A 141,153-nucleotide genomic window follows, 5' to 3' on the forward strand; every position below is an offset into this window, starting at 1 on the left:
GATTTGTTGTATTCTTCCTGAGACAGACTCATTTACTCTGCTTTTACTCTGTAGTTAGACATGATTTGTTTCGTCTTTTGAGGAAGAGCCTAAAAAATAAGTTCAAGGCAAGATTTGGGACTTACCAATAGGAAGGACAAAAAATAGCTCAAGGCAAGGTTTGAGATAAGGTAACTCAGATTCATCTTGTAGTTTCCTTTTAATAATTTATCAGAGGAAACTAACCAATGTTACATATGTTCTACATTCCTCGGCAGCCTGTAGTGAAGCTGCTTAGTCCTGTTCTATCACTACCAACGCCTAAATGCAGCCCCTGTTTCCTCTTTTTTTTCTTTGATCGGATGCTTAATAAACTTACAGGAGGAAGTAGTGAGTTGGCATTGAATTTTGATACATGCAGGAAGTTCTTATGTTGGAAATATCCCTCCTCCCCTAGGTTATAGTGAGTTGGCAGATTGGGTGGCTAATTTCGGTTGAAGCGTAGTGAATAGCATAAATTTTGTGCTGAATGGTTTTGTCACAAATAGCGAGTAATTGACTTGCAGCCTTGGACTTCCGAAATTTGGTAGTGAGGAGTGGATGATTTACAAGGAGCTTTGCTAATTTTCGAGTAGAACCGTACAAATAAGAAGTTAACAGATGGAAAACATATATTTCAGCTTGTGCTACGTACATACAATCTTCAATCACAGGACACAAGTATGTAAGCTCCGATTTGTTGATATGTTAGTAACGGCACATACGACTTAAGTCTTCAGTTCAAAACTCATTTGTTTTATCAATATTTTGAGTTTTGTTGGTTGCTTTGTGAGCTGTAAAATTGTACAACGAGTTCTACAGGAGATCAATATATTTGTAATGGCTAGATGAAATTCTCCTGATACCTGAGAAGTTAGATAATTTTCCCACAATATATAAGCGTGCACCTTGTAAAATGCAGTTGACACACTGCAACATTCTAGAATTTGGAGTGCCAATAGCTCAATGGCGATTCTCTCTTTTGTAGTTATCTGATGAATATGATCACTAGGATAGTCTATTTTCAGCTAATTGGGCTACTTAGATTTTTTCAATGTCTGATATATAAATCACCAAATAAGTAACATGTTGTATGTCTAGACAGAAGAAAAAGCAGAGCTCACAGATTTTCCTCACTTTCCATTGAAGTTTGCTGTCTTGTAGAGTTAAGTATGCTAGACTCACAAATTTGAGTCAACTTGATAAAGACTACAGAGTCAAAAGTTTTGTGACATTTTTATGGTGCTTTATTTTTCCTTATTCATATCTTTTTCTTATCACAAGAATATTCAGTGGTATCATATCCACTTAATTCTAGAATAATGTCATTGCGTTGTATTGAAGTTCATTTCAAAAATTAGACATATCCACATATTTGAGTCTAACACTGTATTTTTCTTCAGTTTGTACAACCAATGTATGTCCAAAGAGAAAATTTGGGTTGGATGCATAGTCAGTCAATAGAGGAGAAACACAGCAGCCGGTTAAGTTACCCTGCAGGAATATTATAATTTTCTATTTAGTCAATGCTCAAATCAATGTAAAGCGAAATTTGTACTAATTAACAGCACACAAATATTGTACATGAGCTCTCCGCCGTTGGACAGCACGCTGGTGATGCTGCTGCTGCCCTCCTTCCTCTCCGAAGAAAGCTCCAGCAAGCTGATGTGGATGCTGTGTTGCTGCCCTCCTCTGCCCCCTTTTCTTTATGAAGATAGCTGATAGCTGCAGGACTAAATAGAGTAAATTTTCAGTTCAATTTTGGATTCATTTTACTGACCAAAGGTAGTAGGAATAATGAGGAAAAGCTCAGATCTACAGGAGCTCAACTGCAGAGGCAATGATGACATTCTGATTCGTATGTATATAGTGGAAATAGTTTGTACTAATGATGATCTGATCTCCTAATAGGTCCAAAACCTGTCAAATGCTGTGTATATAATGTATAAAGGATGCGAAATAAAACATGATTTGTGGTCCTTTGGGAATTTTTTTTTGTGTTGGTTATATAATTCCTTGTTTGATCAGCTTGTAAATGCTGAAAATCAAATAGTGGATTGCATAATCTATGGTAATTTGATCATATTGTTGCATGCTGAAAAAAATTCATGATATTTTCATAAGTAATTCACTAACCAATATATGGTTGTAAGGAGTGAGCGTGCCAAGGGCACGCCAATTTTCTAGTCATTTTCTGATTTGGAAGACATTCCAACTTGAGGTACTATTACATATTGACCATTCATGTTATCCACCTATAATATAATAAGAAAATTTTGAACGAATTACATATACCGATAATATATTAGATTGTTGTGAACAAGAAAGTTTGTTCGGAGCTATTTACCTCTGTTGGAGCTATTGTGGTTGCTGAACCTATCGAAGCATCTTCCACCGGCTCCGCTGAACCCATCGAAGCATCTTCCATTGTCTCGATGGTAGGAATTGAGGATGAAGGTGTTAAGTTGTGATCTAAATTTATTTGTACTTGAGTTGTACGGGTCGTAATACCTTTTAGGTTCCACCTCATATATATACCTCTTGTAAGCCGTCGTGCGGCGTTGTAACCTCACCCCGATCTGGCGTCCGTGGTTTTTTTTCTCTTGCTTTGGGAGGGTTTTCCAAGTATCTTCTGTGATTGATATATTGTTCTTTATTGTTTGTTTGCCTATCGTTTCCTAATAGAAGGAAGGGCAATTGCATCAGCTGACCACGGCTCCAACATTGAGATTTCAACGATGCCATCTGACTCTGGTGTTAGGGTTGATCGCAGCACGGGATGCGACGAGGTCCCACCGCCTATGGCCGGCTGCACGGCAGGGTTCGTCCATACTCTGAGCGGAGTCGTCAAACAGAGATGGCGGACATGTCTCGATCGTCGGGGCAGCAGGCAAGGAAACACACACTAGATCGATTAATTGTTCCAAACAAGAAAGAAGGAAGATCATAGGTCGCTCTGATGAAACAAGCGGTGGGCGCACGAAGCGACAGATGAGAGCGATGATTCGACTTCAAGGTGCGGGCCTGCGGCTTGGATTCCTCGCGATAGGCGTCGGCTCGGCTCCAACGAAAATCGTGATAGACGCGGCCCGTGCGGACGGCAGCTGGACACGCGTCGCCAGTTTGCACGGCGCTCCCGCATAGAATTTTTTTCCAAGGCTTATGGACTATGCCTTGGAGTAGAAGGCAATGCAACTTCCAAAGCCTAATCTATTATATAATATACGGATCTAGCCCACCTCCAACATTTATTCGGATAAGTTGTCCCTGTGGGTATATGGTATCCGTAATCTCTACAGTAGCCCCTGAGACTTTCACAGTTAAAAATATAATCTTCTCTCAATCTTTGTCATAGTCTCCCGAGTGCTTTCTTCTCAAACATGAGGCTATGGATGGCTCAAAAAATAATTAAGAATAAATTCTTAGGTGCATCGACGAGATGTACCTAATTAGGTTTAGCCCCAACTATGTGATTAGTTAAACATAATTAAACATATAAACATATATAAACATATAGTTAAAGAGTAAATAAATTAACCGGCCGAGTGGTTTTTAAAAATGTTGGCATTTGTGGGGTCAAATATGAGGTAATAATACTCAAAATGAATTTACCAACCGCCAGTTAATGAAAAAAAAAGGGGAATAATCAAAGTGGTCCTCCAAGTTTTATGCAAGGATCAGTTTAGTCCTTAATGTTTCAATCTGTCCATGTTAGTCCTTCAAGTTTTTATTTTAATTCAAACTTATCTTTGAACCCACGTAACCAACAACTCTCTTGATAAATGATACTTATACCCCCCTCATTCACATATATAAGAGAAAAATTGCATGCAATGAATTCTTTTTATAGATAATGCATAGCAGTTTATGTAAAACAAAAATAAATTATGTACTTGCAAGTATATACGATAGCCATTAGGCTCAAGTTTCACGTGCACATGTTGAAATAATGGGAAGTACATATGCAATGTTGTTTATTCATTTGGGTTTTTCTTTTTTCTAGTGTATAGTTGTATACAAATTAAGGGCAAAGGGGACTTTTTCTAATAGAATTGTTGACTAGAAATAGCCATATGGCATATTAAGTGGGCCCAAGGATGATTTTAAGCCAAAACAAATACTTAGAGGACCTATGTGGACAAAGTAAAACCTGAAGGACTAAATTGAGACTTCAGTGAAACTTGAGGGACTAAATTAGCTATTTAACAAAAAAAACATAAGTAGCATGAAGCCAAAGATATTGGTTTTAAGAAAATGCTCAGATATGTGACTTTATTAAAAAAATGACTTAGCATTTAGCTGACTGCGTTGTAAAATATACGTTAAACAATGCTTAACATTTATATAGGAAAGTTAATATGTAAGCTATAAAAGCACACTGCCAGCCATATCTTTTAGATCGCATTATACCAGCTCGTAAAATAAAAGGAAAAAGTACGAATTACCCCTTTGAACTATCGCGGTCGACCGAATTACACCCTTAAACTATAAAACCAGACATTTTTCACCCTCAACTATGCAAGCCAGACAAATAACCCGTCCCCCCGACTCAATCCGCGGTGGTTTTTGATCCTACGTGGCAGTCCAGTCAGCATTTTTTTTTAAAAAAATTCGCTAGGCCCCACCTGTCAGTCTTACCTCACTATCTCTCTCTACTCTCTCTCTTCCCCCCAATCCCCTCACCTACATCACTCGCCGGCGGTGGCGAGCCAAAGACGGCGGCGAGCGGGGCGGAGCCAGCTGGTGGCGATCACACCTGCTCTGCCGCTAGTCGCTGCCGGCAGCTCGGGCGAACTCCGCCTCAGCCGCCGGACGCCTGCGCGTGCTCTGTCGGCCTCCGCCTATAGATGGCCAAAAGGCCCGCCCGGTACGGCCTGGCCCAGGCACGGCTAGGCACGGCCCACCAGCCATCGGGCCGGCACAGGCCGATCGGCACGAAGTCCGGGCCGTGCCGGCCCATGGGCTGCACCTCCCGCCCAGGCATGGCCCACCAGCTGTCGGGCCATGTCGTGCCGGCCCGAAGGCACGGGTGGCCCATTGGGCCTTTTTTTAATAAAAGTCTATTTTTCCTCCCTCCTCTTTGGGCTGACATAGGTATAGATAAAATAAGTCTATTTTCTATCCCTCCTCTTTGGGATGACATATGTATAGATAAAATAAGTCTATTTCACTTCCCTATTCTTTCGTCCATAGCATATAATATGTCTATTTTTACTCCCCTATTTTTTTGTGTATTGGGCCTGGCTGCCGGCACGGTCGTGTCGGGCCGGCCCAACGTGCCGGTGGAGAGGCCCAGGCACGGTCAGTGGTTGGCTGGGCCGGCACGGGCCCGATCTCCGTCGGGCCTTGCAGTGCTTGGGCCGGGCCAAAATGCCGTGCCATGGGCCGGGCCGTCGGGCCTCGGGCCTTTTGGCCATCTATACCTCCGCCCACCTTGCTCGAGGAGGCGTTGCCGTCGTAGGTGTTGCTCCTCTCCGGGTCGCCTTGCTCCCACTTCGAAGCAAATCCGGCCGCCGCCCTAGTCTCCCGAGTGCTTTCTTCTCAAACATGAGGCTGTGGATGGCTGAAAAAATAATTAAGAATAAATTCCTAGGTGCATCAACTAGATGAACCTAATTAGGTTTTGCCCCTAACTATGTGATTAGTAAAACATAACTAAACATATAGTTAAAGAGTAAATAAATTAATCAGCCGAGTGGTTTTTAAAAATGTTGGCATTTGTGGGGTCAAATCTGAGGTAATAATACTCAAAATGAATTTACCAACCGCCAGTTAATGAAAAAAAAACATAAGTAGCATGAAGCCAAAGATATTGGTTTTAAGAAAATGCTCAGATATGCGACTTTATAAAAAAAATGGCTTAGCATTTAGCTGACTGCGTTGTAAAATATACGTTAAACAATGCTTAACATTTATATAGGAAAGTTAATATGTAAGCTTTAAAAGCACACTGCCCGCCATATCTTTTAGATCGCATTATACCAGCTCTTAAAATAAAAGGAAAAAGTACGAATTACCCCCCTTGAACTATCGCGGTCGACCGAATTACACCCTTAAACTATAAAACCAGACATTTTTCACCCTCAACTATGCAAACCAGACAAATAACCCCCCGACTCAATCCGCGGTGGTTTTGATCCTACGTGGCAGTCCAGTTAGCATTTTTTTTAAAAAAAATCGGTGGGCCCCACCTATCAGTCTCACCCTCGCTATCTCTCTCTATTCTCTCTCTTCCCCCCAATCCCCTCACCTACATCACTCGCCGGCGGCGAGCAGGGCGGAGCCAGCTGGTGGCGGTGGAGGGTTTCGCACCTGCTCTGCCACCGGTCGCCGCCGCCAGCCCGGGCGAACTCCGCCTCAGCCGCCGGACGCCTGCGCGAGCTTCGCCGGCCTCCGCCTATAGATGGCCAAAAGGCCCGCCCGGCCTAGGCACGGCCCGATCGGCACTTCGTGCTGGGCCGTGCTGGCCCATGGGCTGCGCCTCCCGCCCAGGCACGGCCCACCAGCTGTCGGGCCGTGCTGTGCCGGCCCGAATGCACGGGTGGCCCATTGGATGTTACAATTGGGCCTTTTTTTAAATAAGTCTATTTTCCCTCCCTCCTCTTTGGCTGTTACATATGTATAGCTAAAATAAGTCTATTTTCCGTCCCTCCTCTTTGGACCGACATATGTATAGATAAAATAAGTCTATTTTCCGTCTCTCCTCTTTGGGCTGACATATGTATAGATAGAATAAGTCTATTTCATGTCCCTATCTTTCGTCGATAGCATATAATATGTCTATTTTTACTCCCCTATTTTTTTTTGTTTATCGGGCCTAGCTGCCGGCCAATCGTGCCATGCCGGCCTGGCCCAACGTGCCGGTGGAGGGGCCCTGGAACGGCCCGGTGGTTGGGCCGGGCCGGCACAGGTCCGACCTCCGTCGGGCCATGCCGTGCTTGGGCCGGGCCAAAATGCCGTGCCATGGGCCAGGCCGTTGGGCCTCGGGCATTTTGGCCATCTATACCTCCGCCCACCTCGCTAGAGGAGGCGTTGCTGTCGTAGGTGTTGCTCCTCTCCGGGTCGCCTTGCTCCCACTTCGAAGCAAATCCGGCCACCGCCCTCATCCCAACCTCGCGTCCGGCCGCCTCCCTCATCCCAACCTCGCGTCCGTCCGGCCACCAATGCCACCGTCGATCTGGAGGTACTCGACTGCACTGTCTGCTGTCAACCCCTCAAGTCTCCTGTCTTAACTTGCAGGTACTGAATCATCCATGGATGGATAAGCAACATTCACCATTTGTTGATCTTGATTAACCTGCTTTTTGGGTAGTGTGGAGTAGGGCATTTCATTTGTTCGTCCTGCCATGGCAAGCTCCCGGACAAGAACAGGTGCCACCTCTGCGCCATGGACACTGCGTACAACCGCTGCTTCGCCGTGGAGTAAATCCTGAGGTCCATCCTGGTGCCTTGCCGCAACGCCAGCTACGGCCGCGACGCCAAGACAGCCTACCACGACAGCGACAGGCACGAGGACGAGGACGGGTGACCGCGCCGTGCTTCTGCCCGGAGCCCAGATGCGGCTTCGCCGGCGCGACCTCATCGCTGCTCACGCACTTCACCGGCGGCCACGGCTGGCCGCCCGCCACCGAGTTCAGGCGCGCCAGGACGTTCGACCTGCAGGTCCAGGAGGGCAAGCGGGTCCTCCGCTATCACATCCTGATTTTTGTTTCAGGATTTATAAATTATTTAATAAATTATTATTAGAAGTTATATTAAATGTTTATTAATTTACAAGTGAAGTTAAATGTGGGAAATAAAATTTTCTAAATATAAAGCATGGATGGATTTAATTTTTATTAAATTCTCCATGGTTAATTATACTCTCTGGATTATTCTCGGATATTTCGGAGCTCAATTCCTAATTTTTAATCTTACAAAGAGCATTTCAGTAATTACCCACATAATAAATTAATCATTAAATGATCTGGATATTATTATATTAAATACTTTGAGTGTCCAAGTATGTTCAAGATTTTTCTTGGAATTATTTGAGCATTGGAAGTATTTTTAACAATTGAAAGATCATCTCATTGGTTAATTTATTTGGAAAAGTAAATAAAAATCCTCCTCCTCAGCTTGGGCCATTTTCGGCCCATTCCATCCTTTCCTTCCTCTCTCTTCCGCCGGCCCAATCTGAGCCGCCTCCTCTCCTCTCAGCCCAGCCGGAAAAGTCTATTTTCCCTCCCTGAGCTACTGTTCATCTTCAAGCTTGGACAGAAGCCCGAGCTGCCGTCCTGTACCTGTGCAGCCGCCGCTTCCTCCACCAAATCCGGCCTTTTCTCTTGTGTTTTTCTAAAATTAGTTGAGGGGAAATATTCCTCTTATCCTCCTCTATCTTTACCCCCAAAAATTGGAGCTAATAGTTGAGTATCTTATCCGAATCGAACTCGTTTTCGAGTTTATCTCCAAAACCGAGTTTTTGATTTCCCGGATCGATTTCTTGCGGGAGGAGTCCGATCTCTTCAATCCAAGGCTATAAATAGGACCCCCTAGTCCTCCTCTTTCGTTTGCCCCCTCTTCCGTGGTCTCCCGTGCCTCGTAGCGCCGCCGCCACGTGCTCCACCCCGCCGTCGTCGCCGGCCGAGCTCCATCCGCGCCGCGCCGTCGCCTCCGTCGTCGCCGCCGGTCGCCGTCACCACCGTTGGGTTCGCAGGAGCAAGGTGAAGCTCGGCCGCTCTCTCCCCGCTGTCGCCGGTCACCGGAGCCCCGTCGCCGCCGTCGACCGAAGCCGCGCCGCCGCTAGACCCCGTCGCCGGCCGTCGTCGTTCGTCGTTTGGTTCGAGGGTGAGTACCGTTGGGTTCGTCTCGTCGTCCTCTACGTGTTCATGTCCTCCAAAGTCGCAGCCGACCATCCCATCTCCGGCGAGGTCGCCATCTTGGTCCGGCCATTGATGAGGTCATCATGACGTCATCATCGTTTTTCTTTTTCCTGTTTTTCTAATAGATTAAATCTTTGGAAATTCATAACTAAATCATCGTAACTCGGTTTTGAGTGGTTCAAGTTGCTAAAGTCATCTAAAATCATGATCTACATGTTGGTTTACTTTTTATGTATTGTTTATTTGGTTTTTATTAGTCTTTTTCTTCGTTTTGCATGTTAGCTTGTCGTTTCCATCGTTGCGAAGGTTCGTGAGTGCGCCGGAAGTATTCAAGAAGATTAATTGAAGACCGATTATTGCAAGGCAAGTCACACAGATCCCAAACAACCCTTTGAGCATGTTGATCCTATTTAAAGCTATTGTTTCTATTCAACTATTGCATCTATTTTCGAATGTCATTGGGTGGAATTAACCTATTCTTTGTTATGGCCCTTTTGTTCTTGATTACTTTATTCCTTGATACCTTGGGTGATTATAATTGGACTAGTTGAGCTTTATATATATTGGTTCAACTAGATATTAGATATAATTGCTTAGCCATGCTTAGAAACATTGGCACACTATTGGGATAACTTATGACTTACTATTATTTAATGATGGCTTAATGATAGTTCACGATGGTCAATCGTGATTGGTTAATTAATTACTTGCCAACTAAAACTTGATAATGGTGGGTTGTGAGCACATGGTTTTGAGAGTCGTGCTCATGACAATTAAGGACCGGTTCGCGAGCTACTATTGTGAAACATTAATCGTGCCAACCACAAGCCAGCGTGGGCAACGGCTTTACCTTTTGTATAGCATGGTTCATTGCGGAGCACCAGACTGAGAAGTGGCGGAGATAAGCCCACGGGGGTCGCTGGGGAGTCCATGCCTCTGGTTTTTGAGGGGGTGATTATGATCCAGGAATGGTGCACTGTGGGGAGTTGTGTTGTGCAGAGGGTATTGTCACAGCCTCTATTCGGGTACTTTCCAGTATCGCGACGCATGGTAGACATGATGTTGAGGCTGTGTCTTGTGGGTACAGTGGTATACCTCTGGCCAGAGTAAAACTATTCGAATAGCCGTGCCCGCGGTTATGGGCGGGTTGAGCAATGTTTTTCGTGATTAGTCTCACACCTCTCACAATAATTATTGATGCTATAACTGGTAATAATTTGTTTAGCTCCTGGTTTGGAGTTAGATCTGTACAGCCGGGTATGGTTGTTCAGGATGGTTGGGCCTGTGCAGCATGGGTCTGCTGTTCAGTGTTGATTAAAATTTCTGATTAATTACTCCACTATTTTACTTCTCTTAAATGTTTTGCTAAATGCTGCTTTTGCAAATGAGCCTATATTATGCCATCCTTTGGTATCCTTGTGCACTTGCATATTTGCTGTGTGGCTTGTTGAGTATGTCATATGCTCATTCTTGCAATAATCAATCAACCTCAGTTGAAGAAAAAGGATCCAGAAGGAGAAGACGTTTGGCTTATACCCCAGTTGAGCTGCCTGTGGGAGTGGAGCTGAAGCCATCGCTAGACCGTTATTTCGCTGCTGTTTTCTTTTCTTTTGTAAGTGTGTAACGTTATTATTATGATGGATTTGTATATTAAATTGTCAGTTTGTGTACCTCGGCTGATTCCTGGACGAGGATTTTATGCATAAATAAGTTCGGAAATTACTAGTGAATTTCCGGGCGTGACATCCGCGACGTGGACGGCGGCGACCTGTTCTTGGTCGACGTCGCGCCGGACGGACCCGCCGGCCTCGCCAGCGCCGTGCTCCTCCTGTTTTTTTTTTATTTTAGAACTAGGGCGATAGCGCCCCCATTTCTCTTACTAGAAATGATAGTCATTACAACAAGTCTTGAGAAAGTAAAAAAACAGAGAACTAAAGATAAACCTGACCACTGAGTGGGACAGGAACAAAAGACCATCAGCATAACCATTACAGGCCTAACCAAGATGACGATCCTAGATACAGAGTACTAGGGATTAAACAGACATTCCAAGGAGTATCAAACAAGATCAAACTGCCAGGGAGAGACTAAGCCGGTCCAATTCTTCTGATGCCTCCTCGCCAGCCATGACTTGAATTGAATACTTCACTTGCCACCTGCCTTAGCACCCTGGTTCCCAGCTGCAAACTTCTTCGACTTGCTTCCTGTTTCTGTAGACAAGTCCAGGAATCCACCAGATTACAAGCCATATACACTAAACCAGTAGGATCTTGAGGAAATTTATTCTCAAAACAAACTTTGTTTCTGGACTTCCAAATAGTCCAGATAACAGCAGCTATCCTAGTAATAACAAGGTTTTTTGTGAATTTCTCTATATTATTGAGCCAAGAACCAAAATGATTCATTCTGTTTAGACAAGGTTTGAGATTCAAAGCTACAGCAATGACATTCCATAACATTCTGGCCAAAGGACACTCAAAAAAACAGGTGCTGGATTGTCTCTTCCTAATCACAAAAAACACATTTGTTATCACCTTTTCTCCAACCTCTTTTAAAAATATTATCTTTGGTAAGAATCTTGTTTCTGGTAAAAAGCCAAATGAAAATTTTAATTTTCAGAGGAATTTTGAATTTCCAAATCTTTTTATGTGGACAATTGACCTGTTGCATTTTGAGAGCTCTATAGAAAGATTTCACAGTGAATTTCCCATTTTTGGACAGAGTCCACCACACTTTGTCTGAACAGTTATCATCTAAAGTCAGCTGCTCCCAGCTAAGAAGAATCCTTTCCCAATTTCTAAATTTATCCCCTTGGAAATCCCTTCTGAATTTAATGGTCCCAATTCCTTTCCTATTTAGATCAGCAATAGAGATCCTTTTTGTTATAGCAATGTTGTATAACTCAGGGAATTGTAAAGCCAAGGGTCTGCCACCCATCCAGCTATCTTCCCAGAAAAGAGTTCGTTTTCCATTACCTACAATTCTGGTACACAGATTGAAAAAAGCATCTTTCACTTCCATGATACCTTGCCAGAAATGGGAACTGCCAGCTCTAAGGTGGTGTTTGGTTCGGATGTGGTAACGTAAACGCTAATGGTATTGCCTCCGGCCGTAATGGTTACCATTTTATCCGATTACACGATTAGTTTGGTTGCAGGCGGTAACGTCATTTGTTTACATTACTGCGTTTGGTTGCGGATTGCAGCCAAGGAACGGGAGGCTGATCCAGGACACAATTCGAAATTTGAAACAAAAGCCTTTGGGAAGATCATTTGCTTGGATCGCTGTTACTAATCAAAGAACTGCTTGCTTCCCGACAACCATTGATCAAATAACTGATTAAATGGCAAGAGAAAGGAGCAAAAAGGAGACCTCCGCGTCGCCCTCTCGCGCGGGCGGCACGGAGGGCGAACCCTAGCCCCCGCCGCCTCCTCCCTTCCTCTCCCACCCCTCGCTGCCGTCGGAGCGCGCCGCCGGAGTTCCGCGCGGCCAGCCGTGAGGGCGGCGGCGAGGCCTTCCCCCGGCGACGCGACGACTCAGCGCGAGGACGACGACGCGGCGCGCAATGGGTGGGCGACGGCGACGGCGACGGCGCGGCGCGAGGCTTCGGATCCGGCGGTGCCACCACCGGATCTGGCACCCCCGTGGCCGGATCCGGCGCCCTGCCGCTAGACCTGGTCGGCGGCCGACGGGGTGGAGGCCGGAGTGGGTGCGGCGGTGCTGGCCCGACGGAGCTGGCCCTCCCGCGGACTGACTGGAAGGGAGGCGGTGGGGAGCGCTGGACCCGGTGCCCGGTGGCGGCTGGCGGCGCAGGCTGCAGCGGCGGCGGGCCGGCACGACCTCGTCGGCGCCACCCCCCCCCTCTCCCCACTCGCCGGTGATGGCTGGGCATGGCGCATCGATCCGGGACCCTAGCGGCCGGATCTAGGGTTGTCGCCTCGTCGCGCGGCGCGGTGGACGGCGGTGGCATGAGCGGCGCTGCGTCGAAGCGGCCTCGGCCGGCATGTGCCTCGGGCGACGTGCGCCCGCGACGACGGCAATGGTGGTCGGTGCCCCAGCCCTCGGTCGATGCTCAGGGGCCTGCATGCCTCCAGAGATGCCGCAGCTGGTGATGGCACGACTTGGCGGTGCGTCCTACGGGTGCCGTCGCCACTGCCCCCTCGTCGTCCCTTGCAACACCAACCTCTTCCCCTTCCCCTCCCCCTAGTATTCTCGTTTGTGTGCTCTCTACCCCCTAGTTCCAAACATCCTGGTGATCTTGCCCTTCAACTTCTTCTCAATCTGGCGTGCTTGTTTGGAAATTGTGCTCCTCTAGCAGCTCGGATTGCTGCGGTTCTATGCCCTCCTCCAAAAGTTGCCGTTGATGTTCTTCCTCTGTGAGAATCCCCTTAGCCATTTCCCCTTCTGTCTAGATCCCTGCTCGTCTTCACCCTCTTCCTCCAGATGTCCAGGACCACAAGGATTAGTGTTTCTCCCTCCTTTGAGGCTTCCTTCCCTTGAAGGGCGTCGGAGAAAGTTGATCTAACAAGCAATTTGATAAAGCCTGATTGAAGAAGACTTAATGCGGGTGGCCTCGAGCCGCAACCTTCAGTGGCCCTCCCTCCTTTGGGGCTTCCTTCCCCCAAAGGGCGTTGGCGAGCTCTGATCCAAACAGCAACAAGATCAAGTCAGCTTCTTGATGGCTTCATGCGGGTGGCCTTGGACTTCAACAGCTTTCCCTTGCCTCTCTTCTTTTCCAACAAGCTTGTGGCTGTGTGAGGAATTGGATGTTGATTAGTTGGGGTTTAGCAGTAAGTTTTGGAATTTGGCAAGATATTTTTGCAGGTGTCGTTCATCAATTGTAATCTTTTAGGAGGTTTTCTTTCTCTGTTCTCTCCTCGTTGTATTTCTCTGTGTATTCTGTTCTCCTATCCTCCAGGGCCCCTGCGCTTGCGTAGGTAAAGCTTGCCCTGTGTAAGATCATTTGGCTCAATATATTCAGGTGGGGATTCTCTCCCCCGGTGATTTAGTCAAAAAAAAACTGATTAAATGAAGCTGGTATACAAGTATGCTTATAAATAAAAGTTCAACCTAAAAATAATTTCCTATACATGCAACGAGCAAAGTTTTGACAGATAGTGCATAGTATTCCAAACACTGTCACCTCATGTTTGGATACAAATTTTGACAGTGAGAACTCAAGACAAAAAGACATTTTGCAGAATTTAATCAGTGATATACTTCCAAAATTTAATAACGAAGGAGTGGATGAAAAGTTGACCCATGCTGGGAGTGATAACTTCAGAAGCTCAATGAACCAAACAACAAGAGGATACATCATGATCTGTCTAAATAAAGTACTGAGGAAATATATGGATGAAACTACCAGATTAGTAAACAATAAGCTAGGGGCAATTCTTCTGTCTGAAAAACAGGACAGTACTTTGATAACAGAATATGTAGATTGTCATGGTTCAAGCAAATAAAGCTGAAGTACTGAAACTAAACATCCTTAGGACGTAGGTAGTCTCCAATCCTTAAGGCCTATGCTTATATGGAATTCTAATAATTCAAAAACAGATAATGAACATCTTGTAGATCATGTTTGACAGCCAGCACATCAGTACATCAATTTTTCTTCGCCTCATCTGATAACAAAAAAAAAATCAGAAATTAGTGAAAGAAACATTAGGTGAAAGAAAATATATAGTGCTCAGCATCATACCAAATTAAGAATATTCTTGCACAGACAAGCCATATATGATATTCAGAAAAAGGTAGGATTTTTTAACTTTAGGAGTACAAAAACTCCCAGTTAGGTGTAAGCAAGTAAGCAAGAGACCAAGCACATACTCCAGTTAGAAGTGAATATGATATTACTATGGGATTGAGATGGACAGCTGGGTCCATTGATGCATTATACTAGTGCAAGGCAAATAATATGAATGCATATATGAAATGCTAAGTGGTAAAGAGCAATATGCTTACAATTAATGATCACAAAATAAAGTGATATGTTGCCTGTTGCAGTTGCAACACTACAAGATTGATCAAGTGAATTACCAGCAAGTATTTTCAGTACGTACTCCCTCCTGAGAGACTCTGGAAGAGCGATAAGCATACTCATTTGAGCCGGCACTTTTACAAAAGCAGCTGCAGCATTGACAACTTCAGTACCAGTCAATCCAAGCTTTTGACACTCAAGAATAGCTTCGTTCTGAATTTTTTGTAGTGGGTCCTCCTCAGCCATTGCCTTCTCTTGGATCTCAGCTTCACGTTGCATAGATGCTACCATTGCTCCCACATGCTTTGTAACATCCGTCGGATCACCTTGAACATTGGCAAAGACATCCATAAAAGGGTCACTTGACAAGGTATTTTTCAGTTTGTTGCTGTTTTTCTTCCTCTTCTTAGAGCTTGAAGCAGTTGAATCGATGCTTCGTCGAGGTGCGGCTGAATCGATGCTCCGTCGAGGTGCGGCTGAATCGATGCTCCGTCGAGGTGCAGCTAAATCGATGCTCCGCCGAGGCGTTTCTCTAGACACTCTCTCTTCATCCTCCTTATCTTCTTCATCTTGAATATCTTGAACAATTTCTTTCTCCATATTAGCAACAGCCTCACCAAGACCCTCTGCACCTTCTCTAGTAGCAATGTCTTTACCATAAATTGCAGCTAGTGTATCATAGTGAGGGAATGCTACACCATATAGACCCTTTGCCTCATTGTTTTTCTGTAAAATACAAAGAATGACACAAAATTAAGGTCATGGTTCAGCAAGCAAAAGAGAGACCTATGCAGCTACAATTGCATGAAAAACACAAGAGAACATATGTATGAGAGAGCATACTACTAGAAAACCATAATGTTGTCTTTGCAAACGTTTCAGAGGAATTTTACATAGCCGCTTATTTGGAACAAAATTTCAGAAAATATCTTACAGTAGTTTCACATATTTCAATTCAATGCACTCATGAATCAATAAATAAATTTTCTACTCCATAGTTAGTTTGATGACTTACCCTGCAATGATCATCGTATTGTTGTTTCTCACATTGTATCATCTTTCTATTGTCATCCCAAGAAAAGCCACTTTTGGTTAGCATCACTTCAATTGTGCCAAACTTGGTCGGAACAGCAGTAAGGCCAGAACTTGGCAACTTCTTAGCAAGCACGTTCTCTAGAACTTGGCAGTATCCATTTTTGAAACCCCCTTCTGATTTCCAGCTTGGATCTAAAGCAATCTCGAACAATGCCTTGATCAGCTCCTCATCCTCAAAGTACGTCCAAATCCTCTTGTTCTTGCCTCTCCCACGCACAATGCATGAGCTTCCAAGATGCTCCATAACTGCAATATTAGAAATTCAACAGAAAACTAACATCAGTAAGCATCCATAATTGTACCAACATTTTTTTAGTTCTGATTTGCAAACAATTAGAAATTCCATTTAAAACACAAACCTCAATGAGCCCTATAGCTATTATACATCCCCTGAGCAAGAGTGTTGCGAAAATTTGTCCAATCATCAGATGTCGAAATAGCTGAGATAAACTCAGGTTCGGCGAGTTCTCCCTCAAGTATATCCAATGGTATCTCGTCCTCATCCTTATCCTCGTCCTCATCCTCAAACGGATCACTAGACATCTTTTGCAAAATTAAGTTGTGCAATAAAGCACATGCCATTATAATTCGACACTGAGTTTTGATAGGAAAATATGATGGGGATCTCAAAATCGCCCAACGACCCTTTAGTCTTCCAAAAGACCTCTGTACAATATTTCTAGCACTTGCATGCCTCATGTTAAAGTACTCCTCTGCACTACATGGTGGGTTACATGCTGTGAAACGGCCTAAATGATATCTTTGGCCTCGGTAAGGGGCTAAAAAACCATCTGTCACTTTCATGACACCCCACAAGGTATCCAAAGTGCTCAATCAAACCTAATCTTCAAGCCATCTCCAAAACACTCCTACACTCTCATCTAATCTCTCAATCTCACAAGATAGTCTCAAGATTTGAGTGGAGGAAGCAAAGAAAGATTGGGAGTGGCTAGAAAACCCTAGAACATGAAAGAACTGAAGCGGAATGGCCAAAGGGTGACCTGGGGACGAAATCCATATATATAACGGCTAGGTGACGTCATCTAGCCGTTACTCACAAGTTTGAACTGGAAACCTGCCAGGAGGTTCCGGGCAGCACTTAGGAAATTTTTTGCAATGAAACAGCGCCCGGAAGTTCCGGCCAGAACCTCCGGGTAGCCCTCTCTGTCTCGGGGAGAAAATCATTTTTCAAAAATGATTCCAAAAATCTTTTGACTCAAGGATATGACTAAGAGCACTTTGTATACCCTAGAACCACACTTGAAACCCCTCTTAATAGTACGGTTTTTCCTAAACTTAATTTCGAAAGTGAAAAACCTAGTCTAATAACCTTCGGCGATCTCCTTGCATTCTTAGCCATCACAACTTGCTTTGGGACTAAACTCCTGTGAATAAACTTGATAAATACATTAGTCCCCTTTAACCACCTTGTCATTAATCACTAAAACCCACTAGGGGGTTTAAGTGCATCTTCAATCTCCCCCTTTTTGGTGATTGATGACAACATAGTTAAAGCACACAAAAAGATAATAGAATTTAAATTTAGAATGATGAGAGAAGTGTGAAGCTCCCCCTAAAGATATGCATATAATGAACTTGATATGAATACATTATGCATAAGATGAAGGAAAGCTCAAAAGAAACTTCACACTACCCTCATCAAATAAGAGATGCAGATGAAAGTGCTTGAATGATGAGTGATGCAAAAAGAAAGACTAAATGACATGGCAATCACTCAAAAAGATGAAAAGAACACAACATCACATCAAAATGCAACATCCATATGGTCTAACTTACTAACATAAAAGAAAATAAAGCATCTAACAGTCATTACATCCAACCATAATAGAATACATTACATGTCCATATAGAGAGAGATAATAGAGTGGAAATCTGTCTGGCCAGAACCTCCGGATCATAGGACCCGGAACTTCCGGCCAAATGACCAGACAACAATCAAGGCAGCAAAAGGTTTTAAATGGATTTAAATGATGACCACCTTCAATTCACAATTTCTCCCCCTTTGGCATCAAGGCACCAAAAAGCGAGAAACCTTGAAGAGAAGAATAGGATCACTCATCTCCATCTCCATCAGAGGGAACAATCTCGGTATCACCGGAGAGATGAGACTTGTCGGACTGAGCAGCGGTGTCACCCTCATCAACATCAGTGGGAGCATCCTCAGCGGCTGCCTCGGTGTCACCCTCATCACCACCATCATCATCATCAGAATGGGAAGATTCTTCATTGAAGTAGGTGGATGGACCTTCACCGGCAACGTTGCGGGCTGCCTCATAAGCCTCAAATGGATCAACATAGACCTCATCCTTAGAATCATCTGACACTTCTTTCCCAGCCTCTCTTCTATCTTCCTTCTGACGCCTTTCGATCTTCTTCACTTTCTTGGCAGTCTTAGCACACATACAGAAAATTGCCTGAAGTGCCTTCTTGATGGGAGAAGAACTCGAGGAACTCGGTGGGGCACTAGAAGAAGGACCAGCTAAGGTAGAAGGAATGGATCTAGGTACCACTGGAGAAAAGGAAGGTGGAGCATGAGGGCGAAAAGGATTGTGGCGCCCATCTTTGATGTAGAACACCCCGGTGACTGTCTCAATCATCTTCATAATGAAAGGGGCATAGATGCAACCTCGCTTAGGCTCAAGAATGGTGTTGGCGATCTCATACCAAATCAACTTCATCACACTTAAGGGAGGCTAATTGTAGCGCATGCGACTGAGAAGATGAGCATGCTTGGATGGCAAGGCAGTAGCATTTCCAACCTTTGGAAGCAAAGACCAACGAAAGATGGAGTATAGCACTTTGTAATTGGGATGCAAACCATGAGTAAATCCCATCCAAGTCCTAGGAGCATTCTTTGCATACATGAACTTGGTCTTGATCATGGGGAGGGGTGCTTCACTATGAATGTTGGGCCTATTGAGATCCTCATCATCTAACCCCAACATCTCAGCAAACTGCACCATGGAAATCTTGTGCCTAACACCCTCAGTCAACCACTTCACATATGGGGTTCCCTTCCTTGTAGTACCAAAGAATGTTGTTGCATAGAACTGTGCAATGACCTCCTCATTCCAATCATACTCCAAGGCAAGAATATCTCCAAGATTCTTGTTGTGGCACACTTGCATCACTTGGTTGAACACTTCATTGTTCTTCTTCCTCATGTAAGCCCAATCAATCCACTTCATCTCAACCATTGGATTTTCTCTAGCCATAATCACTGAGTTATACAAATCCAATTAAGTGAAAGTCCTGAAGTGAGGATCCTGTGACTCCTTGTCACACCCTGAAGTTCTTTCCCAAGCCTAAATTGGAGTTTTAAATGGTCTCGAGAAAATACCAGTGTAAAGCAAGAGTAAACCTTAATAAATTAATGCAAATAATAATCGGATTTGGCATGTGGAATTTTTCTTGAGTTCTACATGTCGAAATACGCTAACAAGATTTTTAGTGGAATTTTCAGAGCTCTAGAAATAATTTTAACCAATTAAAAATGAGCACAAGCAATATTTAATTCCCTGGAAATTCTTTTCCTCCTTTTTCTTTCTTTTTCCCTTCCTTTTTCTTTTCGGGATGGGCCACCGGCCCATTCTCTCCTTCCCCCCTTTTTCCCGCTGGGCCGGCCAACAGGCCGAGGCCCAGCTGAACCGGCCGCCCGACTCCCTCTCTCTCCCGGGGTTGCCGACAGGTGGGGCCCACCTGTCGGGTCCTCCCCCAACCTCCAGCAGCCGCCACCGCGCTCCGCAACCGCCGCCGCGCCCACGCTCCCGCCTCCTCCGGGCCACGTCGGCAACGCCCGCGCGTGCGCCCGGGTCTCCCGCGCACATTCCCTTTCTCTCCCGCCGGCGCTCGCGCTCGAGACGGCCGGGATTCGATTTTCGAATCCCGCATCTCTCTCCTCTCCCACTTCCCCCACGTCGGCCGGCGATTCCCGCCTCTCCCGGCCACGTCCTAGCTCCCTCTCCCCTATTTAAGCATCCCCACTCTCCCCTCTCTCTTTTTCCCCATTTCGCCAAGCTTCCCCGTGCCCTCTATCGCCCAAGCGCCGTCGCCCTCCAATCCGCCGCTGCCGCCGCCGCTCCGGTCGCCGCTAGCCGCCGTGCCGTCGACGCCGTCGCGTTCGCCGTCGTGCGGGCCGTCCCGTCCACCCCTCCTCCGTTGGAATCCGCCGCCGTGCGCCGGTGAGCACCGCCATGGCCGCCGTCCTCGCCCTCTCCCATTTTCCTCTCTCCCTCTAATCCCTCTCATCTTGTTCGCTAGGTGGTTCCGGAGCTCGTCCCGCCGTCGCCGTCGCCCTCCATCGCTCGCCGTCGCCGATCGTCGCCGGTGAGGCCCCTGCTCCCCTTTCTCCCTCTCTCCCGCGCCGCTTAGCCGCCGCGCCGCCGCCTAGCCACTTAGCCGCCGCTATCGCCGTCGTCTTCCGCCGCCGGCCGGTCGCCGCCTCGCGTCGCCGCTGTGTGCGCGCCGCGCCGCCGCGCGCCATGGCCGCCGGACCGGCTTGAGCCATGCCCGCGGGCGCCGGCCGCGAGCCGCATCCGCCGCCCGATCTACCGGGCGGTAGATCGGGGCCGTCCGTTCGGCCGCCCGCGTGGCCGCCGCGTCGGCGCCACGTCAGCGCCACGTGGTGCGCCGCCCCATCCCCGGTCCGTGGACTCGGTCCACCGTGAACCACCCTCCCCGAGTCACTGCCATGTGGGGCCCGCATGTCGGCGCCGCCCCTCTCTCTCTCCCGGGATTTATTTATTGCGCAATAATTCAATTAAGGATTTTTCTGTTTATAGTAAAAACACAGTGAATCTTCTAAAATTCATATCTAATTCATCCGAGCTCCGTTTAAGCCCGTTCAAGTCTCAGTAAATCAAGAAAAATGTGTAGAATCCATTAAAAATGGTTTTGTTCTCTGTTTCAGTAGTCTTATAGCCTGTTTGTATTGTTTGCTTTGTATGTCGCTTAGATTCCGGCTCTCCCGACGCTCCGGTGTACTTCGAAATAGTCGCCGAGGTTCCTCCAGCTGCAGAGCAAGGCAAGTCATGCTTGTCACTTGAACATGTTGATCCTATATTGCAAATGCTCTATTGTTTTTCTTCAAATACTGCATTGTTTTATAATATTACTATGGGATGTTTACCTACTGTCATAGCCATGCTATTTTGTACCATGTTCCTTTGTTAGCTTGGGATATAACATGACTAGAGATTGGACTAGAGAGTGCTTAGCCATGCTTAGTTCAACTAGCACACAATGGGGGAAATCATATTAATGTATAGACTGTAGGTCCTAATGTTAATGTTGGATTAGTACCACCGTCCTGGTGTTGCTTAATTAAAATAAATCCTATGGTGGGCTATTGGTGCATGGTTTGCTAGTCGCGCCCATGGCACTTAAGGACCGGTTCGCGGGAAACCCTGGAAGAATTCCTCGTACTTACCACAAGCTAGCGTGGGCAACGGCTGGGCTTGTAGTGTAGCTTTCCTCTAGCCGACGCATCCAGGCAAGGGTGGGCGTGATGGAGTTTGGATGGGCCCCGCGACGGCCTATGCGGCTTCCGGATTCACCTAGGCACGAGAGGAGACTGCCCACTGCCTTGCAAGGAGTGGGGGTGAAACCTGAGGTGTGGTGTGCTTGGTTAGAGGGGGTTATGCGAAGGGTCCTGTCACGGCCTCTTTCCGGTATGTCGTGGTGGCATGTCGGCGCATGGAAACGTGTCGTGGGGCTGTGTCTTGTGGGTACAGTTGTACACCTCTGATCAGAGTAAAACTATTCGAATAGCCGTGCCCGTGGTCACGGGCGGTCAACCAGATTCACCGTGATTAGTCTCACCCTAGTGTAGTCTGTTGGAACTGATTAGTTCAGGTGGATGGTTGGGCCTGTTGCAACGTGGTGTAGCGTTGAACAGTGGATGGTTAATATTGATTAATTATTACAACTGTTTTACTTCTTTCAACTTCTATTTATAAATGTCCGCTTTATGCAAATGAACCATTATAGCTATCCCTTGATAATTCCCTGCATCATACCCCTATTCCGGTATGACTTGCTGAGTACAGAGGGTAGTACTCAGTCTTGCTCTATTTTCCCCAAAACCCCAGAGTTTGAGTATGCGTCAGATGGTGCCTTCTCCGAGGAGTAGGCTTCGTCCGTGCCGTCGAGGATGCCTGTGGAGTGGTGTTCCCGCCGCGGTGCAAGTCAAGGCTTAGCTCCAGTTATCTTTTTATTTTCCGCTGCATTTATATAAAACTTTTATAATGTTTGTAAGACGTGGATTTGTATGTCAACTTTGTCGTTTGTGTACCCCGGCCGGTCCTAGACGGGGATTTTAATGCACACTCTGCTTGGAATTCTATTTGGGAATTTCTGGGCGTGACACTCCTCAGGCTATGTCTCTGGATCAATCAAACGATCTCTTCTACACTTGGCAAGTTGATGAAGGTAGTTGGACTTGGTTCTTCCAATGTGGTGCATAGGAGTGGTGTCAAATCCAAGAGTCTTGTAGAGCCGAACGGGATTCTCACAGGGAAATCATGAGATGCCCTTCCAGCCCCAGAACTGCGACCACCACCTCTCCCGCGACCTCTTGTATTAGGGGCATCACTTGACCACTGTCAACATCCCTAATCTGAACAGGACGGTTACTGGATTGCCTTGTAAATCTAGGAGAAGTACGAGTGCCACTGCCACTGCCGCCCTCAACCACTTTCTCTTTACCCAAACGACCACGAGTATACCGAATAGGAGGACTCTCATCACCGGACACATCCTGAGAGGCTTTCTGTCTTTTCTCACGAGTCATAGTACATACTGCAACAGGAATCAATAAATTGGAGTGCAGTAGTTAGGCAAAATTTGAGAGAAACAAGAATGGCAGGCTAGCTGGACAGCGCCCGGAGGTTCCGGGTGCAAGAACACCGGAACTTCCGCCCGGCAAAAATGAAGAACATAGGTCTCAAAAATAGCCAGTGCATGTGAACAAATCCTATAGATCGGTGATCTACAAGGTAGCAGAAACAAGACTATCCAAGTGGTTTTCTCCCTAGGTTCACAGATTTAGAGATCGGGATAAAAACACAATGAACCGAGAGAGGGAATCAAAAAGTGCTACCTTGAGAGAAGAAACTGCGAATCGATCACAGAAAGAACCTCCCAGCCACCAATGTGGATGAATCCACGGAGAAGAAACGAATTTGATTGGATGAAAGTGAAAATCGCCACTAGGAGCACTTTGGCGGCGACTAGGGCTGGCGGTGGGGAGAGAGAAGAAATGAGGAGAGAGAATACGGTTTCTAACTCCCCCTGAGTATATGTACTCCCCGACACCAGGAGGTTCCGGACAGGGAGGCCCGGAACTTCCGGCCTGACAGATAAAGGGCAGTCAGGCCCAAAAACAAGGAAGAGATGAGAATTCAACGAGGAGAAATAGGGAACTATGGACATGCATAGACTTATGACGTATATGACCAGCCAACAATCAACATTACATAACCATGGTCAATATACATCACAAGAAGGGAATAAAAGCCAAATTTTCGCAATAAAAGGCACTCAAAGGATTTTGCAAAAATTTTCATAAAAGGGTTTTTGGATATAGGGGGAATGTTTGAGCTTTATTCCTGGTATCAAGACCATCTTCTACCAAGAAGTGATCTCAAGGCAAAAAAGCTCTTTTTTTTTAATGGCAAAATTTGCTACAGAACATCCAAAAAACGTGTAATTAGCTCGTGGACACCACAAGAACGAGAATTTGTTGTCGGGCATCACAAAAAACGTGTAATTAGCTCCTGGACACTCGGGGCTTTATTTTATTATTTTCTATGAATTTGGAGAGAAAAACACCAAATAAAGACAAGTTTACCCTTGGGTCTCGACCTGGACAATGACGACGCATTGGGTTGGCCGGCGGCGGCGACGGAGCCGAACAGGATGCAGCGCTTGTGTTCTGTCCCTATGATGGGTCTGAGCAGCGGCGGCCATCGCCAGGATGCTCCGCACTGTGGCCGGCGTGCGTGGGCTCATCCCCTTGGTATGGAGCTAACCGACGTGTTGATCGACGACACCGACGCAATGTCCGGCGACCGGAGAACACGGCGCCTGGTACGTGGGCGATGGTGGAGAGTTGTGACGTCGCGGAGCTGCTCCTCGCCAGCCTCGACACCGGTGTCCCATTCTCCCACCGTGTCAATGGCAGCTGCTTCGCAATTGCAAGGGAGAGAAATGGGGATCAAACAACAATTCATCAGCATGTATTATGAAAGTAAACACTGCAAAAATATCAAATGTTCAGTTCAATTAGTACCTGAACAATCTCACTATCCGGGAATTTCCTCACATCCTTGCCGAGCGGCGCGGCGCCGGAGCCGATTAACTTGAGAGAGCTGAGATCATACTTACCTGCCCTCCCGTGCTTGGTGAGCGCGATAATGACCGGCGGCACGCAGAACAGGTGCGTGACGCGGTGCCTCTGCACAGCCTCCATCAGGGAGTTGATGTCGAACCGCGACATGGAGATGATGGCGTTCCCGCGCTGCAGCTGCGCGTATGTGATGACGGAGAGGCTGAAGATGTGGAACATGGGGAGGAAGTAGAGGAACACGTTGGGGCCCTCCCAGCGCTCTAGGGGCTTGTTTGAGCCCGTTGAGCGCCTTGTGGAGCTTGTACATATGGTTTGGCAACTTTGGATCCTCGAACCCCGGTGGTTGCTCCACATAGACTAACTCCAAGAGGGGTCCATTGAGAAAGGCGCTCTTAACATCCATTTGATATAACCTGAAATCATGGTGAGCGACATAGGCTAAAAGCATTCGGATTGACTCAAGGCGAGCAACGGGTGCGAAGGTTTCACCAAAATCGAGACCCTCGACTTGGGTGAACCCTTGCGCAACTAACCGGGCTTTGTTCCTTACAACCACTCCATGTTCATCTTGCTTGTTGCGGAAGATCTACTTGGTGCCAATGACATTTTGGTCGGGTCTCTCCACCAATGTCCATACTTGGTTGCGAGTGAAGTTATTAAACTCCTCTTGCATAGCCATCACCTAATCCAGATCACCAAGTGCATCTTCAACCCTGGTTGGTTCCAAAGAAGAGACAAACGAATAGTGTTGACAAAAGTTAGCGACACGAGAACGAGTAGTTACCCCCTTTCTTATATCACCAAGTATGTTGTCGACGGGATGATCTCTTTGGACAATGTGATGTATTCTTGGATGGTGCACCGAGGGGACATGAGCCCGATCAGGATGCTCTACAGTGCCCTCGGCATCAATCCCATCCACTTGTGCCGTAGGCACGCCTTGACTATCCTTTGCCTGGAACTTCCTAGCAGATGGACCCAGAACTTCCGGGCCTGGGGAGGTCCGGAGGTTCCAATCATCTGGTCCCGGAACTTCCGGGTCAACTGACTCTTGACTTGTTGTAGGGCTATTGGATGTCGATGACGAAGGTTGATCCCTATCTTCTTCGTCATCCTGCGTCTTGACTGGTCGTATGTCTCCAATAGCCTTAGAATCAATTGCTTGTCTAGGATCCGCATCATCTACAACATGTACAACAACTTGCTCTCCTTGGGAGCCATTAGATTCGTCAAATGTCACATCCCTTGTAACTTCAACAATACTGGAGGTTTTGTTGAAGACATGGTAGGCATGTGCATTTGACTCATAGCCAAGTAAGAATCCCTCGTCCACCTTACGTGAGAACTTAGATGAACGAGGCCTCTTACTCAAAATGAAGCATTTACTCCCAAAGACACGAAAATATGAAACATTTGGCTTCTTACCACTCAAGAGCTCATATGAAGTTTTCTTTAGGATTTTGTGGAGGTAGAGGCGATTGATGGCATGGCATGCGGTGCTCACGGTCTCCGCCCAAAAGATATCCGAAGTCTTGTACTCATCAAGCATTGCTCTTGCGGCTTCAATAAGAGTTTGGTTCTTCCTCTCAACAATGCCATTTTGAGGAGGATCATAGGGGGGTGGAGAACTCGTGCTTGATTCCCTCTTCATCAAGGAATTACTCCACGTGCGTGTTCTTGAATTCTCCTCCACTGTCACTTCGTACCCTCTTGATGGTGAGATTATAGAGGTTTTGGCCTTGCTTGGCGAAGCGCTTGAAGACATCTTGAGCCTCACTCTTGTCATGGAGAAAATACACCCAAGTAAAGCGGGAAAAATTATCAACAATGACAAAACCATACTTGTTACCTCCAATACTTATGTAGGCCACGGGCCCGAATAAATCCATATGTAGAAGCTCAAGAGGGCGTGTTGTAGTCATGATGTTCTTGATAGGATGTGGATTCCCAACTTGTTTCCAGGCTTGGCAAGCACTACACACATAATCTTTCTCAAATGTGACATTAGTGAGCCCGAGGATGTGTTCCCCCTTTAGAAGAGTTGCCAAATTCCGCATTCCAACATGGGCTAGTCTATGATGCCATAGCCAACCCATGGAAGATTTAGCAATCAAACAAGCTTCCGGATTCACTCTATCCACATCGAAATCGACCAGATAGAGATCACCCTTCAACTTGCCTTTGAATGCAACGGAGGAGTCATCCCTTCTAAAGACGGTCACATCCTCATCGGTAAACAAGCAATTATAACCCAACTTACACAATTGAGAAACAGGTAATAAATTGTAGCTTAATGAATTGACAAGAAAAACATTAGAGAGAGATTGATCATTGGAGATGGCAATTTTACCTAGACCAATTACCTTTCCTTTACCATCATCTCCAAACACAATATTCTCACGAGTTCCGCTCTCCTCATCAAGACTTGTAAACATACTTCTCTCTCCAGTCATATGATTAGTGCAACCACTGTCCACAACCCAACTTGAACCACCGGAGGAGTATGCCTACACAAGAAAATCAAGCTTGGGATTTAGGAACCCAAACTTGTCTAAGTTTGGGTCCCTTGATGTTAGTTACCAAAGCCTTTGGCACCCACACACAAGTGCGGTACTCATCATTGTAATTTCCATTAAAATAGGCAACCACTTTGCCCTCTGAATTTTTGGAAATTACATATGAATCATAGTAAAGACCCTCTGGCCGGAACCTCCTGGCTTTGTGCCCGGAACTTCCGGTCATGTCTTGTGCATGGCCATTGGCCCGGAACTTCCTGGCAAAACGGCCGGAACTTCCTAGTGGGAATTTTTGAGAGACAGAGATTCCCACCCGGAGGTTTCTCCCGGTCTGTCCGGATGTTCCGGGTCCCTGGCAGTTCACAAGACTAGTCACCTCACTTTCTTGTGGTGCTTTACCTTCTCTCACAAACATCAAGCATTCTTTCCCATTTACCATCACGCGCTTAGACACAGGACTTCCACCCGAAAACCCGAGCCCGTGTCCATCCTTGTTAGGATGAGCGGTGATGGTCTTGTAAAGGGCATCTTTTGAATGGTATGTCTTCATGCATCCATATTTCACCAATGTGCCCAACCTTTCATTCTCTTTCTTAAGAGCTTGCATAGCATCAATATTAGTACCACAAGAGTTCAAATCAATATTGTAACACCTAGCATAACCATTGCTAGTAGAAGGGTTAGAAGAATTAGAAACCACATTTGGTTGAGAGGTGCTATTCCAAAGAGTGTCAAATTGAACTTCAAGATCTTTATGACTTTTGTCTAAATTAACAAATTTTTCTTGAAGAGTTTCATTGACATCCCTAAGGCTAGCTAAAGAACCATTAGCCAAATTAAGCTCATTAGCAAGTTGTTCATTTTTAGCACATTCTTTAGCTAAGCTCTCCTCTAAGGCAAGGTTTCTTTTCTTCTAAAGAATAAGCAATTTTTCTTGCCTTTCGAGTGATTGTTCTTTACTATCCAAAGCTCTCATTAACTTAGCCAAATGTTGCATAGCGGGTTTGCTAAAGCTCTTAAGCACATCATCTAATTCATTATCACTTTCCTCATCACTAGAATCAACACCAAGAGAAGTTTGAGAGGGCTTTTAAGTCATCATCTTGCGGCCTTGGGCCATGAAGTAAGAGTAGTGGTAGCAGTCGTCGTCGTCATCACTCAAGTTGTTGAAGAGACGCTCATTGCTTGAAGAGGATGACTTGAAGGCGACGGTAGCAACACCACCTTCTCCTTCAACCTTGTCTTTTGACTTGGGCTTGGGCTTGACCTCAGGATCTTCTTCATCTCCGGAGTACCACACTTCTGCCATGTGTGCCTCCGCCACATGAGTACGCTCCGGCTTCTTCTTGCCTCCCTTAGCCTTAGCTTCATTTGACTTGGGACAATCGGCAATGAAGTGGCCATATTCGCCACAATTGAAGCAAGCTCTCTTTGATTGCATATTTCCCTTGTCATCATCCTTCCTCCCTTTGCCATAGCCACTCTTGCAAAGAAAGTGCTTGAATCTTTTGACAATAAAAGCCATCTCTTCATCTTCACTTTCTTTACAACTTGAATCTTCTTCTTTTTTTACCTTCAAAGCAACTTCTTGATTTTTTATCATGGTGGCATTCTTCACCATTTGTCTCACTTCACGAGCTTCCTCTTCTTGCATCTCATGAGACACAATTCTTCCAAGAATATCACTTGGGGTGAGTCTCTTGAAGTCTTTCATTTCCTGTATCATTGATACAAGAGTGGGATTTCTTGGACCAAATGCACAGAGAAGTCTCTTGACCACAAAGTGATTTGTCATGTCCACACTCCCAAGTCCTTTAATCTTGTTGACAAGGATCATCATCCTATCATACATCTGTTGTGATGTCTCCTTATCATCCATCACAAATCTTCCAAGCCTTCCTTCCAATAATTCAATCTTGGCCTCACGAACGGCGGGAGATCCCTCATGAGCCAATTGCAAATTATCCCACATCTCCTTGGCCTTCTCAAGTCCATCAACCTTGTTGAACTCATCCGAACTCAAGGCGGAGAGAATTGCATTGGAAGCTTGGGCATTGCGGTGGATGAGTTGCTCTTGCTCCGAAGTGAGCTCCATGTCATCATGGGGTATATCAATACCTGTACAAACAACTTTCCAAATACTTGGATGCAAAGAGATTAAATGCAACTTCATCTTGTGCTTCCAAGCGGCATAGTATGTCCCATCAAATTGAGGAGCACGCCCGGAAGGCACGGAGACAAAGTTGTGAGAGGGAATGGTAAGTTTGCTGTAATCAAAAGGTATAGTAGCTCCCTTGTGTGGTGGAGTTCCCTTGCTGCTTGCTTCATCTTCATTTCTATTTTCCCCGTTCTTTCCCCCTAAGTCTTCATCTTCAAAGCGGTGAAGCTTGAATCAAGAGCACTAGGCTCTGATACCAATTGAACGTGCAGAGATGTAGCCTAGAGGGGGGGGTGAATAGGCTTTCCTGAAATTTTCTCAACAATCGCAGCGGTTAAATTGACAGGGCCCGGAACCTCCTGGTGATGAACACCGGAACTTCCGGGCAGGATGAGTAGCCTAGAACTTCCGGAGTTCTTGAGCCAGTAACTTCCGGACAGCAGGGATAAATTGAAATCTGAGAAGAAAAACGGGTCCTAGGTAGAAAGATCAGGCGCACAGATGCACAAGATGAAGATCACAGAATATCAGCAGATTCAAACAAAGAACATGCACAAGAGAGACAAAGAAGATTTTTTCCCGAAGTTCGGATCACACAGATCCTACTCTCCGTTGAGGTGCTCCAAAGAGCCGGGTCTCGATTAACCCCTTGCCTTACTTATGCAAAGATCTCAGAAGAGGTCCACAGCCTTCAACTCAACACTTCTAGGTCATTTTCTAGAATTGAGTGACCACCAAGATGAAACTCAAAATCCCTTCTAGAAAAGGCCACAGGTGCAAGTTGCTCTACCTAGGACAACCTCTGAAAACTAAGCACAAGAAACTTTACTCACTTACCTCATTTCCTTGCGGAGGTGAGGAAAACCTTCACAAACTTTCCCGGGACATCCACAAGATCTTTGGAAGCTCGCGGGCGGCACCTAACTGTCTAGGAGAAGATCTCCAAGAGTAATAAGCCCAAGTAACAGCCCACAAGGTATCCAAAGTGCTCAATCAAACCTAATCTTCAAGCCATCTCCAAAACACTCCTACACTCTCATCTAATCTCTCAATCTCATAAGATAGTCTCTAGATTTGAGTGGAGGAAGCAAAGGAAGCTTCGGAGTGGCTAGAAAACCCTAGAACATGAAAGAACTGAAGTGGAATGGCCAAAGGGTGACCTGGGGACAAAATCCATATATATAACGGCTAGGTGACGTCATCTAGCCGTTACTCACAAGTTTAAACTAGAAACCTGCCAGGAGGTTCCGGGCAAAAATGCCAGGAACTTCCAGGCAGCACTTAGGAAATTTTTTGCAATGAAACGGCGCCCGGAAGTTCCGGCCAGAACCTCCGGGTAGCCCTCTCTGTCCCGGGGAGAAAATCATTTTTCAAAAATGATTCCAAAAATCTTTTGACTCAAGGATATGACTAAGAGCACTTTGTATACTCTAGAACCACACTTGAAACCCCTCTTAATAGTACGGTTTTTCCTAAACTCAATTTCGAAAGTGAAAAACCTAGTCTAATAACCTTCAGTGATTTTCGCACTTAGGAACACTCGAATTGGGGGGTCTCCTTGCATTCTTAGCCATCACAACTTGCTTTGGGACTAAACTCCTGTGAATAAACTTGATAAACACGTTAGTCCCCTTTAACCACCTTGTCATTAATCACTAAAACCCACTAGGGGTTTAAGTGCATCTTCACCCCTCTCCTAGAATAAGCAAGGTGGTACTAAACTCCACATGCATGCCATCCCAAGAGGTGGGCTTTTATGATTTTCTAAAGAATTAATCTTCGAATGGGCCTTAGCCCATCTATTAATTCCAACAATCCCCCACCAAATCTCAAAATCCCACTGAGATTTGCCTTTTCCAATGTATTGTTTATATACCAGCGGTTCGATGGAGACCGATTAAGGTTGAACATCCACCTAAAACTCCAAGCTACACTTACTCACAACTTGAACAATGGACTACGCCTTGAATTGCAAGTCTTGTGCAAGTCTTATCTGGTACTATACCGTCTGTAGACTACCCCTCGGGTGGAGCATATAAGTCATACTCCTAGGTCTTTAGTAAGCTTCCTAGAAGATTCACCCAAAATCTCCATAGACTGCGACCAACAGTCAAGCCTACAATGGTGAGTTCTTTCAAGAATGCTCTGCAGGACAGCATCTTCGTTAATTAAAGCCAACAGAACTCATTAAGGCATAGCCAACCTGCCTTGCAGCTCACGACAGTACATGCATCTTCACTTAGAGAGGGTATAAATTGGTACTCTCCTCTAGTTTACTAATGGTTTGTTCTTCCCAGATTCTAATTCACGGGATCTCCGATCACATAGATTGGGTTACCACCATAGTAAAACTCACATGGGTCTCAAACCCATCTCCTTCGATGCATTGTCTATCACATTTCGTGATAGTCCCTTCGTGAAGGGATCCGCCAGGTTTCTAGCTGTTTGGATGTAATCCAACGTTATAACTCCGGAGTTTCTCAATTTCCTGACAGACTTCAATCGTCTTTTCACATGTCTAGACGATTTCATATTATCCTTAGAACTATTCACTTTGACAATTACCGTTTGATTGTCACAGTTCATAAGGATAGCCGGCACCGGTTTTTCAACAATAGGCAGATCCATTAATAGATCACGCAGCCATTCTGCCTCAACAGTAGCAGTATCCAGTGCTGTCAACTCTGCTTCCATGGTTGACCTCGTCAAAATGGTCTGTTTGCAAGACCTCCACGAAACAGCACCACCACCCAGTGTGAAGACATATCCACTAGTGGCTTTGATCTCATCCACATCAGAGATCCAGTTAGAATCACTATATCCCTCGAGTACCACAGGATACCCAGAATAGTGAAGCCACAATTCCATACTACCTTTCAGATAGCGCATTACTCGCTCAAGCGCACGCTAGTGATCATCTCTCGGATTAGAGGTAAACCGGCTCAACTTGCTCACAGCAAAGGAGATATCAGGCCTAGCTGCACTAGCCAGGTACATCAGCGAGCCAATGATTTGGGAGTATTCCAGTTAATTCCTAGCAATTCTATTGTTCTTGCGAAGCAACAAGCTAGAATCATAAAGTTTTAGAGAAGGCTTACTATCAATGTAGCCAAAGCGATTCAAGATCTTCTCCACATAATGGGACTGCAAGAGTGTAATCACATTCTCACCTCTAATTAGCTTAATGTTTAAGATAACATCAGCTACTCCCAAATCCTTCATATCAAAATTTTGAGACAAGAATAATTTAACCTCGTTTATCACCTCAAGGTTTGTCCCAAATATCAGTATGTCATCAACATACAAACACAGAATAACTCCCTCACCCCCACCATGGCGATAGTACACACATTTATCTGCCTCATTGACTGCAAAGCCTGCAGATGTCAATGTTTTGTCAAATTTCTCATGCCATTGCTTAGGAGCTTGTTTCAGACCATACAAAGACTTCAACAATTTGCACACTTTGCCTTCTTGACCTTCAACTACAAACCCATCAGGTTGATCCATATAGATCTCCTCGTCCAGCTCTCCATTAAGAAAAGTTATCTTAACGTCCATCTGATGAACGAGAAGACCATGTGAGGCTGCTAGGGAAAGTAGCACACGAATTGTGGTCAATCTAACAATAGGTGAGTAAGTTTCAAAGAAATCTTCGCCTTCTTTCTGAGTATAGCCCATAGTAACAAGCCAAGCCTTGTACTTTTCAATAGTACCGTCAGGCCTAAACTTCTTCTTGAACACCCACTTGCACCCCACAGATTTACACCCATAGGGTCGCTCTGTCACCTCCCAAGTCCCGTTAGCGATAATCGAATCCATTTCACTACGGACAGCCACCTTCCAGTAATCTGCATTAGGAGATGCATATGCTTCTGAAATTGACTTAGGAGTGTCATCCACAAGGTACACAGTGAAATCATCACCAAAGGACTTAGCCGTCCTTTGTCTCTTACTCCTTCGAGGAGCTTCACTGACATCCTCCTCAGTGACATGTTCATGTGTATGTTTAGTTTGTTCTGGTGGTGTGATTGAACTGGGAATTACTTCAGAGGGTTGGCTCGAACTACTATGTGTATCCTTCATTGGGAAAAAGCTCTCAAAGAAGGTAGCATCACGAGACTCCATAATTGTACCAACATGCATGTCAAGCACCTCAGATTTAACTATTAAAAATCTATAGGCAATGCTGTGATGAGCATATCCTAGAAAGACACAGTCCACAGTCTTAGGTCCCAGTTTGCGCTTCTTCCTTATTGGTACATTGACTTTCGCCAAGCACCCCCATGTGCGCAAATAAGAAAGTGATGGTTTTCTCCCAATCCATATCTCATATGGTGTTTTGTCCTTATTTCTGTTAGGAACTCTGTTTAACACATGATTCGAGGTCAACAATGCCTCCCCCCACCATGCCTTAGGTAGTCCCGCGGTGTCCAACATGGCATTCACCAAGTCAGTCATTGTGCGGTTCTTACTTTCAGCAATCCCATTAGACTCAGGAGAATAGGGAGGTGTCCTCTCATGTATGATGCCATGTTCCTCAAAGAATAAGTCAAACTCATTTGAGAAAAACTCTCCACCACGATCAGACATAAGCCTTTTTATCTTTCTGTCAAGTTGATTTTCAACTTCTGCCTTATAAATTTTAAAATAGTCTAGAGTCTCGTCTTTCGTTTTCAACAAGTACACATAGCAAAATATAGTAGCATCATCAATCAACGTCATGAAATATCGTTTTCCACCCTTCATCAACACCCCCATTCATTTCACAAAGATCTGAATGTAGGAGTTCTAGTGGTGCCAAGTTTCTCTCCTCGGCAGCCTTGTGAGGCTTGCGAGGTTGCTTCGATTGTACACAACTATGGCACTTAAAACCTTTGACAATGGAAAACTTAGGAATTAAACACATGCTGGAAAGCCGAGACATCAAGCCAAAATTAATATGACATAAACGTGAGTGCCAAACATTAGCCTCATCATCCACACTGCCACAAATATGGTTCACAGACTTATTGCAGAAATCAGAAAGGGAAAAGCGGAACAGGCCTCCGCACTCATAACCTTTACCAATAAAATATCCATGTTTAGACACGACTACTTTATTAGACTCAAAAACCAACTTAAATCTGTCTCTACTCAGACGGGAGCCACTAACAAGATTCCTGTCGATAGAAGGGACATGCTGCACGTTCTTCAGCTGCACGATCTTTCCCGAAGTAAACTTCAGATATACCGTGTCAACACCATGAACAGAAGCATGTGACCCATTCCCCATTAGGACGGTGGAACCCCGTGCGACCTGATAAGAAGAAAACAATGAGATGTCAGCACAAACATGTACATTGGTCCCAGTATCAACCCACCAATTAGTAGACTGATTAACTGAAAAAACAGTAGGTAAATTACCATACCCGCTTCCATCTCCAGTGTTGCAAATGGTCACATTAGCAGACTTAGAAGTCTGCCCTGCAGGTGCCTTCATCCCCTTGCGCTGTGGACACTTCCTAGCCAGATGACCAGGTTGGCCACACACAAAGCAAGTCCTCTCATCCTGATTAGGATTGTTGTTGTTCTTCTTCTGCTTCTTGAAGTTGGTGGTCTGTTGAGCTTTGTATTTCCCCTTGTTCTTGTTCTAGGCCTTGTGCACAACATTGGCACTGGACTGCCCACCATCGCCCTTAGACGCAACATCTTTTTCTCGAGCTTTCTCCTCAACATCAAGAGACGCTATCAACCCCTCAACGGAGTATTCCTGTCTCTTGTGTTTGAGTGCAGTACCGAAACTTCTCCAAGATGGAGGTAGTTCCGGAGACCTGCTCTCCCGATCGCCGGTGCACGCCGGCGAGCGGGATGGAGTAGTTTACGAGCGACGGGGCAGTACAGAGTAGGAGGCAAACCCTAGATTGATTTCGCGTGTGTTGCGTGAAGGCGGCGGCTCGGTTTATATAGAGATAGGTCGCTTGATCAGGGCACCCGCGTAACGAACCGGATAAGTCGCGCATAACTTATCAAGACTCCACGCCGTTTTCACGCACCGGATTTTTTGGAATGTTTCCAAAACAAAACAAATCCGAATTTCCCGCAGCAAAACAAAACTGCAAAAGGAGGCTGCATCTGCGCAAGGGTGAGGAGCCAATTTTGCGGACCATTCGACGCGTAGGCGAGCGAGCGCGCGCGTGTGTTTCCCCTCTTCTCTCCACCATACATGCTTCAAGTGGCTAGGAGGGCATCCTCCCTTTTAAGGAGGTCCCCCTCTCGTAGAATAAGTAAGGTGGTACTAAACTCCACATGCATGCTATCTCATAAGGTGGGCTTTTGTGATTTTCCAAAGAATTAATCTTCGAATGGGCCTTAGCCCAACTATTAATTCTAACATCTCCACCAGTGGAAGCAGTTGTGCTCTCGGACGCTGTCCATGAAGTTCCTTCTCGGTATCGCTTCATGCTCTGCAGACCACAGCTCCGCTCTCCGCACCAACATGAGGTTACCTGATAGGGTATTCGTAGCAGTGGTTTGGCCATCCGTTGGCTTTGGGCTGCACAAAGCACAGTTATGTGTCACCAGTATGGCTACCTATACATGGTTCTGGATTTATTGTAAATAGTTGTAGCTACTACTACAACTTGTTAGCTGAATAATACAATCACTACCGAAGAAACCATCTTTATCCGGTCAGATAAAATCCACAATAGCCTCGGTTGCACTAAAAACCGGGACTAAAAAGAACTTTTAGTCCCGGTTTATAAGCGCAACGGGAGTATATGATCTTTAAGCCCGGTTCAAATGCTGTCATGCCCCCTGGATCTTTAGTCCCGGTTGGTGATACCGATCGGGACTAAAGATCATATTTTTAATCCTGATTGGTACTATCAACTGAAAATAAATCTCTCACACATCCTCCTCGATTGGCACGGCTGCCTACCATATCTTATCCCCTCTCTCTCTTTCCTTCTTTATCTCCTCCTCCTCCACTCCTTCTCAATCCTCCTCCTCTTTCCCTCCTCCTCCTCCAACGATTCCCTCCTCCCCTCCCCTCTCCCTCTATGTCGCGGAGGCCGGCGGCAGGCGGCGGAGGACGTGCGGGGGCGACCGGAGGGGAGGCAGCAGGCGGTGGTGGCCATCGCGTCGTGGAGGGTGGCGACGGCCGGGCAGGGGTGGCCAGAGGGGAGGCGGTAGGCGGCCGCGGCTGTCGCGTCGTGGAGGGCGGCTGCAGCCGTCACGTCGTGGAGGGCGGCGGCGGCGGCTAGGTGGGGGAGGAGGCGACCTCTCCCTCCCCTCCGCCAGATCCGGCGGGAGGGGAGGCGGCAACGGCCGGGCGGGGTGGCGGTGGTGGCGCGACGACGAAGAATTTTTTTTCGAGGATTTGAGATGTATTTGTTTTTAGAATTTGTGATGTATTGAATATGTGAAGTTATCTGTGATGTATTTGTGATGTTTTTTTTTAGAATTTGTGATGTATTTGATCTGTGATTTAGAGATGGTTTGGGGATTTCACAATTTGGGGATGATTTGGGGATGTAGTGAAATCAATATGAATGCAATAAAATAAAATGAAAAAAAACTATAGTTAATACCAACCGGGACTAAAGATGGTATAATACCAACCGGGACAAAAATCCATTTTTGATCCTGGTTATTTTAACCAGGACTAAAGATGGACATAGTCCTGGATTCGTAGTCGGGGTTACGAAGCATGATTGAAGATCCTTTTTCCAGTAGTGAATCTTATTGATACTTGAGTTATTTCATGGTACTCTATGATATGTATTATGTGTACTAGTTGAGCTACTGTTAGTTGGATCGGATTATAAAATCTTGATACTTGAGTGATAACTGTCAGATTCATATGTATGGGTTATGAAAACTGCGTAAAGTCATACCAAATTGGCACCTATGGGGATCTCTTCTTGTTGTTATTGCCACCGTTCCACGGGTGATGCTAATAGGCGCGTAAGCGCCGCCAAGCAAAGTCGCGCAGACGCGCACTTGCTCCCAGTCCCACGCGAGCACCTTCCGAGCCTTCCGCTAAAATATGTGTTAGTGCTAATCTTTAGCGGTTTATACTAATTGATTTTTTTAATGAAATGATAAATAAAATAGTTGGGTTGAAAATTTTAAAATACGAATTGAAAGTTTTCAATGTTTAGTTGAAAGTTTTCGAATTTGAGTTGAAAGTTTTCAAATTTTGACTTCAAAAGTTTTTTATCTTGAGTTGAAAGTTTAAAAATTTCAATTGAAAGTTTTCAAATTTGAGTTGAAAATTTTCAAATCTTGACTGAAAGTTTTCAAATTTAAATTGAAAGTTTTCAAATCTTGACTTAAAAGTTTTCAAATTTAAATTGAAAGTTTTAAATTTTCAGTATAAAGTTCATTCGAATTTCAATTTTTTTTCATACACCGTGTATATAAATGATATGAAGCTAATCACGTGAGATAGAAAAGAGAAAGACAAAAACAAGTCAGACGTGCTTGCTTCCGCTTCTGTGGGCCGGTGTGGGCTTAGCGCCATGCACCGATAAGCATCTCGCGCATACGCGGATGAGGATGTGGGCCGCGCGTGAGGCTTGGGCCGGAAACGCGCGCGAGTCGTGCACCCATTAGCAATTTCGCCGTTCCACTGTCCGAGCATCAGTGTCCCCTTTGCATTTTTTGCACTCAGTTTGCCGGTGTAGAACCAAGAAGGAAGAGGGGGAGAAGTGTTGGTATAGGATCGAACACAAGTAACCAAGCCTACCAGAGGGGGGTAAATGGTAGGGAAAACCAAAAACCCAAAAACTTTTAGCGAAAATAAAAGCTACCCTCAAATTCGACGGATCACGGTCTAACCGAAGTAGATGTGTCGGTCTGACCGCCTGGAACACGTCGGTCTGACCGATGTAGATCGATCGGTCGAACCGCCGAGATCGCCTGCCTTCGCCTGTCGCCGCCGCCGGTCTGACCGCCTATAAGCTGCCGGTCTGACCGCCGGGATGCCGCCGAACCCGATAAAACACAGATCGAAGAACTCTCAAAGTAGATGACAACTTTATTGCTTCTCTCTGTGTTTATAAAGTGCAACAACAGCACCCCTTACAAAAAATCTCGACTAAACTCAAAACCCTAGCTAAACTAGCAGCTCAATTGCTCTCAAAGCGATACCGGGAGACATCACATTCCCTCTCTATTTATACCAAAAAACACTACTCAAAATAGGTGTAAAACTTCTATTTCCAATAGGACTCAATACCCGAAATACCTTAATTTCCAAAACCGCACCGGCCACATAAAATCCAAAACCGCATCGAAACGGACTCCTCTCCGCTGTCGACGCGTGTCCCGTACGCACTCGGACTCCTCGTGCGCACGTCCTTCCTGCCGCATGGGCCAGCTGGGCCTCCTACTCCTGGACCAACTCGGCCTCCAGCCAGCTGCCACCGAAGCCCACCGAGCCGCTCTGCCGCTGCTCGGTGCAACCGATCATGCACACATACACGCTTCACCATGCATCCCTTTTTCTCCTCAAATTTAATCCAATCTCCTTCGTGAACACCAACACTTGCACACACACCTCGTAAATCCCGTTGCGAAGATCTCTTCCACATGATGTTCATCCACCGTATGCCATCTCATATCCAACTTCGTCACTCGGTATTTTTGACCGTTTGGACCTCAACTCCTCCCTAAATCTAGTCCCGATCCCGACCATTGACCGAAGTTAACCTCCAAGAATCCTGACTCTAGTCACCTTCTCACATGATATCCTGACCGCACTAGACCTCTGCTCCTCCCTGAGCATAGTCGCGGTCTTCACCATTGACCAAGGCTGACCTCAAGTCACATGCATATAATCAGACAAAACAACCGTTTCTAGGCACAGATATCACAACCTGACCCACATTAGTCACATGTACTCACACCAACATCCACACATCTATTTAAACCAATTATTTATTAAATCATTTGCGCAGCCAATTATTCATCACAAATATTAATCATGACAATGATTTCATTAGTTGGGAGCATTGTTCGAACTAAATCTAGCCTAACCACCTGATAGCACTACCGAAATAGTCACCGAGTCTAGGTAAAACTGAATTAAATCAGTTTACACTAAGGTTTCCTATCAATTCACCTCCAAGTTAACCTTCTAAGCTAAATCACTTCTACTCTTCACTGTTATCTAGGGGTGGGCATTCGGTCTAACCGAAAATTACGGTCTCGGTCTTTGGTCTTTCGATCTTTTCGGTCTTTGAAAAGTGAAGTCCGAATTTCAGCGCGAAAAATGTCAGGACCGACAAATTCGGTCTCGGTCTCAGTCCTGACCGAAATTCAACAACATTTTCATATATGCAAAGAAATAATGGAAATTTTCAACACAAAATCACAAAAAGAATTCATAAGCACTTATGAGTAAAGACTCTTATTAGGTTGCATGCCTAGAAGAAGTAGGGATGTGAAAATTAAAGTTTAATCCTATTAAACATAGTGGATTGTAGGTTGCATTTAGTCATTTTTTGATAATTCGGTCTTTTCGGTCTATTCGGCTACCCGAGGAGACTAACCGAATTGACCGAATAAAATTTGGTCTTTCACTACTTAGGACCGAATTGATAACCGAATTTCTCGGTCTCAGTCTTTTCGGTTCGGTTTTTTTTACCCACCCCTACTTTTATCAGCTAGTACTTGATACCCATAAGGTATCAGTAGTAAGGGGCTATTTGGTTGCTACCCTGAGAGAAATTGCCTGACCTAAAGCCAGCCTGAGACTAACACAGGTCTTGTTTGGTTGGTGCCCTTAGATTCCAAACCCTTCGCCTGCCCTGACGCAGCCCTTCCCGTCATTAGCGTGAGCCAGGCGACCGAAATCGATCGCCTGAGCTCCAGGCAGCAACAGCGATACATACTTACCATCCTAATCTTTATCCAAAGCGGCCACGCGACGTAGATTCCAGGAGCGAAGCTGCGCTGCTTCCGCGAAGCCGCCGCCGACCGCCATCTTGCCGGATCCTTGCGAAGCCGCCGCCGCCCGCCGTCTTTCGTAATCCCTGCGAAGCTATGCTACTCTCGCTGGCGTGCGAAGCCACCGCCGTTTTGCCGGATCCCTGCGAAGCTGTGTTGCTCCCGCCGGCGGGTGAAGCTGTCGCCGTCTTGCCGGATCCCAGCATAGCAGCACCGCCCATGCTAGATGCTGCCCAGGCTGCCTTTCGTGCAAAATAGTAAGCAGATCGATTTGCAGGTTGCCAGATGCATTTGCACATCTGGGCAGAATCATCTGAAGGTTGTGCTCCTGATGCACGGATTTGGGATCTATTTGACTCTTCGATTGCGTTCTCCTCTCTCTTTTTTTCCCTGCTTTTTTTTCTAGATTTTTATCCTCGTTATGTATGCAAGATTTGTGCTTGTACATGGGAAGTTGGGTTCATAAATGGATCTTGGCAGGAGGTTTAGATGCAATTTGTGGCAAGATTTGTGACGGCCATTAATAATTGATTTAGCTGTGTAATAATTAAAGGCGTAATTGCATATTTGTTTCTCAGGCAGCAACAAACAACCAAACAAGCATATACTCAGGCTACCTGACCAGGTTAGATGCATTGTCTTCTCGCATGCCACTCAGGCGCACAGAAATTTCAGGCATGTTGCTCAGGGCAGCAACCAAACAACCCCTAAATCTAGTACATGGCTACCAGAGCTGGTACCCATAAATATCAGACCTAATACACATGTATCATCCCCTGCTACCTATATATCATGTCTGATACATGTAAGTATCATGCTTGATACTGTAGATAACATGATACCCTTTTAGGTACTATAAATAAATACCGAGAGGTACTACAAGGTGTCATTGGTATCGTACATACCATGATACTTGCAAGTACCATAACACTTGATGTACCACGAGATATCATGATATCCTAATGGGGTGTTTGGGACTGACTAAAGTTTAGTCCCTCTGCCTAAGTAACATGATATTGGAAAAGTACTATGATACAAGGAAGTATCGCGTGGTACGAAGTATCACGTGGTACTATGGTAACAGTGACATGAAATTTGAAGGCACCACGAGATATCATAGTACCACATAAGTTTCATGAGTATCGTCTATATTTAATGTTTGTATCATAGATATTGTAGGCGTATTTAGGGTTAACACTTGTAGAAACGGTCGAAATTTCAGTAATTTCAAGACTTTTGGAACTTTTTGCACGACATTATTTACAATTTAACAAATTTTGACTAAATTCTAATAAAATTTGACAAAATTCGCAAAAACAAATTGAAGAAAAACAAAAGGACGAGATATATATCATGTAGATACACACGCGAAAAAAAGTGGATTAATGAAATTTGAGAAGATTATAGAAGAGTTGGCCTGGATAGTCGCATTTTTTTTTCAGGTGATACTTAAAAGGAAGAGAATAGACAGTAGCATGCAGCTAGCATGTACACTCCCTCCGTAAAAAAAAAAAAAGTCAACCTATAAGTCCCATTCTAGCACTAGGTTAGCTTTTTTTTTTAACGGAGAAAATAGCTTAGCTTTTGCATTGGCAGAAACAACGGGGATGTTTGGTTCATGGCAACACTTTGCCACACCACACTTGTGGCTGCCACAGTCTCTTAGGCAGTCTCTTAAGCATGTGTTTAGTTTACTGCCACAGTTGTGGCTTGCCACACTTTTTCAATAGCATGTCCCACATGTCATAGACTTAATTTTCTTGCCAACTTTGCCACACTTTGTGGCTAGCAATTTGTCCACCACACTTTTGTGGCTGCCACAACTTGCCTAATGTTAGTTGTGGTAAAGTGTGACCAGCAACCAAACACACCCAACGTGTCGTGCGGCTCGTCTCAGAGGTGTAACGATGGATGGACATCGTTAACTACGGCCGAGTTTAGTTCCAAATTTGAGTTTAGTTCTAATTTTTTTTTAAAACTTCTAACTTTTCCATCACATCAAAACTTTTCTACACACAAACTTCCAACTTTTTCATCACATTGTTCTAATTTCAACCAAACTTTCAATTTTGGCGGCGTGAACACTCTACATTGTCCCTCCGACGGGATACAGTTTTTCTGTATGGGTTACTGTAATTTCCGTAGTAAAGCACGGCCCCATTGCTAGTTACAGCAAATATACAAATATACAGTGTTGCGACTCATTGTCCAAAAGCAAATATAGATTCTTCTGTTATTACAATGACTAGACAAACTTGTAACCTGAATAATGATCCCCTCCTCATCCATATTAAGCCTTGTTCAGAGGGATTGGAGGGGTTCGAGGATAAATAATTCCACACCTCAATATATGTCAATAAATCCCCTCCAAATCTAACAGCAGAGCTATATCATCACCATTGTCTTCATCATAAAATAGAGTCGTCATTCAGAATCTTTGTAAGATTTGCATTCCTTCCATGATCAAAATATATGAAATCTGACTCTAGCAGGCCTTTATCTTTATCTTTACTAAGACTGCACGAAGCAGAACCAAACACATCAATAGCAGCATTAACATCATAAACTTCAATGGCGTCATCAACATCATCCTCAAAAAGATATCCAGATGGTGGGTGCAAAATTGTACTTGCATTGCCCTCACAAGTGGTGCAAAGACCTGTTCATAAAGCCAAAACAAAGACATCAACATACATGCCAATGGCAATAATGGTTGCTACAATTTGTGTACTACTTGACGAAAAATAAATTAGGAGCACCACAACTTAGAGTTCAGTGACTCACCAAAACATGTGCTATCTTGAACAGGGCAGCAGATGGGCTTCGAGTTTGATTCATTAAATCGACCAGGTTGTGAGTCCCAGAATTGAGCAAAGAAGAGTGTGCGCTTAGGGTTTGGTGTTGTGGTTGCCTCACGATTTAGTTTGAGCACAGTGCCATGGGTGCTTGCCAAGAAGTTAGCATGGTAGCATCTCCAGTAGTGGGATTGAGGTTCCTCCACTCCACATATGAGGTCAAGCTTATATCTTGGTTCCTGCAATAACAAACAAGGGTAGACGAAGTCTTAGCACACTGGAAGAAAGCAAATGCAGCAATCAAACAAAAATAAAAAAACGTTTATACTCTAAATTTACCCAAGGATGCTGTCTGGAGTATGTGACTAGCAATTCTTCCAGCTTGCTGCGAACAAACCTTTGCCGGTTCACATAGTCTGACCTTCTCCTCGATAATGCTGCTAAAGCTTGTGTATCAAATGGAGGCAGTCTTTTTCTGCCAATCATCGTGGTTAGCTGCTCTTGGATCATTGCGTTAAGCTGCTCCCAATCAGCGTTGGAGATTACACAGCCGGAGCCATCACTAATGGATCTCAGCAAGTGCTGCAGGCGATCAAGCTTCTCGCCGCAGAGGGACATGAGGAATGACCCAAGCATGGTGTGCTGCGGGTGCTCTGAAGCCTTGGCTGCAGCAGAGTAGGGGTTCTTGTTCGTCATCACCGTCTGCTGTAGCTTGTCAGTGAGGTCACACTGCCTGGACCAAAGGTACTCCACGGCCTCATGCTTGGAGAGCGAGCAGCCAGTGGTGGTGGTGGTGATGGCACGGAGTAGGGCGACAAGGCCGTTGAGGGAACGGGATGCAATGCGAGACATGGCTTGGGTGTCAGAGATATCCTGCGGCAACTCAACCTCACAATCGCCGCCACCGCCATCCTTTGGATACAGGGGAGGGTATGCGGCGTCGTACCAGAGGGTGTTGATGATGATGTTTGATACGGGATCCAAGGGGCCGAAGCATTGTCCAGACATGAGGATTGCGCGGAGGAGGCGTCCGCGGCGCATGGAGTCATCTGATACGGGCAGGGGCAGCACGGCAAGTGCCCTGATGTAGAAGCAATGGATGGTGTCGAGGAGGCACATGTTCAGGGACAATATGTGCTCACATGGCGGGGAGGCATCATAGTTCACATGTCCATGTTCTTCACAACCACCAAGCACTTTCGCTACGCATTTTGATAGCTTTGTCTCTATGGCTGCGCTATCTATCGTAAGATCCGAGATGTATAGGAGTTTCTGAAATTGAACATGATTTGGTGAGATTCCAGCAAAACGGTCGGGGGCGGCTTGAGCACAAGACTCACCATTTGGGCAGCACAAGAAGTCCATGTTGGGCGGGGGCCATTGGAATGCGTTGAGGAGCAGGTCCTTGATGGACTGGACGTCATGGGTGGTGAGCAGGTCCGACCCCTGAAGCTTGTGGACGATAGGGGAGAGTAGATGAGAGGGGTACTGCGCGGTCATGGTGCGCGCCAGGTCGTCGGGCGCGGGGTGGCCTGCTTTGAGCGCGGCGATCCGGAGGGCGTTCTTCATCTTGCCACCGTCGGGGAGGAGGGGGGATGGCGGGAGTGGGAGATGGCGGTCATGGTGGACCAACTTGATGGCGAGGAGGAGGTCGTAGGAGGCGAGGTAGAGGTAGCGCCTGGCCTGGTCGCCGGTGAGGTAGCGGAAATAGACCTTCATGAAGGCGATGAGGCCGTTGAGAGAGGTGGATGAGATGAACCCCCACCACTCGCTGTAGCTCCTGCGGGTCCTCTTCCGGGGGAGCGGCGGTGGGTGGTCTTGGAGTTGGAGGGGCGGTGATCCGGAGAGGTGGGCGATGGCGTTGAGGATGATGTTGCTGACGGGGTCGGCGAGGCCGAAGCAGTGTCCGACCTCGCCGAGGCAGTCGACGAGCTCCGGGATCTCGTCCAAGGGCAGCCGCCGCGCCGCCTCGTCGTACAGCTTCTGTATGGACCGGAGGATTTCGTTGGCCGGAGGGTGCCATCGCTTCTCCTCCTCCCCGTGGTAACAGGTGAATCTGCCGAAGCGGGGGCCATCGGAGGAGGAGGCGCCGCTCCGACTCGCTGCTCTCTTCCCTGGATTTTTTGGGGATTGCACGCCGGATCTGAGCCCCCGGCTTGCTGTCGATTTGTGAATTTTTCGCCGCTTCATATCTCCTACTGCTACGCCTACCGCCGCCACAAACAACGCTAGCCGCACCGCACCTGCCCGGCCTCCTCTCTCTTTATACGCCGCGGATACCTATCCTCGTAGGAATCGGATACGGTGTACCCTGGAGCCAATGCCCAGCCCACTTAACTCGCTGGGCTGGATTACCCAACACCAAACGGACACGGTCCCTTTCCTTCCTTCCTAGTAGTAGTAAGGAATAAGTTCACTTTTCCTCCCTCAACTTATGGCCGTGTATGAATAGCATCCCTCAACCGCAAAACCGGCTATAACCCATCCCCCAACTCCGAAAACCGTTGCAAATCAACTTCCCGGACGGTTTTGGAAGCGGTTTTATCCTATGTGGCAATTGACTTGCTTATATGGCAGTTGACTTGCTGAGTCATCAAGCAGGACCCACATGTCAGCGGTCTCCACCTCATCTCATCTTCTCCCTCACCATGATTCCCTTCAAGAAACGGGAAAGGAAAAAAATCAAGAAGCGGAGGCGAGGCGATAGAATCGAGCAGCAAGATCAACGGCAAGACAAGTAGCACATGATGGTTGCCGAATTCAGAGAAGACGCCGGTGATCACGCGAAACAAGAAAGGAGAACGAACAAAACAAATTAGAGACCACGAAATCGTCGAAGAACACGAGCAAACAGCAAACAAGCTAGCGGAGTTCTTCTAGCGTGCGCGCGACGCGGAGCGGGTGTCCGCCATACGCAGCTGCTGGCAATGCCGCCGTCGTCCCCGTGCCGGAGCCTCTCCGTCCTCATGCTGCAGCACAACCCGGCCCTCGGCGACATCCCCAGTGGCTTCCTTCTCGGACGGACGGCGAGCTTCTCCCGCGCGCGGACGGCCGCCGAGCTATTTCCCCGCGCGCGGACGGCCGCCGAGCTCCTCCCACGCGCAAGGACGCCCGGCAAGATCCTCCCCGCGCGCGGCCGGCCGGCGAGCTTCTCCCCCGCGCGTGGCCGGCCGACGAGATCCTCCCCGCGCAAGCCCTGCCGGCGAGATCCTCCACACGCGCAGATGGCCGGCGACTTGGAGGGGCTGCCTCGTCCTCCACGACCCCCTCTCAGACAATGCCCCGGCGTCCTCCCGCCTCCTCTGCGTGCTCGAGCCGGGCCACTCCCCCGCGCGCGGCGTGGCCAACCGACGAGCTCGTCCCCCGTGCGCCGTCGTCGCCGCCCTGCTGATAGAAGGTGAGAGGTGGAAGATATGAAAGAGAAAGAGGGGAAGAGATGAGGTGGAGACTGCTGACATGTGGGTCCCGTTTGATGACTCAGCAAATCAACTGCCACGTAAGCAAGTCAATTGCTACGTAGGACAAGACCGCCTCCAAAACCGTCCGGGGAGTTGATTTGTAACGGTTTTCAGAGTTGGGGGATGGGTTATACCCGGTTTTGCGGTTGAGGGATGATATTCATACACGGCCATGAGTTGAGGGAGGTAAAGTGGACTTATTCCTAGTAGTAATTAGCAATAAGCCCACCTGTCAGTTCCTGGACTTTTACATCGTGTTTTTTTTACCTCTAAACTGTACACAACCGTGCAATTTGGATCCCACAGCAATATAGATGCCTGCTTTTAATGATGTGGCATCCTAGTCAGCAAAATAAAAATAAAAATATTATGTGGGGCCCATGTAAGTGACAAGAAAAGACATAGGGCCCACGCCCTCTTCTTTCTTCTCTTTTCTTCCCCAGCCTCGGTGTTAGCCACGCAAGGGGAGGCGGCCGACGGGAGAGGTGGGGAGAGGTGGCCGGCAAGTCTGAGAGGGTAGGGGAGAGGCGGCCGGCAAGCCAGCAAGCCGAAGCTCGTCGACAAGGAGATCATCCCTTGCGACGCCCATGTTTGCCACCGCCGCCCAGTTCGGACTGGGGACACGGGTGAAAGACTGAGAACCGATGAGAGGGTAAGAGGGGGTCTGGCCCCTCAGGAGCGATTGAAGATAGAAAGGGATTTAGACAGGTTCGGGCCGCTGTGGGAGCGTAACACCCTACTCCTGTATGTGGTTGATTTGAGTGGAAGAATACTGTTGGGGAGGTATGTCATGAGGGCCTTCAGCCAACCTGCCGAAACCATCTAGGCCGTCAAAACAACGGCTAAGTTCATTGGCCCAAGCCCTTGGGCGAAGAATACAGACTTACGAAGGAATGGGTCAAGAATACAGAATTGCCACGACCCAATAAGCTCAAAATTCACTGATTTGGATATAGGAGGAGATAAGGAGGCCGCCATCCGAAAATGGGCTGGATTGGGCCAGCCCATGTTCGGCCGAACCCTCATCTGCGCCGTTGGATGCAGGGTTTGGCGTGGACGTCCAGGATTGCATCCCAATGACGGTTGGAGGGCATATTTTCGACCATTCCAACTGCCACAACCGTTATTGGCAGCTATAAAAGGACCTCCCATCCTCACTTCTTCCACACACTCAAGCAAGGAGCTTCTCATATTCTCTCAAGTTTAATATACTCTCTAGAGTACAGTGGAATAGAAATAGAATAGAGTCTCCGGTCCTCGGAGTTTTCGGAAGAGTTCGGGTATGGCTCTAGTAGCTTTTCCTTCTTTTGTAAGACTTGCAATATTTATAGAATATTATTCTTAATATATTTATGGTACTATACTTCACTCTGATCATACGAGTACCGACTTTCCGATATATTATTCGAGATATAATTGTCTAGCTAGCTTACTCGGGAGATGCGACTGTGTGGGTATAATATTCATCTATATGATTGCTCTATGTCATGACGATGATTGTAGATTAGTATTTGGTAGCATAAGCGAGGTGCTTAGGCTATTGAATATCATTATTTAGGGTTATATGCTGCGGGACAGTAGAGGTGGGCCGCTGATGGTGATAGCTCAGTACGGGTATTCCTCCACGTTAGTATATAATCCTAGGTTACTTTCCTGGGGAGGGTACTTGTTGACGGTCGTTATCGATCAGTTTCGACCGTCAATATTACCAAAATAGAGGAGAACCAGTGATGCTTGCAATGCATATACATGTTAGAATAATAATATTCCACTAGTATTAGGTTTACTAACCTTTTGCAGAGAATAACCATAAAGTGGAGGAGAATCGACATTAACTCAGACGATAAATCAATCGGACGATGTCGACAATCAGACTTATGCATGAATGGGCCAAGAGCTCAGAATTGACATGATGAATTGGGCCAAAATTCACAAGTCTACGAAGTGAAACAATAGAGCAGGTCGCCTGCCGAATTTGGGCCAGGTTGGCTGGCCCCTGGTTCGGCCGAACCTCCCTCTCCACCGTTGGATATGGGGTTTGGCAGGGACGCTCCAGATCTTCTCCTGATGGCGGTTGCGGGGTACTTCAGACATTTCGCAGCAGTTACACCCGTCATACATGCCTATAAAAGGAGCTCACTCTCTTCACTTCAACACACACCTCAAGCAAGAGCTCTGTCATATTCTCTCAAGTTAGTTTAGTGTTATTAAGCTAGTAGAATAGGAATAGAGTAGAAATCGGGAATCCGGAAGCCTTCGGAAGAGTTCGGGTATGGCTCTAGTAGCTCTTCTCTTCTCTATTGTAAGCTTTGTACTAGTATTAGAATACTCTTCTTTATACATTTATGGTATTGAAATACTTTTTGAATATATAAATGACTACTTTACATTATGTTCATATTATACTGAATATGTTGCTAACTTATCTGGGAGATGCTTTAGTGCGGGTATAATGTTTGCATATGTAATTACTCTATGTCATGATAATGATATTAGAGTAGTATCTGGTAGTTTAGACGTGGTGTCTAGATTACGGGATATTATTATTTGGGGTTATATGCTGCGGATGAGAGGTGGGCCGCTGATGGTGACAGCTCAGTACGGGTATTCCTCCGCGAGTGTATATAATCCTAAGTTAATTCCCTGGGGAGGGTACTCCTCCGTATTTAGCCCCGGTTGTATGGTCATGACGGGCTGTCGTAAGGAACTCGACAGCCAGGGGTAGCTTCTCGAAGTACCAGGAGGGCATCAGATAGAGGGTATTAGCTAGTATATCAGATAACTACCCTTGGAATACTCTCGGGTGAAACGCTACAATAGTATATCCATGCGCTTGCGGATGAACTCTATAACCATAATATACCAGGAGTATTTCTGCGCCATTGCTGGGAATTATATTTCTAGTAATGTCGTTAAGAAATACCAACAAACATTTCTGGCCCGTTGCCGGGGAAGATTCATAATAGAGATTACCTGAACTAATACTTTATAATTACCTCTGTATAATCATTTCCCTTTGCAGGCTAACCTTGGTTGTTTTCACTTTTGTTGTGAAAACAGGGTAGTGCATGACTGGTTTCAACTTGCCGAAAAACTTCAAAGAAAATCCAGAAGCTTTCTTCCGGAGCGTCAGACCGCGAGTCACTGCTCCGTAGAAAACTCTACCGACTAAGAAACCAGCCGTAGCAGCGCCAACCGACTTTCAAGACTATGGCTGACAAGACTCCCCGCGAGTTCATTGCTCCCTCTGCTGAGAATGTGGCCATTGGGCCGCAGATCAACATGGGAGACGTGGATTTCGACTTGAAGTCCAGCCTCATCACTATGGCGCAGGCTAGCCCGTTCTGCGGCAAGCCTAACGAGGATGCCAATGCTCATCTGCAGCAGTTCCTGGAGATCTGTAGCATGTACACCATAAAAGGGTGTCAGTCCAGACACCGTCAGGCTAAGGTTGTTCCTGTTTTCCCTCCTCGGGAGAGCGAAGCAGTGGTTCTACGCCAACCGTGCTGCTGTCAACACCTGGGACAAATGTTCTACGACATTCCTCTCGAAGTTCTTCTCGATTGGCAAAACCATTGCCCTTCGTGGAAGGATTTCCAGTTTCCAGCAGACAAGGGACAAGTCCATTCCTGAAGCATGGGAACGACTTCAGGAGTATGTGGCTGCCTGTCCTCATCATGGGATGGACGACTGGCTAATCCTGCAGAATTTTTATGATGGACTCACTCCCATGTCCCGCGATCACCTGGACGCGGCGACTGGAGGAGCATTCTTTTGTAAAACGGTTCGAGGAGCCATTGATTTAATAGAGAAGATGGTCTCCAATATGGGTTGGAGCGAGGAACGACTCCAGACCCGTCAGTGAGGTATGCACACCGTCAAGGAGACGAAATTACTCGCTGCCAAGCTAGACCTCCTCATGAAGCGCTTGGATGACCACGACAAACGGCCTCAAGGCACTGTCAAGGCCTTGGACTCACACGTTACATGTGAGGTCTGCGGCAACATGGGACATTCTGGGAATGACTGCCCAGAAACCCGTGAGGAGGCGATGTACATAAGCAACAACAACAACGGGTACCGTCCACAAGGAGGCCAGGGGTGGAACCAGCCACGCCCGTATTATCAAGGAGAAACCAATGGGGTAGCCAAGGAAGCGCCATCCAGTGACTCGGCTGACAAAGAGATTCAGCCAGAAAAGGTCGTGCCGCAGGAGTACTGCGACACATGATTGCTGCCATTTCCTCAACGGAGTAGGAAATAGTTCGTGGACGAGCAGTTCGCTCGTTTTTTAAAGTGCATCTAGGGCCCTAATGATTTTGATGATTGATTACAATGCGATTAGAGAGGACTAACATTTTTATTGAAGCAAATGTGAAGGTTGTTATGTCCTCGACGTGTTGTAATTCAATGCATATCCCGTAAATGCGACATCGCGATGCAATGGGGCAATGATCAAATGGTATATTGTATCTTTTACCTTGCATTATATCGTAGGAAAGCCGTGCTATTAAGGGGGATAATGCATAGACATATAAGGAGTGATGGCCGGACATAGATAGAGAGAGAGACAGAGCTTGAAGAGCTCGGTTGGTGTGGAGGGAAAAGGACCGACCTCGTCGTCTATTTATAGGCCGCGGAAGTCGGTTCGGACAGGAGAAGGAGAAGAAGGACATGGCAATGGAGGCGTGGAGAAGAAGAGCACGGCGCCGGCTCTGTCCGCTGATTGGCCGGTGATGGCGGTTCGCTCCAGGGGCTGACGTCGATGGCGTGAGGTGACGGATGACGTCGGCGATGGTTGCTTGGCGTCGAGGGCAAGATGGCAGCAACGTCGGTGGCAGAACTGCGGGCGACGGCAGCGGCTGCGCGTGCGAGCGTGCGCCAAGCGCGTCCATGGCACACGGCGGTGGCGCCCACGGGACAGGGAGGAGGATCGGCTGTGTGGCTGGGCCAGCCTGGGTCTTGGTCTGTTAGGGTTAGGGAGATGGGCCGAGAGGAGACAGAAGTAGATTTCGGCCCAAAGGAATTGTTTCTTAATTTCTAATAGAATTTGAAGGAGATTTGGATGGCTAGGTTTGAAAGGAATTTATATTTGGAGGAATTTATATGTGGAGATGAATTTCAAAATAAAGACCTTCTAATTTATTTGAGTGCAATATATTTAGAGGTAGAGTGGAATTTGAAGGAATTTATTTGGAAGCACTTAAATAAAAAAAGAATAATATTATGAATGATAGGGCTCCTAATTTGGATATATTTTGGGGGAGTATGATAGGAAAATAGATAGAGAAAAATAAATAGGATCTTAGCCCCCAAAATATATGATATGGGTTTTAGAGAATTATTTGAGGCAAAAAGGAAATTTGGATTTCTGGATGAGAAGGATAAAATCTATTTTCTTAGCACAAGAGCAATTATTCACAATATTGCAATAATAATATTCTCATGCCGATAAGGGGATCAAGCCATATAAATTAAATTGGCGGCTAGGTAAAAGGAGGAATTTGAATATGGGAATGTTGGAAGGAGAACTAAGGATAGGTTTAAGATCAAAGGATGGGTTAACAATTAATTCCAATAAAATTGGAATTGCTTTGGTTTAGGTTGTAGCGCAATATTGAGAGGTTCCTTGGACCATAGTTCATAAAAGTAAAAAGGGTTTTCAAACTAAATTTGAATAAAAGGAATTTTGTCAAAAGAAGGTTTTAAATTAAAACTAGATCAAGAAATACCTCCAGATAAATTTTAAATGGAGATCGCAAAAGAAATTAAACAAAAGAGAGGTTTTATGCGAGTTAGTTTTAGGAGGTCCCTCTAATTATAATATCCTAGGTTTAGGAGGTTAATAAAAACATAAAAACCGGTATGATGTATAATTAGAAAATAGCTAGTTTTCACGATGTTACATACTCCCTCCGTTTCATATTATAACTCGTTTGACTTTTTTCGTAGTCAAACATTTTAAGTTTGACCAAGTTTATAAAAAAAATATAGTATTATTTTTAACACAAAACAAACATATAATAAAAATATATTCAATGTTAGATTTAATAAAACTAATTTGATATTTCAGATGTTGCTAAAATTTTTTTATAAACTTGGTCAAACTCAATAAAGTTTGATTAGAAAAAAGTCAAATGACTTATAACATGAAACAGAAGGAATAATTATTTTTGACATGTATCATGGCATACGACCTCATTGTTTGCTTATTGGCTTACAAGTCACAACCAAAAATTGAATTTTTCATATGCTTGAATTTTACTCTACTCTTAACACTTTAGGCCATGTTTGTTTCGGCTTTCGATTATTATAATATGAATTACTAGCATTAATCTGAAACAAATAGAAATATTATTATATTCTATAAGTCAGATTAGTATAATCTGGTAATCTCCTATAAACATGCTTTTTCAGATTATAGGGTGGCTAAAGACCCACTACCCTTTAATTTTTTTTTGCAAATTACCCACCACTGCCATCGAACCCAACAGGTTGAACGCATCCGCTTCCTCTCTGCCCAGTTGCACGCGAATACAGCGCCTCCCCGCGTGCATCTGCTTACTCTCTCCCTAGTCGCGCGCAAATCCTTCCCCCAGCCCCCACCCTGCGCCCTGGCTCCTTCCCCCAAGCGCAAAAATCCATCCCAAGCCCCCCACCCTACGGGCCCCTTCCCCAAGCCACGCTGCCGCCGCCGTCTCATATTCCTCCCACTCCACAATAGCTGAGGGCATCCAAAATAGCCAAGGGCATTATAGACATTGGCTTGTCAAACTCAATAATCCATGCCATTAATAATCCAGATAATCAAATAACTCATAGCTTATTCTACTATTGCTTATTATAATCTAGCTTATAGTAATCTGGCTTAATAATTTAGATTATAATAGTCTTAAGTTGAAACAAACAGGGCCTTAGAAGCCAAGGTTCCAAGGTAGTCGCAATGAATCCTATATATACTTATAAAGTTAGTCATCACTAAGTGCAATTAATTTTAATTCTCTATTCTCACAGCCATCCACGTCACCTTAAATTAATCTAGCCACCGGATTTGCATCAGACGTCCAAGATCGTCATCGTTGATTTGCCCATCCAAATAGCTGATGTGCACTGAAGAGTCCAATATGTTTGCATATCCCTTCCGTCCTAATTGGGCCAATGCATTCGAGCCCATTCTGTTTTCTTCCTTTAATTGCACCATTTAGAGGAAAATTTGCCTATAATAACAAAATTTGCTAAAATTGCACCATTTAGAGGAAAGTTTCATCTAGTATGTACTCCCTCCGTTTCAAAATATTTGACACCGTTGACTTTTTAGCACATGTTTGACCGTTCGTCTTATTAAACAAATTTTGTGAAATATGTAAAACTATATGTGTACATTAAAGTATATTTAACACTGAATCAAATGATATGAAAAGAATAAATAATTACTTAATTTTTTGAATAAGACGAATGGTCAAACACGTACTACAAAGTCAACGGTGTCAAACATTTTAAAACGGAGGGAGTATTAGAGAGGACTATTACAATGTAAATTTGTTCCATGCCTCTGGCGACTACAAATTTACAGCTCAAAACTGATATTATCTGCAATATTAAGTATTTATTTGTGTTTTCTCGGATTTTGAAGTCACTACATTTAAATGGTGCATCCATAGAGCAAATGCTTTCAGGGATTATATGACGTTTGCAGTTACTCTAATGTAATATTGGACTTTATCAGCTGCATGAGGGATACTAGGCACCTGCTTACCATACGATGTCTCATTGGTTGATCGGTACAGAGGACTGCATGGTCAAATGAGCAAAAATTAAAAAAACATCGAACTGCTACCAGGTAGAAGGTAACTCATTACAAATCCAAAAGTCCGCCCTTTAAGCTACTCGGAGAGAATAAAACACCATGGCATCATCCTTGTGGTCTCAACCTTCTGAATAATCAAAACAGTGGTGCATCAAACATTTTCCTCTTCCTATTCGTCTTCGTCTTCCTCTTCATCTTCTTCTTCGTAAGGGTCTCCAAAAGAGTCTTCATCTTCGTCTTCGTGAGAGTTCTCATCTTCATCTTCCTCCACTTCGTCCTGGTCATTGTCATATCCTTCCAAAATCTCGATTTCCTTACAACTAAAAACTGCACAAAGAAACAAATAAGAAGAGCACAGTAAATTTCAAGAGGTCCAACCTGAAAATTCACTCCAAAATAAAAACTTCAAATCCATTGACAAACTTAGTGTATTGGACCAACCCTTCAAAATACAAATTGACATAAATACTTCATTACTTCTCCAGATCCAAAATCAGATTATGTCCACTACTTCATTCAAAGAAAGGGAAACATAATAAAATGCCGTCACTTGGAGAAGCATTGGTCCTTTATAATATGGTTGCATCCTATGCGGCATAATTGCTGGATTCTCTATAGTATAGCACACAACAAGAAGAAAATTGTATGGTCTAGGGACTATATGGGTACTTATGGCAATTCATAAACAAGATTTTTGGACACAATGGCCAGGAGCTGTGAGCCCAACATAACAAATATAATTTAGTGTCACCGGAGAACATTACCTTAGGCAAACAAAACTACTAAGCAATCTTGCCCAATTATTGGTTACTAGCTGCTATGATATAACCAGGATGGCTAGTGCAGCAAGCTGGCACACTCAGCACCTCTAGTACGGTAAACTGATGGTTACAGAATAACAAAGTTTTCTCACAATAATAGAGTTCAACAACGAGATAAAAAGTATGTGAGGTACTTGCGTACATGGAAAATGGCATGCGAGCTATAAGATGGCAATATCGACTCTCACAAATATACAACTAATGGGAAAGAAAATCAAATCAAATGATTGAAAGATATAATTACATACTACACACATGTTGACATACTTGTTATGTTATGCAAGAAAATTTTAGAAATCTTAATATGCTTTTTTGAATACAACCAGCCAAAAGAGTAGTCTAGATAATGTCTTCCCAACCATACCAAATGCAGTGCATATGCTTTCAATTCCCAATTAATCCATGATCCTAACATCCATTTCCCAATAACTTAGAGTTTCGATACTGCTTACTACATTTCACGCATATGAAGGCAAAGGAAAATTTCAGAATTGTACAAAGAATGAAGAATGTTTAAGTATGTTGAATGTAGACAGATTTCAAAACTTTGAGTACTCTCTTATCAACCGCTTCGCATTTGATTTCAACTATCTCAAGGTGTGTTGATATTACAAGTGATCTATCCATTGAATGGCAGTTTCCTTTGATTTTCATTCTATGTTTAGGTCCCTGTCAGAAATTAAACATTTTAAAGTCAATAGAAAAATGCCCCAAAACTTCAACAAGTAATCAATTGGCCAATTAGATAAGGTATACCTTGGAATAGATCTGAAGAATGAGATTCTCTAGAACCAGTGCATGTTCAAGAATGCAAGATAGTGCACTAAAATCATCAGGCACACACCAGTATTCATTGAGTAACAAAGTCTTTAACTTGGTAAATGTTGGGCACCATTCCAAATCCCTTTTGAAAATAAACTGGGTAAAATGCAAACAAGAAGATAAACAAATCCTCAGAGTTCAACTGGATATAAACATAGTATAATAGAATAATAAGACAACATAAACTACTTAAAGATGGAAGTGCAAGCATACCAATCTACGTTCATTTATCAGCACCAACGTCTTAGCTTCTGATAAACCTTCCAAACGCATGCATTTGTGGTCCTTGATATCATAACAAGGTTCAAAGCCCTCACAACAACAATCCCCAAAGTCATAATGACTACACGATTCTTTATAACAGTAGAGGACTCTAACAAATGCGTCAACTAACGATGGCATCCACTCAAGCACTGGAGTCCTGCCATGGAAATCATCCAGCTTCAGAGAAACAAGACTCGGGATAGCGATACGTATCCGAGACGTCTCACTGAAATAGGAATTGGTTATGCTCAAACGTTTTGCAGAGCTAGATGAGATCTTGGCACAGTCAAATTTGCATGACTCAAACACTAGATGCTCCAATGCTGGACAGCTCGAGAAGTTAAGAAAGCTGTCGTTTAGGCCTATGTTCTTAAGCTGTAGCCTCGTCAAGTGTCGGGAGACAAGTGGCATCTCATCTATCAGAAACGGGAAGCGATACCATATATCGACATCGAGCAAGAGGAACCGAACCTTGTGGAGCAAAGCATGCCTGAACCAGTGGTTCACCCGTACTGTGTCATCGAGGCCCTCGTCTCTGTACCAATCGAGCCAACGGAACCTTAGCACGCACGTGTCGAGAGGTGCGCCATCACGGAGTAGCAGCAGACGGTCGAGAAACTCCTTATTGTCCTTCACGCAGCGCAGATAGATATCGTCTTCGCCAATGCGCAGCCCGGTGGCAGACTTCCAGAGGTGGAGCCATCGCCGGGCTAGCAGGCACGTCCGGACAGCCTCCTGCGCCGGTAGGAAGGAGAGCACGTGGTGGAGCACCTCGTCCGGGAGGGTCCCCTATGCGGTCTCCCCCGGTCGAGGGAGGCGATTCCTTGGCCATCTTCTGCGGAGACATTCCGTCGAACAGGTTGCGGGCGTCGCCGCGGCGCCCCCACTGGCGTAGCAAGAACCGCTCGGGCGACACGAGGAGCGCCAAATCCTAGCGTGAACGAGCAGGAGAGAGGGCTGTGCTGTTCGGGTAAGCAGCTCACATCGCCGCCGGAAGCTTTCCCCCGGCCACCGGAGACCAAAGAGAAGAGAGTGGAACGCGCGGCAGCAAGGATACGCACGCCGACGGCGCGACACTCGCTAGCCCGACGAACGGTCAGGTCGCGCGGGGGGTGGGGGAGAGAATTCCGGCGGGGCGAGGCGGATGGAGAAGCAGCGCTGCGATGAGCGGAGGAATCGCCGGATCGGAGTGGAGATGGAGAAGACGACGGGGTCACAGACTCAGAGTCTCACGGAGGAGATGAAAGTTTTTTTTTTCTTCTGTTTTTTTTTTTGACGGGAAGGAGATGAAGGGATATGGCTGGGTTTCCAGATTTTTTACTTATTTTTAAAAAAAGATTTAACAAATAAATTTTCAATTTTAAAGTTTTACAGAACTATACTCTTTCCACCCTATCACACGGCGGGACATAAATCGTCATACAGTAGGGCAATCCATGTGACGTGGCACCCCGTAGGAGAGGCGCACCAACGGAGAGCTTGGCAGCGGCGCAAGGTGGGCGGCGAGCTCGGCGGCTTCCTGCGGTCTGTGGCGACGAGGGTGGCAATGGACGGCGGCAGCGGCCTCTTCCTAGCGACGACGGCGTCTTCGAGTCCCTTCCACAGGTGAGGTTCTTCGTTCAACCACCCCCCCCCTCCTCCCCTCCCCTTCTCTCTCCATAGACCACCTTCTCTCTCCCTTTTTTTCCCAAACCACCCGTGCTTCCGCAAATCACACTAATATGTTTGAACCGCTGCCTTTTGTATTTCCTTTTATTTTGAATCTAACGTGGAGCTTGAGACCGCTGTCCATGATGGTACATTGAACATGATCTTAGTAGTAGTACCCTTTGCAGTGGTCAATGTACCTTTATAAGAAATCCTCCTGAGCAAAAGATAGCATAGCGGTAAAAGCCATCACCTTTTTTCATGCTTCTGCACCAACCATTTCTTCAAGCTGAACAAGAGCATTGTAGCATGCTTAAAGGCCAACTCCGCGCTTCAGTAACCAAAATCTCACGTTCTTATATTTATAGGTCAAATTTTAAATTCAAAACTTAATTTTGGAGGTAATTTTGTGGTTCTTTTCATTGTGGTTTATATTTACAGAATTTGCTTTTGAATCGCTAAGGACATGTATCTAAAAGTTTTACTTATAAATTATTTTTTGTTGCCAATAACCCATATGGATAAGTATAAGCGAAATGTTAGCTTATATTTCTACGCAGGGGCGGAATTAGAGTATATTAGGGGGTGCCCAGGAAACCTGATTAAGAAAATTTTTTAGCTATATCTCACTTTTTTTTCACCATGTGTGCACCCCCGTCCATACAAACTTAGACACCAACATCAATTTAAACTCGATTTAATGTAGAGTAAATTAAACATGTGGCACCCCGTCCATTTCATTCCAGCTCCGCCCCTGTTTATGCGGAGTTTCTTGTAAAAAAAATGCCTAGAACATGTGGTCCCTTTGCATGCTTAACAATGTCTTAACTCTGGTCATTCTCTTATGTTTAGTATGCACATGGAATACTTTGTTATTGATCGGCCAGTAATATTTACAAGTTTACATGAGCAATTAGTAACATGAAAGTCTTGTGCCCCTCAAATAACAGACTCCCAATTAGGGGTGGATGTCGAGCTGGCTCGGCTCGGTCTGGCTCGTTAGAATAATGAGCTAGCTCGGCTCGGCTCGTTATCCTAACGAGCTAAAAACCCAGCTCGGCTCGGCTTGGTCTGGCTCGTTAGAATAATGAGCTAGCTCGGCTCGGCTCGTTATCCTAACGAGCTAAAAACCCAGCTCGTTAGGCTCGTGAGCTTTGGGGGCAGCCGACGACCACGGAGGCACGGAAGCAGCTCAACCTCGCCGGCACCTTGACAGCTCACCGGCGACCACGGGGAGGAGCTTGACGGTGGAGGAAACGAGCTCGAGCTCGCCGGCGACCACGGGGAGGAACTTGGCGGTGGAGGGGACGAGCTCGAGCTCGCCGGCGACCACGGGGAGGAGCTGGACGGCGGAGGAAACGAGCTCGAGCTCGCCGGCGACCACGGGGAGGAACTTGGCGGTGGAGGGGACGAGCTCGAGCTCGCCGGCGAGGCGGCGACCACGGGGAGGAACTTGGCTGCGGAGGGGACGAGCTCGAGCTTGCCGGTGCCGTCAGGCACAGGGGGAGGGGCGGAGAGCGGCGACGGCGTGTGGGACGAGCTCGAGCTCGCCGACGGCGTCGGGCGTGGGGGCAGGGAGAGTCGGAGAGCGGCGGGCCAGCGGCGTCGGGCGCTGGGGTTAGGTGGCGGCGTCGGTCGCTAGGGTGGAGGCGCAGAGCGGCGGTGTTGGGCGTGGCCGCGTGGGCCGCGTCGCGTGGCGCCGGCGTGTGGGGGAGACGGGGAGCTCAGCCGCCACCACTAGGGAAGGGGGAAGGGAAGCTAGGGTTTTGGTTTTTGGTCTATTGGGCCTTCTAAATAAATGGGCCTATGGGCTTTGTGGTCTGGCAGCCTAGCTCATTAAAGCTCGCGAGCCAGCTCGAGCTGGCTCGTTATCTCTAACGAGCTAAACTTCCAGCTCGGCTCGCTAGGAAAATCAAACGAGCCGAGCCGAGCCTGTCACGAGCCGAGCGAGCTAACGAGCCACGAGCTTCCTGTCCACCCCTACTCCCAATCATATGCATACTATGTTTTGAGATTACCTTTAGGTTAAATGAAATGAACAGGGAGCATTCTGTCAATAATAGTTAATTTGCGTTTAATGGTATTTCTGCTTAAGCCAGTATTAATTTGCGTGCGTATCTAAGCGCGGCCGTGTATTCCCTACGCACTACATTTATAAACAGAGTAGATACAGAACTCCCCACAAAATAAAATAGCAAGTATTACAGCAAGCCCGTAATTAACTGGTGATTACGAATTTTAGGATTAGAGAGGACTATTCAAGAGTAAATTTGTTCGGTCCCTCAGCCTCTGGTGATTACAAATTTCTAGGTGAGCTCATGAATATGTTGATCAGTGCAGAAGACTACACGGTCAACTGAGCAAAGACTACTAGAAATGCATAATAAAACGTCAAACCGCTTCTGGGTAGATGACCTAAGTAACCTAGGGACTGGTTTAGTTCCCAACTTTTTCTTCAAACTTCCAACTTTTCCATCACATGAAAACTTTCCTACACAAATAAACTTCTAACTTTTTTCTTCAAACTTCCAATTTTAGTCAAACTTCCAATTTTAGCGTGGAACTAAACACAGCCCTACTACAAATCCAAAAGTCTGCCCCTTCAAGCTACTTAGAGGGAGAAAAACACCAATGTTACCATCCTTTAGGTCTCAACCTTCTGAATAATCAAAATGGTGGTGCATCAAGCATCTTCATTGTCATCCTCATTTCCCTCTTCGTAAGAGTCTTCGTCTTCATCTTCATCATCATCGTCTTCGTAAGAGTCTTCATCTTCATCTTTATCATCATCGTCTTCGTAAGAGTCTTCATCATCATCTCCATCTCTATCTTCGTCTTCGTCTTCGTCATCATCAAAAATCCCGATTTCCTCAAAATTGAAAACTGCAGAAATAACAAATACGACAAGCACAGTAAATTTCAAGATGTCTCAGCTGAAAATTAACTTACAGAAGTTTCAGTTACTTCAAAACGAAAACATTGAATCAGTTGACAAAGGTAGTCCATTAGATCAATCTTTCCAAATACAAATTGCTACAAATACCACATTACTTCTCCATAAAAAATTCTGATTATACCCACTACTTCATTCAAAGAAAAGAAACATAATAAAATGCCCTAACTTGGGGAAGTATTGACCCTTTATTTCCTGGTTGCAGCTTATACTGCAGAGTTGATGGATTCTCTATAGCCTGGCACACAACAATAGAGAAATATGCATGCTCTAGGGACTATAAGGGTACTTATAATAACTGGTAAACAAGATGCTTGGACTTCAGGCCTCAATGGCCAGGTGCCGTGAGTAGAGCCCCCACCTAACAAATATAATCTAGAGGCACCGAAAAACATTATCTTAGCTAAACAAAAGAACTAAGCAATCTTATGCAGTTATTGGCACTAGTTGCTATGATGTGACTAGGATGGTTAGTGCAGACAGCTAAAGAGCACATTCAGGCATTCAGCCCTATGGTAGGTTAAGCTGAGACTTCAGAAGAACAGTATTCTCTCACATTAGTAGTTTGACAACGTGATAAGCAGTCTGTGAGGTACTTGTCCACATGGCAAATGACATGGGAGCAATAAGAGCAAGTAATAAACTGGAATTCAAGATGGCAACATCAACATAAACTGCAATATGCAACTGATGGGAAAGAAAATAAAATCAAATGATTGAAAGATATAATTACAGCCATATTACATAAAAATTATCATGCTGGTTGTGTGATGCAAGGAAGTTTTAAGAAATCTTTGTATGGTTTTTCTTCTTTGGATACTACCAGCCAAAAGAGTTATACTAGGTAATTTCTTCCCAATCAGACCAAATGCAGTGCATGCTTTAATTTCTGAATCAATCCCTGTTCCTAGCCATTTCCAGTGAACTTAAGAGTTTCAATACTGCTTGCTATGTTTCACGCATATGAAGAAGGAAAATCTCTGAAATATAGAAAAAAATGAAGTATGTTCTTTACGTATGTTAAATGTAGACAGATACTTCAAAACTTCGTCTACAAAGTTATCAATCATTTCACATCTGATTTCAACTATCTCAAGGTGTGCTGATATTGCAGCTGATCTATCCACTGAAGAGCAGTTTCCGTTGATTTTCATTATATGTTCAGGTCCCTGTCAGAAATTAAAACATTTAATAAGAACAATAGAAAAATGTTTAAAACCTTCAACAACGAATTATATGTCAAATTAGAGAAGGTATACCTCAGAATATATCTGAAGAATGAGATTCTCCAGAACCGGTGAATGTTCAAGAATGCAAGCTAGTGCACTATAATCATCAGGCACACACCAATATTCATTGAGTAACAAAGTCTTTAACTTCGTAAATGTTGGGCACCATTTCAAATCCCTTCTGAAAATAAACTGTACAGAATACAAATAAGAAGATAAACAAATCCTCACAGTTTGAGTGGATATAAGCACGGTTATAGAAATGATATAATATAAACGAACTAAAGATGGAAGTGCAAGCGTACTGATTTTTGTTTATTTATCAGAACCAACGTCTTAGCGTTCGATAAACCTTCCAGAAGCACACATTTGTTGTCCTTGATACCATAACAAGATTCACAGCCCTCATGACTACAATCCCCAGAGTTAGATTCACTACAAAAGTCTTTAGTATAGAAGAAGATTCTCACAAATGCGTCAACTAATGATGGCATCCTCTCAAGCACTGGAGCCCGGTTGTCAAACTCATCAAGCCGCAGAGAAACAAGACTTGGGACATCTACACGTACTCGCAAGGTCGCATTGAAACTACAGCAAGTGATGCTCAGACGTTTCACCGAGTTAGATGAGATCTTGGCACACTCGAAGAAACAAAACTCAAACAATAGATGCTCCAACGCTGGACAGCTCGAGAAGTTAAGGAAGCTATCATTTAGACTTATACCGTAAAGCTGTAGCCTTGTCAAGTGCCGGGAGACAAGAGGCAGCTCATCTATCGGAACCGGGTCATAAAACTCCCAGTTTTCAAGCTGGAGGAACCGAACTTTGCGAAGCAGAGCATGCTTGAACCAAAAATTCAGCCGGGCTGCGTCCTCGATGAGCTCTTTGCTGTGCTCACTAAACCTTAGCACGCAGGTTTCCATAGGCACACTATCACGGAGTACCAACAGATGGTCAAGAAACTCCTGGTGGTCCTTCACGCTTCCCGGATCAGTCTCGCCCTCGCCAATGCGCACCCCCGTGGCGGACTTCCAGAGGTGGCGCCATCGCCGGGCTAGCAGGCACGTCCGGACGGCCTCCTGCGCCGGTAGGAAGGAGAGCACGTGGTGGAGCACCTCGTCCGGGAGGTCCCCTATCCGGTCGCCGCCGGTCGAGCCGGGCGATTCCTTGGCCTTCTTCCGCGGAGACATTCCGTCGAACAGGTTGCGGGCGTCGGCGCGGCGCCCCCCCTGCGGCCTGCGCGGAGCAAGAACAGCTCGGGCAGACACGAGGGCGCGCCGATAACTAGCAGGAACGAGGGATCTCCTGGGTCAGCACCAAGCAGCTCGCATCGCCGCCGCGGCAGCTTCCGGCCAAGAGGCCACCGGAGACCAGAGTAGAACGCGCAGCACCGCGTGGCGCGTGCGGCAGCAAGAGTACGTACGCCAATGGCGAGAAGCCCGACGAAGAGTCAGCTCGCGCGGGGAGAGGGAATCCGTGGGGCAAGGCGGCTTGCAGCTGGCGGCGGCGGCGGCGGCGGCGCGCGCGAGGATGAGCGGAGGAATCGCTGGATCGGAGGAGGTCAGCCTCGATCAGTTTGAGGCGGCGAGGAGAGAGAGAGAGGGAAGGGTGGGGAAATGGAGGTGATTAGTTTCACCCTATTTGCAACGATTTGCCACTGCCCCACATGTATAGACACATGAGAGCCCACATATCACAGTGAGTGGCGACTCGTTAATTACCATATCCAAAAGTGACAATTAAAGGATGCATGTGAAAATATACCCACTGCATTGTTCATGTATAATTCTAATGCTTCTTTCTTTGGGTGAAAATACTCCAATTGACATCCTACCAGGGTTTCCCAAACCGCCGGAGTCCGGGTTACGGCGCCCCGGTGGTAAGCACGGTTACCGCGCGGTAACCACGATAACCGTGAAAAACCGTACAAAATTTATCAAAATTTCAAATTATTTTTTAAATTTATTTGAATTTAAGGAGGTTACCGCAGTATTTATATTACCGTACCCCCGCGGTAAGCTTGGTAACTGCGCGGACCTTGCATCCTATGCAGTTCCTTTAAATCAATTCGAACACATAGGTGTTCTTCTCTCGTCAACTTATAGATTTTTCCTCGATTTCCGTTAGCATGTGTTTTCAAACTGATAAACGATGGGTTTCATAGAAAAAACTTTCTATATAGATGTTACTTTAAAATATAAATAAACACATATTTCAAGTTTTTGATAATTAAAAGTCAATTACCCATGCACTAATAGCTTTCTCATTTTATGTGCCTTAACTTCATATTCATCCTAATCAATCTCAAAAACCACCTAGCCCTTCGGTAATTAAACGAGCAAACTACTCCCATCGTCGCGAAATATAAGGGTTTTTGGCTGGATGTAACATAGACTACGAATATAAACAGCCGAGTCCATATTCATAGTACTAAAATATGTCATATCCGACTAAAATGTTTGTTCGAAATACACCCCCAAACTTCAAAATTGGGTATCAACCCCCCTCCCTCAACTATTGAAATCGTCTAATTTACACACCTAAGTGGTTTTCTTCACGGGGTCGAGGTCGCCCCGCTGACCCCGTCCCCTCTGCAAGGGACGCAAGCACCCAACGCCGTCTGCGTCCTACTATCACAACACGTCTAATATGTGACAGGAAAACAAATGGAGGGAGCTAGACGGGGATGGAGGAAGGGATGAGGCCGGGGATGGAGGGAGGTATCTTGCCGGCAGCTTCGGCTCCTCCGTGGAGCTTATCGAGGGAGGGGAGAAGAGAGTGTGGGATTGACAGGTGGGACCCCTATGCTGACGTGGAACTACTTGTTGAATGGCATCCAACTATACCAAAACCAGCTTAAAAACCACTCCAAGAGGGTAAAATGTCCAGTATTGATAGTTTAAGGGTGCAATATACCTAGTTTCATAGTTCGGGGTGTAAATTAGATAACATGAAGAGTTGAGGAATGTACAATGAACTTATCCCTATATTTTGGTACAGAAGTAGTAGTATGCTAGTATTTGACAAGAACTGATCTTTTAAGATCGCATAACAGCTTTATCAGCTATTATTTGATAAGGCTCTAAAAGAAAAGCTATGTTTCGACAAGAATGAAGTAAAAATGTCAATTTAAAACAACACATCTGATAACCGGCTTAATCATTGATAACACTTTTTCCCCCCAAGTATCAGAACAAGAACATAGTTGCAGAAGCAATAAGACATCACATGAGCACTAGGAATCAAAATTAAGACAATCAGGTTGCTGCATGACATCCACAAATTGGACCCGAAAAGCATTAGGAGGGATCGGATAGTTCTTGTACTGCTAAAATCAAGATTCGAGACAGACATTACAAGGACTGACATCAAGGCTCACAGCAAAAGGTGTTTTCATGTGATGTTGTCTTACTCTTAGCTATGAGCCTGAAAAATAAAATGAACCTTATATCTTAAGCTAAGACTTTTGCAGGCATTTTCCCAGAACAAACTGCAGCAAAGGCATCTGCAAATCCATGAACTAATGTAGTGCCCTTTGCTAGTTTGCTGTGGTCAATGTAGAAGTATCTTGCTAGCAAAAATGATACTACTATATTGCTGTAAAATTCAGCACCATTTTTTTATCAATCCCTTCACCCCAGGTATCTCTACTAACATAAGGGCACCCACAATGGTTATCTATAGGCTCTCTATAAGAGATCCATATCAGCATATTTTCCTACATGGAAGATATTAAATGAAGAGAGAGAGCAAAACTATCTACTAACTTAGAGATAGTCTATAGAGAAAAACGAGACAATGCATGAGAGAGTTATAGATACTCATGTAGACATACTATTGTGGTGGTTTACTATTAATCTAGTCTATTGCTAAGATGTACATGTTTTATAGATAGCACCTTACTTTACCATTGCGGGTGCTCTAATGCCTCGGCATGAACCGCTTCTCCAGACTGAAACAAAAGCATTGCAGCCTCACCATGCAGTCCAACTTTGGTAACCAAATTAACTCTTATATCTCCTTGCAGAGTTTATTGTTACCCAAAAAAAAAAGGATAGAATCTGTAATCCCTTGGTTGCTTCTTGGCATGCTGCACGAAGCCCTTTGCTTGGCCTGGATAGAAGTTGGGTCAGCTCTACTTGTTTCATACTTCCTCCGTTTCACAATGTAAGTCATTCTAACATTTTCCACATTCATATTGATGTTAATAAATCTAGATATATCTATCTAGATTCATTAACATCAATATGAATATGGATCTAGATTCATTAACATCAATATGAATGTGGAAAATGCTAGAATGACTTACATTGTAAAACGGAGGGAGTATCAATCATAAAGCCGAAATCCTTTCAACCCTACAAAACACAAGGGAAAGATTTCTGTCAACCCTGCCAGTACTACAGAACCAAGTGTGAGACAGTGCACTTAGAAGCTCCACACATCGCATATTATTAAGGGGCGCGGGCTGGGGCGATGTTGGTGCGGGCCACGTCGCCCCTTTTTCCTCCCGCCGTCCGATCAGGCGTGGGCGGCTGGGATTGAGGCGCGCGGTGGAAATTTTGCGAAAAATCCCTCCGATTTATATATAATTCAATATGGGTCCCTAGCGAACAGTTCCTATGAGCCGATGTTTTACGTGAAAGCCCTTGTAGTAGCCGGATATTCCGTGCGTGGGAGAGAAAAAACGCGAATCGGGACCGCGCTGTACAATCTTAAAGTCGAGGGGATTTTTTGCATAATGATCCCCATTAGCCCACCCACCCCCAAACCCTAGCCGCCGCCTTCCGTCTCGCCTCCTCCCACTCGTCCCCATCCTCTCGCTCTCCTGCCTCCGCCTCCGCCTCCCCCTCGCGCCGCCGCCTCCGTCCCGCGCGACCGCCTCCGCCTCCGCCTCCGCCTACGCCTCCGCCTACGCCTCTGCCTTCCCCTCGCGCCGCCGCGTCCACCTCATCGCCGCCGCCGTCGCTTCGTCGTCTCCCAGCGCCTCAGCCTCCCCATTGCGTCGTCGCCGCCGCTGTCGCCCCGTCGTCTCCCAGCGCCTCAGCCTCCCCATCGCATCGTCGCCGTCGGCGAGCGCACCCATCTCCGCCTCCACTAGCGTCGTCGCCTCGCGCCGCCACTTCCACCTTCGCCTCCCTCCGTCCCTGCCGACCGCCGTCTCCGGCCACCAGCGTCCGGATCTGGCCCCCATGTGGTCGGGGGACGGGGATCTGACATCCCCCGTGCGCCGGGCAGCATCTCCGCCTCCGTCACCACCGTCGTCGTCGCCGAGCGCCGCCACTTCCGCCACCGCCTCGCCCCGTTGCTGACGAGCCCGCCGCCCCTGCTGCGTGCTTCGCCGCCGTCGCCGACGGTCGGTGCTCCACCCTCCGTTGCGGCTGCCATCGAAGAAACGGCGGTGGTGACGGAGCCGGCGCCAAGGAAGGCAGTGGTTGCGTCGAGAAGAGGAGGACCGTACGTCGCCAGGCGGCTCCGGCTTTCTCTAGAGGAGTGGAGTTGCAGAGTGACGTGGAAGCCGGTGGCACACAGGAGCTAGCCGACGAGCTTGACACCGAGCAGCTTGGGCTGGAGAGCAAGATTATGGCCATCAGGAACTTCTTGGAAGGACCCCGACCATGTCCTCCGTGATCCCATTTTTACTTTCTCGCAGAATATGCTCCAAATATGCAACTTTCTTGACATGAACTGTGCATGTTTTTTGTGTTTTGTCTCAGCCCAACCGCCCCAACGACGTGCTGGTGAAATAGTGAGCTTACTGCAAAACCGGCTAAACATGAACATCACCTTCAAGGAGCTGCAGGTAAAGCTTTTTTGTCCTTCTGTTAATTTTATTCCTAAGCACGTTTGCTTTTCTCATCGGGGGTAGGACGGTCCTGCTGCGGCTCAACCTCCACTGGGGCCACATGCTTTGACTGGCCATCATCAGCAGGGTCATCCAGCCTCCTCCGCCGGCGAGGGCGACCAGCCTGTACTGCAGGCTTGGACCGCCGTAGGGGACTGCGGGCGCCATGGAGGGGCCGTGCTGTCCCTGTGACCAATGGACGATGACAGTTGCGGCTGCCGCGAGTCCACGCCGACTGCGAGGCGGTTAATGTCGATGACATGTTCAGCCTGCGTAGGGATAGCCAGATCGGCAAGGATCAGTTTCATGGTAATTTTTTCTTGCAGCTCCTCCCTGTCAGCATCTTCTTCCTCTAATCTATTCTAGATTTTCAGTGTATCAACATGATTGATTTCGCAGCCAAATATAATCCATTCCTTCCGTCCCACTCCTATTAAAAAGCTTGACCTTTTTACCAACCGATGTCATGTTGTTAGCCACATCCTGTTCTTAGTTTTTTCTAATTGTCCATTCGCTCATTGGGTTATGTTAAATATTTTTGAACGGGTTACGAATTTTGCAATATAGTACTAATAAAACACATAACGTCTCTCCTTTTGTGGAGTTGTCTGATTATTATCTAGGATCATTCACTGTTAGGCCTCAACACATTTTTTTAATTCCTCCATAATGTGAGAGATACTAATGACTGTTCTCAAGCAGTAAAGGAAAACCACATATTTAGATTAGTTAGCCTTCCTTTTCTACTCTTCTCCCGCCATGTATTGTTTAGTTTATAGAGGAGATCAGATGGACATATGCTACCAAGTCTGTCATTTCAAGTTCTAAAAAAAAAGTCGGATCATTTCAGTGGTAGTTGGGCAAAAATATCTGTTGGCATGCGAGAACTTTTGCCTACTTATTTTAAGAATGTTTTTGAAACCTAATTAGGCTATAACTCATATATCTTGGAATGTCCTATTTGTTATATTTAGCGTTGTTTTCATTACTCACTGATGAAAAATTTAGGCAGGGGTGCATGGATTCACATGTTTGGAATGAGATCATGAAAGGATAGATGGCATCCCAAGGAACTGAAGAAAAACAAAAAACTGTAGGATCAGCAATAGCAGTTAGAGAGGCTTTCTGGTTTTTTGAAAGGGTATTTTAGAAGTTTACTCAAGCTGAGGTTTTGGATACAGTTAAGCATTTCATAAACCTTTCTGATGTGCTAATACACTCCACATGTAAATATAGAAAGTTACTATAATGGACTTTTCCAATTGTAGCTATAGCTGAGTGCTAATACCATAAATTTGCAGGTACTAATGAATACATAATGAATTGATCTACCCCTCCACTCAAAGCCTCAAATCATGTCGCTCCATACAAGTCGAATGGCCTTGACAAGGCATCAGAGATATCGGTTTGTTCGGATTCTGCTGATCAAAGTTTTAGAGTCGAGGTCTAATATGGTTGATCACAGGGCCAATCTTGTGCAGGTATCACAGAACATGTTTCAGGCATTATCTTATCACATATTCCATATGCTTATATTATCATCCTTTTTTTGGCATAAATGCTTGTACCATATTACCAGTAGACATCTGCTAGCCCACTAGAATCTCTTGATGGAGACGTTAAAACCGCCATGGATGATCATTTAGTTGTCTGTTTCTGCTTCTGCCGACATAAAGAAAATCACAAGTTCACTAAACATCTCCCACCTGTGGTGACTGAGAAATAGGAGCTCAACTGCACCTGCTTCAGGTGGTCGGCTTTCCTCCATGGGACATGGACAGAGCTATCATCCACAATGTAGAAAAAAAATTAATATTAGCTGGGTTAGCTGAAGGACAAGGCCAACTAAATTTCATTAATATTTTAGGAGAGTGGTTACAAAGATTATTACACCAACAATAGGGTGTCAAAACCGGGTAGAAAAAACAAGGGATCAAAACAGCCGGAATCGGTACTGTCTCTACGGAAATGGCCCTCGGTCAGTTGGTAACAGGCCATATTTATCAATTAAACTATTGTTTATATGTAGCTAAAAAGGACAACGGTCAAAAAGGTACCAATGATATGAAACGACACTCAGTCGGCAGGGAATTTCCGTGGCCATTTTCATCCCTAGAAAAAAACCGACCTACAAGTGTCAAAGCCCTCAAGGAAATTTAAAGGTCATATCATGTAATATGCAACAATGCAACATAACTAAAATGGGAGGGAGGGAGGGAGGGAGGGGGTTGTTAAAACCAACTTTTTTACCACAAAAAGGTTTCAAATTTGGATCTGCATATGAAATTTAGTTGACACGAATTTTTTTGACAGGTTTTGTTTGCTCGTTGTGTGATCATTGTTGCAGCAGTACATGCCATCCATCTGATAAATTACCTTGAATGTCTCAATGTTGACCACTTAACATTAGCAATTTGCTTCTTTAGATTCTTATTGCACTCCGAAAATTTCACTATATGCTCAATTCTATTGTTCCTATATCTAAAAGCAGTATCATCTCTAAATGATTATCCACTTAAAGCAGTACCATCTCTAATGCTATTGTTGCTATCTCTAAAATGTTGTGAGTGGAACACTCTGAATTGCTTGTGAGGAGCAGGTAAATGGTTGTTGTAGTTAACCTAAACTGCAACCGTTTTTTAGTGTTTTTATCAATGAATGATTCTCCTATTTTAGTGCCACTAAGGCTAAAGCTATTTGGTAGAGAGCTTGGTAAAAAGACTACTTCCTCCAATCAACAGTATTTGATATTGGGAGTAATAAGTTAGTACTCCTGATGTCAAATATTATTGCTAGGAGTGAATTCAAAAAGTTAGTACTCCCTACAATCAATAGTGTTATTGTCAAATATTATTCTCGTGTAATGCATTAGAGATCACAATTCTTTGCTTAGTAGTCATTTACCATGATTTTTTTTCATTTTCTGGCAAAGTTGAAAAATTAAGCGACCATGCTCTTATTTGCAGCAGTTTCATGGATGCAGAGCTATTGGAATTTGCAAACTAAAACATGGACCCCAATGAACGTCACGACTTTAAAAGTATGTCTTGTGCACATGATTTTGCCCTACTCACTTTCTTTTTTGCAGATATAATTGGCATCGGTTTTCTCGTATCACATTTGATAGATGAATTGTTTGTAGTGTTGGTGCATAATTTGTTATATACATATAGCTTCCATGCATATTGGTAGGATAGAAGGCATTAATATGGACTTTGCCTGTTGTACATGAGCACACTTGAGGCCTAAGTTAGATTTTCAGTCAGCCGGGAGGTCCTTATGCACTATGAGGAATAAACTAGCACACTTGGAGGTATTGAGGTGTTCTTCTACCTGTCCATTTTTGGTTAACATGGATAGCTACTCATGTGGTGTTCAAACTGCCTTGTAGGAATTCTCATAGCTAGATTAAAATTCACAGATATTTTCTATGTTGTCAACTTCTTTTTCTAATGGCAAATCGCAAGTGTTCTCCTACTTCCTGGTGATAAGTATAACCTTGCTTCTTCTTGTTATTAACAATCCTGAAATTGTTCAGTACAATGGTCGTTAATGTATATGATATAACTTTGTGAGAGTGTTTTGGCGATTTTTTATTATGTATGTTTTGGTCTGAGATTGAGAATACATCTTATAAACTGAAATCAAGGCCCACCTTGGCACTAATGGATCTTCATCCTCTGTTTATGTGTAGTATTGTATTTCTGATTTCCTAAAGTGGTCTTGGTGAAGGTTGATGATTTGTATGTTTTCACTATAGTCTCGTTGTTTCTCTGTTTATTGAATTATACTAAGATATGACTCAAATTTAATAGTTGAAATGAGCTTAGGCTTTTAAACCTTTCTTCCATTATGTGTACTGTATGCATTATTAATGTATTAAATTCTTTATAAGATAATATCCATGTTTAGTGACACTTAAAAAAGAATCACGAAGAAATTTAACCCTACTGGATTTTCTCTTATGTATCATGACCAAATAACGAACCATATCCTGTGCCATAAATATATCTTCTGAGAATTAATATACTAAGGATAAAATCTGTCATATAGTATTAATAACCCTCCTCAGAGGACAATTGCATGCCTGCATCTTTTTTTATGTACTTGTTTCTGGGTTTCTTTTATTGCCATGTCCTGTTTGGGTTTCTTTTATTGCCATGTCCTATTTGGGTTTCTTTTGTGATTGTTTGCTCTTGCCATATAGGCTCCACGGTACCGACTGTGACATATTATACCCACAGATGACGATGAAATTTGGTGGAGCTTTTGGTGAAGAAAAAGCAATTGGAGGACGAGAAGCAGGGAATGATTCCATCGAATGTTTGAAGCATTTGTTTTGGTTTTCTGTTTTCAGATTTCTTGCAAGCAAATTTAACCATAGCATCACAAATGCCTAGCCCTTCGATGGAAATTTAGATGTTTTAGTAGTTTAAAGTGCAGCTATACCTTTTCATTGTATTTGATTTGCGCAAGTACCAGAACTACCTGAACAAGTGGAACTCTCATTATTAGGAGTTTTGTTGTAATTATGCCCAAAGACAAATGATTGTGCTATAACTATCACTACTAGCAAATGTGGTAGTTTGTGTCTGATGACTTTTGCTACAGATATTAATGAACATTGATTTTCACTAATCATAGACAAACGCCAATTATGCATCTGTTTGAGCTGTCCACAGGCGGCGCGCCACTGGCGCGCCCCAGCCTCTAGTCTCTACAATGGCGCGGCACAAGGAGCTTGGCAGATGCCATCTGTTGCAGCAACCAAGGCAATGCCATCCTGTTCCAACTTCCACATCAATTAAGGGTGTGTTTAGTTTACGCTAAAATTGGAAGTTTGGTTGAAATTGGAACGATGTGATGGAAAAGTTGGAAGTTTGTGTGTGTAGAAAAGTTTTGATGTGATGGAAAAGTTGAAAGTTTGAAGAAAAAGTTTGGAACTAAACTCGGCCTAATTCATTTGAGCTTAAAATTGGTTAGGTGTAATTATGGCAGGCATCAAAGCTAACTTTCGAAGCATCAAATTTATCATACTGTAGTTTTGAAGTAGATAATTGGAAGGCTTATTTAGTGCTAGATGACAGAACGATACAGACTATCAGACATACATAACTTCTTCTTTTTCAGTAATGAGCAAATAAAGAATAAGAGATTGAGGGAAAGGAGCATTCGAAAAATTACCCTTATCATATTTCCTTTCATTCTGAATGCATGGCATTTCTAGTTCAATAAGAGGATATCCATGATATTTGACCATTCAAGAATGATTAAGACTACATCGGTGCTTAATCAGCCAACCAGGCCATGCATTGTGGCGTCATGTGGACTACTATCTAGAAATCGTAAACATGAACTGAAGGTTGAGATAAATCGGAATTAGGAAATGCAGAGGGGGAGAAAATGAAGCATGAAAAACTGCGAGAACCCTGTTTGCTCAAAGTACGAGAACAAGAAAATAGTTGTCAAAGAAACAAGACATCGTATGAGCATTAAATTAAGGGCACTAGGCCAGCAAGCTTAAAACAATCGAGATGCTGCATAAATATCCATGACTTCAACCAGCATAGCATTATCAACAATCAGATTGTTTGTAGTTCTACCGTTGATGTCAAGATTTGAAAATAGATGTTACCTCATCAACTGATAACCTCAGAAAATGAAGTGTTGCATTAGCTATATAGGCCGGGAGATAATAGACCTGCAACATGAGTCCGAAGATGTTGAGTTAGACTTGTGCAGGCAATTTCCCAGCACGAACAGCAGCATAGGCATCAGCGAGCCCAGGAAGAGCATCCTCATAGTGATCAATGTACTTTGCTACAAAAACTTCGTCGCGCATACATACACAATGGTAGAAGTCAAGACCTTTTCTTATCAATCCCTTCACAGCAAGGGCTTCTGCAACATAATGCCTCGGCACCAACCGCTTCTCCAGGCTGAACGCAAGCAGAGCACAGGCCTTCGCAAAATGTAGTCAGGCTCCAATCCGACCTTGGTCACCAAGAACTCTTATCTTGGCACGGAGTTTCGTCTCAGAAAATCCCAGAACTTGTGGAGACTTGCAGATGGCATAGCGGAGCTCGTCCATGGAGCAACCAAGAGTGCTACTCAACAACTCCATCTTTGCCCTTTGATTTTAAAAAGTCTAACATTTTAGATTGCAATAAAGACACATACGCGTGCACACCACTAACATTTGATAGGTCCTAAACTACAAGCAGAGCACTTTGCGTAACATATATTATAAAATATATAACCAATGTGAAAGTATAAAATATTTCCAAATCATATTAAAAACCTACTTCCTCCGTTTCACAATGTAAGACTTTCTAGCATTGCCCACATTCAAATAGATATATGCCTAGATTCATTAACATCTATATGAATATGGATAATGCTAGAAAGTCTTACAATATGAAACGGAGGGAGTACCGTTTATTGTCCCAAAACTTTACAGTAAAAATCATGGTGAAGATCCAATCCTAGCAGCATTTGCATATGACCTTGGGTTGTGCAATTCCCTGGGTGAAGATCATAATATCCACAATTAAAGCAGGAATACTGTAATAATGCTGCATTTGAACTCAAAATGAGACAGCTAAGCTTGAGGCACACTCTTTAGCTGTTCTGTAAGTAAGGATTATGCTGTTTGCAGAAGTGCTTACAAAATCATTAGCACAATCATGATCATGGTGATGTGGTCTTGAAATAAATGAGAAATAGAGCAGAAAGGATACAAACTGACCTGGACAACAGAACCAGAGAAAGAGTTGCATCGAGGCACATTTGCTAAATGATGAACAGTGCCATTTCCAGTGCCTGGATAATGGTGCCAAACAAACAATCACTTGATCCATATGCCTGTCTATGAGTGGCACTCTTCATACAATCAACTTGATGTATCAAATCAACGATAAGACCATGCTTTTCGAATTTCGACTAGTTTCTCTAGCGCATCTCCACAAAGCCAATGCCAGCACGTTCCAATTTCAACACCTCTTCCTGATCAATTCGTTCATTTGTACTTCCAATTGCTTAGGTGTAATTGTGTTAGCCATCCAATGTGTTCTTTTACTTCATTCTAGTATTATTTAGCTTTAGAAACACCAAAATTAACATACTGTCATCCAAGTAGATAACTGAATTCTTAATGCGCAGTGAAAGTATAATTACAGATTATGTGACATACATAACTGATTTTCAGCGATGAGCCTATCAAATGGCATTTGAAAAAATCAACCTGATCATATTTAGTTTATCTCTCTTACATGATATGTCTTGTTTATAATTACTAGAGATCCATGCCCCGTATTTCACCAGAGAAGAATGATTGAACTGGGCATGGAAAACATTGATCTGCTAGCATGCTAAGCAGTGTGGTGCCATGGGGATATTTTTTTAATATACCCAACAAGCTATTGAAATAACAATTGAAGGTTGAAATAAAATCAAAATTAGATAATACCAAAGGGAAAAATGATGCAGGTAGTACTGCCAAAACCCTTTTTGCTCAAAGTACCTGAACAGGAGAATAGTGGTTCAAGAAACAAGTCATTGCATCAGCAGTAAGGCTGTAAGGGCACTAGAGCATCAAGATTTAAACTATCAAGTTGCTGCATAAATAGCAAGTTAGCAACAACTCATATTACAACTGAAATCAAAATATGAAAAAGGCATGACCATGCATGAAAACCATCACACCAATTAGTGATCCTCACAACATGAGGTATGGGCTTGAAAGATAATTAACCTCCAAAGATGTTATAGTTGGACTCCAGAAGGCATTCTGCCAGAATGAATTCCAATAACTCTGTCCGAAGATGTCAGTGTTGGACCTCTGGAGGCACTTTCCCAGCACGAAGTGCAGCATAGGCATCAGAAAGACCAGGGACAACGTTCTCGTGCTGATCAATGAAGTTTTTTACAAAACAACTTTCGCCTAGCTGTACATATGAGCAAAAGGGAACATCTTTTTTCAATCCCTTCAATCCCTTCGCAGCAAGGACTTGCACAATATAATGCCTCGCCACCAACCGCTTCTCCAAGCTGTACGTGAACAGCTTTGGCGTCTTCAAAAGGTATTCAGGCTCCAATCTGACCTTGCCGACCAAGAACTCTATCTTGCTGCCAAGATTTGTCTCAGATAATCCTAGAATTTGTGGTAACTTTTGGACCGCAGAGCGGAGCTTGTCCATGGAGCAACCAAGACTGCGACTCAAGTACTCCATCCTCGCGGTGGCACTGCCTTCGCTGATGTTAGCAAAAATACCCACCATGTACTTGAATTGGCCTGAGGTGCGTGGCACGCCAAGCTCATCGGCACGCCGCACAAACCCTTCCACCTGCTTTGGATTGGACGTGAACATCCGTGGAGCAAACCTGGCCATCTTGGCAATATCACAAACAGTTAGCCCGCACTCCTGGAGCAGCGCGATGTTGGGCTTGATCACCTTCTCAAGGTCAGAGAGCACCAGCACGTTGTTCCCCTTCAAGATCCTGAGGAGCGTCTCGAAGGATCCCAAGAAGGGGATCCAGAACTCCAGCCTCGAGGCGACGTCACACGCGTGGATGCCCTTGGCGCCGCCCGCGAGGAGGAAGCTGCCGATCTGGGGGTCCGACAAGCCCACGCGGTCGCGCAGGGAGGCGATGCGGCGGGCGATGTTGTCGGCCCTGGCGCAGAGCAGCTGCGGGTCGGAGGCGACGACGGCGGCGAGGTCGGCGCGGGAGAGGCCGACGCCGGAGAGGACGGCGAGCACGGCGTCGGGCTTGGCGGGCGACCTGAGGTGGGAGAGCTTCTTGGATGCTTTGAGCGCCTGGGCGCCGGTGAGGCCGCAGGTGTCGACGAGGTACTCCTCGACAGAGAAGGGGGTCGCGGCGGCGGATCTGGCGGCGGTGGAGAGGAGGAGGCGGCGGCGGCGGCTGAGGTCCAGAGAGGAGGTGGGGAGATGGGTGGCGGCGCGGGCGCGGAGCAGCGGGAGGAGGTGGAGCATGGCGCCGGCGAGGCCGCCGCCGGCCGTCGGCCGGCAGCATGAGAGGCGGAGCATGTCGCCGGCGACGGCGAGGCTGGGTTTAGCGATTTTGCTCGGCAGTGTGGAGTGTGCAATTTTGGGCATGTTCACTTCGATGCAATTTTCAACCATACCAATTTTTTTTCCAAGTTAAAAAAAATGTCACTAAATATTTCTATCTGTCAAAATTTCGGTATTACCAAAACTTGGTAAGGTTTATTTTGGCTACAATCTAAGCAAGCCCTTTGCTTTTTACCCCCCTTCCATCAAATATATTTGTATTTGTTTTTTCAAGAGTAAAGTGCATTGGTGATCCTTAAACTTGTAAGCTTGTGTCATGTAGGTCCCTAAACTCTCAAAATATATATCCAGGTCCTAGAACTTGTCAAAGTGTATCATTTAGGTCCCAAATCGACACATCCCCTCTAGGATCCTACGTGGCGCTAATGTGGCATATGCTACATGGACATGACGTGTTATTTTCTTTTCTTTTTTCTTCTTTTTTTCGTTTTCTTCTTTTTCTTCTTTTTTTTCCCTTTCTTCTGCACGGGTTACAGTGAAAGAAAAAGAAAGGGAAAAAAGAGAAGAAAAAAAAGAAAAAGAAAAAAATTTAAATAGGTCCCATTTGTTAGTTAAAATAATGCCACGTCATGTTCGGGTAGTATGTCATGTTAACGCCACGTAGGATCCTGAAGGGGTTGTGGAGATTTGTGAACTAGATGACACACTATGATAAATCATTTTGAGAGTTTAGGGATCTAGATGACACACCCCCTACAAGTTTAAGGACCGCCCCACCTCTTTTTTCAGTATGAAGATTAGGAAACTGCTCCTATTTTTGTTTCCCCTATGCCAAAATATATTTTTTTCAGGAAAGGTCAGAAGACATGGTTTCTAAAATCCACTATGTTTTTTTTTAAAAAAAAATATAAAAGCACTAGGAGTAAATTGCTATTGCCACACTAGGGATCTCAAAAGACGAAAGTTGAACCGTATTGCAAGATTGAAGAGGTTAGTTAAAATGATAGAACAGAGAAGATGCGAATAGGAGCATAGGGAGATGCAAATAGGAGCAAAAGAAGACGTTGTAGTTTGATTATTTAGGGCCCCTTTCATTCAAAGGAAATTCATAGGAATTTTAGAGGATTTCATTACTATAGGAATTTTTCCTATATAGTCCTTTGAATCAAAGGAATGGATCCTATGAAATTCCTATGGAATGACTCTTCCCATAAAAGTTTTGGAGAAAATTTAACATGATGTAGAACCTCATGGAAAGAATCCTTTGAGTCTTTATCTTTCCTCAAATTACTGTGTTTTTCCTGTGGCTAAATCAAACAATCATTCCTATGTTTTTCCTGTGTTTTGCAATCTTCTGTTTTATACTTGCATTCCTGTCAGAATCCTATGTTTTTCATATTCCTCTGTTTTTTCATTCCTATGATTCAAATGGGCCCTTAGTTCTTCAGGAGAAGATGTAGAAACAAGGACGATGCATGTTGGAGCTCCACAATAGCATACTCAACCTCACATCCAAAGAGATGGAAGCGGTAGCTAGACAAGGATCACAAGTAGTGGCAAGTGTGTCTTAGGGTAAAAGTAGTGAGGATTCAGATCATAGTTGAGGCACAAAAGGGACATGAAAAAACGACGGCTCGCGGAGTTTACATGTTGGCCATAGGCATAGCATAAATCTTAGCAAGAAAAAAAATCAGGACAACGAGTGACCCAAACTTTTGCATATTTTTCAGTTGGTTAAAGTTGTTCAACCAGCCAATTACATAATGTGAAAATTTTGTTTACCATGATTTAGGCTAACAAAAAGTCTACACTCTACAAACAAACCAACATATTGGACATGACTGAACTTGCATGAGTTGCATCTAAGAAATCTAAGCAAAGAAACTGCAACTATCATCTAATCCAATGCCTGCACAAGTTGAGAAGTCAATAGCACTATGTCTGAAAACCATATATCATTCCTGGTGACTTGGTGAGCCATAGGTTTCAACAAATCGCAGCAAGAAGAATGAAACGGGGGCTTTTCTTGCTTCCAGCAATAATGCAATATCAATAATCTAATTAAAATAAACCTCCAAATGCGTGGCAATGGCAAATTGGCAACCCAATGAAGAGCATCTCCCTAAAAACACACCAGATGCAGCCACACAGGGCATGCATCTAAGCAGAGCACGTTCAGCATTTTCATGAACACCATAATGTTGACAAAAAAAGGAAAAAATCGAACCACCCACAACCAAAATCAGCTACGTTTAATCAGTTGAACTTGAACAGCACATTGGATCTTGTCAATAAGAGAATGGTAGCAGCCCAAAGATTCACCCATTCACACATGAATCACCCACAAAAGGATAAAACTCTGTAAAAAGATTTGACAGTATTTTTTTCCCCAATCAAATATTATTAAGAACAAAAGGCGCCCCAAATTTAGACTTTACCTCATAAACCACATGCTTTAGAAGCAACCAACAACACAAAAGCTACTTCCACATTGCCCCATTGCCATCCCTGTCCATACCTCACACTGCAAGTACCCACTGGAAATCCCACCAATGGCTAGGGCAGATGGTGGTGCCAGTTGAAGCCAAGGCCGACTTTGCCTATACAATTCATCTATCAGCCCAGTTTATCAGAAGTACAATAGCTTAGAATCGATATTATGAGTTGTATGGATGCAGTTCAGTTCCACTTGTACATCATGCATATATATTCAAATGAACCTCACTCTCTACTCCAAACTGATTTCACGCTAGTCCCACTTGTTTCATTCGAACCCTAATATATACTCCCTCCGTCCCATAATATAAGGGATTTTGGGTGGATATGACACATCCTAATACAATGAATATGGACAGACGGTCTATCCAGATTCATTGTATTAGGATGTGTCACATACTCACATCCATCCAAAATCCTTTATATTATGGGACGGAGGGAGTATTTTCTTTTTCATGATGTACACATATTGCTTAGAGAGGGTACAGTACCTGATACTGTACCTTGTAGGCAACTGAATTTTCACACGACAATATTCTGAACTTACCAATGTTTCAAAATAAACGGTCCTGTGTTTTCTTGTTTGTAGACTTATGGGGCTGTGGGTTTTTAGCACTTCGCAGTGAGAGCTGTTAAGTTAGGATTATGCTGCTCACAAAAATGCTTAAAATATACTTCAATTAGCAGAATATATCCTTTGATGATGGCAAAACCGGCCTGGATGAGACCAATTACAGTGATGTGTCTGAAATAACAAAAAAATGGAAGCAGAAGGGTACGGTGACAACTTACACACCAACCAGGCCAACAGAGCCATTGAAAGAATTGCATAGAGGTACAATTGCTAAATGGTGAGCAGTAACACTCCTTGTGCGTGACAAACAAAGCTAAATTTCCCTCTGTTTGGTAACTTTGGTTTCAATTCAAGAACATACAATTTTTTAGGTGCAACTGTGGTAAGCAACCAGTGTGTTCTTTTCCTGCATCCTAGTGCTAAGGTATCTTTGGAAGCACCAAGGTTAACAAACTGTCACTTTTAAGTAGCTAACTGAAAGGATTAAATGCTAAATGACATCATAATTACAGATTATCTGACATATATACTAACTGTTTTCGGTGATGAACTGATCGAAAATAGAATAGGAAATAAAACGACATTTGAAAAATCAACCTTATCATATATTTAATTTGTTTCTCTTACATGATCCTTCCTATTTTTAATTACTAAAGATCCATGTGTTGGACAACACTGGTGTGCTATCATGCCATGCAGTGTGCTGCCATGGGGGATACTTCCTACTTTCTAATATACCCAACTATCAACGTAAGCATCAACTTAAGGTTGAAAGAAAATAAAAATTAGAAAAAGCAGAGGGAAAAAGGGTCCAGTTAACACGGCAAAAACCCATTTTTCTCAAAATAACTGAACAGGAAAACAGCTGTTGAAGCAACGAGCCATCACATGAGACAGTAAAGCTATAAGGGCACTAGGGCAGCAAGATTAAAACAATCCAGTTGCTGCATAAATAGCAATAACTTAAACTACAGCAGAAATCAATGGGTATGGAAAAATACAGGACCATGAATGAACATCAAGTACTGATCCTCAGAGCATGAAGTGTTAGGTCAGATATAGGCCTGAAAGATAATTAACCTCCAATATATCCATCCAAAAATGATATAGTTGGACTTCAGCAGGCACCTTGCCGAAATGAACTCCAACATCTCAGTCTGAGGATGTCAAGGTTGCAGCTCAGGAGGCACTTTCCCAGAACAAATTGTGGCATAGGCATCAGCGAGCCCAGGAACAGCATTCTTGTGTTGATCAATGTACCTTGCTACGAAATCCTTCTCCCGCAGTATGGCATATGTTAAAAAGCCAGCATTTTTTATCAATCCCTTAGCCAAAAGGACTTCTACAATATAATGCCTCGGCATCAACCGCTTCTCCAGGCTGCACGCGAACAAAACAGGCTTACTCAAAATGTAATCAGGCTCCAACCCGACTTTGGTGACCAAAAACTCTATCTTTCTGCAAAGATTGTTCACAGAAAGTCCTAGAATACTTGGCATTTTGTAGACCATAACACAGATATTGTCAATGGAGCATCCAAGAGCGCTACTCAAGAACTTTGTATTGATGCGAAGTTTCTCCTCAGAAATTGCTAGAATAAATGGCTCTTTGCAAACCATATGACCGATCTTGTCCACGCAGCAATTAAGGGTGCTACTCAAGAACTCAATCTTACTGCGAAGCTTTTCCTCAGAAAGTGTTATAATAGTTGGCATTTTGCCGACCATATACTCGACCTTGTCCATGGAGCAATTAAGAGTGCTACTCAAGTACTTCATCCTCGCAGATGCATTGCCTTCGGTGATGTTGCCAGCAATAGACAGCATGTACTTTAATCTACTGGAGGCGAGCTCGACACCAAGCTTGCCAGTACGCTCCACAGCCGCTTCCACCCGCTTTGGATTGAACGTGAACAGCCATCCGGGCATCTTGACAATATCTCGAACAGTTAGCCCGCTCTCCTGGAACAGCGCGATGTTGGGCTTGATCACCTTCTCAACATCAGCTCTGACAATTGCGTTGTTCCTCCTCAACATCTTGAGAAGCGTCTCGAAGGATCCCCCCAAGAAGGGGATCCAGAACTCCAGCCGCTCGGCGACATCGCATTTGCGGACGGCCATCGCGCCGCCGGCGAGGAGGAACCTGCCGATTTGAGGGTCCGACAAGCCCACGCGGTCGCGCAGAGACGTGACGCGGCGGGAGACGTTGTCGGGCCTGGCGCAGAGGAGGTGCGGGTCGGAGGCGACGACGGCGGCGAGGTCGGCGCGGGAGAGGCCGACGCCGGAGAGGACGGCGAGCACGGCGTCCGGGTTGGCGGCGGACCTGAGGTGGGAGATCTTCTTGGACGCCTTGAGCGCCTGGTCGCCGGTGAGGCCGCAGGTGGCGACGAGGTAGTCCTCGGCGGAGAAGGGGGTCGCGGTGGCGGCGGCGGCGGTGGAGAGAGGAAGGCGGAGGCGGCGCAGATGGGCGTAGTAGGAGGCGGAGGCATGGGGGGAGGAGGGGACGCGGAGCAGCGGGAGGAGGCGTCTCCGGAGGTGGAGCATGGCGCCGCGGCGGAACGCCGCCGTCGAGGTCGGCGGCGGGGGTTTTGCCCGGCGGGGTACAAGATGGACTCTTTCTTTCTTTTCTTTTCTTTTTTTTTAAAAAAAGTGCGCGATCCAACGGCCCGACTCATGATCTCGTATACGGATCGACGGTTGTTATAGTTACATATGTCTCTAGTTATATAGTTTATGAGTTGCAGAACTGTATCATATGTTTAGTAGTATAAAAAAAATAGATTTATCACACGATTCATACGCTTTTCTTAACGGAAAATTTTACTACCGAGCATCGTGACTTCGTGATTTTAACTCTAAAACACTGCACAAAGTGAATTTGAGAGAATCGACTCGATAAACATGGAAATTAGCTCATGGAAACTGCACCCATTAAAATATTTATTTCTAGCCGGGTATGAGAGAGAACTCGTATAAAGAAATACCTTTGAGCTCACGTATATGGTCTTTCAGTCTTTCGGTCTTTCATCTATGTATCTCGCTCAAGCATATATGGCACTGTATGTAAGCCTTTAGTTTTTTTTTCCCCTTCTACCTCACATGCTCCTCTTGCTACTCTCAATCTCGCAAGAGGACGGGGCGAGGCAAGGCTTGATGGTGGCAATAGGGTAAGAAGATGTGGAGGCTGATCGTTCAAGTGTTATCCTCTCCATCTCTTTGCATCCACCTCCGAATCATCACTTTTCTAGTTGCGGCGCGTGGAGGGCCACACCATCACGGAGGAACGATGCCGTGAGGCCAGGATGAAGGATGCATCGTGCGGCTGTTGACAGAAAACACGAGGCCTGGGAGATCTGCTTAACTCCAGTGCAGGTCCAAAACTCGCCTTCGGATGTATAAGTGTGCCAGTTGATTTGATCCTGTAATCAACAAGAAATAAAAACAAAAGAACCGTGGTTAAATCTATAAATGATAGCCGATCGGCCAGATGCCGATGACATATCATTTACGTTTGAGCCGATGTCATGTATAGATCGATCGGCGTTTGGAAATAAATAAAAAAGGACTAAATCTATTCGATCGGCTGTAGATGTTAACGATGTATAATTCTTATGTCGACATATACTTTAAATTAAGTGATTGGGATAGATCGGTCGCCATGCCGAGACGGTATAAATCACTTAAGCTGAAATATATGTTAATAACAGAATTATATATGTTTACAGCATAACCGATCAGATAGATCCAGCATGCATCAGCTAATACTCCGATGCAACTCTATGCTAAGATATTAAAACAAACGGAATATACCAAACAGAAGCTTAATATACGTGAGTGCAATAATATCTTGACATGAAGGGCAGATTTAACATATCAATAAAGTATATGGAGCAAACATAGTTAAATCAGATAAGATCGGCTGAAACTCCGATGCTACCCTAATCGGCAACCAGAAAGCAGGCTAGAGATTGATATTCTAAACACGACTTAATAGATCAAATTCAACTGATGCAGCATTAAGTATGAAAAGAAGAACAATATCTAGACAATCAAGCCACCGGAAGTTTCATAGAGTGGTAGATATCTTATATAATCCAAATCAACAGCAAGATCTAACCTGATCGACTGCCTTTTGTATGCAAATGTTAGCCGATAGTAGATTAAATAGAGATATTGCTAAGGATTATGTAAGATATATGATAACTTGGCGAATTATATAAACGAGATTAGAGTGTCATGAAGATGTAAGCACTAATCTATGAGAACATAATTCGTCATAACGAGTTTACCTCTTGTTGAAGATCGACACCGATGCAGCTCAACCCGAAAGCAAGAACTCGTTGAAATAGAATAAAAGTAAAAGGTGGCGATGCGCCGGAATTGTATTGAATGTGTGTCTTTAATTACATAGGGTTCGGGGTCTATTTATACCCGAAGATTACAAGATATGCCCATACCGGCCATGACCATTATCTCTAACAAACTTCTAAAATATCACGAGTCTTTGCGGCAGACTCTTGCCCACACTTATCTATAAGGAATTTACATAAATAATCTAATTAATAGATACAATTGCCTTCTCAGAACTCTATCCATACATGGCAATCATCTTGAAGCACATCAACCCGAGCCCGATGTCGCGCACAAGTCGCATTACTAGAATCGGCTATACCAACTTACTCAGCCTAGCTCAACCTTAGCCGATCCTAGCCGTAGCCGATCCAGACTCTAGCCAATTCTTGCTCTGTTCCAGAACTCGATCTCCGCCTCCAACTCTTCTCTGATTAATTCCCTTTTCCTGATACGAATACTTACCAAATTTGGTTGTCAACAGCGGCGTGGAGGGAGTGGCAACCTGTGGCTGAGTCACGCCACCATGAAGGCTAGGATGGAGGGAGCGGCGTGCAGTGCTGAGGGTTGCGTCATCGCGGAGGAGCAATGACTCATGGAGGCCGCGATAGAGGGAGTGGCATCGCCGCAACAACGTATCATGGTGCCCTTAATCAATCGTCGACACTGACAAGCTCCTTGAAAACCGTGTCATTTTACCATGCTCCTCCGGCATGGCCACTAATCTCCTCGGCCGCCCTAACGACAGCATGTCCACACATCCCATTGTGTTTGGAATGGCTGGCATCTACATCTCCTTCCCCTAACGCCGCCACCCATGGTTGACCACCATCGAGCTCACCGCACCTCGCCCCAGCCTCCTGTAGGAGTGAGAGAAAGAGGAAGTAGAAGGGGAAAAAATACTGGAAGCTAGCCCATGTGCTTGAGAGAGACAAAGATAGAGATGAAAGACCTGACATGTGGACCTGGGGGGTATTTTAGAACTTTCACGTGATTTCTCTCTCCTATTCAACCACAAATGAATATTCTAATGGGCAAGTTGTCCATGAGCTAATTTCCACATTTATAGAGTGATTTCCCCTAAAAGTCACTTCGTACGGTGTCCTACAGTTAACACCGCGAAAGTCACGATTCCTGTAGTGTTGGGATGCGAATTCTTTCGTTCTGTGTCCCTGCCGTCTCCATCTAACAGCTCATCCCTCAGATGCCATTGTGTGTCAGGCCGTCCCAAGTGACTGTAGCCCTCTGCCCCAATCACCAACTTGATCACCGTACTCACAACTGTGAGGCACTGCTCTTCACCATCGAGGACGTCCATCTCATCTCCTACATCATTGCTATCATCACCAACAAACATATGCAAGAAGGAGCTCATGTTGGGGTTGTCCATACCGTACTAGCTCAAGCCGCCGTCAATGGCTCCTAAATTCAACTCGCCACCTATCTTAGTCTCAGCTTTGCCTCTTCCTCGCTTTCCTCCCGGTGGCAGCCCCACTACACGCCACTGTGCCTCGTTGCAGTCACACACTTGTATCATTGCCACACATTTCCTTGCCACCGACGGTCTGATCTGTTAGCTGTGCTTGCACTTTCACTGGGATGCAAACGACAACGTCGTGCCGTGGAAGAGACCCGCCCGGCCACCACGTTGCCTCATTGCCTGCTACCACCAATGAGGCTATCTCTCATTGTGCACACCTTGCCAAGGCAGGGGTTGAGAGTTGAGGCTGCCTCGCGATGGGCTTGCATCTAGCGCGAGGCAACAAAGTGGGACAATCTCATTGACGTCCTCTTAGCAGGCGGCCACGTGCGCGGCCGACAATGTCCGCCTACACGGTGTGAATTTATATCTTTGGTGATAATTTTTAAAAAGTTAGTGAATTGGATTGCAAATTTCGGAATGTCATGAAGCTTGAAATTTTCAAGAGCCCCTAAATGAAGGGTAAAATATGTGCTTGTCAATTATCCTAGCTAGTATAAACATAATAGGGTTAAAAAAAAGGAGCACTACCCATAATCCATAAACTTCCCCAAACACAAACAAATCACGCCGCCGGCGGCTCTGCTCACCGCCAGCCGCCTTCCACCGCCTTCGCCATGCTTCACTTTCGAGAACTCCTCCCGCTCCTCCGCTCCGCCATCGCCGCCGTGGCCTCTAACCCTGCCAGCCACACACTACCCTCTCTCCACCTCCGCACCCTCCGCTTATGGACTCCGCAACTGCGACATCGCATCGAGGCTCGAGTTCTTGATCCCTTTGTTGGGCTCCTACGAGGTGCTTCTCAAGACCGTCAAGCGAAGCTACCGCATCCTCACCTCCGACATAGAGGAGGTCATCAAGCCCAACTTCGCGCAGCTCCAGGAGTGCGGGCTAACTGTTTGTGATATTGTCAAGACCAACCCGAGGCTGCTCTCGTTCAATCCAGAGCGAATCAAGCGCTATGTGCATCGTGCCGATATGCTTGGCGTGCCCCGTTGCTCGCCGGCATTCAGGATGGCCGTGTGCTCTACCAATGAAGGCAGCGTCACTGCGAGGATGGAGTTCTTGAGCAGGACTCTTGGTTGCTCCATGGACAATATCCTTATCGCGGTTGGCAAGAGGCCAACTATTCTTGGCCTATCAATGGATAATCTTCGCCGCAAGATAGAGTTCTTGGTGACTGAGGTTGGCTTAAAGCTAGAGTGCATTGTGGAGTGCCTTGGGATTCTCAGGTACAGCCTTGAGAAGCGTATGGTGCCACGGCATTCTGTCATGGAGATACTGCGGGCGAGGGGGTTGATGAAGAAAGGTGCTTCCTTATATGGTTTAATCATGCAAGGTGAGGCCGATTTCGTTGCGAGATACATTGATACTCATAAGGACATGGTTCATGGGCTTGCAGATGCTTACAATGCATCTTGTTTTGGGAAAATGCCTGTAGTGCCGGATTCCACTGTTAAAAAGAGACACGGGAGGCGAGATATATATTGCAGGGGTAAGGTTAGTATCGGGCCTTAGCATCTGATGCTTACTTAGATATCAATTCATGGTGGATTCTCACTTCTGTGTCAGTCGACTTCCATGGTAGAACTGTAGGTGATCTAAGTTCTGATATGGTGATCCATGCTTCAACCATCGATATGTGCAAAGCAGATGAGCTGTCTTGATCTGTTCCCTGCACATATCATGTCTTATTGCTTTAGCACTTGAGCTGACAGTGTTCAAGTTGTATTAGGCTATTAGCTTTCCTTTTTCATATCCTACTTGACCAAACTCTTGTTTACATTTCAAGAGATTGGCCTTAAGAACATCGAATTACCATTTTGAAGTTCATTATGTTGAAGGAACATTCAAGAGGTTGCTCTGCTCTGGGATCAGCCACCACCTAGTTTCATGGTTTCACGCCTATGTAACATACATTAACCTGTCAATTATATTTGACTATTTTGGTTAGGATTTGCTATGTTTGAAATTTGGAACCTCCTGAGTTACATGCTTGACAATTACACTTGTAGGTCGGCTTTACATCTAGCAGACACTCTTTTGGAGTTTTCTGAGTTGCAACAGTGATAGAATGTATGAGCTCTTGGACTGCTTTCTTGTTGTAACTTTGCAAAAAAAGCAAGGTGAATAAATTTCAGACATTATATTTTCTCGAAGTGCATATAAGATTACAAATGGTAGGATCCATACGGAACATGCATACATTTGGAGATAGGAGAGGAGAAATGAGGAGGACGAGGAAGACTAGGGGGCAATTTTGATATTTCACTCCGTGCTGTGGTAAAAGAGTGAAATTGTAATGATGTTTGCGATACAAAGCCAAACAACTTTGTGACTTTTAAAGAAGGAAAACGTTCGAATTACCCTCTGAACTATTGCAGCAGTACAAGTTACTGCTTAATCTAAAAAACGGATACTTGACACCTCTAACTTTTCAAACCGGATAAATAACCCCCTGGTACTTTTAGGCGGTTTTAGCTAGAGCTAGCACACATGACACCAACGTGGCAAACCAATCAAAAAATCTATAGGACCCACTCGTCATATCTCTCACCCATCTCTTTCTCTCTGTTGTGTCTTGCGATGAATTTGGAGCGGCGCCTCATCGATCCTGCCCATTGGAGCTCGAGCTTGCTTGGGGAGGTCCCCAAAGGGTAGCGGCGAGGAGGCCTTTGGAGGTGTTGGCTGGGGGTGAGCTCGAGCACTCCTTAGGGAGGTGGTACTTGATCACTCCTTGGTGTGGTGGGCAGTGGTTGGAGATTGAGGAGGTGACACGCTACTGCCGAGGAGCCTAGGAAGGGGAACTTGGGTTCATGTGTGGTGGCCGGTTATAGGGGCTTGTTAGCTCCCCTTCTCCTCGAGGTGGTCCAACTGTGAGAACTCAAGGATGTGGAGCTAGAGACGAGAGTACTAGTTGACAATGGCGGGCGAGGGGAGACGAACCTAGGTGCAGATCTAGAGCGGAAGAGCATTGACCATCACTTCCGACCAATGTCTCCATTGACCTCCCCAAGTGAGCTCAAGCATGGCAAGCGATATTGGCGAGTTGTTGCCTCCATGGACCTCCCCGAGCAAGATCGAGCTGCCGTTCCGAGTAGCCGCCTACATCACCCTTTATGAAAGCTCAAGCTTCGCCTTCAACGCCCTCCTGAGAAGCCCCTTCCTCGCCACCGCCCACTGCGCCCACAACACCCTTGCGCCAATACAGAGTGGGGTGATGAGGCTAATAGGTGGGCCCTATGATTTTTAAAACTCCATTACTGATTGGATTGTCACATTAGCGTTAAGTATGACTGAAACCTCTTCGATTGAGTCAGCGCATATTTTGTCCGGTTTGAGAAGGTTAGAATGTGAAATGTCTACTTGTACAGTGGGTATAATTCAAATGTACCAACATTTTAGGGGTAATGCGGGGGTATTTTTTCCTTGAAGTATGCTGAAAAACATTTAAAAAAACAAAATTACAGGTCCAAGAGAAATGACCGGTCTCCCATATTTAGGGGTAGGGGGTGGTTAGATCCAGGGGTGTAAAGTTTTAGCGTGTCACATCGGGTATTATAAAGGTTGTCGTATAGGGTGTTAGGGCACTAATAAAAAACCTAATTACAGAATCCGTCGGTAAACCGCGAGACGAATTTATTAATCCGTCATTAGTAAATGTTTATTATAGCACCAGTCAAATCATGGAGCAATTAGCCTTAAAAGATTGGGTGAATAGCCAATGTGGTCCCTGAAGTTTTGCTTCGGGCTCAGTTTAGTCCTTGAGGTTTCAAATCATCCAAACAAGTCCTCCAAATTAATCATTTGGGTTAATATAGTCCTTGGACCCACAAAAAAGTACCACGTGAGCATGCCAAGTCATCCTCACATGTAGCGGTATGAATGAAATGATCATTCTACCCTTATATACCATATAGAAAAGAAAAAAATCACAAACAGAAAAAAATAACAGGCCAGCGGCAATCGTAAGTGACAATTCTAAAATGATCATACACGTGTGAAATCATTTGTCTTCTTTTTTTTTCTTTCTTTTCTATGTGGTATACAAGGGTAGAATTTTTTTTCTTTCTTTTCTATGTGGTATATAAGGGTAGAATGGTCATTTCATTCATACCGTTGCATGTGAGGATGACTTGGCATGCTCACGTGACACTTTTTGTGGGTCTAAGGACTATATTAACCCAAATGATTAATTTGGAGGACTTGTTTGGACGATTTGAAACTTCAAGGACTAAACTGAGCCCAAAGAGAAACTTCAGGGACCATATTAGCTATTCACCCTAAAAGATTTATCTCGCAAATTAGTCACAATTTGTACCATTAATTATTTTTAGCTTATATTTAATACTTTATATACGTATTAAAAGTTGGATGCGACAGGCCGAAAAACTTTGGGGTGGTATTTAAACAGGGCTAGCGAAAGATCGGTTTGACTGCTCCTAGCGGCTCTCTCTCTCTCTCTCTCTCTCCCCTCTTTTTTAAGCAGCCGCCTTTCCCCGGCGGCCGGCGGCCGGCGACGCCATGCTCCACCTCCGGCAGTGCCTCCTCCCGCTGCTCCGCGCCGCCGCCGCCGCCCATCCCCACACCTCCGCCGCATCCTCCTCCTCTCTCCACCTCAGCCGCCGCCTCTTCTCCACCGCCGCCGGGCCCGACACCGCGCCCCCCTTCTCCGTCGAGGAGTACCTCGTCGCCACCTGCGGCCTCACGGGCGCCCAGGCGCTCAAAGCGTCCAAGAAGCTCTCCCACCTCAGGTCGCCCGCCAAGCCCGACGCCGTGCTCGCCGTCCTCTCCGGCGTCGGCCTCTCCCGCGCCGACCTCGCCGCCGTGGTCGCCGCCGACCCGATGCTGCTCTGCGCCAGGGCGCGCAACGTCGCCCGCCGGCTGCATTCGCTCCGCGACCGCGTCGGTCTGTCCGATGCCGACGTCGCCCGTTTCCTCCTCGCCGGCGGCGCAATGGGCCTCCGCAAATGCGACATCGCCCCGAGGCTCGAGTTCTGGATCGGCTTCGTCGGATCGTTCGACAAGCTCCTACCGGCACTGAAGGGGAACAACGGAATCCTCATGAGTGACCTGGACAAGGTCGTGAAGCCGAACATCGCGCTGCTCCAGGAGTGCGGGCTAAGTGTTTGTGAAATTGCCAAGCTGTCTACGCTCAAGTGGACGGTGCTGTCGTTGAGTCCAGAGCGAGTCAAGGCGTCGGTGCTGTGCGTCGAGAAGTTGGTCGTGCCCCGCTCCTCGGATCGGTTCAAGCACGTGCTCAAGTCCGCCTGTTGGATCTCCGAAGATATGCTCGCCATGAAAATGGAGTTCTTGAGGAGCACTCTTGGTTGCTCCGAGGACAAGCTCCGTGCCGCGGTCTGCATTTCGCCACATATTTTCTACCTGTCCGACAAGAACCTTTGCCGAAAGATAGACTTCCTGATCTCCGAGGTTGGCTTGGAGCGTGAGTTCATTGTGGAAAGGCCTTGGGTGCTCGGCTACAGCCTCGAGAAGCGTATGGTGCCACGGCATTCTGTCATGAAGATCCTGAGGACCATGGGATTGATGAAGGATGCTGTTGACTTCAGCAGTTCACTTGTTTACTCTGAGAAAAAATTCGTTGCAAGATACATTGATCCTTACAAGCAAGCAGCTCCCACGCTCGCAGATTCCTACGCTGCTGCTTGTGCCGGGAAAATGCCTGCTCATGTTCACCGTTGAATGTAGATTTTCCCAGGTTCGTCCTTTATCTGATGCTAATTGCTAGCATTGTGCCTTATGTTGTTATGCTCATCACTAAATGTTTATTCATGGCAAATTAAATATTGGCTTTTATCCGTAGAACTAATGGTCATCCGGAGTACTCATAATGTGATCTTCTCTTTATGTTTCAATCTTGGATATCTGTATCTCATGTTATGTTGCTTTCTTTTACTTGAGAAGCAGCGATTGAGCAGTATCATTAATATATGTAACTCTTCTAGCATTTTCTGCTTCCTAAGGATGTGCCCTGTTTTTAATCAGATATTGGCTTTCCTTATTGTGATTATCTGCACGGTTGTGGGCTTTTGGCATGGGTAATTTATATAGGGATGGGACATTCCATCAGACTATCATGTAGAGCTGGTATTTACCGAATCATCATATAAAGCTGGTAGCTAAACATAAATTAAATATTTATGCTTGATGACAAACTGATGTAGTGCTGTACAGATTTTGAAAGGCTAGGAGCTAAGAATGACTAATGTTGCTAACTTGCTATCAACAACAACGTGGGAATCCTTTAACCTGTTGAGTCTTGTAATATCATTCCTCAAAATATTCCTTCTGTTACAATTTTGTCCTAATTACTACAGGTGGGGGATTATTTTCGTGTTTATTTTCCTCCAAAGACCCAATTTGAAAATTCAGTTATTAGTTGATGGCCCCTTCTGTTGGTGGCAATGTGGAAATAACACTTCCAATATTATATTTGAAAAACCCATTCTTGGTGGCAATGTGGAAATAACACTTCCAGTATTATATTTGTTCCATTATCTACTTTTCTTCTGTTGAACTGTTAATTGCTTAAACTCTCTTTTACATTATTTCTCTAATCCAATGTGGTCTTAATAGTTTCCATTGTTCATCTCTAATCTTTTTGGAAACATGAAAAGAATCGATCAAACTAAATATATAGTAATGGTCAGTTAAGTGAATATAAACATGTGGCAAGCTGTTTGAACGAGGTAACTCATTCATCCATTTCAAGATGCTTTCAAGGAACCTCAAGATACTTGGCTGACATTATAACTTTTCATCGACATTGTTTGTACCTTCTTTTTGTGCGTGTATTTTGTTGTGAGATGATTTTTTTTGAATTGTTCATAACCATTTAGATAACATACAGGAAACGAGTGCATGTGCACTTAAGTTATAAATTGACTTCCCCCTTGGTTTTTTTTTCTATACATGTAGCATTATACATCTTGTTTCTTCAGGTTGCTGCTAATATCTTGTGCTGTTTTTTGAGGCGGGCTACAGAGGAGGCAAGCTTGTAGGTATACCTTATCGTATGTGTTACACAAATTTAGGCTGTTCTCATTCGAAGGTTGGTTATCTGTTGCATGAACTGCAGAAACCTTCCAAGATGACCAAGCATGTAACATTTGATCGTTTTGCTACCTAGGATGCATGTTTGATGATAAATATGATAGCAAGTTCCTTGATCAAGAAAAGAAAAACAACAAGAAGAAAGCAAGTTGGGGGGCCATGCATCAACTGTTGTGGTGAAATGATGTTCCTGTATTTTTCTCCCCATTATCTGATAAGTAAAGAGTATAATAAAAAAAAATTGTGATGGAAGATTTGACAATCTGTCTGAAATCTTGGTGTGAAATATTCATGGGCTCCAAATTCAACCTTGGAATACCATTACGTTTTTCCTAAAATCAGGTTATCAGATTTTCGAAATGTCTGAGTTGATGTGGATTTTTTTAATTCATATTAATATTAGGCAACTATGTGATAGCATAATGCAATAAAAAATATAATTTGAAACAACTGTAATGGAGACATTTTGAAGATGTCGCTGTGTAAAGCCCCAACGATAAAGTTATTGTTGCACGTAAAACCAACAACTTTTCAGTTCATGATATATGAAAATTATTCGCCTCAAAACTGTGGGTTGGCAGAATATAGAACACATTGTTAAAACACTACTGTAACTGTTTGTCAACGTTCAACAATCTCTCAAAATTTTCAAATTGAAGTACAAATTTATGAGGAAAGAGTGTGCAGATCCCACTCCTTCCAAAAAATAAAAAATAAAAACACCCCGCTCTAGAAAAGACAATGAAAAACAGGCATAAACAAATATGCGAACGTATGGGCCGTATTTGCACAACTTACAGGGCTAGTTTGATTTGGAGCCAATTTAACGTATGGGCCGTATTTGCACAACTTACAGGGCTAGTTTGATTTGGAGCCAATTTTTGCCCTACCAAAATCTTGGTAGCGCTAAAACATTAGCAAATTTTGGCACTACCAAATTGGGTAGTATTCAATTTGAACTATTGTGAGTAAAATTTGGTAGCAAACCAAAATATGCACTTGCTACTCCCTTTATCCTATAATATAAGATATGGTCAAACGTGACATGGTCTCCAAAACTAATTTTTATCTTATAATTTCTTATATATTATAAGTTTTGTAGTAAAAAAGTTATAATCATATGAAAGTAAATTCAAATGTCAATTCAATGATATAATTCTTAGCAAGTAAAATTAAATTCATATTGTAATAAATGTTGGTCAAAATGTTTTTAAGGTTAAATCTTAAAATTCATGGTAGCATTATATTTTGGGATGGAGAGAGTACTATTGAAGTTACCAAATTTTTTTTTGGGAGAGTAATAAATTGGTATCAAACCAATCAAGCCCATAGTTTTGCTTTACTGCGATAATCTAAAATGTTGCGTCATGGCCAATTTGATGAATTTATACAGGAAATAAAACTTTCCGTCAAACTATGATGTTCACCTGTTGTTTGCCAAATCATTGTGTAAAGTCAATAGCTAAACATAAACCAAAGTTTTATACTTGGTACCTGATGTTGCGCTGCTGGAGATTTTCTGAGGCTAGGAACTAAGAATGATAGTGTCCCCCATAAACAGCAACCTGGGGATCTTTTAATTATCACCTTTTTGACATGTATTAAATAAATCAAGGAACATAGCAGGAAGATACCCTTTACTAACCTACTATGGAGTCTTGTAGTATCACCCTCACGAAAAGGGGAGCTAATAAGCGCACGATTCTTGATGCCTTATTTGATATTCTGATGATGCATGGATTTCTTACATTCAGATCGCTCTTTCCGTTGGTGTCCTTGTACGTACCATGTCGATTTCCTTGCTTTGTGGGACGCTTTCTCCACGACATTCTTGCATCCAGGAATACCAGATGTGCCCTCCTTGGTAGCCTTCTAGTTTAGGGCAGTACACTGCCAAGTCGGCTTATGATGCTCTCTTTCAGGGGCAACTTATTTTAGGTCCTTGCCTCCTTGGGGATGCATTTGGAAAAGCTGGGCTCCTGGAATGTGTAGTTTCTTCATGTTGCTATGTTGTGCACCGCGGATCGTTTGGAACATTGAGGTTTTCCGCATCCTGATTGTTGACTTTAATTATTTTAGATAATGGATTTTTATTAATCCGGTCTCTGTATCCATGGACATACATAACAAAAAAAATATAAGAGCACTTAGACTCACACCTCGATAATGAGGAGAACACATAACTAAAAAAAATAAAAACCTACGACCTCGGCACATCCCTGCTACCCGACATTCTCTCCTGAAACGACTAGATTCGGAGAGTGGAAGTTGTCTAGTCACCGTCGTGCTGCCCCTAATCCGTCGTCGTTGTGAACCTCCGCTAGTACCATCTTCATCCACTTTAGGCGAGCTGACGTCACACGCCGCTGGTTAGCCCACCTTCATATATCGTCGTCTAGTCAGAACTAGCCGACCAGACATGAGCCGCCGGGATCCACTTCCGTTTCGTGGGATTCCTAGGCCTCTGTTGCCTATAGGGCCACCGTCATCGTTGGGATCCTCTTTCGCCTCCCAAACTCCCAGTCCGTTGTCACCCCTAGGGCCACCGCCACCGCCAGGGTCCACATTTCTTGGAAAAAAAACTCAGTCCTCTGCCGCCCACACTCCCAGTCGTTTAATGTAATCATTTTGTAAACAAAAATCTAATAAAAGCTCTTACAACAAAAATCTCGAAACATTAAATGTAATCAATTGGTAGTTACAGAAAAACCAACATGCAATCCAACTGTGCCACGTTACTGTAAGTAAAAGAAATTTTGTAAACAATTATTTTATTACTTGCATCATTTTCCTATTTGCACTGAGGTGGTGTTTAGATCCAGGAACTTAACTTTAGTCCCTGTCTTTAGACACTAATTTAGAGTATTAAATATAGACTACATAAAACTAATTACATAAATGAAAGCTAATTCACGAGACAAATTTTTTAAGCCTAATTAATCCATAATTAGAGAATGTTTACTGTAGCATCACATAGGCTAATCATGGATTAGTTAGGCTCAATAGATTCGTCTCGCGAATTAGTCCAAGATTATGGATGGGTTTTATTAATAGTCTACGTTTAATATTTATAATTAATATTCAAACATCCGATGTGATAGGAACTTAAAAGTTTTAGTCCAATCTAAACAGGGCCTGAAGGTTGAATTCACAACTGCTTTCGAAGTTGCAGATGACAACTAGTAGTCTTGAATGTGGATGTCAATTTATTTTTCTCAACCCGACAGAACAGCTGAACTGCTACATGATTTTACAGCTAGTGTAGCTAAGGTTAGTTCACCAAACAATATGGCCACTATCATCCACACTTTTGCTTTTTACCTTTTTACTGGTACAAATCACAAACATATCACACAACTTTTTCTTTCTTTCTTTGTACATTTGTTTCGAAAAAAATTAGTACAGGCTAGCGCAACAACAGGACCAACGGATCCTATTCTCTTCAGGTGATGAACAGCAACAATTTCGATCAGGATAACCTGTAAAATCAATATACAACCATATCCAATGTTTTCTGTACCAATTCGGCGAAAGGAACCGGGCACTCTTTCGCCGGGTTGCAAAGAATTCGATTTCAGCAGCCAATGTCGAATTCATTCTGCTCGGATGAAAGGAGAGGAGCTCATTTCCGTGGTGCTGTAGAACGAGTCTTCCCCGCCGCCATACAAGTTCTCCTCTTTCTCATCCTCCCACCGGAGGATCTCCCTCACGTACTTGAACGCCTCGTCGACCGTCTGGCGGTCACGGGCACGCGCCTGCCACACGAAGAGCTTCCGGCCCGTGTGCTCGTAGTACAGGTCCTTGAACTTCACCGCTACGTAGTAGTACGCCTGCTGGGCGAGCGACTGGTTGTTGTGGTGTGTCCGCACCGGGGAGAAGTCGTTGAACCACTCGCAGGTCGTTAGAGGTGCGCGGTTGATCTTCTCCTCAAAGAGGTCATACTTGTTGAGTACCAGGACGAAAGGAGTATCGCAGAAGCATGGTTGCCTGATTGTCAAACAGCAGGGAATATTTAATTAAAAACTAGCTGACTAGTTCAACAGAATCCATTCGAGAACAGTTTCCCATTTAATTATTGCATTACCCACAACATTATTGCCACATCGTTCTTGACTCAGTTACTATATCCGAAATCATGGAGTTGAAATAAACTTAATTGTTGTACTAGTTCTAGAAAAACTTGATTATGATACTGGAATTATTACTTCATCCAGTATTTGTGAGGTTAAGAATTGCCAGATGCAGGAGTGGAGAAAAGACAAACTGTACTATAGAGAAATGTACCCTAAAAGTTCTTAGTTTTCAATGAAAAATAGCAGCTTACCGAATCGTAGCCTCAAATAACTCTTTGCTTTGCATCATCTTGTTCAAGAGAGGCCGACTGCTGCCATATACAGGAGGTCCCACTTGGTCATAGTCACTGAGGGCTACAGAGAATATCACCATGCGGACATCCTCAAACATTTCCACCCACTTGCAGCCATCATTCATGCCCTTGGCACTTACTCTAATCAACTGATATCTGAGGAGCAAAACATATAAGAACATTAAGTGCACATGGCTGAGATCGATTTGCACATGGCATGAAGTTAAGAGATTACTTGGTAAGAGGCTGGGAATGTGCTTCAGGGTTCTCAATGTAAGGCTCAGACATGGGACTGCGATCATCAAGGGCGAATTCAATGAAAGCCAACCCATTCCCTTGTGTTACACCTTCAGCAAAGATCACATCTTTCTCTGAAGGTTCATACTCATTGCTCGATACCTCAATGGCCTGCAAAGGTATTCCATGTATAGGAGAAGTCAGTTGAACAGCTTGAAATAAAAATAAAGTTAACTGCACATGACAAAAAGTAGTTTTGCCAACATCAAAACAGCAACAATGAAGAATAACACGTAATACTGCAAGATAATGGGGGGAACATAATTTTGGTTTCAGTAATATTTGAAACTGGGGAAGGGATTTCCTTCCTAGCTTCAAAAAACAACAAAGCAAGGAGATAAGCAATCCTTGAAATATTCAAAGATGGCATCACCAGAAAGAATAGATACAGTTTTCTGGATGAGCCAAGCTGTTACCATTGTAAATAAATAAAGAAGACAAGCATATGTTCTGGACTAGTAATCTTTTTTGTAACAAATAGTGGTAATCAAACAAATATACTTCAATGTGAATAATGAAGCACCATCTCTAGCAACAGTGGATTATATTAATAAAAAAAATCAAAGATCGTACCCTGCTCAAGAAGTACTCAGCAACATCAGGAAGGAAATGCAATTCGTCCTTTCTTTTATATGTTGCTTGTATGGCAGGATCCTTCCACATCTCATCAACAAATGGAGCGTATTCTCGCGTTGCGGCAGGGAAGAAAGCATCTAGATCGCCCATCGCTATGATATCCAAAAGCCAATCTGAGAATTTCTTCAGCCTTGGATTTATCGAGTATATACAGGAATTTGAACCATTTGCTTTATTTTCATCTGCAGCCCAGAAACCAGTTCAGCAATACAGAATTGCTGCAGAAACAAACACCGGAGCAAATGAATTGACCATTTTACCTTGTTGGGTTTCTTCATCCTCTGAAATTGTGCAATTTGATCTAGATAAAGCTTCTTCCTCAAAGCGTTCACGACCCTCAAGCAAAATTCCAAGGTACTTGAACATATTGCTTTGGATAATCAGTTTGATGTTTTCAAGTTCTTCTTGGGTGAATCTTGTCCCGTACAAGTACTTAGCCTGGTACATGATACCCAAAACATCATCAGCATGACCATACAAGAATTAGTATCTTAGAAAAATTGCAGGCACTACTACCAGGTAGATACAACAAAACTACTACTGAGAGTCGATAATGATGTGTCAGAAATCAATAAAAACTTCCAAGTTTTATGCTAAGAACACAAGTCCGGTGGCTATTGGCTACAACATAAAAACAACTCATGCCATCTCTGCTCTGTGGGAAGTATCTGAAGCACACAAACATAGGTCGCCAGCTACAATTAATTGATTTCTACATCGCTCAAAAGTATTACTACATAACAAAGTAATCTCATACAGATCCAGTTACAGTGAATTACAGAGAGATAGAGACCAATCAAATAGCAATGAAAATCATAAGAGACCTGTTTAAAAATTGTGCTTGTACCAGCACCATCTGGTCCAAGAAGCAGCAGCTTTTGGATTCTTTTCTGGTCCAAATAATCAGGAACAGTTCTTGCAGAATAGTGAACTTCATCTCTCGTTTCATTAGAGTTCCCAGGAGGCACCGGAAGTGAAAATAATGCGCATGCAAAACGTGTCAAAGCCTGGGAATAAAATGATCATTAGCAACAAGCAAATTTAGCTTTTAAGTTTGAGGAAATGGCAACGGACTCTAATTTATTTTTTAACCGAGATACATACCGACTCCCAGATTTTTCCTTTGATGTTGTTCTGTCCTTCTTCCTCATAGCGACCATCATCATAAACCCAAAAATGAGTATCACGAGGACATTGAACATTTGCAACCTACAAGCACAATTCCAATGATGTGACAAGCATTGCTTATTTTGTGGTAAAAGAAATCTTTAAATCTTGGCCATTGATTCAAGGGCCCAGTTTAGCTAAAAGAAAGCATTCACCACTAGTGCCATTTAGTAGCCCTTGCTAACAGGAACTTCTGGTCGATGAACTAAATAGCCTGATGTGTAATCCTTTTCCATTATCTAACAAATAATAGCATGCTATCTGGAATGACAAACCCACTGCATTTAGTGAAACTTCCTAATTTGTCTAAGCTGTGAAAAGGATTACATTTAGTGAAACTTACAAATAATAGTAAGCATGAAAGGTGAGACTTTTCTCAAAAACGAAGGTTATGGTTATACCAAAAGTGACCATTTTTTGCATATTTATAGTATAATTAATTGGCAAGTTATGTTACAGTTAATGGTTGGGTATTTTTATTTTGAATATTTCAAATTATATAAAATACCCCTTCCAAGTGTAGTGGTTCATGACCTATATAAATAACTGTGTCAAAGGTACTAAGCAATTGGGAGGCACTAATTTTATCATTCATGCTTTTCACCAAAAGGACTATCTACAAGCAGCTTGGAAGAATAAAGCATGATCGGCTAATAGCGAGAAGCAGTTCTAAAGAAACAGAGATGGAAATCATTGGTACCTTTAGAATTTTCAGCTCAATCTTTGTTATTTCCCTTCCATTTATATAAACTTGGGTATTTCCGTTACTGGCGTTAGCCTGAAGCTTCCCAGTAAAGCTGAGGTTAGAACTAATAATTCTTTCCGGTTTTTCTCCTTCCTATCAGAACAAAACAGTTTTATCAGCACAAAATCCTGTTAAACTTATAACAAGAAAATTGTGTCCGTATGCTCATAATGAATTTACCTTTCCCCATAAACCTGACTCCTTGTCATACCAATACTTTCCAGGCTTCAGCTTCTGAGGTGGCCGGGAGCAACTAAGCAGGTCTGTCAGCTCATCTGGCCCCAGTGGACAACCATTCACAATAAGTTGCTCCGGCCGAAGCTGGTTTGCTTGGCACTCCTTCTCGGCTTTCAATATTTGCCTTACTTCCAAGGGGCTAAGTAACCTTGAGAGTGTCCTTGAGTTCTTCCCTAGCTTTGACCGCTTGGACTCATCAATTGGCTGGCCAATGCAAGTGACGCACTTGCGCCCTTCCGGCATCGACCCCATCATCCTCAGCACACAGTAGCCGCAGTACCTCGCATCGCACACGATGCACGCTTCCTTGCTCTCCCATTTCCTCTTCCCACACCGATAGCACGCCCTCCTCCTCTTCTCCTTCTTGGTCACCACCACGTACTGCTCGGACATCTCCTCGAACTCCTTGCTCTCACACTTGCTGTCCGGCGTGAACCCGAACGTCACCGTGGCGCCTCTCCTCCCCTCCTGCGTCCGGCGGCTCCTATCCTGCGGCCCCGGCGAGCTCTGCGCTGAATCATGCGACAACGAGCGGGAATCATCATCATCATCGTCAAACTCCTCATTCTGCAGTACCGAATTGACCGAATCCGAGCTGCCGCCGCCGACCTGCGCCGACACGGGCTCGGCGCACCGGGCAATCCGGGACACTGGGAGCGGGATGGGCTCCACAACCGGCAACCCTCCTCCGTTCCCAAGCCTCTGCGGGCCGGACACCGGCTCCGCCGTGGGGATCTCGACGGGGTCCACCCTAGGTAGGTCATAGGCCACCGGTGGGCCGTCGTACTCTAGGGCTATGGAGTAATCGAGATTCGGCGGCGCCTCCGGGATGGGGGACCCCGGCGGGAGGATCCTCCTCAGCATGTCCTCCCAGCTGCCCCCATCCACCGCCTCCGCCATAGCTGATTGATAGCTCCTAGTACTGCCTCGTTGAGGGATGGAGAGCTGACAAGGTTGAATCTTTCCGGAGGGGAAGCGAATCGGGGGAATCAAAATCCAATCTTTCCACCACCAAACTGACCTTTTCAGAGAGGAGAAGAAAGCTCATTTCACGGTAATCCAAACCCGCGGCTGCGAAATGAGGGCGGCGGAGGGTGGATCTGGAGGAGGAGGAGGAAGAAGGGAAGAAGGGAGAAGAGGAGAGGAGAACGTGGAGGTAGCAGGAGAGGAGAGCAGTTAGCAGTATGCCTAGTTGCCTACCAAAACCCACTTTACCAAAACAGCAGTAAAAATTTCACCTTTTTTTTTGTTTGTTTGTTCCTAGTACTAACCAAATTAACCTGAGTTGATGGATTGATTGATCAAAGCTGTTGTTGTATATAAAAGGGAGATATGAGACCATGAGACGAAGGGAGGGCTCGCTATTAGAGCGAGTATAATAAGATGATGTAACAACGGGGAGCTAGGAGTTAGAGTTACTATATTGTTAAATTTGTTTTTAGGCTGTGTTTAGATTGGCCCAAAGTTTAGAATTTGGTTGAAATTGGAGACGATATGATTGAAAAGTTGTATATGTATGAAAGGTTTGATGTGATAGAAAGTTGGAAGTTTGGAAAAAAAAACTTTGGAACTAAACATACCCTTAATGGTGTAACTGCGACGATAACTTTATTATGAGTTTATGATAGGGGTGTCTTTTCAGGTACGGTGAGTAAAAATGGTTAGATTAGATTTTCAGTTTAGATGACAGCGTGAGAGAGTAGATAAGCGGTGAGTTAGAAGGATTACAATGAGAACAAAAAATCTAGCAAAATGAGTGGGGGCGATAGATGATGAGTATGGTCGGTGATAAGGACAAGAGAGACAATATGGTTAGGAGCACGGGATGGCGTGGCGGATCCGATTACGTAAGCCATCTAAGGCAAGGCGAGATAAAACTCACTAAAGTTGATAAAAAGGATGGTGATGACAACATAGAGGAGAATGAAAAGGAGAGTAAAGGGAGAAAGGCAGAGAAGGGTGTAGTTAGAGGGGTACACCAATGCTGACGTGTGGAGGTAAAGTTTTTCGTCATGATACCGTTAGAGCAAATGATGTCATGAGATGGGATCAAGAAGAGGGAACGATAGGCTAGGCATAGGTGGTTGCACTAGCACACAACTTGATAACAACATAATTTGAGCATTTTTAAATAACAAATAGATTATTATAAATCAAGAAATTAGCAATAAATAAACATGTAATATTTTATTCATATTTTGTCACATAATTTAACATGTATCTAAAACATCTCTAGAATGGTTGTCGTGTTAGGTTGATGAACGTAACTTATTTATTTGTTAACATGCAAAATATTGTAGGGAATTTATTTTCAGATATGCTAACCGTCATAAAAGAAATTTAGAAATTTACCATATATATTTAAAAATCAATTCATTTCAAGATTTGTGTTTGGATCTTCTTATGCAACTTTATTGACGTTATCGACTAAAGATCTCATTGCGTTAAGTCTTTGCCAAGTTAATGTAGAAAAACAGAAGAGGGTCACAAACCTTAAGGGTAGATGTTGGTATGAGGTGGTGATTGTTGGTTTCAGGATATCACAACCTCCTCTATAATTGTAGGAAAGAATGGTCTATTAAAACGATAGAGAAGAAGCATTGCTCCTTGTTGATGCCGATGGTGACACTGGTAAGGAGCTCGATGGTGGTAAGTAGAGAGAGGGAGGTGTTGTGTGGAGGGTTTAGTATTGATTTATAAACTATCCCTAAAGAAATTATCTTCTGAGTATTAGATGTAATACGTAAAGGGTGTATCAAAATTTTCTGCATAGAAGGAAGAGCAACAAATAAAGATGGCAAGAATGACAACCATGTTCGATGAGCCAATAGTCGGTTTCAAGGTAACCACTAACTATTGTTGTGGTAATGGCAATTGTATCTATTTTATCATATTAGATTAGCTTCTGTAAATGAATTGTTGTGCTGACACACCAGTATTAATTATAATGGACGTGTTAAATTATTCATATAAGACACGTAAACTTTCCAAATACATCTGTCACCACACATGAAAATAACAAAAGAAATCGAATATCTAATGGACAATTAAGTACTAATAGATAAGAAGAAATATTTGAAGACTAAAAAAAATGCTCGTGCGTTACAATGGGTAAATGCTATTTTAATTTTATTATTGTTATACGGTCTCGCTAGGGTAAAATTCATTGTGGGAATTCTCTTGAATATTTTTTTTAGAAAATCATGAGCTGCAATTAGGAGTCTGTATTTCATCTCAAGTTAGCATGAGTTTTTTTAAAAGAGATTTCTTATACGGCTCCTTTTGTATTTCCAAAAGCAAACAAGCTTAAAATCCAACTCAAACACGGATATGTATTTGTAAAAGCGAATAAACTTAAAAACTAACTCAAACACAGATGACGTACTAAAATACCGATAAAAACATCTTCAATTTTTGTAACGGTAGAAACACAGACAACGTACTAAAATACCGATAAAAACATCTTCAATTTTTGTAACGGTAGAGAAGAGATATGGTGTGTAGTAAACCAAACTTGCAAGGAACCATGAAACACTGTTCCAACTCATAAGGAGCACGGTCAGAGAAGGTTATTGGGCCAGGCCAGCAAAAATTAGGCCCATCGTCCGATCGAGCTGGGAGCTGGGCCTATGCGCCCACACTGCATGCAAGTCCCCAAATGGGCCTGATTTTTCACTGCTACTTCCAAGCTTAAGGTCAAAGTAGAGATTGTTTTCTTTTTATAGTTATTTTTTAAAAGATTTAAAAAATAAATTACCGTTTTAAAGTTTAGCAAAAAATATACTCCTCCCACCCTACCTAGGATAATAAGTATAAAAACCACAAACAATTAGTACTACAAGTTATAATCATTCACAAAGTATTAAATACGAGCCAAATCTATAAATTCTACAATTACAAATTATTTCATCACCGGAAAAGAAAGCAAATTATTAAGCCATTAGTAGTATATGACTTTATTGCACTTACATATTCATGATTTAGTGTTGGCACGTAATCTTCCAAAAAAAATCATGTATGAATATAAATATTTGGGTACGCATTGGTAATAAAACTCACGCCACACCCGTTAATACCTCGAATTTTAATACCTCGAATTTGGGTTGGGCATACCCATAAGCACAAAATCTAACCCATGCCTATGCCCATCGGCTGCAGTACCCGTGGGTACCTAGACCAATGGGTAAAATTTTCATCCCAATTTTCAACTTGTACTCCTTCATTTTCCGCGTGCACGCTTTCCAAATGGTTAAACGGGGTGTTTTTTTGTTAAAATTTTATAGGAAAGTTTCCTTAGAAACATATTCAAGTTTTTTAGCGAATACTTAATTAATTATATGCTATCTATCGCTCTGTTTTATGTGCCAGAGGGAAAGGTTTCCCAACCCCTCCAAAAGAACATAATCTTAGACTAAGTTTGAACTAATTTTTTAGCGGCACGTAAAATAAGACAAGTCATTAAGTAAACAAGACAAACTTGAAATTAATTAATTAATTTGTTTTTTAAAAAATTCCCATATGGTAATTTTATACATGAAATATATCAATTAGCAGCTTGGGAAGCTTGCTCGTGGAGAATGAGGAAAGCAGGCGTTGCAAAATGTTGTTTAGAACTCAACCTTAGTCTCATCATGCGGGTCAATGAATATATAGGCTTAATTTGATCTTCGAACACATGGGATCGAGCTAAATCTTCAGAGAAAGAAAGAAAGTATATAACAGTTGAAAATATGGAGGGCTATTCATCAGTCAATTATTGATCATTCTTCTGAACATGGATTTTTTTTGTATATGTTGTTAGTTAATTTGGTAGCAGCCGTTGATCTTCTGAACAAACAAACTGAACTTCTTAGGATTCCTAGAAAGGAGAAACGAAAAGGAAAAAAAAAAGAGGCAAAAGCACGATGCATTCGGTTTCAGTTGGTCTGTCGCTGTTCTTGTGGTACAAGTTTGCGATGCTTTGAGGAGTCGGATTATTAAATTAAATTAAGAGGACCACAAAAGTTTAGAACGCTCACTGGCTTCTCTCCCTTCATAAAAGCAGTGACGGATCTAGAAACAAATATCAAGATCTAAATAAATTAGTTAAAGTTAAAGTTATAGTCCCATTTCTATCTATATATAGAAAAAAAATTAGTAGGGATTAGGTGGAGACTCCCATTATCCTCGCTTCAAACTTCAGTAGTAGAGACTTGAGTCCTCGTCGCTCCTATGATACATCCGCTCCTACCTTTAAAAATATATCTTCAAAGAAAATTGTCTTGTAGATAGAAGCTTTGTTTTGCAAAGAATGTTTAGTGGGGTCATTAAACCTCTTTAATACCATTTCTACATTTTCTTTGTTCTAGCCATTGGACCAAGAGATACTCTATCATTTTCCTCGTTAAACTATCTCTTGCGTAAGTTACTTTTAACTAGCTAAAACAACAATTTTTTATTAGAGACGTTATTAGAGACGTATAGAGTATTTAGTTAACATACCCTCCCTTACTTTTGTGCTTCCTGTTTACACCTAAATTTGGTATCTAGGATAGAAATAGGAAAAGATTATCAAAGTTTGGAGTTCTGCCGGTTTCCTCCAGAGAGGGCCGGTCTGATCGCCATGTGTTGGCCGGTCTGACCGCCATGTGTTGGCCGGTCAGACCGGCGGTGTGTGGCCGGTCTGACTGGCCGAGTTCGAGTCCGGGGCTGTTTTTGTCGGATCTTGGGTTTCCTTACTCGGGAAGGCATGTTTCGGGTTTCCTTTGGATTCTATCCCAAGTTGGACGTGGAGGAGGGCCTGTAGAGGGCAAGACCAACCCCTATATAAGGGGGTAAGGCCGGTTCATTCTAACAATCAATCTACAATCAATCAATTGAATCGTTTTTCATATTGCTTTTAGTTTTCTCTTAGTTTGTCCATCTTTGTCGATTGTGCCGTAAATCGTCCGCCGCCACTGCGAGAGTGCGACACCTCTTTGTAGATTTATCCTGAAAAACTTCTGTTTTACCCACGAGACGGGTAGTTATTTAGAGTCGGCTCCGCTAGCCGGTTATCTATCAAAACCCATCTCGATTTAGCTTTTGCTAGATTGAGGTGATTGGCGACTCTAGGATCACCGCAAGACGTTTAGGTGTTGCGATCGTGCTTGTCAACTTGTCACAAAAGGTTGCCAACACTTTCATTTGTTTATCAGGATTGCTGTTGATTACTACTATAGCTCCCTCCAATTTTTGTGTGTTTAGTAGCAAACAATGCTTGTTGCCTGATATATTCATCAGTAGTACATGTGTGGAGCACATCGTTTTCACTTAATTAATCGTAGCTGTATACTCCCTCCGTTTCAAAATGTTTGACACCGTTAACTTTTTAAGTACTTGTTTGACCATTCGTCTTATTCAAAAAATTTAAGTAATTATTTATTCTTTTCATATCATTTGATTCATTGTTAAATATACTTTCATGTACACATATAGTTTCACATATTTCACAATTTTTTTTAATAAGACGAACGGTCAAACATGTGCTAAAAAGTCAACGGTGTCAAATATTTTGAAACGGAGAGAGTACTATACTTGCAATGTTGGTGCATGTGTGTGTTTACTGTATCTAAGACAATCCGATGTATAATAGCTTAGACCAAATTCGTGGGACTGATGGTCGAATAACTTTCATCCTCAATTCATCTATAACGAACAATCCTTTTGCGAGACGTCAAAACCTAGTTTCGATTATCTCGATGATTTTTACATCTTCAATATATATAATACCATGCTCATGCATTGCAACAGATGACTCATATACTAGGACAAGATCCAACTTATTTTTTAAACCAACTCTTTTTTTTTCTATTTTTCTTTCTAACCAACAATTTGATTTTTTTAATGGTTTTCTGAACCAACTCATTTTTTTCTATTTTTCTTTTTAACCAACATTTTAATTTTTTAATGGTTTTCTCGAGTATGGTGTGGTTGTGCGTGTAATGTGAGAGGGAGGGATGTGACGACGTGTAGTGTTTTTACAGTAGTAAAAACAATTATGTACTTTTGGTTGGTCTGATTTTTTTTCCTCAACTATACAGTTATACAATTAGTTAAAATCAATCCTTCATCTCCTTAGAACCGAGTATAAATTAAAAGTTCCTTATGCTTCAGAAAAAAAATCTATTGTGTGCTTGGCAAAATTAACCAAAAAGTAACTATCTCTTTGTGTGGAAATGTATCAACCTTTTGAACCAAAATCTGCAACCTTATGCAACCGATTATACAAAATACAACAGATGCTTCACGTCGAGGCTTTTCTAAAGGCCCAAGTTCTCAAGATACTATTTTGCAACAATGCAACTTTACTTGCTTAGCAAGGGACAAGCTAGAGTTAGCATGTGGTCTCAATTACCCACAATCAGAGCTAATGATCTAGTGAATACATTAGTTTCAATTTGTACCTGTGTACTACTCTACCAACCAACCAACATATGGCCTTAATTTGCTTTTGACACAATTGACTCATGCTAGCTACTCATATTCTAAATTATAGGAGTATTATTATTAAGGTTGAAATCACCAATGACCTTTGTTGGTCTCATTAGCCATCAAATGGATGGAACCTTCCAATGAAGATCAAACTGGGATTCTCTGACAATATCCAGTTAAAAGGATAGCATCAATTAAGGAAGAGGTTAGTTGGTGATTTAATTAACTGCTAGATGTTTAAGTTAAACTATGTATGAGTAATCCAGATTGTTGCCAGTAAACTAGGGTTAGCATCCAACCAACTCTAATTATTATTAAATTAATGTTCATAATAATACAACAGGGTACGTGGTACACCTGTAAGTCTTAGGATGGATGGAATATCATGATCCCAGCTTGCCTGTTCCATGTGAGCATAATTCCTTCACCCAACTACATGCATGCATATATTATATGTGTGCTTGAAATACTTCAAAAAACTATTAGGGCTCATAAACATGGAGCTCGCTTGATCCTTTTTCTACTGAAAAGAAAATTAATCAGCTATATGTTGGCTACAGTGGTAGAGCCTATTGGGTATAATTTTATTACTAAATCTATGGTTTTATATAAATTCAACGCTAAATCTGTATTTTGGTGTTGCACTTTTTCGAATATAGTTTTTGTGATAGTTTGATTAAAGTATATGTATTTTTTAAAAAATAATCAATTCCAAATGACATAGTATAGCTCTACATATGTAAAAAAACATGTCGGGCTGATATGTCTCAACTTAAAGAATAAATATCTTGTAAATATCCATACTAAATGCATCTAAAACATACATTTAGTGCCATTGAAAGTACTTTCTTGTTAGAATTTTACCATGTTCTACAAAATATATCAATATATCATAATATAAATTTGTGACTAAAATTTTATTTCTAAGACCGCATCTAGTGCATTATGACGTGTTTTTGTGACCATAAGTATTCGACGCGCGAGATTGATTGGCTACTCAGCCCTCATATTACCATTAACCACAACAAAACACCAACAAATTAGGATGAGTTCTTTCCCCCAAGTTCCCAACTCATTTCCCTCGTTTTCCGCGCGCACGCTTTTCAAACTATTAAATAGTGCGTGTTTTGTAAAATATTTCTATACAAAAATTGCTTTAAAAAATCATATTAATCTATTTTTTAAGTTCTTTTATAGCTAATATATACTTAATTAATCATGCGTTAATCTATCGCTCTATTAAGCGTGCGGAGGGGAGGGGTTCCCAACCAGAACACAGCCTTAATCAGGCCACCAACAAGCAACATGTGCCAGCTAGGCTTGGAAATGAAACCCCCAAAAGTACACCAAAAAGGGCCCCACCACAAAACACAAAACCGGTACTAGCTGGGAAGTGGGAAATTCTATTTAACAGTCCGGATAGACATCCACCCACAGGAGCCATTTGTATCTTAGTTCTTGTTTTTGTTTTTGACTCTTTTGCATTACTTCCTCCACCCTAAAATAACAAGTTTTACTTCTTGACATGGCTATTAAGACATGGCTATTAAGAAAAGTGATAGATGAGGTATAAGCTAGGACTATAATAAAGACGAGTGACAATAAGAATAGTATGGATAGTTTAGTGATAAAATATGTATTTTACAACTACTTGAGATAAACTTTGAACCCTATAAGTTATTATATTTTGCGACGGAGCGCGTACCATGTGGACATTACAATGGCAATACAATAATAGATAAACATTGTCAACTGTCAAATCCTCCCCTTGGCCCTTGGGACCCCCATGGCCTTAAGCTTTGCAATCATGCAAGATCACTTTGGTTTTTTCCAACCTAGAGAGAAGCCAAAGGGATGAGGAGATTCTCCATGATTCTAATTTAGATCGACTATCTCCATGATTCTAATTTATGAACATCCTTTCTTCTTCCCCTTAGTATAGGCGGTCCAAATTGGTGTGCCTAAAATGCAGGAACTTCAAAGGAAACAATTTTCTTTCATATTAAAAAAATATAACAGATACAAAAAAAAAACCACCATGAATTTGTGATGATTTAGTCGGAAATGGTTCTCAGTCGGTCGAAAATTTTCCATATTTAATTAATTATTCAGTGACGACTATAAAACCTCACCGACAAAAAATAGAAAAATCAGATTTTGTATTTGGCTAAAATCGGAAACGGTGCCACCACCGTTTCATCTCTACATGATTGGTTTGCACTCACTAGAACATCTGTGGAGCCTGTGCTCAGCCAGGGTCAGTGCTAAGTCAGTTGGAGATTTGGAATGAAATGCATAAGCATGAGGTCTTTGCCTTGTTGGATGCCGGAGCATGGACAGTGGTCCATCCATGGTCAGAGTCTGTGCCGTTGGCCCGGGAGAAACGGCTGCACGCCTTTGACAATATGAGGTGACCAATTCTCCGGTTTGTGTGGATCAGATGATCAAGTGATGGTATATATACTGGAGTATAATTCAATTGGCTTGACTATATTCGAAGTAACAGATTGATAATGTTATAGATTGATACTCCCTCCGGTCATCTTTATTAGACGCTGAGAGAGCTATAAGTATAACTTTTCCGTCGTCAAATAAAAGTGACTGAAAGGAGTATAGAACTTTTTTTAGAAAAAAAAATTTGTAGATTGGCATTGTAATCATATGAGTGGATGCAAATGGAGCAAAGGAAGGATGATGCAGTGAATTATGAAGAATAATAATAATAATAAGACAAAAGTAGATAAGTAAATATGATATATTTGACCAGTTGATCGATGCAAGCAGTAAGCATTTTAATTAGTTCATATTTTTTTTATTAAAGAAGATCATATGTAGGCCCCCTCCAAAGGCAAACTTCTCTAGCATATCTACAGGGTGGCAAACAAAATCAGATCCTAAAATGTCAATTTAAATGATTGCAAATGACCAGTTTTTCCTACTAAATGTATATACTAACTACTAGTCAATTTGGTCAAATTTTTGAAAGTTTGAGTACACATATATGGTTTACATGGATGGGATATACAAAGTTCTCATGGGCAGAGACTTGCCTTAAAAAACAACAAAATATAATGGCAAAATTTGCTATAGGACAACCAAAAAAACGTGTAATTAGCTAGGAGACACCACAAGAACGCGTTTTTGCTATAGGGCACCGTAAAAAAACTGGTAATTAGCTACTGGACACCCTCGGGATTATTTTATTATAGGAAAAAGTACGAATTACACCCCCGAACTATCGTGGTCGTCCGAATTACCCCCCTGAACCACAAAACTAGACATTCTTCACCCCCTAACTATGCAAACCGGACGAATTACCCCCCTCGGTTCAATCCACGGTGGTTTTGGTCTACGCGGCGTAAGCGTGGCAGTCCAGTCAACATTGTATTTATAAAAAAAATTGCGGGACCCACGTGTCATACTCTTCATCCCTCTCTTCTCTCTCTGTATGCCTCACTTTTCCTCTCTCTCTCACGGGTGGGTCGGCGGCGGCGGGCGACCACGGGCGGCGGGCGGGGCCGAAGACGGCAGCGAGCGGCGGGTGGGCACGAGGCTGGCGACAGGCGGGGGCGGAGGAGGAGGCGGGGGGCGGCGGTCGAGGAGCCGAGGCCGGCGATGGGCGGTGGCGGAGAAGGCAGCGGGCGGCGGGTGGGCGCTAGGCTAGCGATGGGCGGGGACGGAGGCGGCAGCGGGCGGCGGTCGAGGAGCCGAGGTCGCTCGAGCGCCGGCGGGCGGCGAGGAGCTGAGGCCAGAGGTGGCTGCATGCGGCGGGCGTGGCTCGAGCGACCTCCTTCTTGCCGCCCTCATGCGTGCGCGCGTGCAAGGGGCTTGGAGAGCGTGCCGCGAGCCCACCCGCGGCGGCGGACGAGGAGAGGCGGCGGCGACGCGAGGAGCCGCTGCCCCCGCGCGCCGGCGGCCACCTCGCGCCTATGACGAGGAGGAGGAGCCCGCCGCCCACCGTGCGTCCCCGCTCGCCCGGTCGGCCTCCGCCTCCGTCGCCGGCCGCCGTCGTCCTTGGGCCCCCTCCGCCACCCGCCACTGGCTCCGCCCCCGCGCGCCGCCGTCCTCACCTCACCGCCGCCACGCTCCTCCGCCGTCTCTACCTCCGTCTCCGCGCCGACGTCAACGCCGTCTGCGCCGTCCTCGCCGACCGCCCGTCCCCGTGCCATCCTCGCCGACCGTCCGCGCCCACCGCCCGTCCTCGCCGTGCGCGCTGTGCGCCGGCCTTCTCCACCCCCGCCAGTCGTCGGCCTCGGCTCCTCGACCACCGCCCGCCGCCTCCTCTGCCCCCGCCCGCCGCCAGCCTCGCGCCCACCCGCCGCCCGTCGCCGCCTTCGCCCCCACCCGCCACCGCCGACCCACCCGTGAGATAGAGAGGAAAAGTGAGGCATAGATTGAGAGAGAGAAGAGAGAGAGGAAGAGTATGACATGTGGATCCCGCAAATTTTTTTATAAATAAAATGTTGACTGGACTGCCACGCGTACGACACGTAGACCAAAACCACCATGGATTGAACCGAGGGGGTAATTCGTCCGGTTTGCATAGTTGGGGGTAAAGAATGTCTGGTTTTGTGGTTCAGGGGGGTAATTCGGACGACCGCGATAGTTCGGGGGTGTAATTCGTACTTTTTCCTTTATTATATCCGGAAGAATTGGAGAGAGAAACAGCTGTGTAAGTACAGATTTACCCTTTGAATTTTTTTCTTTTTCTTTTTCTTTTTTCTTCCTTATCCTTTTCTCCCTCTCTCGTTCTTTCTCTCTTTCTCTCTCTGCTCTCAACCGTCGCCTTCAACCTCGCCCGCGGCCGCCGCCGCTCCTCCTATGCTCGCCCACCGTCGCCGCTCCGCCCTCCGCGCTCACTTGCTGTCACCGCTCCTCCCAGGCTCGCCTGCCGTTGCCGCTCCTCCTTCGCTCGCCCACTGTCGCCGGTGCTACTGCTCCATGGCTTCATGTCCTTCATGCCCAGCACGGTGACGTAGACATGAACGCGCTCAGCCACTCATCAGTAGCCGACGGCGACCATTGGCGCGAACGCGGTGCCGAACGAGCAGTCAGCGGCGGCCTGCGATGTTAGCTAAATAATGCAATCTTGTGCATCTAGTTTCTGTAGTTGCATTGCATATGATTGGCTGTGTTAGAATCTGTCAGCAGCCGTTTTACTTTCAGTTAGCATGTAGCTGTTTTCTAGCTAGTTTTTCGGTTGGACTGAATTGGATCGTGGGATGGCACGGTCAGTAGTGGATCCAGATCAATCGGGTGTTTTTTCTGTTATGCATGTAACAAACTCTGTAATTGAGGAGAATAATTAGAAAACCAGAAAAGCAGCAAGGTACTTCGCTGTGCCAAAACTCTGCTCGTTCTACTCTGTTCTTCAGTTAACTATTCATATATTCGACAAAAGGTTCAGAGATTGTGAGAGTGAGAGTTTGATCCTGTAAAAATGAGACCGTGTGCTTCACATCCACCATCGTTTCTTCTCCTCTCTTGCTCTTTGCTTGGTGATGAGAATGTAAGATGTGTTTAAGCCCGTGATTAGTGAAGACTAACTAAAGAAAATGTTTAGCGGCCCACGTTGGATTAACTTGAGCCAAAGGCAAACTAGTTTTTAATGATTGTTTCTCTCTCCTATTTCTCTAAAAATAATCCCGCCGGTGTCCAATAGCTAATTACCAGTTTTTACGATGCCCTACAGCAAATACACGTTCTTACGATGTCCCCTAGCTAATTACACGTTTTTCAGATGTCCTGTAGCAAATTTTGCCAAATATAATTTCATCGGCCTTTCGTAGTCAATAAAAATTCATGGTCACATAAGTGTATTTCGGAGACCAATTAAGTTATCGTCCAAAGCAACAAGTATTTGTCACCAAAGATAGCATTACTTAATGAATCATAGCATGTCCTTTTGCGAAGAACATATATACGTACCTAAAGCTTATTAACAAAAGCAAAAGTCATGCATTCGATGAGTCCGTTTATAGATAAAAGGAAAGACGAGAATAAATCCCATTTTTCCACAACATGTACTTTTTTAAGAAAATTAAATATGATAGCAAAATTGAGACTAATCCGCATCTAGTCATCTACCCCATAAAAGGAGAGATCTCCCTGTCATATACAGCACTGCTATACATACGATTGTTTTTATACGACGTTTGTACGATGAAACGTTTCTCTCCTAACTTCTAACGTTTTTTTAGCGATGAAACGGATCGCTCCCCTGTTGAGCCCATATCCAAAGCCCAAGCTCTGACGTGCTGGTCTGCTCTCTCGTTGGCATGCTTGCGTAGCCAACCAAAGCAATCTTCTTTCTAGTTATATATTAAGCAATTTTCGTTCTAATTATATCTTATATAGTAATTGTACTTAGCGCTCATTTGTTATGTGGCAGGTGAAGCAAATTACTCATACATATATGTTCCTTACACCTTGGACAGGGATAGCATCAGGGGTTGCTAGCTGGCGCGCGCGCGCCAGTTGCTCCCGGCCCATCAGCCCTATTTTTCTTTTTTTCGCGATTTTTTTTCGTTTTTCTTTTGCGATTTTTTTCGCTTTTTTTTCCCTTTTTTTATTACTTTTTTTAATCTTTAGCACACTTATTTTTTTAAAAAAATGTTTTGAGTTGAAAGTTTTCAAATCTCGATTTGAAAGTTTTTAAATATGAGTTGAAAGTTTTCAAATCTTGAGTCGAAAGTTTTCGAATCGGAGTCGAAAGTTTTCAAATCTGGGATGAAAGTTTTTAAATCTTGAGTCGAAAGTTTTCATATTTTTTTCAAATCTTAACTTAAAAAATTTCAAATCTGTACTTGAAAGTTTTCAAATCTTGAGTTGAAAGTTTTCAAATCTCGAGTTGAAAGTTTTTGAATCTCGAGTTGAAAATTTTTAAATCTGAGTTGAAAGTTTTCAAATATGAGTTGAAAGTTTTCAAGTCGAAGTTGAAAGTTTTCAAATCGGAGTTGAAAGTTTTCAAGTCGGAGTTGAAAGTATTCAAATCTAGGTTGAAAGTTTACACATATATGGAAAAATTCGGAAAAAAGAAAAACTAACCGTGTCTTGCCGCCCATTGGGCCGTGTGGGCTGGCGCGTGCGCGCCGCCGGTGCGTACGCGCCAATTAGGATTCATGGATAGCATCAACCATAGTTGGAAGTAGAATCTAATGGCCACAATCAGAATTGGATGCAGAAAAAGTTTATATATATATATATATATATATGAACCAATGTTAAACAAGGTTTGCATATGTTTAGATACAGAGAGACTGTATAGTGCTGCTCAGCATATTAATTGATGTCACATGGTAACGAAGCAGAACTTCTTTCAAACATATTCCACTCTTTTAGTCATGAGATAGAAGGACAAAAATATCTTCTTTTCCCTTCAGATTAGACAGTAAATTTAGTTAGATTGAATACTACCTGGTAGATTATTTTAATATAATCTCAAGTATAATATAATCTCAAGTCAGATGCTGCAAAGAGGTTAATTGGGCTTTCGGGCCCATAAGCGCTCCTGCCACGTGTGCGTGCGCCGTGCGCTCGCGTTAGGTTCCCCTGCCATCCGCGTCGTTATGTTTGATCGTACAAAAATCGGAAGAAAAAAATCGTATGCGTAGCATTTTCCATGTCATATATATGTGCCTAGACTCAAGTGGATAGATTCATGCCCCTATTGCAAGTCTTTTGGAGCACATATATAACCCAGCTCAATAAGTTGATTTTTGGCAGGTTCAAATAAGTCCATGCGAATGGGATAACAACATCATGTGGCCCACCGAAGTGAGCTTTGCACGAACCTGAAGTCCAGAGTATGACTTCAGCTTTTCTATCCAACAACAATATACATGGGTGTACTGTGTACAACGCCATGCAGGCTTCACATTCTCCTTTTGATTTCAGATTTATCCAATCTCACTAGCTACCTCCTATGTACTTGTTTCCACTTTATATCGCAGAAATTGCTTGGTTCTTACAAACGGAGGAGGACTATATAGAAATAAAACATGGTACGAGAAACAAATAACAAAAATAAAAGAAATAAACATGGTACGCCAAAGAGAAGTATCCACTATGCAATATAAAATCTACTGAAATTTGTTAGTTTTGAATCAATCACCAACATCTATACTATACGTTGGACATTGCAGAAAATAGTCCAATCCTATAATTTGAACTATTGATAAGAAAAAGATAAGCAAATGCGAGATTACATGAGTAATAGTTGGGTCTTTGAACGGTCCATGTTTGATAAGAAAAATATAAGCAAATTGAGGTTACATAAATGCTAGTTGGGTCAAAAGGAAATCCTAAGCTTAGCAAAAGCAACCTAGAAAAGAACAAGAAGAAAAATGAAAGGACTAGAAAGTGCAATAAGATTCTTGATTAATAAAAATAAATCAAACTTGAAGATTACGTGGACAAATTATCCCTACCAAGTTCTCCACATAAACAATTTTGTCAAATTTGAATTGGTCCTAGTTGTTGACTAGCATTTAAGTAGCTTTAAACATAAATAATTCCAAAAAGATAGTTCAAATTCCCGCCAAAACAAAGATAATAATTCACATTAAAAACACGTCGACGGAGAAAAAAATTCCTACTATCCTATTAAATAAACAAACTGTTTAACCCCAACAAAAATGATCTAATCACAGAACCGCAAAATAGCTACTTCTGAATCATTATCATCCTCGTCAGCATCAGTGAGCTAGAGCTGCTAAGAGGAACATGAGGACATGCATGAACTCATACGCATTGGCCACCCCATAGCATGGAGCACGCACTCGTTTTGACTTATTTTTTAATTAATTTATTATTAATCAATCAATTAAAACTTCATACCACACACAAACAGAAAACATTACCCCAAAAAACCCATAAAAATTAAACCGAAAAACGCCCAAACCAAAAAGATAAAAAAAAAACCCAACGCCCCCTCTCTAATCAACCCCTCCCCTAACCTTACCACCACCCAAAGCCCTACCCGCCCCACTCACACCCACGTGGGCCCCACCACCCCTGGCCCCACGTGTCAGCGAGTGGCAGCGCCCGTCACCCCCGCGTTCGCTGTGCCTTCCCCCTTAATCAAATCCAGCGGATATTTTTGACGTCCGCAAGGACAAAGTCTCGCCATTTTCTCCTCCGTTTTGTTTTTTTTTTCGTTTTCTTTTTTCTTCCTCGCTTTCTCTCTCTCTCTCTCCTCCTCTCCCTCTTCTTCTTCTTCTCTGCCAAATCCCATCGCGAAGGCGAGAGAGAGAGAGAGAGAGAAGAAAAAGTGAGGGGATTAACAAACTCGCGAGTTTTTCTTTTTTTTTTTTGTTTATTGTGTGAATTTGGCCCACGTCGGCGGCGGCGGCGGAGGAGCTAAACCCTAGCCGGAGGTGAGGTGGTGGTGGTGGTGGTCGGGAAGTGGCGGCGCCGGTGGTGGGGCGGGGGGGCGATTTGGCGCGCGCGGCCGAGCTCCGGATCGCCGGATTTGTGCGTGAGCGCGTGGAGTTTGTGGCGGTGTGCTCGTGTTGCTGTTGGTGGTGAGGTGTGAGGTGAGGTGGGGTGGTGTGGCTTCTGCTGCTGCTGCTACTGCTGCTGCTGGTGCTTAATTTTGCTCGGGTTCGTGGGGTTGGGAAGCGAGGGATGCGATCTGGGAGGTGTTCGGGAGCTCGGTGTTGCTTAATTCCGGTGCTGGTTTGCGGTGGTGCGCGCGCGGCTTCTTCTCGGGGTGGATTTGGTGGTGGTTTTTTTTGTTGCCCTCGTTGTTGCGGGTGGATTTCGGGGGGAGGGAGAGTTTGAGGGATGACTGCTCGTTCTTGCTCAATTCCGGTGGATCTTACGGTGGAAGGATGGCGAGCTGAGTAAAGGCGCGCGATATCTTGCTGCGGTTTGTGCGGAGCTTCGGAGCACTTTGTCATTGCTGGCAAGGATGATGCCGTCGGGGCCGCTCAACCCGATGGGTCCCGGGCAGCCGGTGGGCGCCGCCGCCTCGCTGCTCCGGACGAGCTCAAGCCTGCTTAGTGGTGGTCAGCAGGGGATGGGCAGTGGCGGAGGCATGATTCCTTCGCAGTCGCCCTTCTCATCCCTTGTGTCGCCGCGCACGCAGTTTGGTGCTAATGGCCTGCTGGGAGGTGGCTCCAATGTTTCCTCCCTGCTCAACCGGCCGTTTGGGAATGGTGGACATATGCTCGGTCCGGGGTTGATGCCAGGTGGTGGTGGGATTCCAATGAATACCCTCCAGCAGCAGAGAGGAGGGCTTGATGGTGCTGGCGATTTGGTTGGCGTGGGAGGTTCTGATCCTCTCTCGTTTCCTTCATCGTCGCAAGTTAGTTTGGGCAATCAGCTGGGTTCAGATAATCTGCATCAACCACCGCAACATCAGCAACAACAACAGCAGCTGGATGCTATGCACGACTTGCAGCAGCAGCAGCATCATCAGCAACTGCCAATGTCTTACAACCAACAACATTTGCCACCGCAACCACCACAGCAGCCACAGGCTACAGTGAAGTTGGAGAATGGTGGCAGCACAGGTGGGGTCAAATTGGAACCGCAGATGGGGCAGCCTGACCAGAACAGCTCAGCCCAGATGATGCGCCATGCTAGCAATGTTAAAATTGAGCCTCAGCAGTTGCAAGCTCTAAGAAGTTTGAGTGCGGTGAAGATGGAGCAGCCGACTTCAGACCCATCAGCATTCCTGCAACAGCAACAGCAGCAGCAACATTTGCTGCAGCTGACAAAGCAGAACCCTCAAGCTGCTGCGGCTGCTCAACTGAACCTTTTGCAACAGCAACGGATATTGCAAATGCAGCAGCAACAGCAGCAACAACAACAACAGATTCTAAAGAATCTGCCTTTGCAGAGAAACCAATTACAACAGCAGCAGCTACTTCGCCAACAGAGTCTAAACATGAGAACTCCAGGAAAGTCGGCCCCTTATGAGCCCGGAACCTGCGCAAAGAGATTGACCCATTACATGTATCATCAACAGAACAGGCCACAGGCAAGTTTTTGGGTTATTCCTAACAAGTAATTTAGTGTTATGTGAAGGCCATGCGCTTACAGTTTAGTGTCTCTATTTGTTCCTTTTGGTGCAGGATAACAATATTGAGTACTGGAGAAATTTTGTCAATGAGTATTTTTCTCCAAATGCTAAAAAGAGGTGGTGTGTATCTCTCTATGGAAGTGGTCGCCAAACTACTGGAGTTTTCCCTCAGGTTTGATGTGCTGTTTCCGACTTGCCATTTTTTAATCTAGAATATAGATTATCTTGTTCATATATTTTCTTATGCAAGGAAGTTCTGTTCTATTATTTAATTGGCAGGTGCAGAGTAGTGACAGTGCCTCACATTTTAAATTTCCTTTCAAATTGTTAGTTGAAGTTCTCTATATTTGCCCTTGTAGGATGTATGGCATTGTGAGATATGCAATCGGAAGCCTGGGCGAGGCTTTGGTAAGCATTATTTTAATTTGCACATGTTTCTTTGTCAATTCTGTTTTTACATCCACTTATGCCACTACACCTTTACAGAGACCACAGTTGAGGTGTTACCACGGTTGTGCCAAATCAAATATGCCAGTGGTACATTGGAAGAATTACTATATGTGGACATGCCACGTGAATCGCAGAATGCCTCTGGCCAGATTGTTTTGGACTATACCAAAGCTATCCAGGAAAGTGTATTCGAGCAATTGCGTGTGGTACGCGAAGGACATCTAAGGATAGTTTTTAATCCAGATCTCAAGGTATTATATTTTTAATTTATTATTTGTCTTTTTTTTTGGTTACTGGTGGGCCTTTAAAATTAGTTGTATAATAAATGGTGCCTTTTGAACTAAAGCATGTTTCCTTTTCTTGAAGATCGCGTCTTGGGAGTTTTGTGCTAGGCGACACGAGGAACTTATTCCACGGAGATCAATAATACCACAGGTATTTAGCCCTATAGCTATATAGAGATTTTTATTCAAGACAAATGTCTTATTTCAATATTCTGATTTTTGGGCAAAATGGGAAAGGGTTCAATATATTTTGTGACGCTTGGTGTTTCTAAGCAGGTTAGTCAACTGGGCGCAGTTGTGCAAAAATACCAAAGCGCTGTTCAAAATTCGACAAATCTGTCAACTCAAGACATGCAGAATAATTGCAACTCGTAAGGAGATTTTCTCTGATGCCCTCAATACTTTCCATGTTCAGTTTATTGCAAAATCATTAATGCTTTATCCACCTTGCTCCGATATGCATATTTTTGTGTTCTTTTGAAATTTATCTTATTTGCAATTGCAAAGAAGCCGTGTCTACTAGTGTAAATACTTTTATTAACTCTATGCTAGCGTGAGCTGTCTTCCAAAATGGGACGTAGCCTCTGTCTCATTCTTCGAGTTCAGGGCCAAGCTGTACAAATAGTTAAATACTAGTATTCCGTAGCCTAACCATTTAGATTTTGTGTCATAGCACTAGATAGATTTGCACTATATAATGGATGTACATGAATTTTCAGTTAGAAGTCAAATGGTAGTGTGAGGGCATACACAATGTGGAAGAACTCCGATCTGGCTCCTCTTTGTATCCTGCCAGTTACCTTATCTTTTGCATTCTGGTTCGATGTCTATATCCCCCGTAAGAAAATTGACATTATGCCGTTGTCAAAGTGGGTTTCACTGGAATGCCATCCTGCAAATGGGTTTCGTTAAAATGTCATTCTCAAATAGGGCAACACACCACAATGCCATTTCTTCCATTTATTCTCAATCAAATGAATTTTGCCCTGTTTTTCTTGATGAGCTGACCAAAATACGTCACGCTCGTTCTCTCTCTCTGTCTCGCTGGGCTGTGGCTGCCGTCAGCAATGCGGCGCCATTACTGAGCTCTGGCCACCCCGCATCAGGAAGGATGGGACCAACGCCGTTGTGCACCCACCGCACGCCACCGCACTCTCCCGATGAGGACAGCTGGCGGCAGAGCTCCATGAGGATATTCGCGCACGAGCATGATGAGGTTGGTGGCGTGCAATGGAGCTGGAGGAGGCCACTGCTGCTTGAGGAGGCTGCGGTGGCGCTGAAGGAGGCCGCTGGTGCGAGAGCTTGGGGAGGACACCGGCATGGAAGCTGGAAAAGGCCGGTGGTACGGGCGGCGATGCAGGAGCTTGAGTTGTTCTCCTCTGTTTCTGCCTCAATCCATGGCAGGTGCAATTTCATCAATTGAAGTTGCAAAAGAGGGCAAAATTAAACAAATGAATTAAAAAGGGATGAAATGGCATTCTAGCAAGTAGCTACCATTTGAGAGTGGCATTTTAGCGAATCCCACTTAAGAGATGGCATTTCAGTGAAACCCACTTTTGAGGATGGCATGTATTCAATTTTCTCATTGCCTGCAGACTTGTCTGTTGGCTTGATGCTGCCACCAGTAAGCTTGAGAAAGCGGAGCAGCAGCAGCAGCATGTGAAGAGGTGTCGAGAGTCTGAGAAATACATAGGATCATGAGATCAGGACTTTAGGAGAAGATGAGGCGAAGAGGATGATCTCCTGGGTTCACTTGAGAGAAGAGATGGCTGTTGATCTGGTTTGGGGGCATGATTTAGGGAAGGAGGGAGAGGGTGGAGATATGGGCTTGTAGATTGTGTGTCTGAGTGGTTACTAGTAGTAGGCTGCCCTGAGTAGGTGCGAAAATAATTCTCCGAGACCAAGTCTCTGTTTACACCGTCCTCAAAACATGACAGGTAGACATAACTGCCATCTACAAGTAGTTAATTCTAGAGTACGTTAGTGCTTTGAGTAGGGTCTAAACAGAGACCTGGTCTAGGATTATTGTTGTAGCGGGACTTTTTTCCTTTAACCTGTTCTTTTTACTGGCTATAATTGGTATATGATGGATTTTCACTGAATATAACTACTGCTAATTGCTGGCTAGGCACCTGCCTAGTGTCCAAGTGCCCCCAAAGTGCCAAAACACAGTGCTGTGCAAATGGCGTGAGGCATATGTGGTTTTCTGGTCCACTGGTTGAGTTCCTCATGGCACGGTAGTTTTGTACTGTACTCTGTGATGTATGCAGTCCTGCATGTAATTCTCTACTGAACTACACGCATTCCCCCGAGGTATTTCGATTAAGACGCATCCAAAACTGTGGCCAAGGAAGGCCACGGAAGAAGGTCCTACATGCATACAGCCTTTCTGCATGTAGTAGATGGAAATTTACTTATTTGAAACATTCTATGGAAATTTCATTTATTTCTTTTTCTAATTGGATCTCTGAGACAAATTATGCCTGATAAGAAAGTTACTATTGAGGAGCACTTACAATGGTCTAGTTAGAAGGCAAGTTAGAGCAGCATTATTCAAGTAGCGTAACATGTGGAATTAACATATTTTGTGTTACATATTTTGCATGTTTGACATGTGCATTAACCCATATAGGCGAAATATCTATTAAAATATATAGTTGAGACTACAGAATGAGATGTTTTACAAATATACAACATTCTTTTAATGCCACTGTAGTGTGTGAAGGCGTTACGCAAAACAAAGGTGTGGGGATAACCACTGAATTTTGAAGGTTTGCGACCCAGTGATTTTGGATAAGTTTAGCTCACTGACCATCAGCCCCCTAAAAGGTTAAGCTTCCAGGGGAACACTGGCCATTTATTCACGTCCATGTTCATCTCAGGTCTATGATGTGGATGGTTAAGTGATGTTGGATGTGTATACAGAAAAAATATCAGTGCAAAGTATTCTGGACCTATGGGTGTATGGTATTGTTCTAGCACCATGTGTTCTTATTCTGTTAGGGAAGATAAATAATTTATGTGTTCTTAGATGCCATGCATTTATTCTCCATAAAAGTTGACCTTAATCCATTTCTGAGATAACAATTACATAAAAATGTTGTTGCTATAGAAGGTAGCATTTTAGCTAGTAAGGGATCTTGGAGACTTGGATTACACACATGATACTGGATATTACGGTGACATGCTCAAGCAAGATGTTTCACATGTATTCTGTTTATCATCTGCTTATCTCCTTCTGTAGAGGTCACTATCTATTGACAAGAAATACTATTGTTTTTTTTAGGGATAGATCAAATAATTAAGTTATTTAAAAAAGAGGTGGTGATGGTGTGGGTCTACAACTTTTCCCTCAATTCAGATCTTTCAAGTGTGCATTACTTGAAGGATCTTTTTGCATTTGAGGATTGTTTTATTGCTTTTTTCCCTTTAGTACCTTTGGTATGTTTGCTTAAGTACACTATTTTGCTTTAATGAATTTTATGTCGTAGAAATACCTACTTATGAGGGTAGAAAAATGTGTGCTTTTCAGGGCCCACTTTCCTTGCTGACCATTTCTGTGCCAACTTTTATGTATTTAATAAAAGTTTATGTACCAACTTTTATTGATTTTGTTTTGCTGTTTGATTCTTTTTTTGAGAGAAACGACATTTGAGTTCTGCAAATTGTACTTATATTTCAATCTTTTACCATTAGGTTTGTTGCATGTGCCCGCCAATTGGCTAAAGCACTGGAGGTGCCATTGGTTAATGATCTGGGATACACAAAACGATATGTGCGCTGCCTTCAGGTACACTTTTACATGAATCTGTTTCTATCATCTGTTCTGGATTTCTACATCCAACAAATTTAGATTATTATCATATGCAAAAGTCGGCATTTTGTACATAGGACTATTATTATTCTTTGTTGTGGGCTTGTGGCACCTGTTGCCATCCTCTACTTCGTTGAAACTGTTTTATCTGACCTATTATTTTGTCATCTGAAACATTGGTACTTCCAGATTGCAGAGGTGGTAAACTGTATGAAAGATTTAATTGATTACAGCAGACAAAATGGATCTGGACCAATTGGTACGTCGTTTTTATCTTCTGTTTACTGTGCAGTCTCATCTGATCTCATGTCATCTTGTTTAGCATTAAGTAATCTTCACATATTATATGATCAGTTGTACTTCTACAACTCCTCCGTTTGTTTTCTTTTGATTGTACGTTCTATTCACTATTTTTTATGAAGACAAGTTTCCAGGCTGTACAATTTTTATCCATTTCCCAAATTCAGTAGTGTAGTTAACAAGGAAGTAGAGCATGCAATACATGCTCAGATGAGTAACATGCTGTTATTGATCTGTCACAACTTCCAACCAGCGACTAATAACATGTGTTTCAATTGAGACTGTTGGTAGAGGGCTGGTTTCCTGCATTTTCTAGTTGCTTTTTCGCCAGATATTTGTTTCATTTGTTTTTGTTTATTCAACCTTCATAACATACTTGGAATGAACTTATTCTGAGATACCCTTGCTGATTTTTGTCTCTAGCCAAAGAACATGGTAGTCTGTTGCTAGTGTTAATTTAACACCACACTGCTATTATTTGTTTCAGCTAGTTTGCATAGCTTTCCTCGGAGGACTTCATCAGGGGTCAGCCCTCACCAGTCACAGCAGCAACAGCCTGAAGAGCAGCAATCTATACCGCAGAGTTCAAACCAAAGCGGTCAAAATGCTGCTCCCATGACCGGTGTGCAGGCTTCTGCCTCTGCAAATGCAGATGTGACATCAAATAATTCTCTCAGCTGTGCACCCTCAACGTCTGCACCTTCACCATCCGTTGTTGGGCTCCTCCAAGGTTCAATGAACTCTAGACAAGATCATCCAATGAGCAGTGCTAATGGTCCATATACCAGTGGAAACAGTGCTGCAATTCCCAAGGTGAACTCGACAACCTCACTGCAGTCAAATCCATCTACCTCTTTTCCTTCACCCATGCCAACAACATCCAATAACAACATGATGCCTGCCCCTCAGAGCACAAACCAACTCAGCTCCCCAACCACATCATCAAACCTACCGCCAATGCAGCCACCTGCTACTCGGCCTCAGGAGCCTGAGCCAAATGAGTCCCAAAGCTCGGTTCAGAGAATATTGCAAGATTTGATGATGTCACCGCAGATGAATGGTATTGGCCAGCTTGGGAATGACATGAAAAGACCGAACGGACTTACATCTAGTGTTAACGGAGTTAATTGTTTAGTTGGTAATGCTGTTACAAATAACTCAGGAATGGGAGGAATGGGGTTTGGGGCCATGGGTGGGCTAGGTCCAAATCATGCAGCTAGTGGATTGAGAACTGCAATGGTGAACAATGCGATGGCAATCAGTGGTAGGATGGGAATGAATCACAGTGCACATGACCTATCACAGTTGGGCCAACTACAGCAGCAACAGCAACATCAACAGCAGCAGCAGCAGCAGCAACATGACTTAGGAAACCAACTGTTGAATGGACTTAGAGCAGCAAACAGCTTCAATAACCTTCAGTATGACTGGAAACCATCTCAATAAAGATAGAACATTACAAGTTCGACAACACGGCTGCTCTCATTGGCCTCATTGCTTATGAAGCATCAGTAAGAGTGCCAACACCTCGAACTGTGTCAAAGCATTTGGCCTTTGCAATAATGCTGTCATGGAAAAAGGTCATTCGCGACAGCAAGCATCTGAGCCTGTCAACTGTATGTTGTAATTGTTCGTTTAGCTGCTTGTGTGTTGTGCAACTATGGCATTTTGCTGCTTGCTTCAGTTGTCTTACCGAAAGATAGAGTTAAAAGGATTAGAGCCTTGCCTGCACCTGTTGCTATCCTTTGATGGTACGGTGTTACTTCTTACCCGGAAAAGAAGTTTTACCTCCCTTTTTTTCCATGTCAGATGACATCCGATATGTAATTTATCGTCCCCTCCACCTTCCGCCCTTAGCAAGCATATGTTCTGATATCTTTCTTTGCCTGGGGATTCTCTCTTTGTAGCCTTACTTGACTTTGTATAAGCTGCCATAATTTAGTAGTGGAAAAAAGTATCAGGAATGTTTTCGTAGGCTTGTCGCGAGATCTGACTGGCAAGAAAACTGGCATTCTTTCTTTTTGAAAGATTTCAACCATTGTGGTGGAGATTTTTCTTGAAATATTCAGGTTGACCTGCATATGTTGTCCATCTTGTTTCTGTTGCAGCCATAGAGTTGCTCGTTACAATGAAACCCTGCATAAGGCAAGGGACTTCCATACTGTCATTACAATGAAGATTATCTGTGTGTAAAATGCAAGATTGGCCAGGCCATGATGTATCTTGGCTGATGGGTTTCAAGTGCTGATGAATTTTGCTGACATGTAGTTGTTGCACCTCGTTTGGTTAAGATAAAATGTTGTCAAGTACGTAGTGAATTAACAAAGTTATAGGCAACAGTATCATCATGATCACAGTTATAAAAACCGTGTTTTTGTTGGGGGTTTGGACCTGTGAATCCTGCTTATATATTTATGACACTGGCTGTACGGCCAATTTTTCTAGTAGAAAACCCACTAAATCAATAATAAACAAGAGTTTGGTGGGTTTAAGCTACCCAGTTTTGCTGATACTATTGATGGTGTATCAGCATTCAAGATACATCAAGAGCTTTCAGAAGAGTTTGGTGGATGTATGACCAGTTTTGCAAATACCCGGTTTTAAAGTTTGATGGTGTATTTTAGACAAAGCGAAGAGTTAAGGGTCGTAAATTGAAATTATCCCTCACCACCCACCACCTCACTGGCTAGGCGGAATAAGTTCACTTCATGACCCTCAACTGTGATCGAAATCTAATCCATGACCATAAACCACAAAACCGGATATCTTGACCCTTAAACTCCTAAAACCGGTGCAATTTGACTCCCTGGACAGTTTTGGGAGGCGGTTTTGCTGACATGGCGCCACGTGGCACCTACGTGGCAATATTGACCGAGTCTTCGTTCCACATGGCGTTGACGTGGCATCTACGTGGCGGTGGAAATAAAAAATATGCGTGGGCCCATTAGTCATTCACACAAAAAGAAATGTGGGCCCACTGACATGTGGGGCCCACATGTCAGCCCTTCTTCCTCCAGCCTCTCTCTCCCTTCTCTCTTTCTCTCCCCTTCTTCCCCTTCAGCGGACGGCGGGCTGCGAGAACGAGCGGTGGCGGCGCGCAATTGAGGGCCGTAGCGACGACGACAGGACGGGCGAGGGCAGGAGCAGCGAGCCGTGCAGCCACCGCCACCTTGACACATCTCCCCGCCGTCGCGCCGCCGGCGCTCGCGGCGCCCATCCACCGTCCACCTGCTGCCGCCGCCGCCGCATGCGCCAGAGGGAGGCCTAGCACGCTCGCGGATCCCTCCTCCTCCTCCTCGCCTCGCCCGACGACGACGCGGCTTGCAGCGATGCATCGCACGATACGGCCACGCTGCCTCGACCCGACAGCGTGGCCCTCCGCCTCTCATCCGCCTCCTTCTCCGGTGACGGCGCAGCGCGGCGCTGAGGCTGGGCGGCGACGCCCTGGAGGCGGCCTGGGCGGCGTTGGGTGGCCCGGCCAGGTGGCGCACGACGGAAGGGGAAGAGGCGACACGGGGAGGTGGCCGGCTCGGCCGTGCACGGAGGCGGCGCCCGCGCAGCAGACTTGGCTGTGCGTGGCGGCGGCGGTTCAGCGACGAGCTCGAGCTGGGCTCGGGTGTGGTGATGACGATGGCTTGGGCGGATGAAGACGGCGGCGACGGCGGCTTCGATGGTGGACGACGCCAAGGCACCGACATTGGCGAGGTGGAGTCGGGGCTCCATGTCGCCGGCGTGAGGAGAGAAAGAGAGAGAAGGGAGAGAGGGATGAGGAAAAAGGGAAAAGAGAGGATCACACGTGGGCCCCACATTCCAGTGGGTCCCACATTTTTTTTTGTGTGAATGATAAATGGGTCCCACACATATTTTTAAAATTTGAGTGCCACCTAACCGCCACGTCAGCGCCACGTGGAAGGAATACCGGGTCAATACCGCCATGTAGGTGCCACGTCAACGCCACGTGGAACAAAGACTCGGTCAATATTGCCACGTATGTGCCACGTGGCGCCATGTCAGCAAAACCGCCTCCCAAAACCTCCCAGGGAGTCAGATTGCACCGGTTTTAGAAGTTTGGGGGTCGAGATATCCGGTTTTGTGGTTTAGGGTCATGGATTAGATTTCGATCACAGTTAAGGGTCACGAAGTGAACTTATTCCCTGGCTAGGCTAGCTGCGAGGATTTGTTGGGCCAGGTCAGCGAAACATAGGCCCATCGATCTGGTAGTTGGGCCGTGTGCATATTCAGCATGCTGGCCCACACTGCACGCCCAAGCTTGGTAGGTCAAAGTAGAAGCTGGACCTAGAGCTTAGGTCAACTTATTGTTAGTATTGTATTTATAAGGCATATTTTATTTTAGTTTTACAAAGTCAAAATATTCTTCAAGACCTCAACTTGGTAACCCGTCTGTGTTGAAAGGAATAAGACCAATTCGTATGAACGATGCCGAAAACTTAGGATGAAAATGGTCCAAAACGGTATTGCTTTTTTATTATTTCTACGGAAACGGTTGATTTTTTTTCATATTTATAAACTTAACTCTTCAGTATCAGCTTTAATATTGTGACGTTGACAGAAATTAGAAAACTAAAATTTTAAAAGATAATAGTCGATAGAGATATTATCATTATATTACTTTTCTGTAAACAATATCCGTACAGTCGATAAAGAAATTATCCGTATGGTTGGAAAATTTCTATACCATTTTCACCCCCACCCAAAAGGGTAGAGAACTGGGATTTTGCAAGCACAATCATCTGGTTCATGTTCATACATATTAAACAAATTCTGCCTATCTTAATCAACGCCTTTTTTTTGCCCAAATGAATTGTCCCTGTCAACTAAAATCTGGTAAATTAATAAGTGCTCTGAAATATTGCAGCTTACTATTCATCATTTATAGAAAAGAAGTAGGACTAGCATTTAGTCTCGTCATGCGGGTCAATGAATTTGGGCTTAATTTGATCTTTGAACACATGGGACCGAGTTGAATCTTCAGAGAAAGAGAAACAAGAATATATAGCAGTTGGAAAAATACGGAGGACTAATTCGTCAGTCAAGATCGTTCTTCTGAACATGGACTTTTTTTTAATTAATATGCTGTTAGTTAATTTGGTAGCAGCCGGCGTTGATCCTCTGAACAAATTAACAAACTGAACTTCTTAGGATTCCTGGAAAGGAGAAACGAAAAAAAAAAAAGAAAAGGCAAAAGCACCATGCGGTTTCAGTTGATCTGTCGCTGTTCTTGAGGTACACGTTTGCATATATGTTGTGGTGTCAGATTATTTTATTAAATTAAGAGGACCACAAAAGTTAAGAACCCTTACTAACTGCTGCTCTCTCCATCTAAAATACTGTTAGCTCGAAGCTTGTTCCACAAAGAAGCTCTCTCTAAGATGGGTTTCACTACTTTCTAATAATATTTCAATTTATTTTATTATTTTAGTTATCGAATCAAAAGGTATTTCACCCTTCTCTTTGTTTTCTTCTCCTCTACTCCATCCATTAAAAAAATAACTAACCTCGTATTAGAAACTATATCCAGATGTCACATTCTAGTACGAGATTAATTTTTTTTCTATGGGGAGTACGTTTCTTCTCCGCATTAACGAAAGTCATGATAGTCTTTTAGTCTCTTATGTAATTTACCTTATAACTAGCTAAAACAACGGTATTTTAGAGACGGAGAGAATTTAGATAACAACCTTCTCTTTTTTTTCTTTTGCTTCCATTTGCTTACCAGGATTGTTGCTGTTGATTATTAGCTAGCTCTCTCCTATTTTTGTGTGTTTCGTAGCAAACAATGCTTGCCTGATATGTGTGCATCAGTACATGTGTGGAGCACATCATTTTCACTTAATTAATCATAGATGTATGCTATACTTACAGTATATATTGGTGCATGATGCATGTGCGTGTTTACTGTATTTAAGACAATCAATGAATAATAGCTAGATCATAATTGTGTGACTGTTGCTCGAATAACTTTCGTCCTCGATCGACTCATCTAAAAGAGGCAAGCCTTTTGCAAGACACCATAGCCCATTTGTTTCGGTTCATCTTAATTTTTAACTTCCTCCTTCCTATAATATAGCAATCTAAAATCAGATAGTACGTATCTTGCTGCTAAGAATCTGGCTTGATTCGTAATACTAGATTACGTCATATCCAATCCTATGTTGCTATATTATGGGAAGTAGGGAGTACTTCTTTATAATTATATATGTACATTTTGGTCAGTCTAATTTCCGTTCCTTAGTACATACAATTAGTTCAAAATCGACTATTATGTTTCAGAAAAAAAAAATCTATGGTGTATTTGGCAAAACTGAAAGTAACTATCTCTTTGTGTGGAAATGTATCAACCTTTTTGAACCAAATCTTCAACCTTTTGCAATCAAACTATACAAAATACAACCGATGCTTCACGTTGGGGCTTTTCTATTGGCCCAAGTTCTCAAGATACTTTGCAACTTTACTTGGTTAGCAAGGGACAATAGAGTTGGCATGTGGTTTTTTATTAGCTCACAATTAGAGCTAATGATCTACTCCAACATTAGTTTTGTACCTGTGTACTACTCTACCTACCAACCAACATATGGCCTTAATTTGCTTTTGGCACAATTGACTCATGCTACTCATATATATTCTAAACTATATTATTATTAAGGTTGAAATCAGCAATGACCTTTGTTGGTCGCTAGCCATCAAATGAATGGAACCTTCCAATGAAGATCAAACTGGGGATTCTGAATATATCCAATGAAAAGGATAGCAATCCATCCATTGATGCAATGAAGGAAGAGGTTAGTTGGTGATTATTTAACTAGAGGCTTAAGTTAATCTATGTACGAGTAATCCAGATTAATTGGTGACAGTAACATAGAGGCTTAGCATCCAACCAACTCTGATTATTATTAAATTACGATTCATAATAATACAACAAGAGTACGTGGTACACCTGTAAGGCTTAGGATGGATGGAATATCATGATCTCAGCTTGCCTGTTCCATGTGAGCATAATTCCTCCACCCAACTACATTCATGCACATATTATATGTGTGCTTGAGAAATACTTCAAAAAAATATTAGCTAGGGCTCATAAACATGGAGCTCACTTGATCCTTTTTTCTACAGAGAAGAACATTAATCAGCTACAGGATGGCTCGATCTGGTGGCAGATCCTATAGTTGTGGACCCATAAAAATTCTAGAGCACAAGCAAACTTAACTATATATAGTATATTTGCTATAAAGTTTTTATTTTATTTTCTTTAACTACATAGAATTTTAATGAATTATTCGTCGACGAGCCTGGATGGCCACCCAGGTTCACCGGGTGGGTGTCGATGGAAGAGCCACCTCCTGAGCACCATGGTTAGCTGCTAAAAACCGCTATGGAAAATTGTACATAGCAAGTAAAACTTTCATGCAATACTCAATCTTTGAGTAATTTTTAGAAAAACTACAGACATTTTGACTAAACTATCACAAAAATATAGAATTCAAGACGGTGTATCATAGAACGGTAGATTTAGCATCAAAATTATCATGAAACTACATATTTAAGTGAAGCATCACAAAACTATAAACTTAATACTAAATTTATCATTAAACTATATATTTAAGTGGAGCATGGCAAAATTATAGGATCAATTTAATCATAAAAAATGCAATGTTTATAAAACCAAGGGGACAGTGGATCTAGGGCTCAAGATCTGAATTTTTTTTATCGGATGTCTCCGAAGAGACAAATCTGTAGTTTTTTAATATATAATTTATCACTAAATTTGTAGTTTTGTATAAATTCAATGTTAAATTTTTAGTTTTGTGATACATCCTTTTAATATATATAGTTTTGTGATAGTTTGATTGAAGTATATAATTTTTTAAAAATATGATCAGTTTCAAATGACGCGGTATAATATATAATTTATCACTAAATTTGTAGTTTTGTATAAATTCAGTGTTAAATTTTTAGTTTTGTGATACATCCTTTTAATATATATAGTTTTGTGATAGTTTGATTGAAGTATATAATTTTTAAAAATATGATCAGCTTCAAATAACGCAGTATAGTACTACCTCTGTAACAAATTAAAACATGTCGTTTCAGGTATGTTTTAATTTAAACTTATAAAAATTTAAGCATCAATATCTTGTAAATATTCAGATTAAATGCATGCTAAATTGCAAATCATACATTTAGTTCCACTTCCACCAAAAGTACTTTCTTATTGTTATAATTTTAGTAGGTTAGACAAATATCTCATAATACACATCAGATATGTATTTGTGAAATTTGGATTAAAAAACATATCATAACATAAATTTGTGATCAAATTTCATTTCTAAGACTGCATCCAGTGCAGGACAACATGTTTTTATGACCAGAAGTATCTCCGACGCGCGAGATCGATCGGCTGCTCAAGCCCCACATTACCATTAACCACAACAACTAATAATTAATTAGGCCACCAACACCATGTGCCAGCTAGGCCATGAAAATGAAAACCCCCAAAAGTACACCAAAAGGGCCCCCCACACCACACAAAACCGGTACTGGGAACTGGGAAAAATTCTGTTTAACAGTCCGGATTGACATCCACCCGCTGCAGTCATTTGCATCTTAGCTCTTGTAGTTTGACTCTTCTGTGTTGCTACTTCCATTCTAAAATATGCTAATCTTCGTCCCAAATATAAAAAAATAATATCAGATAGAATGTATTCTAATATTACGAATCTAGATAAACACTATGACCAAATTCGTAGTATTAAGATATGTCTCATCCAGTTCTAAATTCTTATATTTTAGGATAAAGGGAGTGATAACTTTTAACTTTTGACATAACTATTGAAAAATGATAGAAATACTTATTTATTTTCTCAGGAATAGATAACTTAATTATAACCTTGAACTCTAATAAAGACTAGTGATAAAAGGATAGTATTGGGTAGTTTAGTGATAAAAATCATCTTTTACAAGTACTAGGTTACTCCAAAATTATTATATTTCGAGACGGAGAGAGTATTAATATAGCAAGAGGACATTGCAATGGCAATACAACAATGCACACACACTGTCAGTTGTCAAATCCCCTTGGCCATTGGGACCCCATGGCCCTAAGCTTTGCAAACATGCAAGATCACTTCAGTTTTTTTTTTTCCAAGCATAGAGAGAAGCCAAGGGGATGAGGAGATTCCCCATGGCTCCAACTCAGATCGGCTGTCTCCCAATCTGCTTGGCACCCCGGCATGATTTGGATATGACCTGCGGCCAACTGCTCCATGTCCATTAAATCCTTCCTTCCTTTCTACTTCTTCTCCCTAGTAGAGGTGGTGCAAATCGGTGCGTCTAAAATATATGAAATTCAAAGGAAACAATCATCTTTCATGTAAAAGAATATAATTGGGATATAATTTTTTTCACCGTGAGTTTGTGATGATTTGCTCGAGAACGATATCATTTCTACATCAACGATTCTTGGTCCGTGATATATTTTTTTTCATATTTACCAAGTCAACTAATGATTTATTTAGTGACAACTATAATATGGTAGTGATAGATTCTTTTTTTTTAATTTTTTTTAATCTTTGGCTAAAATAAAAAATATTACCACTTCTACATAAATGATGCTCGGTCAAGAAATTTTGCCACCGTTCTCATCCCTATTTGATTGGCTTGCACTCACTAGAACCCATGAAAAATTTGTGGTGGCTGTGTCCAGCCAGGGTCAATGCTAAGTCAATTTGGAAATCTGGAATGGAATGGAATGCATGAGCAAGAGCATGAGGCTTTTCCGCCTTGAGTAAATTTTGCCAAAGCCCACATTTTATTAATGATGTTTAACTTTGGATCACCTTTTAATCATTGTTTTCATTTTGGATCGTATAAACTTATTTTTGCTTTACTTTAGACCACCCAACTCTCTTATCAAACTATAAACGATCTCGAGTACCTCTGTGTTCTTACTCGTCAATGAACTCTAGCAGCTATATGTAAGACTATTTCTTTGACATATGACAAGTTGAATGTATATAGATAAAATAGTTGAGGACCGGTGGTTTAAAGTGCCATAAAGGTATAAATATCCAGTCCAAAATAAAAACATTGGTTAATCCAAAGTAAAAAAAATCAGTAATAAAATATGATCCAAAGTGAAATTTACTCTCTAGCCTTCTTGGTGCTGGAGATAGACAGTGGTCCATGTTTAAAGGCTATGCCGTGGGCCATGGGAACCAGGGAGAAACAGGTGCTGCACGCCTTTGACAACACGAAGGAGACCAATCCGGTTTGTGTGGATCAGATGATCAAGTGCTGGTGTATACTTTGGCTTGGCAATTATCGGAAATAATGAACTAATTCACTTGGCTTGTCTATATTTAGATTGTTAATGTTATTATATATAAATGAATGTAGATTGATACTCAATTTAATACTCCCAGCGTCAAATAAAAGTGATAGAAAGGAGTACATTTAAAAAAAATTGTAGATTGGCATTTTAATCATATACTTTCTCCATCCATAAAACGATCTCTAAGTTTAAATCTGAATATATAGGTCATCTCTAGATTCAGATTCAGAAGTTCTTTTTAATGAAAGGTGTATATGAGTGGATGCAGAGTCAGGAAGGATGATGCAGCTAATTATGAATTATGAAGACTAATAATAAGACAAAAGTAGATAGTTAAATATGAGATATTTGACCGATTGATGCAAGTAGTAAAAATTTTAGTTCATATTTTATTGAAAATTATATGTAGGACCCTCCAAATGCAAACTTCTCTAATCCTAGAAAGTACCAATTGTCTGCTTCTGAAATATATATATCTACAGGGTGGCAGAATATCAATGACTGAAATGTCAATTTAAATGATGGCAAACGACCTATAGGGTGGCAGAATACAAGTACTAACTAGTGGCTTTGGTAACAAGAGTATACACACGTTGCTTTGGACATGTCTTTGGTTTAAGCTTTTGAATGGTTGAGTATATATATGCTTTACATGGATTGGATATATAAAGTTTGCATGTGTGTACACTTGATCCCGCCCCCACCCCCAAAATAACAACAAAATATAAATCCATTGACCTTTTGTAGTCAATAAAAATCTACGGTCATAGTTGTATTTTGAACACCAAGTTATTGTCAAAGCGACAAGTATTCCTCACCAAAGGTAGCATTACTTAATGCATATTAGCGTGCCCTTTATGAAAAACATTCATATGCACCTAAGCTTATTAACAGAGAAGTGTTCATGAATTTGATGAGCCCACTTATAGATAAACAAGAATTAGAACCATTTTCACAATATGTACTTTTTAAAACAACCTACATACTGATTCGGTGAAATTGAGACCAATCCAGGTATATCAAAACAACATACAGTGTCATAAAAGGAGAAGACCCATGTCCATGTATGTGCCTAGACTCAAGTGGATAGAAACAACTGATGCTGTTGCAAGTCTTTTGGAGCACATATATCCAACTCAATAAGTTGATTTTTGGCAGGTTCAAAGAAGTCCATGCGCATGGGACAACGAAAACCATGTGGCCCACAGAAGTGAGCTTTGCACGAATCTTGAAGCCCCCTGGCATCTTCAGTTTGTCTACCCAACAAAATCCTAGCTAGCTAACATGTAGCATGGGTCTATTGTGTACAATGGCATGCATGCTCCTTTATCCTTCTTTGAATTTTAGAATTTCCTTCCTTGCTACTCTTATATTTTTGGATTTATCCAATTCTCACTAGCTCTAGCTACTCCCTATGTACAGGGTTTCAATTATTTATATCGCGAAACTTGCTCGTTTTCTAAAAACAGGGAAGACTATACGGAAACAAACATGGTATGACAAAGAGAAAAGCATGTACGATACAATATAGTAAAAATTACTGAAATTTGGTTTTTTTTTTTAATCGGCCACCAATATTCTATATGTTGAGCATTGCGGAAACGATCAAACCCCTCTAATTCGAACCATGCATGTTTGATGAGGAAAACACAAGCAAAAGTGAGAGTACATCGTACTACTTGTGTCTTTCAATTGTCTATGGTGTTTAGTTCCCTTTAAACTTCCAAAAATTCCGTCACATCAAATGTTTGGACATATGCATAGGAGCATTAAATATAGACGGAAAAAAAATCAATTGCACAGTTTGTATGTAAATCGCGAGACAAATCTTTTGAGCCTAATTACGCCATGGTTTGACAATGTGGTGCTACAGTAAATATTTGCTAATGATGGATTAATTAGGCTTAATAAATTCGTCTCTCAGTTTATAGGCGGAATCTGTAATTTGTTTTGTTATTAGTCTATGTTTAATACTTCAAATGTGTGTCCGTATACTTAAAAATCTTTTTGACAGGGAACTAAACACGGCCTATGCTTGACAAGAAAAAGAACATAAGCGAATGTGAGGTTACATAAATACTAGTTGGGTCTTTCAGTTGTCTATGCTTGAAAAGAAAAACATAAGCTAAGTACTAGTTGGGTCAAAAGTCTGAGGTTAGCTAAAGCAACATAGAAAAAAAGAATAAAAAGGGAAAGAATTGAAAGGTGCAATAGGATTCTCAGTTAATAACCCAACTTGAAGTTTACGTGGATGAATTATTCCTACGTTATATTACTAAGTTATCTATATATACAATTTCACCAAATTTGGATTGATCCTTGTTGCTAAACTAGCATTTAAGAACCGCTTTAAACATAAATACTTCCAAAAAGGACATTTCAAAATACCCGCCAAAACTTAATTCGTATTACACAACACGTCGATCGTTAAAAAAAAACACTCAACTATCCTATAAAAATACAAACACCAACATTTCACACGACGCAAATAATATAACTATAAAACCACAAAACCAGTTCCTTGCAAAACTCTATCATCATCGTCGTCGTCATTATCATCGTCACCGTGGATGAGCCGAAGCTGATAGGAGGAGTGAGGATACACAAGCAACTGATGCCACACCATTGGCCACCCCCAAGGCATGGAGCACAACACTCCCTTTTGACTTCTATTTAAATTAAATTAATCAATTAATTACATAAAACCTCACCCCTACACAAAAAAAACATTAACCCAAAAGAACCCCCAAAAAAATTAAACCTAAAAACACCCAAACGAAAACGAAAAAAAAAAAAAACACCAACACCACCCCCTCTCTAATCAACCCCGTTCCCTACCCCAACCTCCACCCAAACCCCAACCCGCCCCCCTCACACCCACGTGGGCCCCACCAACCCCTGGCCCCACCCGTCAGCGAGCGGCAGCGTACGCCACCCGCGTGGCCGTGCCTTTCCCCTAATCAAATCCAGCGGATATTTTTGACGTCCGCGTCTCGCCATTTTCTCCTCCCTCTCTCTCTCTCTCTCTCCTCCGTTTTTGTTTTTGTTTTCTTTTTCTTCTTTCTCTCTCCTCCTCCTCCTCCTCTCTTCCTCTCCGCAGAGGAGAAAACCAAATCCCATCGCGAAGGCGAGAGAGAGAGAGAGAGAGAAGAAAAAAAGCGAGAGGAGTAATAAACTCGCGAGGTTTTATTTTATTTTATTTTATTGTGTAAATTTGGCCCACGGCGGCGGCGGCGGAGTTGGCGGCGGCGGCGGGGCTAAACCCTAGCCGAAGTGGCGGTGCCGGTGGTGGGCGGCGGCAGCGGCGATTTGGCGGGTGGACGAGCTCCGGATCGCCGGATTCGTGGCGGGGAGGTGAGTGCGTGGAGTTTGTGGCGGTGTGCTTGTGTTGTTGTTGTTGGTGGTGGTGGTGGTGAGGTGTGAGGTGAGGTGGGGTGGCTTGCTGCTGTTGCTGTTGCTGCTGCTGCTGCTGCTTCTGGTGCTAAATTTTGCGCGGGTTTGCGGGGTTGGGAGGCGAGGGATGCGATCTGGGGGGTGTTCGGGGAGCTCGGCGTTGCTTAATTCCGCTGATGGTTTCTGCGCGTGTTTCTTCGTTTTCGGGGTGGATTCGGTGGTGGTTTTGTTGCGCTCGGTGTTGTTGTTGCGGGAGGGGGAGGTTGGGTTTGGTGCTCGCTGGTGCTGGTTTTCGGTTGGCTTTTTGGGCGATGGAGTTTGACACAGTAGATTTGTTCTGGTAATGGTGGTGTAGATCCCGTGGTTGTGTTCTGAGGTTGCAATCTGTGGTTTGTTTTCAGGGGGATGACCGCTTGTTCTTGCTCAATTCCGGTGGATCTTACGGTGGAAGGATGGCGAGCTGAGTGAAGGCGCGCGTGATCTTGCAGCGGTTTGTGCGGGGGAGGTTTGGAGCACTTTGTCATTGCCGGCAAGGATGGTGCCGTCGGGGCCGCCGAACCCGATGGGTCCTGGGCAGCCGGTTGGCGCGGCCTCGTTGCTCAGGACGAGCTCCAGCCTGCTCAGCGGCGGCCAGCAGGGGATGGGCAGTGGCGGAGGCATGCTTCCTTCGCAGTCGCCCTTCTCGTCCCTCGTGTCGCCGCGCACGCAGTTTGGTGCTAATGGCCTGCTGGGAGGTGGCTCCAATGTTTCCTCCCTGCTCAACCGGCCGTTTGGGAATGGGGGACATATGCTCGGTCCGGGGTCGATGCCAGGTGGTGGTGGGCTTCCAATGAATACCCTCCAGCAGCAGAGAGGAGGGCTTGATGGTGCTGGCGATTTGGTTGGCGCGGGAGGTTCTGATTCTCTCTCGTTCCCTTCATCGTCGCAAGTTAGTTTGGGCAATCAGCTGGGTTCAGATAATCTGCATCCACCACCGCAACATCAGCAGCAACAACAACACCTGGATGCTATGCAGGACTTGCAGCACCAGCATCAGCATCAGCAGCAACTGCCAATGTCTTACAACCAACAACAGTTGCCACCGCAACCGCCACAGCAGCCGCAGGCTACAGTGAAGTTGGAGAATGGTGGCAGCACAGGTGGGGTCAAATTGGAACCGCAGATGGGGCAGCCTGACCAGAATAGCACAGCCCAGATGATGCGCAATGCTAGCAATGTTAAAATTGAGCCGCCGCAGTTGCAAGCTTTGAGGAGTTTGAGTGCGGTGAAGATGGAGCAGCAGAGTTCAGACCCATCAGCATTCCTGCAACAGCAACAGCAGCAGCAACATTTGCTGCAGCTGACAAAGCAGAATCCTCAAGCTGCTGCGGCAGCTCAACTGAACCTTTTGCAACAGCAACGGATATTGCAAATGCAGCAACAACAGCAGCAACAACAACAGATTCTAAAGAATCTGCCTTTGCAGAGAAACCAATTACAACAGCAACAACAGCAGCAGCAGCAACAGCAGCAGCTACTTCGCCAACAGAGTCTAAACATGAGAACTCCAGGAAAATCGGCTCCTTATGAGCCAGGAACCTGTGCAAAGAGATTGACTCATTACATGTATCATCAACAAAACAGGCCACAGGTAAGTTTTCGGCTTTTTCCAAACAATTAATTTAGTGTATAGTGAAGGCCATGGGCTTACAGTTTTGTGTCTCTACTTGTTCCTTTTGATGCAGGATAACAATATCGAGTACTGGAGAAACTTTGTCAATGAGTATTTTTCTCCAAATGCTAAAAAAAGGTGGTGTGTATCTCTCTATGGAAGTGGTCGTCAAACTACTGGAGTTTTCCCTCAGGTTTCATGAGCCGTTGCTGACTTGTCATTTTTTAAATCTGGAATATCCATTCTGTTTTTCATATATTTCATTAATGCTTCTGGTCTATTATTTTAATTGGCAGATGTGAAGTAGCGCCTCATATTTTTAATTTCCTTTCAAATTATTCGTTAAAGATTTCTATATTTGCCCTTGTAGGATGTATGGCATTGTGAGATATGCAATCGGAAGCCTGGGCGAGGCTTTGGTAAGCATCATTTTAATTTGCACATGTTTCTCTGTTAATCTGCTTTTTACATCCACTTACGTGACTACCTTAACAGAGACCACCGTTGAGGTGTTACCACGATTATGCCAAATTAAATATGCCAGTGGTACATTGGAAGAATTACTATATGTCGACATGCCACGTGAATCGCAGAATGCCTCTGGTCAGATTGTTTTGGACTATACCAAAGCAATCCAGGAAAGTGTCTTTGAGCAGTTGCGTGTGGTACGCGAAGGACATCTAAGGATAGTTTTTAATCCTGATCTCAAGGTATTATATTTTTTTTGATTTTTTTTTGTCACTGGTGGTCCTTTAAAGTTGCTGGTATGATAAATGGCGCCTTTTTGACTAAAGCATGTTTCCTTTTATTGAAGATCGCTTCTTGGGAGTTTTGTGCAAGGCGTCACGAGGAGCTTATTCCACGTAGATCAATAATCCCACAGGTATTTAGCCCTTTCACTGTATGCATATTTTTATTCAAGTCAGATGTCTCATTTTGATATTCTGAATTTTGGGCAAAACGGGAAAGGGTTTAATATATTTTGGAACCCTCGGTGTTCTATGCAGGTTAGTCAACTGGGCGCAGTTGTGCAAAAATACCAGAGTGCTGTTCAAAATTCGACAAATTTGTCAACTCAAGACATGCAGAATAATTGCAACTCGTAAGGAGACTGTCTCTGATGCACACAATACTTTCCATCTTCAGTGTGTTGCAAAATCATTAATGCTTTATCCACCTTGTTCCTACATGCATATTTTTGTGTTCTTCTGAAATCTATCTTATTAGCAAAGAAGCTAGCGTGTCTACTCATGTAAATACTTTTTTAACTCAATACTAGCATGAACTGCCTTGCAAAATGGGACGTAGCCACTGTGTCATCCTTCGAGTTTAGGGCCAACCAGCCAAGCTGTAAAAATAGTTAAATACTATTCATGGCCTAACCATTTAGATCCTATGGCTGTTGTGGTTGATTTGGTTAGCATATGGCCTTTGACAACCATACCATATCAGCAGGATGTAGGCCACATAGTGATGGATTGGGTTGGATTGGTTGATCATCCTTAGGGTCGGCTTGGCGGCAGTGGAGTGGCTTCAACTCATTAGCAGGTCCACTTGCAGATTGGTCTCTACAGCATTACAACTGGTGTTAGGATTGCACCCCGGTTAGAATTATTTATTACCTCTTTTGAGGTGGGGTGATATTGTGCTTAAGGCATGGTTGTCAAGTCGTTACTACTAGTATTAGGCTGCACTGAGTAGGTGCAAAAATAGTTCTCTGAGACTAAGTCTGTGTTTAGACTATCCTCAACATGACAGGTGGCATAATCGCCATGTACAAGTAGTTAATTTTAGTGTATGTTAGTGCTTTGAGGATGGGTCTAAAGTCTAAACAGAGACCTGGTCTCTAGGATAGGTTTAGTGGGCCATTTTTTCCTTTTTCATTGTTCTTTTTACTGGCTTTAGTTGGTATATGATGGATTTCACTGAATATAACTACTGTTAGATGCTGACTAGGCACCTGCCTAGTGTCCAAGTGCCCCCAAAGTGCCAGAAGACACAGTGCTGTGCGAATGGCATGAGCCTTAAATACGTGGTATTCTGGTCCACTGGTTGAGTTCAACATGTCATGGTAGTTATGTACTGTACTCTGTGGTGTAGGCAGTCCTGCTTGTAGTACACTATTGAATTACTGAATTACATGCACAAGTCACCTTTTTTGTGCGAGACCAGGATTTGAACCCTGGTTGGTAGATTCTCACTGGAAGGCATTTACCACCATGCTACAAGCACATTTGCCTCAACATCTTGAATGACTTGAAACTTTTTAGAAATCAAGCAATAAACTGGATAGAAGGTCCTTCATGGCTACATGCATACATCGTTTATTCATGTAGTAGATGGTATTTTACTTGTTTGAAATGTTCCGTGGAAATCTCATTTGTTTCTTTTCTAATTGGAT

At 43.8% G+C, this 141,153-nt stretch overlaps 12 protein-coding genes, 3 long non-coding RNA genes and 1 other non-coding gene across 24 annotated transcripts in view; 7 read left to right on the forward strand and 9 right to left on the reverse strand.

Moving 5' to 3' along the window:
- Positions 1-2,006, forward strand: part of LOC4350021 (uncharacterized) — a 2,652-nt gene extending 646 nt beyond the window's left edge. Inside the window, exons 2-3 of the long non-coding RNA XR_010737668.1 lie at positions 55-170; positions 1,422-2,006. This is a non-coding gene — a long non-coding RNA (uncharacterized lncRNA). The remainder of the gene's footprint in view (positions 1-54; positions 171-1,421) is intronic.
- Positions 2,007-8,260: 6,254 nt separating this feature from the next.
- Positions 8,261-10,549, forward strand: LOC136354022 (uncharacterized). The gene is made up of 3 exons (XR_010737709.1): positions 8,261-8,844; positions 9,162-9,242; positions 10,373-10,549. It is a non-coding gene; the product is annotated as an uncharacterized lncRNA (long non-coding RNA).
- Positions 10,550-14,486: 3,937 nt separating this feature from the next.
- On the reverse strand, positions 14,487-19,193 carry LOC9268857 (uncharacterized). The gene is made up of 6 exons (XM_015761288.2): positions 18,797-19,193; positions 18,074-18,487; positions 15,878-16,203; positions 15,378-15,588; positions 14,922-15,311; positions 14,487-14,506 (listed from the first exon to the last, which is right to left on the reverse strand). The coding sequence occupies exons 1-6, from the start codon at positions 19,191-19,193 to the stop codon at positions 14,487-14,489; spliced, it is 1,758 nt and encodes a 585-aa protein (XP_015616774.2).
- Positions 19,194-27,931: 8,738 nt separating this feature from the next.
- LOC136353976 (uncharacterized) lies at positions 27,932-28,936 on the reverse strand. Its single transcript, XM_066305426.1, has one exon. It carries the CDS (start codon positions 28,934-28,936, stop codon positions 27,932-27,934), a length of 1,005 nt encoding a protein of 334 aa, XP_066161523.1.
- A 13,128-nt stretch (positions 28,937-42,064) lies between these two features.
- Positions 42,065-44,968, reverse strand: LOC4350023 (uncharacterized). The gene is made up of 3 exons (XM_015762098.3): positions 43,072-44,968; positions 42,722-42,971; positions 42,065-42,596 (listed from the first exon to the last, which is right to left on the reverse strand). Exons 1-3 carry the CDS (start codon positions 44,920-44,922, stop codon positions 42,346-42,348), a joined length of 2,352 nt encoding a protein of 783 aa, XP_015617584.1. The 5' UTR covers positions 44,923-44,968; the 3' UTR covers positions 42,065-42,345.
- A 4,799-nt stretch (positions 44,969-49,767) lies between these two features.
- LOC112937222 (small nucleolar RNA R71) lies at positions 49,768-49,874 on the reverse strand. The gene has a single exon (XR_003239737.1). It is a non-coding gene; the product is annotated as a small nucleolar RNA R71 (small nucleolar RNA).
- A 4,043-nt stretch (positions 49,875-53,917) lies between these two features.
- Positions 53,918-56,900, reverse strand: LOC9268917 (F-box/LRR-repeat protein At3g26922). The gene is given in 4 exon segments (XM_066305728.1): positions 53,918-54,324; positions 55,575-55,641; positions 55,854-56,693; positions 56,695-56,900. Coding segments are annotated over 4 exon segments (1,122 nt in total). The 5' UTR covers positions 56,752-56,900; the 3' UTR covers positions 53,918-54,166.
- Positions 56,901-59,766: 2,866 nt separating this feature from the next.
- On the reverse strand, positions 59,767-63,343 carry LOC9271146 (F-box/LRR-repeat protein At3g59190). 2 transcript variants are annotated; one of them, XM_066305493.1, is made up of 5 exons: positions 62,039-63,319; positions 61,764-61,925; positions 61,520-61,673; positions 61,101-61,178; positions 59,767-60,434 (listed from the first exon to the last, which is right to left on the reverse strand). In XM_066305493.1, the coding sequence occupies exons 1-5, from the start codon at positions 62,921-62,923 to the stop codon at positions 60,235-60,237; spliced, it is 1,479 nt and encodes a 492-aa protein (XP_066161590.1). In that variant the 5' UTR covers positions 62,924-63,319; the 3' UTR covers positions 59,767-60,234. The 2 variants fall into 2 exon arrangements, with proteins under 2 accessions (XP_066161590.1, XP_015615404.1); XM_015759918.3 differs by lacking the exon at positions 61,101-61,178 and having other exon boundaries at positions 62,039-63,343.
- A 3,169-nt stretch (positions 63,344-66,512) lies between these two features.
- On the forward strand, positions 66,513-72,216 carry LOC4350024 (uncharacterized). 5 transcript variants are annotated; one of them, XR_001541423.3, is made up of 6 exons: positions 66,513-67,536; positions 67,666-67,887; positions 68,587-68,758; positions 68,880-69,059; positions 70,545-70,618; positions 71,786-72,216. It is a non-coding gene; the product is annotated as an uncharacterized lncRNA (long non-coding RNA). The 5 variants fall into 5 exon arrangements; XR_001541424.3 differs by having other exon boundaries at positions 66,528-67,536; positions 67,663-67,887; XR_001541425.3 differs by having other exon boundaries at positions 66,961-67,536; positions 67,603-67,887.
- A 2,835-nt stretch (positions 72,217-75,051) lies between these two features.
- On the reverse strand, positions 75,052-76,715 carry LOC4350026 (transcription termination factor MTERF2, chloroplastic). Its single transcript, XM_015761693.3, has one exon. The coding sequence runs from the start codon at positions 76,692-76,694 to the stop codon at positions 75,405-75,407; it is 1,290 nt and encodes a 429-aa protein (XP_015617179.2). The 5' UTR covers positions 76,695-76,715; the 3' UTR covers positions 75,052-75,404.
- Positions 76,716-80,495: 3,780 nt separating this feature from the next.
- Positions 80,496-82,354, reverse strand: LOC9267605 (transcription termination factor MTERF8, chloroplastic). The gene has a single exon (XM_015760374.3). The coding sequence runs from the start codon at positions 82,221-82,223 to the stop codon at positions 80,847-80,849; it is 1,377 nt and encodes a 458-aa protein (XP_015615860.1). The 5' UTR covers positions 82,224-82,354; the 3' UTR covers positions 80,496-80,846.
- Positions 82,355-85,850: 3,496 nt separating this feature from the next.
- LOC107277322 (transcription termination factor MTERF15, mitochondrial) lies at positions 85,851-87,176 on the forward strand. The gene is made up of 3 exons (XM_066305432.1): positions 85,851-85,865; positions 86,317-87,004; positions 87,082-87,176. The coding sequence occupies exons 1-3, from the start codon at positions 85,851-85,853 to the stop codon at positions 87,174-87,176; spliced, it is 798 nt and encodes a 265-aa protein (XP_066161529.1).
- A 2,816-nt stretch (positions 87,177-89,992) lies between these two features.
- On the forward strand, positions 89,993-92,847 carry LOC4350029 (uncharacterized). 4 transcript variants are annotated; one of them, XR_003239188.2, is made up of 3 exons: positions 89,993-91,228; positions 92,472-92,581; positions 92,660-92,847. XR_003239188.2 is itself a non-coding variant. In XM_015760071.3 (2 exons), exon 1 carries the CDS (start codon positions 90,034-90,036, stop codon positions 91,210-91,212), a length of 1,179 nt encoding a protein of 392 aa, XP_015615557.1. In that variant the 5' UTR covers positions 89,993-90,033; the 3' UTR covers positions 91,213-91,228; positions 92,472-92,847. The 4 variants fall into 4 exon arrangements, 1 of the variants encoding a protein (XP_015615557.1); XR_001541060.3 differs by having other exon boundaries at positions 92,472-92,531; XR_001541061.3 differs by having other exon boundaries at positions 92,515-92,581.
- A 3,083-nt stretch (positions 92,848-95,930) lies between these two features.
- On the reverse strand, positions 95,931-101,120 carry LOC4350030 (extra-large guanine nucleotide-binding protein 3). The gene is made up of 9 exons (XM_015761980.3): positions 99,975-101,120; positions 99,750-99,887; positions 98,987-99,091; positions 98,707-98,889; positions 98,143-98,320; positions 97,820-98,064; positions 97,185-97,357; positions 96,908-97,105; positions 95,931-96,570 (listed from the first exon to the last, which is right to left on the reverse strand). The coding sequence occupies exons 1-9, from the start codon at positions 100,929-100,931 to the stop codon at positions 96,177-96,179; spliced, it is 2,571 nt and encodes an 856-aa protein (XP_015617466.1). The 5' UTR covers positions 100,932-101,120; the 3' UTR covers positions 95,931-96,176.
- A 15,607-nt stretch (positions 101,121-116,727) lies between these two features.
- Positions 116,728-125,338, forward strand: LOC4350031 (transcriptional corepressor SEUSS). Its single transcript, XM_015761287.3, has 9 exons — positions 116,728-118,470; positions 118,565-118,684; positions 118,872-118,920; positions 118,999-119,213; positions 119,329-119,397; positions 119,523-119,617; positions 122,943-123,036; positions 123,250-123,319; positions 123,848-125,338. Exons 1-9 carry the CDS (start codon positions 117,397-117,399, stop codon positions 124,804-124,806), a joined length of 2,745 nt encoding a protein of 914 aa, XP_015616773.1. The 5' UTR covers positions 116,728-117,396; the 3' UTR covers positions 124,807-125,338.
- Positions 125,339-136,804: 11,466 nt separating this feature from the next.
- LOC4350032 (transcriptional corepressor SEUSS) overlaps positions 136,805-141,153 on the forward strand; it is an 8,220-nt gene continuing 3,871 nt past the window's right edge. The window contains exons 1-7 of the mRNA XM_015761286.3: positions 136,805-137,062; positions 137,503-138,731; positions 138,826-138,945; positions 139,123-139,171; positions 139,248-139,462; positions 139,567-139,635; positions 139,760-139,854. Coding sequence (XP_015616772.1) covers positions 137,637-138,731; positions 138,826-138,945; positions 139,123-139,171; positions 139,248-139,462; positions 139,567-139,635; positions 139,760-139,854 — 1,643 coding nt within the window. The 5' untranslated portion in view covers positions 136,805-137,062; positions 137,503-137,636. The remainder of the gene's footprint in view (positions 137,063-137,502; positions 138,732-138,825; positions 138,946-139,122; positions 139,172-139,247; positions 139,463-139,566; positions 139,636-139,759; positions 139,855-141,153) is intronic.

Source organism: Oryza sativa, chromosome 11 (genome assembly GCF_034140825.1).
Source record: "Oryza sativa Japonica Group chromosome 11, ASM3414082v1".
NCBI lineage: Eukaryota > Viridiplantae > Streptophyta > Magnoliopsida > Poales > Poaceae > Oryza > Oryza sativa.

What these genes read in the sequence shown, in the direction of transcription:
- LOC4350031 (XM_015761287.3), top strand. Translation starts at nt 117,397, where the DNA reads ATGATGCCGTCGGGGCCGCTCAACCCGATGGGTCCCGGGCAGCCGGTG. An exon ending in TTTTTAATCCAGATCTCAAG is followed by an intron (nt 119,214 to 119,328) that starts GTATTATATTTT and finishes CTTTTCTTGAAG; the next exon opens with ATCGCGTCTTGGGAGTTTTG. An exon ending in GATATGTGCGCTGCCTTCAG is followed by an intron (nt 123,037 to 123,249) that starts GTACACTTTTAC and finishes TGGTACTTCCAG; the next exon opens with ATTGCAGAGGTGGTAAACTG.
- LOC4350026 (XM_015761693.3), bottom strand. Translation starts at nt 76,694, where the DNA reads ATGCCCAAAATTGCACACTCCACACTGCCGAGCAAAATCGCTAAACCC.
- LOC9267605 (XM_015760374.3), bottom strand. Translation starts at nt 82,223, where the DNA reads ATGCTCCACCTCCGGAGACGCCTCCTCCCGCTGCTCCGCGTCCCCTCC.
- LOC4350030 (XM_015761980.3), bottom strand. Translation starts at nt 100,931, where the DNA reads ATGGCGGAGGCGGTGGATGGGGGCAGCTGGGAGGACATGCTGAGGAGG. An exon ending in TTGAGCTGAAAATTCTAAAG is followed by an intron (nt 99,092 to 99,749) that starts GTACCAATGATT and finishes TTGTGCTTGTAG; the next exon opens with GTTGCAAATGTTCAATGTCC. An exon ending in CTGAGTACTTCTTGAGCAGG is followed by an intron (nt 97,358 to 97,819) that starts GTACGATCTTTG and finishes ATACCTTTGCAG; the next exon opens with GCCATTGAGGTATCGAGCAA.
- LOC9268857 (XM_015761288.2), bottom strand. Translation starts at nt 19,193, where the DNA reads ATGGCTAGAGAAAATCCAATGGTTGAGATGAAGTGGATTGATTGGGCT. An exon ending in TTGGATGGGATTTACTCATG is followed by an intron (nt 18,488 to 18,796) that starts GTTTGCATCCCA and finishes CCTTTTCTCCAG; the next exon opens with TGGTACCTAGATCCATTCCT. An exon ending in TAGAGAAACGCCTCGGCGGA is followed by an intron (nt 15,312 to 15,377) that starts GCATCGATTTAG and finishes GCATCGATTCAG; the next exon opens with CCGCACCTCGACGAAGCATC.
- LOC9271146 (XM_066305493.1), bottom strand. Translation starts at nt 62,923, where the DNA reads ATGTCTCCGCGGAAGAAGGCCAAGGAATCGCCCGGCTCGACCGGCGGC. An exon ending in TCTGTCTACATTTAACATAC is followed by an intron (nt 61,179 to 61,519) that starts GTAAAGAACATA and finishes TGCATATTGCAG; the next exon opens with TTTATGTTGATGTTGCCATC. An exon ending in GTCATTTGCCATGTGGACAA is followed by an intron (nt 60,435 to 61,100) that starts GTACCTCACAGA and finishes TTATTTCTGCAG; the next exon opens with TTTTCAATTTTGAGGAAATC.
- LOC107277322 (XM_066305432.1), top strand. An exon ending in GCGAGATATATATTGCAGGG is followed by an intron (nt 87,005 to 87,081) that starts GTAAGGTTAGTA and finishes CTTCTGTGTCAG; the next exon opens with TCGACTTCCATGGTAGAACT.
- LOC4350023 (XM_015762098.3), bottom strand. Translation starts at nt 44,922, where the DNA reads ATGAAGCGGCGAAAAATTCACAAATCGACAGCAAGCCGGGGGCTCAGA. An exon ending in ACTCCAGACAGCATCCTTGG is followed by an intron (nt 42,972 to 43,071) that starts GTAAATTTAGAG and finishes TTGTTATTGCAG; the next exon opens with GAACCAAGATATAAGCTTGA. An exon ending in TCAAGATAGCACATGTTTTG is followed by an intron (nt 42,597 to 42,721) that starts GTGAGTCACTGA and finishes CTTTATGAACAG; the next exon opens with GTCTTTGCACCACTTGTGAG.
- LOC136353976 (XM_066305426.1), bottom strand. Translation starts at nt 28,936, where the DNA reads ATGGAGCTCACTTCGGAGCAAGAGCAACTCATCCACCGCAATGCCCAA.
- LOC4350029 (XM_015760071.3), top strand. Translation starts at nt 90,034, where the DNA reads ATGCTCCACCTCCGGCAGTGCCTCCTCCCGCTGCTCCGCGCCGCCGCC.